This window comes from Tachyglossus aculeatus, chromosome 26 (genome assembly GCF_015852505.1).
Source record: "Tachyglossus aculeatus isolate mTacAcu1 chromosome 26, mTacAcu1.pri, whole genome shotgun sequence".
Lineage (NCBI taxonomy): Eukaryota > Metazoa > Chordata > Mammalia > Monotremata > Tachyglossidae > Tachyglossus > Tachyglossus aculeatus.
Genome location: NC_052091.1, coordinates 19,193,734 through 19,337,912, shown reverse-complemented (window position 1 = coordinate 19,337,912; position 144,179 = coordinate 19,193,734). Strand labels below are relative to the sequence as shown.

General features: G+C 46.2%; 2 protein-coding genes across 5 annotated transcripts; one reads left to right on the top strand and one right to left on the bottom strand.

Annotated features, from left to right (window-relative positions):
• Positions 1-26,993: 26,993 nt before the first annotated feature.
• HDGFL3 (HDGF like 3) lies at positions 26,994-76,173 on the top strand. 2 transcript variants are annotated; one of them, XM_038767355.1, is made up of 7 exons: positions 26,994-27,116; positions 57,825-57,901; positions 60,991-61,129; positions 62,941-63,099; positions 66,661-66,807; positions 74,911-74,959; positions 75,552-76,173. In XM_038767355.1, exons 1-6 carry the CDS (start codon positions 27,033-27,035, stop codon positions 74,914-74,916), a joined length of 612 nt encoding a protein of 203 aa, XP_038623283.1. In that variant the 5' UTR covers positions 26,994-27,032; the 3' UTR covers positions 74,917-74,959; positions 75,552-76,173. The 2 variants fall into 2 exon arrangements, with proteins under 2 accessions (XP_038623283.1, XP_038623282.1); XM_038767354.1 differs by having other exon boundaries at positions 74,911-76,173.
• Positions 76,174-77,522: 1,349 nt separating this feature from the next.
• On the bottom strand, positions 77,523-123,848 carry TM6SF1 (transmembrane 6 superfamily member 1). Of its 3 annotated transcripts, XM_038767298.1 has the most exons (10): positions 123,754-123,848; positions 105,432-105,535; positions 98,056-98,153; positions 96,999-97,102; positions 95,697-95,779; positions 94,070-94,191; positions 89,471-89,575; positions 84,075-84,167; positions 80,816-80,935; positions 77,523-77,975 (listed from the first exon to the last, which is right to left on the bottom strand). In XM_038767298.1, exons 1-10 carry the CDS (start codon positions 123,846-123,848, stop codon positions 77,784-77,786), a joined length of 1,116 nt encoding a protein of 371 aa, XP_038623226.1. In that variant the 3' UTR covers positions 77,523-77,783. The 3 variants fall into 3 exon arrangements, with proteins under 3 accessions (XP_038623226.1, XP_038623227.1, XP_038623228.1); XM_038767299.1 differs by lacking the exon at positions 89,471-89,575; XM_038767300.1 differs by lacking the exon at positions 105,432-105,535 and having other exon boundaries at positions 123,754-123,814.
• Between the last annotated feature and the right edge of the window lie 20,331 nt (positions 123,849-144,179).

The window sequence follows — 144,179 nt, the reverse complement described above, 5'->3', positions numbered from 1 at the left end:
TAATAATAATAATAATAATAAAGGTAGTGTTAAATGCTTACTACGTGCCAGGCACTGTTCTAAACACTGGGGTAGATGCAAGGTAATTAGGTTGGACACGGTCCCTGTCCCACATGGGGCTTAATAAATGCCATCATTATTATTATTATTATCATTAATCCCCATTTTACCGATGAGGCAACTGAGGCCCAGAGAAGTGAAATGACTTGGCCAAAGTCACACAACATTCAGTCATTCAATCGTATTGAGCACTTACTGTGTGCAGAGCACTGTACTAAGCGATTGGAAAGGACAATTCAGCAATAGAGACAATCCCTGTCCACAGGGAGCTTACAGTCTAGAAGGGGGGAGACAGACATCAAAATAATTAAACAGGCATCGATATAAATAAATAGAATTATAGATAGATACACATCAAAACAAACAGGCATCATTATAAATAAATAGAATTATAGATATACACAAGTGCTGTGAGGCAGGGAGGGGCGCAAGAACAAAGGGAGCAAGTCGAAACAACGCGGAGGGTAGAAGGAGCTGAGGAAAAGGGGGGCTTAGGGAAGGCCTCTTGGAGGAGGTGAGCCTTCAGTAGGGCCTTGATGGGGGGGAAGAATGATTGTTTGTCAGATTTTAGGAGGGAGGGTGTTCCAGGGTTTGGCGGCTGGACAGGCGAGAAGGAGGCACAGCAGAAAAGTGGCAAATCCAGGATTAGAACCCCTGATCATCGTCATCATCATCAATCGTATTTATTGAGTGCTTACTGTGTGCAGAGCACTGTACTAAGAGCTTGGGAAGTACAAGTTGGCAACATATAGAGACAGTCCCTACCCAACAGTGGGCTCACAGTCTAAAAGGGGGAGACAGACAACAAAACAAAACATGTAGACAGGTGTCAAAATCGTCAGAACAAATAGAATTAAAGCTCCATGCACATCATTAACAAAATAAATAGAATAGTAAATATGTACAAATAAAATAGAGTAATAAATCTGTACACATATATGTGGGGAGGGGAAGGAGGTAGGGTGGGGGGAATAGGAGGAGAGGAGAAAGGGGGCTCAGTGTGGGAAGGCCTCCTGGAGGAGGTGAGCTCTCCGTAGGGCTTTGAAGGGAGGAAGACAGCTAGCTTGGCGGATGTGTGGAGGGAGGGCATTCTGGGCCAGGGGGAGGACAGGGGCCGGGGGTCGACGGCAGGACGGGCAAGAACGGGGCCCAGTGAGGTGAGTGGCGACAGAGGAGCGGAGGGTGCGGGCTGGGCTGTAGAAGGAGAGAAGGGAGGTGAGGCAGGAGGGGGCGAGGGGATGGACAGCCTTGAAGCCCAGAGTGAGGAGTTTTTGCTTGATGCGGAGGTTGACAGGCAGCCACTGGAGATTTTTGAGGAGGGGAGTAACGTGCCCAGGGCGTTTCTGCACAAAGATGATCCGGGCAGCAGAGTGAAGTATAAACTGAAGTGGAGAGAGACAGGAGGATGGGAGATCAGAGAGGACCTGGCTGATGCTCTTTTGATGCTCTCCCAGGCCCGGGACCTATCCACTAGGTCATGCTGCTTCTCTGCTTGAGTACATATAGCAAACAATAAATACCACTGATTGACTGATTGATTGATTGATTGATTCCATGTTGGAGAAGATTGGGGCCTAACTTGAGCCTTTAACTCTTGGGATAGAGCGCCCTCTGCTGGCGGCCTGGGGGACTGCAGGCCCCTCATTTTGTTTTTTGTTGTTTGGGGTTCTTTGTATTGTTTCATTGTTTTTCACGGTAGTTGTTAAGCGCTTACTATGCTCCAGGCCCTCTACTAAGCGCTGGGGGTAGAATCAGCGTGGCTTAATGGAAAGAGCCTGGGCTTGGGAGTCAGAGGTCATGGGTTCAAATCCCCACTCTGCCAATTGTCAGCTGTGTGACTTTAGGCAAGTCACAACTTCTCCGCGCCTCAGTTCCCTCATCTGTAAAATGGGAATGAAGGCTGTGAGCCCCACGTGGGACAAGCTGATCACCGTCTATCCTCCCCAGCGCTTAGAACAGGGCTTTGCACATAGTAAGCGCTTAACAAACGCCATCATTATTATTTAAGGTAATCAGATTGGACACAGTCCCTGTCCCACGTGGGGTTCACAGTCTTAAGTCTTTATGGATGTGAAAAGCAGCATGGAGTAGTGAGTAGAGCCCGGGCCTGGGAATCGGAAGTTCTTGGGTTCTAATCCTTATTTCGCCACTTGTCTGCTGTGTGACTGGGGGCAAGTTGCTTCACTTCTCTGGGCCTCATCCGGAAAATGGGGATTGAAACCATGAGCCCCACAGGGGACAGGGACCGTGTCCAACTCTATTTGCTTGTATCCACCCCCGCACTTAGTTCAGTGCCTAGCACATAGTAAGAGCTTAACAAATACCATCAATATCATTATTCTCTGTGCCTGTTACCTCATTTGTAAAATGGGGATTGAGACTGTGAGCCCCACTTGGGACAGGGACCATGTCCAGCACGATTTGCTTATATCCACCCTAGCTCTTAGTACAGTACATGTCTGCTGTGTGACCTTGGGCAAGTCATTTACCTTCTCTGGGCCTCTATTCCCTCATCTGTAAAATGGGGATTAAGCGTGTACACCCCATGTGGGACAGGGACTGTGTCCAACCTGATTAACTTGTATCTACTGCAGCGCTTAGAACAGTGTTTGGCACATAGTAAGCACTTAACAAGTACTGTAATCATCATCATCATTACCGTGGCTGCTGCAAAGTGAGAGCTTAACAAATACCATCATTATTATGGACAGTAATCATAATAATTGTGAGATTTGTTAAGTGCTTTCTATGTGCCAAGCACCGTCCTGTCTGCTGGATTTAAAGACTAGGAACAGCAGGGTGCTGGGGACTGTAGGAAATCAATAGATTCAGAGCTGAACCCCTGTTCCACAGAGAAGCAGCGTGGCTTAGTGGAAAGAGCACGGGCTTTGGAGTCAGAGGTCATGGGTTCGAATCCCCGCTTTAATACTTGTCAGCTGTGTGACTTTGGGCAAGTCACTAAACTTCTCTCCCAGACTGAGCCCCTTCCTTCCTCTCCCCCTCATCCCGCTCTCCATCCCCCCATCTTACCTCCTTCCCTTCCCCACAGCACATGTATATGTTTGTACATATTTATTACTCTATTTATTTATTTATTTTACTTGTACATATCTATTCTATTTATTTTACTTTGTTAGTATGTTTGGTTTTGTTCTCTGTCTCCCCCTTTTAGACTGTGAGCCCACTGTTGGGTAGGGACTGTCTCTATATGTTGCCAATTTGTACTTCCCAAGCGCTTAGTACAGTGCTCTGCACATAGTAAGCGCTCAATAAATACGATTGATTGATTGATTCTCTGTGCCTCAGTTCCCTCATCTGTAAAATGGGGATGAAGACTGTGAGCCCCACATGGGACAACCTGATAACCTTGTACCTACCCCAGTGCTTAGAACAGTGCTTTCCACATAGGAAGTGCTTAACAAATACCATTATTATTATTATTCTAAAAGGACTGTGTCCAAATTAATTAACTTGTATCTTCCTCAGTGCTTAGAACAGTGCCTGGTACTTAGTAAGTGTTTAACCAGTACCATAATAAGGCAGAGTCTCCTGACTTCCAGTCCTGTGCTCCTTCTATTGGACCACGTGGCTTCTGAAAGCAGGTGCTTCTCGTTTTCCTTTGTTCAATCTGGGGCTACTATTAGAATCCCTGGCAGGCCACGGTCTCTTGTCAATTAGTCAATAATAATAATAATAATAATGGCATTTGTTAAGCGCTTACTATGTGCAGAGCACAGTTCTAAGCGCCGGGGAGGATACAAAGTGATCAGATTGTCCCACGTGGGGCTCACAGTCTTAATCCCTAGTAGGTACTAAGAATTTATCACAGGGTGACAATAGTAAGTCAGTCAGTCAGTCAATCGTATTTATTGAGCGCTTACTGTGTGCAGAGCACTGTACTAAGCGCTTGGGAAGTACAAGTTGGCAACATATAAAGACAGTCCTTACCCAACAGTGGGCTGTCGTTGCCCTCAAGAAGTTTACAATCTGTCTCCATTTCCCTGAAACAACCCCGCTGCCAGAATGGGACTGGAAGCTAGGCCTGAGACCTGTGATACTGTTACGTAATAATAATAACGGCATTTATTAAGCGCTTACTATGTGCAAAGCACTGTTCTAAGTGCTGAAGCACTGTTCTAATAGTAATGGCATTTGTTAAGCGCTTACTATGTGCCAAGCACTGTTCTAAGTACTGGGGAGGATACAAGGTGATCAGGTTGTCCCACGTGGGGCTCACAGACTTAATCCCCACTTTACAGATGAGGTAACTGAGGCCCAGAGAAGTGAAGTGACTTGCCCAAAGTCACACAGCTGACAAGTCGCGGAGCTGGGATTTGAACCCATGACCTGTGACTCCCAAGCCCGTGCTTTTTCCACTCAGCCATGCTGCTTCTCATGTATTATATGATTATGTATAATATATAATTATATATTATTGTTCTATTGTACTCTCCCAAGCAGTTGGGCCATTCACTTAGCTTCTCTGTGCCTCAGTTACCTCCTCTATAAAATGGGGATTAAGCCTGTTAGCCCCATGTGGGAAAGGGACTGTCCCACTGCTTAGAACAGTGCTAAAATACCGTTATTATTATTATAATTATTACAGTGCTCTTGCACATATTAAGTGCTCAATAAATGCTACTGATGTATTGACTGATTCCATCTTGTAGGAGTTTGAGAAGTGAATTTAAACCCAGCTGTAGCCTTTAACTCTTGAAACAGAGTGCAGAACACTGTACTAACTCTTAAGACCGAGTGCCCTCTGCTAGCAGTTAGGAGGGTCTGCCGGCCCCCAAATTCCCTTTTTTGCGGGGTTCTTTGTTTTGTTTTCTTGTTTTTACAGCTTTTGTTAAGTGCTTACCATGTACAAGGCAATGCTCTAAGCTCTGGGATAGTCCATGTTCCTCTAGACTGTAAACTCATTATGGTCAGGGAACGTGTCTGCTAATTCTGTTGTATTGCATGCTCCTAAACTCTTAGAACAGTGTTCTGCACATAGTAAGCGCTCAATAAATATTACTGATTGATTCCATCCTGTAGAAGGTTGAGCAGTTGGTCTGACCCTTTAACTCTTAGGACAGAATACCCTCTCCTGGCAGTTAGGGACTGCAGGCACCCCAATTTCTTTTGTTGTTGTTGTCTTTTGGGGTTCTTTGTTTTGTTTTGTTGTATTGTTCTTTTTATGGCATTTGTTAAGTGCTTGCTATGTGCCAGGCACTGTTCTAAGTGCTGGGGTAGGGGCAAGATGATCAGCTTGGACACAGTCCCTGTTCTACACGGGGCTCACTGTCTTAATCCCCATTTTCCAGATAATAATAATAATAATAGCAATTGTTAAGTGCTTACTATATGCAAAGCACTGTTCTAAGCACTGGGTAACAGGCTCAGCCAAGTGAAGTGACTTTCCCAAGGTCATACAGCAGACAAATGGCAGAGCTGGAATTGGAACCCAGGTTCTTCTAACTCCCAGGCCCATTCTCTACCCATTAGGCCAAGCTGCTTCTCAGTTGTGATGTTGCTCATTCATTCATTCAATCATATTTACTGAGCGCTTACTGTGTTCAGAGCACCCTACTAAGCACTAGGGAAAGTACAATACAACAATAAACAGACACATTCCCTGCCTACAATGAGCTTACAGTCAGAGTTGTAATACTGTGATGAAAAGTGTTTTGCACATCAATGCCATCATGCTTATTATCATTATTAAAAGTCCTATTGAAATCCCATTGTCTTCTCACATTAGTCTTTCTATTTGCAAAAGGCCAAGGATATCTACAGCATTGTCATTCATTCAGTCAGTCATATTTAATAATTACAGTATTTATTAAGTGCTCACCCTGTGCCAGGCACTGTACTAAGAGTTATTGAGCACTTATTGTGTGCAGAGCACTGTACTAATCACTTGGGAAAGTACAGTACAACAGTAAGCTGTCACATTCCCTGCTCACAATGAGCTTACAGTCTAAAGGAGGGGAAACAGACATCAATACAAACAAATAAAAAGACAGATATGTACACAAGTGCTGTGGGGCTGGGAGGGAGGAAGGGCAAAGGAAGCAAATCAGGGTGAAGCAGAAGGGAAGAGGAGATGAGAAAAAGTGGGGTTTAGTTTGGGAGGGTCTCTTGGAGGAGGTGTGCCTTCAGTAAGGCTTTGAACTGGGGGAGAATAATTATCTTTCGGATTTGAGGGGGGAGTGCATTCCAGGCCAGGCTAGGGGTTGGCGGCAAGACAGGTAGGCGAGATGGAGGCATAATAAGAAGGTTAGCACTAGAGAAGCCAGGTGTGAGGGCTGGGTTGTAGAAGGAGAGAAGCTATTCTTACATGGGCAAGGCACCGACTTTTTACCCAGATTATTCATGTAGCAAGTTATGGAATAGAGATTTCAGAGTTTGGGAGAAGAAGGCTTTTGGAAAGAGGTGGATTACCAAGAGAGATTTGCTACAATTGGTGAGACGGAACTCGAAGGTTGGAGACGAGAGGGGAAGGAAGGAATGTGAATAAGAAATAGGGTTGGGAAGAGGAAGATGCAGAGAGAGGAAATTAATTGACTACAGGAGTAGAGAAAGAAGAAACAGCAGACCAGCATTCCGAACAGGAAATCAAAACTGGGAGAGAATGGAATTCTCTTCCAACATGCTATTCCCAGCCCAGAGCACTTAATAATAATGATGGCATTTGTTAAGTGCTTACTAGAGAAGCAGCGTAGCTCAGTGGAAAGAGCCCGGGCTTTGGAGTCAGAGGTCATGGGTTCAAATCCCGGCTCCACTACTTGTCAGCTGTGTGACTTTGGGCAAGTCACTTAACTTCTCTGTGCCTCAGTTCCCTCATCTGTAAAATGGGGATTAAGACTGTGAGCCCCTGTGGGACAACCCAATTGCCTTGTAATCTCCCCAGCGCTTAGAACAGTGCTTTGCACATAGTAAGCGCTTAATAAATGCTATTATTATTATTATTATTATTACTATGTGCCAAGCACTGTTCCAAGCACTAAAGTAGATACAAAGTAATCAGGTTGCCCATTTGGGGTGCTCAGTCTTAATTCCCATTTTATAGCTCAGTCTTAATTCCCATTTTATAGATGAGGTAACTGAGTCCCAGAGAAGTTAAACCCAAAGTCACAGAGCAGACAAGTGGCGGAGCTGGGTTTAGAACCCAAGACCTTCTGTCTCCCATGCCCATGCTCTCTCCACTACTCCATGCTGCTTCTCATGCTGCTTATGTACTTGTATATGCTACTCTGCCTCTTCCCCTACCTGAAATTTATTTTATCCCACTAGAATGTAAGCTCCTTGAGGTCAAGATCATGTCTATCAACTATATTGTCCTCTCCCCATAGCATAGTGCTCTGCACACAGTAAGCACTCAATAAATACTATTGATTGATAGATTGATTGGGAAAGACTGGGAGCCCTACACTGGACAGGGACTTTGTCAATCCATCAATTGAACCTATTATTTGAGCACTTAATAATAATAATAATGATGGTATTTGTTAAGCGCTTACTATGTGCAAAGCACTGTTCTAAGCGCTGGGGAGGTTACAAGGTGATCAGGTTGTCCCACGGGGGGTTCACAGGTTTAATCCCCATTTTACAGACGAGGTAACTGAAGCACAGAGAAGTTGTGACTTGCCCAAAGTCACGCAGCTAACAGTTGGTGGAGCCGGGATTTGAACCCATGACCTCTGACTCCAAAGCTCGTGCTCTTTCCACTGAGCCACGCTGCTTCACTTACTGTGCACAGAGCACCATACTAAGCACTTGGGAGAGTACAATATACACAGTGGTATACACATTTCCCATCCACAGTGAGCTTAGGTCTAGATAGGGAGGCAGGCTTTTTTTATGGTATTTATTAAGTGCTTACTATGTGCCGGTGACTGTACTAAGCTCTGCGGTCAATACAAGCTAATCAGGTGGGACACAGTCAATCAATCAATCAATCATATTTATTGAGCGCTTACTATGTGCAGAGCACTGTACTAAGCACTTGGGAAGTACAAGTTGGCAACATATAGAGACGGTCCCTACCCAACAATGGGCTCACAGTCTAGAAGGGAGAGACAGAGAACAAAACATATTAACAAAAGCATGTCTTCGGGGCTCTTTAAATTAAAACCCTAAAGTCATTTCAATGTACATGTCCCAGATTTAAATGACAAAACTGCATTTCTTAGCGGGTCGTGTGCTCTCAGTGGCGATACAAATTACAGTTTCTAGCCTACTACTGAAATTCTTAATATACATACCTGATCTCCACTATTGGATCATTTCTTGCTGAATTAGGTGAGCGTCTATGAACAAACTTAGTAGCACTTCAAACTAGTGGGGATGAACATTGTGTCCAATTTTAAAATTCAGGATCAGCCATAGAAAAGCGAAGTCAAAAAGATACACTGATTTTCTACATTTTCCACGTCAATTTTATTAACTTTAATGACAAGGAATTTCATGCTTTAATTCTGAGTGCCCGTGTTTTCATTTGATCCCTCACAGTACAATCCTGAAACTTTTCAACAGAGAAATCTCTCAAAGTTTAGGACAGATTCACTTTTTTATTGGATTTTCTTATAAAAGAACAATTGGATTAAACACGTAAATATATTGGATTTGCTTTTCTAAAAACAATAAAGTATGTTAAAACTAATATTCTTTGCTATAAGTGCCACTTCATGGAGCTAAGATTGCAACACCCGTCAGCGCTTGTAGCAAAACCTGGCCGACTCTTTCTCGCCCTCTCCACCCCAAACTGCCAAAAAAATCCCCATCCTACATGGGGCTTGCAGTCTTCATCCCCATATTACCGATGAGGTAACTGAGAAGTGAATTGACTTGCCCAAGGTCATATAGCAGACATGTGGCAATGCCAGGATTAGAACCCAGGTTCCTTCTGATGTCCAGATCCGTGCTCTGTCCACTAGATCACACTGTTTCTAATGTAAATATTAAATTAATAGACCTAACAATCTACCCCAGTGCTTAGAACCGTTCTTGACATGTAGTAAGTACTGTAGTAAGCACTTAAGGAGCAGCACGGTATAATGGATAGAAGAAGGGCCTGAGAGTCAGAAGGTCATGAGTTCTAATCCCGGCCCCACCACTTGTCTGCTGTGTGACCTTTGGCAAGTCGGGTCATTTCTCTGTGACCCAGTCACCTCATCTGTAAAAATGGGGATTTTAAACTGTAAGCCCCACATGGAACAGGGACTGAATCCAACACAATTTGTTTGTATCTACTCCAGCTGTTAGTACAGTGCCTGGCACATAGCGCTTAAAAATGCCATTGCTACTATTGTTATTATTAATAAAATAATTACTATAGTGATAAATAAAAACAGCTCTCAAAGAAAAAAAAAGCTCACTGTCCTGTTGCCTGGCTCCTCTTCTCTCCCTTCCTCCGGATGATGTGCAAAGCTTCTGTCTTAGTTCTGCTCCTCAAAAGTTACCGACTGTTAAATATTTGAAGAGGGAATTGTTATGGGGCAGCCATGGTATCAATCGCTAGTACAAGACAGGAGAGGCCCGTCTGAAAGCCTTATCGGCAATAAAAGCCACAGAGCAGTGCTTTATTGCAGCCGATAACAGAGCACAAAGAGAAATATCTGTCCTGTTCCAGACAGATGAGCTCTTAGCCATGCACATTAGGAGATCCCTGATGGTCAGATAGAAGAAGTCCTCGAAGATATCCCAAATGGTCTTCTTAATGTCTGACTTTTATTTTTACGGTATTTGTTAAGCGCTTACTATGTGCCAGGCACTGTACTAAGAGCTGGGGTGGATACAGTCAATTTGGGTTGGACGCAGTCCCTGTCCCGCGTGGGGCTCACAGACTTTAATCCCCATTTTACAGATGAGGGAATTGAGAAATGAATTGACTTTGCCCAAGGTCACAGAGCAGATTTGTGGCAGAGACGGGATTAGAACCCAGGTCCTTCTGATGCCCAGGCTCATGTGTTATCCACTAAGCAACACTGCTTCTCATAGTGGAGGGAAGGAAGTCAAACAATTGGTGTGTTTGGAAAATCCACTTCAGACTTCACTGTGAACAATGAGAAGCAGCTTGGCCTAGTGGATAGAGCACGGGTCTGGGACTCAGGATGATCTGGGTTCTAATTCCGGCTCTGCCACTTCTCTGCTGTGGGCAAATCACTTTACTTCTCTGTGCCTCAGTTACCTCATCTGTAAAATGGGGATTAAGACTGTTAGCCCCCCCGTGGGACAACCTGATCACCGTGTAACCTCTCCAGCGCTTGAAACAGTGCTTTGCACATAGTAAGCACTATAGCGCTTAATAAATGCCATCATTATGATTATTCTCCGTGCCTCAGTTCCCTCATCTGTAAAACGGGGATTAGAACTGTGAGCCCTTTGTGGGATAGGGACCGTATCCAGCCTGATTACCCAATGAGCCTGAAATTCTGCTCCTCCACAAGTCTCAGCACCCTATTGATTTTGGATTTATTTGGTGGGATTGTCCACGTTTCATCATTCCTGATACACTTGTCTCCACTCCCTTCTCTTCATTTGTACTCTTGGATGGGGATTCCCCTCCAAGGGGCGTCCATGTCTAATTCCCATCTGTGTGTTTTCTCCCAGCGTTTAGTACAGTGCTCTGCACACAGTCTTGTCTTATGCCGTCGAGTCTTCTCCAACCCATAGCAACGCCACGGACGTATCTCTCCCAGAACGCCCCACCTCCATCTGCAATCGTTCTGGTAGTGGATCCATAGAGTTTTCTTGGTAAAAATCTGCAAGTGTTTTACCATCACCTCCTTCCGTGCAGTAAACTCGAGTCTCCTCCCTCGACTCTCTCCCATGCCGCTGCTGCCCGGCACAGGGGAATTTTGACTTGTAGCAGATTGCCTTCCACTCGCTAGCCACTGCCCAAGCTAGGAATGGAATGGGTAGGCCTCTGCTTGGCTCTTACTCCCAAAGTCAAGACTGGTTGTGTCGGTGAGGGTGGAGATGGTGCAGCCGTAAGAGACGATGAGATCGAGGGTGTGACCAAGTTGGTGAGTAGGGGAGATGGGGTGGAGTAGGAGGTTGGCAGAGTCAAGGAGTGATAGAAGGCGGGCGGCAGAGGAGTCATCGGGTACATCCATATGGATGTTGAAGTCTCCGAGGATAAGAGTGGGCATGGAAAAAGAGAGAAGGAAGGTGAGAAAGGGGTCAAAATGGTTAAAGAAGTTGGAGGTGGGACCGGAGGGGCGGTAGATGACGACTGCAAGAATCTGGAGGGGGTGGTAGAGGCAGATATGGGCCTCAAAGGAGGGAAAGGTGGAGTTGAGGGGTGAGACAAAAAATTGAGGGGGAGACAAAAGGACATCAGAAACATCCACATGGATATTGAAGTCCCCAAGGATCAGTGTCAGGATCAAGGAAGAGGGAGAGGATGTAGGAAATGGATTTGTTTGTTTTTTTTTTCTTCAATGGTATTTGTTAAGTGCTTACTATGTGCCAGGCACTGTACTAAGCACCAGGGCAGATACAAATGAATCAGGGTGGAGACACTCCATGTCTCACATGGGGCTCACAGTCTCAATCCCCATTTTACAGATGAGGGAACTGAGGTCCAGAGAAGTCACGTGGTTTACCCGAGATCACCCAGGAGACAAGTGGCAGAGCTGGGATTAGAACCCAGGACCTTCTGACTCCCAGCCCCGTGCTCTATGCACTAGGCCACACTGCTTCTCTAGGCTGTGCTGCTTTCCTGGGTCTGCTGGTTCAGAAAGTTGTATTTATTAAGTGCTTAAGTTGTATTTATTAAGAGCAATAGAATAGTTTGGCTTAGTGGAAAGAGCAAGGGCTTGGAGGTCAGAGGTCATGGGTTCTAATCCTGGCTCTGCCACTTGTCTGCTGTGTGACTTTGGGCAAGTCACTTAACTTCTCTGTGCCTCAGTTACCTCACCTGTAAAGTGGGGTTTAAGACTATGAGCCCCACGTGGGACAACCTGATTACCTTGTATCTACCCCAGTGCTAAGGACAGTGCTTGGCACAATAGTAAGCACTTAACAAATACCATCATTATCAATATTGTTATTATTAATAATAGAATAGGCAGACACAATCTCTGCCTTCAAGGAGCTTATGATATCTGATCTTATCTGACAGACAGTTACTTTCCACCTCTTCAAATCCTTATTGAAGGCACGTCTCCTCCAGGAAGTCTTCCCTGACTAAGCCCCCCTTTCCTCTTCTCCCATTCCCTTCTGCATCACCCTGACTTGCTCCCTCTGTTCTTCCCCCACCCCCCAGCTCTGCAGCACTTACATGCACATCTGTAATTTTTTACAGATTAAAAAATTCAGACATTAATTAATATTAAGGTCTGAAGTGACTTGCCCAAGGTCACCCAGCAGACAAGCAGCTGAGGTGGGATTAGAATCCAGGTCCACATAGTAGGCGCTCAGTAAAGACCACTGGTTAGACGGTTAAAATCATTATGGGCAGGGAACGTGACTTAACTTCTCTGGGCCTTAGTTACCTCATCTATAAAATGGGTATTAAGAGTGTGAGCCCCATACTGCACAGGGACTGTGTCCATCCTGGTTAACTTGGATCTATCCCAGTGCTTAGAACAGTTCTTGGCACATAGTAAGCGCTTCACAAGTACCATTATTATTATTCTAATTTTGTTGGATTGGACTCTCCCAAGTGCTTAGTACAGTGCTCTGCACATAGTAAGCGCTCATATAATACCACTCATTGGACCTTTTGTTGGGGATGGGGGAGGGGGCTTGGACGGGGAACAAAAGAGGGGCAGGAGGAGGGGTGGGACTGTGTCAGTGTGGTCTAGTGGCCGGAGCCTGGGAGCCAGAAGGACCTGGGTTCATTCATTCATTCAATCATATTTATTGAGTGCTTACTGTGTGCAGAGCACTGTACTAAACGCTTGGAAAGGACAATATAGCAATAGAGACAATCAATCAATCAATCGTATTTATTGAGCACTGTACTAAGTGCTTGGGAAGTACAAGTTGGCAACATATAGAGATAGTCCCTACCCAACAGTGGGCTCACAGTCTAAAAGCGGGAGACAGAGTACAAAACCAAACATACTAACAAAATAAAATAAATAGAACAGATATGTACAAGTAAAATAAATAAATAAATAGAGTAATAAATATCTACAAACATATATACATATATACAGGTGCTGTGGGGAAGGGAAGGAGGTAAGATGGGGGGGATGGAGAAGGGGACGAGGGGGAGAGGAAGGAGGGGGCTCAGTCTGGGACAACAGGCCTACAGGCTGGGGTGGGTGTTGGGGGGAAGACAGACATCAAAACAAGTAAACAGGCATCAATATAAATAAATAGAATTCTAGATATATACATAAGTGCTTTGGGGCAGGAAGAGGGGGAAGAGCAAAGGGAATGAGTCGAGGTGATGCGGAATAATAATTATAGTGATGGCATTTATTAAGTGCTTGCTACATGGAAAGCACTGTTCTAAGCGCTGGGGAGGTTACAGGGTGATCGGGTTGTCCCACGGCGGGCTCACAGTCTTAATCCACATTTTACAGATGAGGTAACTGAGGCACAGAGAAGTTAAGTGACTTGCCCAAAGTCACACAGCTGACAATTGGCGGAGCTGGGATTTGAACCCCTGACCTCTGACTACCAAGTCCGGGCTCTTTCCAACTGAGCCAGCTGCTTTCACGCTGCGGAAGGGAGGGGGAGCTGAGAAAAGGGGGCTTAGTCACTGTTGGGTAGGGACCGTCTCTATATGTTGCCAACTTGTACTTCCCAAGCGCTTTGTACAGTGCTCTGCACACAGTAAACGCTCAATAAATACGATTGATTGATTGATTGATTGGGAGGGCCTCTTTCATTCATTCAATCATATAGATTGAGCACGTACTGTGTGCAGAGCACTATACTAAGCGCTTGGAAAGTACAATTCAGCAACAGATAGAGACAGCCCCTACCCAACAACGAGCTCACAGCCTAGAAGCGGGAGACAGACAACAAAACAAAACAAGTAGACAGGTGTCAATACCATCAAAATAGATAAATAGAATTATAGATATAATAATAATGGTATTTGTTAAGCGCTTACTATGTGCAAAGCACTGTTCTAAGCACTGGGGAGGTTGCAGGGTGATCAGGTTGTCCCGGGGGGGGGGCTCACAGTTTTAATCCCCATTTTATAGATGAGGTAACTGAGGCACAGAGAAGTTAAGTGACTTGCCCAAAGTCACACAGCTGACAGTTGGCAGAGCCGGGATTTGAACCCATGACCTCTAACTCCAAAGCCCATGCTCTTTCCACTGAGCCAAGCTGCTTCTTCTATATACATAAACATATAGATAGACTCTACATCATTAATAAAATAAAGTAATAAATATGTACAAATATAAACAAGTGCTGTGGGGAGAGGTAGAGGGAGGGGGTGGGAGCGATGGGGAGAGGAGGAGGAGCAGAGGAAAAGGGGGGGGCTGTCTGGGAAGGCCTCCTGGAGGAGGTGAGCTTTCAGTTGGGCCTTGAGGGGAAGTGAGCTAGTTTGGTGATGCGAGGAGGGAGGGCGTTCCAGGCCAGAGGTAGGACGTGGGCCAGGGGTCAACAGTGGGAGAGGCGAGAACAAGGCCCAGTGAGGAGGTGAGTGGCGGCAGAGGAGCGGAGGGTGCGGACTGGGCTGGAGAAGGACAGAAGGGAGGTGAGGTAGGAGGGGGCGAGGGGATGGACAGCCTTGAAGCCCAGGGTGAGGAGTTTTTGCTTCATGCGAAGGTTGATAGACGATCACTGGAGATTTCTGAGGAGGGGCGGGTGACACGCCCTGAATGTTTCTGTAGAAAGATTATCCGGGCCAGCAGAGTGAAGTATGGACTGAAGTGGGGAGGTTGGGAAGTCAGAAAAGAGGCTGAGGTAGTAATCCAATCTGGATAGGATGAATGATTGTACTAACGTGGTAGTGGTTTGGATGGAGAGGAAAGAGCTAATCTTGGCGATGTTGTGAAGTTGAGGCCGGCAGGATTTGGTGACGGATTGGATGTGTGGGGTGAATGAGAGAGCGGAGTCGAGGATGACACCAAGGTTGCGGGCTTGTGAGACGGGAAGGGTGGTAGTGCCGTCCACAGTGACGGGTAAGTCAGGGAGTGGACAGGGATTGGAAGGGAAGATAAGGAGCTCAAATCTTGGACATGTTGAGTTTTAGATAGTGGGCAGACAGCCACGTGGAGATGTCCTGAAGGTAGGAGGAGATGCGAGCCTGGAGGGAGGGAGAGAGAACAGGGGAGGAGATGTAGATTTGGGTGTCATCAGCGTAGAGATGATCGTTGAAGCCGTGGGAGCGAATGAGTTCACCAAGGGAGTGAGTGTTGATGGAGAACTACAGATGGAGATGGGTTCTAATTTCGGCTCTGTTAATAATAATAATAATAATGTTGGTATTTGTTAAGCGCTTACTGTGTATCAAGCACTGTTCTAAGCACTGGGGAAGAGACAAGGTAATCAGGTTGTCCTACGTGGGGCTCACAGTCTTCATCCCCATTTTAAAGATGAGGTAATTAAGGAACAGAGAAGTTAAGTGACTTGCCCAAAGTCACACAGCTGACAGTTGGCAGAGCTGGAATTTGAACCCATGACCTCTGACTCCCAAGCCCATGCTCTTGCCTCTAGGCCATGCTGCTTCAGCTGTGTGACCTGGGGCAGGTCAGTTGACTTCTCTGGGCCTCAGTTCCCTCATCTGGAAAATGGGGGTGAAGACTGTGAGCCCCATGTGGGACAGGGACTGTGTCCAACCTGGTTACCTTGTAGTTCTATAATAATAATAACAGTTGCGGTATTCGTTAAGCGCTTACTGTGTGCCAAGCACTGTACTAAGCGCTGGGGTGGCTACAAGCCAATCTGGTTGGACACAGTGCCCATCCCACGTGGGGTCACAGCCTCAGTCCTTATTTTACAGATGAGGAAACTAAGGCCCAGAGAAGTGAAGTGACTTGCCCAAGGTCACACGGTAGATAAGTGGTGGAGGTGGGATCGGAGTCTATGGGAATCCCAGGCCTGTACCCTCTCCATTAGAGAATCAATCAATCAATCAATCAATCAATCGTATTTATTGAGCGCTTACTGTGTGCAGAGCACTGTACTAAGCGCTTGGGAAGTACAAGTTGGCAACATATCAATCAATCAATCGTATTTATTGAGCGCTTACTGTGTGCAGAGCACTGTACTAAGCACTTGGGAAGTACAAGTTGGCAACATATCAATCAATCATATTTATTGAGCGCTTACTGTGTGCAGAGCACTGTACTAAGCGCTTGGGAAGTACAAGTCGGCAACACATAGAGATGGTCCCTACCCAACAGTGGGCTCACGGTCTAGAAGGGCGAGACAGAGAACAAAACCAAACATATTAACCAAATAAAATAAATAGAATAGATATGTACAAGTAAAATAAATAAATAAATAAATAAATATAAATAAATAAATAGAGAAGCAGCATGGCTCAATGGAAAGAGCCTGGGCTTGGGAGTCAGAGGTCATGGGTTCGAATCCCAGCTCTGCCACTTGTCAGCTGTGTGACCTTGGACAAGTCATTTCACTTCTCTGTGTCACCTCATCTATCAAATGGGGATGGAAAGTGTGAGCCCCACGTGGGAGCACCTGATTATCCTGTATCCCCCCCCCCCCCCCCAGTGCTTAGAACAGTGCTTGGCACATAGTAAGCGCTTCACAAATACCATCATCATCATGATCCCTTTTCCTCTGCTCCTCCTCCCCTCCCCATCGCCCCTGCTCTCTCCTTCTGCTCTACCCCCGTCCCTGCCCCACAGCACTTGTGTATTTGTTCTTGATTGTGAGCCCGTTGTTGGGTAGGGACCGTCTCTAGATGTTGCCGACTTGTACTTCCCAAGCGCTTAGTACAGTGCTCTGCATACAGTAAGCGCTCAATAAATACGATTGAATGAATGAATATTTGTCATTCTATTTCTTTTATTAATGATGGGTACATATCTATAATTCTGTTGATCTATTTTGATGCTATTGATGCCTGTCTACTTGTTTTGTTGTGTTCTAGACTGTGAGCCCGTTGTTGGGTAGGGATTGTCTCTATCTGTTGCCGAACTGGACTTTCCAAGCGCTTAGTACAGTGCTCTGCACACAGTAAGCACTCAACAAAGAGAAGTAGCGTGGCTCAGTGGAAAGAGCCCGGGCTTGGGAGTCGGAGGTCATGGGTTTTAATCCCGGCTCCGCCGCATGTCTGCTGTGTAACCTTGGCCAAGTCACTTCACTTCTCTGTGCCTCAGTTCCCTCATCTGTAAAATGGGGATTAAGACTGTGAGCCCCACGTGGGACAACCTGATCACCTTGCATCCCCCCCCACAGTGCTTAGAACAGTGCATGGCACATAGTAAGCACTTAATAATAATAATGATGGTATTTGTTAAGCACTTACTATGTGCCAAGCACTCGGGTAGATACAGGATAATCAGGTTGTCCCACATGGGGCTCACACTTTTAATCCCCATTTTACAGATGAGGTAACTGAGGCCCAGAGAAGTGAAGTGACTTGCCCAAGGTCACACAGCATGCCATTATTATCATTATTATTACACATCATGCCATCATTAATAATGATAATAATAATAATGGCATTTATTAAGCACTTACTATATGCAAAGCACTGTTCTAAGTGCTGGAGGGGATACAAGATAATCAGGTTGTCCCCCGGGGGGCTCGCAGTCTTAATCCCCATTTTACAGATGAGGTAACTGAGGCCCAGAGAAGTTAAGTGACTTGCCCAAAGTCACCCAGCTGACATTGCCAACTTGTACTTCCCAAGCGCTTAGTACAGTGCTCTGCACATAGTAATCGTTCAATAAATGTGATTGAATGAATGAATGAATGTGGCGGGGCGGGGATTAGAACCCAAATCCTCTGACTCCAAAGCCGGTGCTCTTTCCTCATTATTATTGCTGTATTATTATTATTGTCGTTATTATTATGCTGCATTATTATCATTATTAAATACGATTGAATAAATAAATCATCACTCCACCTTGCTGCTCAGTTCATTCAGGAGTATTTATTGAGTGCTTCCTGCTGTTGGAATTCGGTCAGTTTATTCAGTGGTATTTATTGAGCGCTTCCAGTGTGCGGAGCACTGTACTAAGTGCTTAGGAGAGTCCAATAGAGCAGCCAACAGGCGCAGTCCCTTGGGAGAGTCCAATAATGAAGATGGCATTTGTTAAGCGCTTACTATGTGCCAAGCACTGCTCTCAGTGCTGTGGGGGGGATATAAGGTAATCAGTTTGTCCCTCGTGGGGCTCACAGTCTTCATCCCCATTTTACAGATGCGGTCACTGAGGCCCAGAGAAGTGAAGTGACTGGCCCAAAGTCACACAGCTGACAAGTGGCGGAACCGGGATTTGAACGCATGACCTCTGACTCCAAAGCCCGGGCTCTTTCCACTGAGCCACGCTGCTTCGTGGCTTATTATTATTGCTTCATTATTATTATCCTGCATTATTATTATTAATAATATTATTAATAAATATGAATACGTGAATGAATCATCACTATACCTTGCTGTTTGTATTCATTCAGTTTATTCAGTGGTATTTATTGAGCGCTTCCTACTGTTGGGATTCATTCAGTTCATTCAGTGGTATTTACTGAGCGCTTCCTGCTGTTGGGATTCAGTCAGTTTATTCAGTGGTATTTACTGAGCGCTTCCTGCTGTTGGGATTCATTCAGTTCATTCAGTGGCATTTATTGAGTGCCTCCTGCTGCTGGGATTCATTCAGTTCCTTCAGTGGTGTATTTATTGAGTGCTTCCTGCTGTTGGGATTCAATTTATTCAGTGGTATTTACTGAGCGCTTCCTGCTTTAGGGATTCATTCAATTTATTCAGTGGTATTTACTGAGCGCTTCCTGCCGTTGAGATTCAGTTTATTCAGTGGTATTTACTAAGTGCTTCCTGCTGTTGGGATTCATTCAATTTATTCGGTGGTATTTACTGAGTGCTTCCTGCTGTTCGGATTCAATTTATTCAGTGGTATTTACTGAGCGTGCTTCCTGATGTTAGGATTCATTCAATTTATTCAGTGGTATTTACTGAGCACTTCCTGCTGTTGGGATTCAGACAGGTTATTCAGTGATATTTACTGAGTGCTTCCTGCTGTTGGGATTCTATCAGTTTATTCAGTGGTATTTACTGAGCGCTTCCAGCTGTTGGAATTTGTTCAGTTCATTCAGTGGTATGTATTGAGCGCTTCCTGCTGTTGGGATTCATTCAGTTTATTCAATGGTATTTATTGAGCGCTTCCTGCTGTTGGGATTCAATTTATTTAGTGGTATTTACTGAGCACTTCCTGCTGTTGGGACTCATTCAGTTTATTCAATGGTATTTATTGAGCGCTTCCTGCTGTTGGGATTCATTCAGTTTATTCAGTGGTGTTTACTGAACGATTCCTGCTGTTGGGATTCAGTCAATTTATTCAGTGGTATTTATTGAGCGCTTCCTGCTTTTGGGATTCAATTTATTCAGTGATATTTACTGAGCGCCTCCTGAGTTGGAATACAAATTATTCAGTGGCATTTATTGAGTGCTTCCTGCTGTTCGGATTCAGTCAATTTATTCAGTGATATTTACTGAGTGCTTCCTGCTGTTGGGATTCAATTTATTCAGTGGCATTTACTGAGCGCTTCCTGCTGTTGGGATTCAATTCATTGATATTCACTGAGCGCTTCCTGCTGTTAGGATACAATTTATTCAGTGGCATTTATTGAGTGCTTCCTGCTGTTGGGATTCAATTTATTCAGTGATATTTACTGACCGCTTCCTGCTGTTGGGATACAATTTACTCAGTGGTATTTACTGAGCGCTTTCTGCTGTTGGGATTCAATTTATTCAGTGGTATTTACTAAGTGCTTCCTGCTGTTGGGATATAATTTATTCAGTCATTCACTGAGGCTTTCTGCTGTTGGGATTCGATCAGTTTATTAAGTGGTATTTACTGAGCGCTTCCTGCTATTGGGATACAATTAACTCAGTGACATTCACTGAGCGTTTTCTGCTGTTGGGATTCAATCAGTTTATTCGGTGTTATCTATTGAGCGCTTTCTGCTGTTGGGATTCATTCAGTGGCATTTTTTGAGCGCTTCTTGCTGTTGGGATACAAGTTATTCAGCAGCATTAATTGAGCGCTTCCTGCTGTTGGGATACAATTTATTCAGTGATATTTACTGAGCACTTCCTGTTAGGATTCAATTTATTCAGTGATATTTACTGAGCGCTTCCTGCTGTTGGGATACAATTCATTCAGTAGTATTTACTGATCGCTTCCTGCTGTTGGGATTCAATTTATTCAGTGGCAAAGCACTGTTCCAGCGTTTAGAACAGTGCTTCACACATAGTAATAGCTTAACAAATGCCATCATTATTATTTACTGAGCGCTTCCTGCTGTTGGGATTCAATTCATTCAGTGGTATTTACTGAGCGCTTCCTGCTGTTGGGATTCAATTCATTCAGTGGTATTTACTGAGCGCTTCCTGCTGTTGGGATACAATTTATTTGGTGATATTTACTGAGTGCTTCCTGCTGTTGGGATTCAATTTATTCAGTGATATTTACTGAGCACTTCCTGCTGTTGGGATTCAGTTTATTCAGTAGTATTTACTGAGCACTTCCGCTGCTGGGATACAGTTTATTCAGTAGTATTTACTGAGCGCTCCCTGCTGCTAGGATTCAATTTATTATGTGGTATTTACAGAGCGCTTCCTGCTGTTGGGATTCAATTTATTCAGTGGTATTTATTGAGCGAATCCTGCTGTTGGGATACAATTTATTCAGTGACATTTATTGAGTGCTCTCTGCTGTTGGGATTCAATGAGTTTATTCAGTGGTATTTACTGAGCGCTTCCTGCTGTTGGGATCCAATTTATTCAGTGATATTTACTGAGCGCTTCCTGCAGTTGGGATACAGTTTATTCAGTGGTATTTATGGAGCAGTTGCAGTGTGCGGAGCCACGAGAAGCAGCGTGGCTCAGTGGAAAGAGCACGAGCTTTGGAGTCCGAGGTCATGGGTTCAAATCCCGACTCCGCCACCTGTCAGCCGTGTGACTTTAGGCAGGTCACTTCACTTCTCTAGGCCTCAGTTCCCTCATCTGTAAAATGGGGATGAAGACTGTGAGCACCCCCGTGGGACAACCTGATCACCTTGTAGCCTCCTCAGCACTTAGAACAGTGCTTTGCAAGTAGTAAGCGCTTAATAAATTCAGTCATTCATTCAATCGTATTTATTGAGCGTTTACTGTGTGTAGAGCACTGTACTAAGCGCTTGGGAAGTCCAAGTTGGCAACATATAGAGACGGTCCCTACCCAACAGTGGGCTCACAGTCTAGAAGGGGGAGACAGACAACAAAACAAAACATATAAACCTAATAAAATAAATAGAATAAATATGTACAAGTAAAATAAATAAATAGAGTAATGAATATGTACAAACATATATACATATATACAGGTGCTGTGGAGACAGACAACAAAACATATAAACCAAATAAAATAAATATGTACAAGTAAAATGAATAGAGTAATGAATATGTACAAACATATATACATATATACAGGTGCTGTGGAGACAAACGAAACAAAACATATAAACCAAATAAAATAAATAGAATAAGTATGTACAAGTAAAATGAATAGAGTAATAAATACGCACAAACATATATAAATGTATACAGGTGCTGTGGAGACAGACAACAAAACGTATAAACCAAATAGAATAAATATGTACAAACATATATACATATTATTACTCTAATTATTTATTTTATTTATACATATTTATTCTATTGATTTTATTTTGTTAATATGTTTTGTTTTGTTCTCTGTCTCCCCCTTCTAGACTGTGAGCCCACTGTTGGGTAGGGACTGTCTCTATGTGTTGCCGACTTGTACTTCCCAAGCACTTAGTACAGTGCTTTGCACACAGTAAGTGCTCAATAAATACGATTGATTGATTGATTAGGGACCGTCTCTATATGTTGCCAACTTGTACTTCCCAAGCGCTTAGTACAGTGCTCTGCACACAGTAAGCGCTCAATAAAAACGATTGAATGAATGAACGAATATACAGGTGCTGTGGAGACAGACAACAAAACATATAAACCAAATAAAATAAATAGAATAAATATGTACAAACATATATACATATATACAGGCGCTGTGGAGACAGACAACAAAACAAAACATATAAACCAAATAAAATAAATAGAATAAATACGTACAAACATATATACATATATACAGGCGCTGTGGAGACAGACAACAAAACATATAAACCAAATGAAATAAATAGAATACGTACAAACATATATACATGTATACAGGCACTGTGGAGACAGACAACAAAACAAAACATATAAACCAAATGAAATAAATAGAATAAATACGTACAAACATATATACATATATACAGGCGCTGTGGAGACAGACAACAAAACAAAACATATAAACCAAATAAAATAAATAGAATAAATATGTACAAGTAAAATGAATAGAGTAATAAATGTGTACAAACATTTCTAGACTGTGAGCCCACTGTTGGGTAGGGACCGTCTCTATATGTTGCCAACTTGTACTTCCCAAGCGCTTAGTACAGTGCTCTGCACACAGTAAGCGCTCAATAAATACGATTGATTGATTGATATATACATGTATGCATTCAATTGTATTTATTGAGCACTTACTAGTCTAGAAGGGGGAGACAGACAACAAAACAAAACAAATAAACCAACTAAAATAAATAGAATAAATATGTACAAGTAAAACGAATAGAGTAATAAATGTGTACAAACATATATACATGTATTCATTCAATCGTATTTACTGAGCACTTACTAGTCTAGAAGGGGGAGACAGACAACAAAACAAAACATATAAACCAAATAAAATAAGTAGAATAAATATGTACAAGTAGAACAAATAGAGTAATAAATGTGTACAAACATATATACATGTATTCATTCAATCATTTCTTGAGCACGTACTAGTCTAGAAGGGGGAGACAGCAAAACAACACATATAAACCACATAAAATAAATAGAATAAATATGTACAAGTGAAACGAATAGAGTAATAAATGTGTACCAACATATATACATGTATTCATTCAATCGTACTTATTGAGCACTTACTAGTCAAGAAGGGGGAGACAGACAACAAAACATATAAACCAAATAGAGTAAATATGTACAATAAATAAATGGAGTAATAAATGTGTACCAACATATATACATGTATTCATTCAATCATTTATTGAGCACTTACTAGTCTAGAAGGGGGAGACAGACAGCAAAACAAAACATATAAACCAAATAAAATAAATAGAATAAATATGTACAAGTAAAACGAATGGAGTAATAAATGTGTACAATCATATATACATGTATTCATTCAATCATTTATTGAGCACTTAGTAGTCTAGAAGGGGGAGACAGACAACAAAACATATAAACCAAATAGAGTAAGTATATACAATAAATAGAGTAATAAATGTGTACCAACATATATACATGTATTCATTCAATCATTTATTGAGCACTTAGTAGTATAGAAGGGGGAGACAGACAACAAAACATATAAACCAAATAGAGCCAATCTGTACAAGTGAAATAGAGTAATAAATGTGTACAAACATATAGACATGTATTCATTCAATCATTCATTGAGCACTTAGAAGGGGGAGACAGACAACAAAATATATAAACCAGAGTAAATATGTACAATAAATAAATAGAGTAATAAATGTGTACCAACATATATACATGCATTCATTCAATCATTTATTGAAGGGGGAGACAGACAACAAAACATATAAACCAAATACAGCCAATCTGTACAAGTGAAATAAATAGAGTAATAAATGTGTACAAACATATAGACATGTATTCATTCAATCATTCACTGAGCACTAGAAGGGGGAGACAGACAACAAAACATATAAACCAAACAGAGTAAATATGTACAATAAATAAATAGAGTAATAAATGTGTACCAACGTATATACATGCATTCATTCAATCATTTATTGAGCACTTACTAGTCCAGAAGGGGGAAACAGACAACAAAACATATAAACCAAATAGAGTAAATACGTACAATAAATAGAGTAATAAATGTGTACAAACATATATACATGTATTCATTCAATCATTTATTGAGCACTTACTAGTCTAGAAGGGGGAACAGACAACAAAACATATACACCAGAGTAAATGTGTACAATAGAGTAATAAATGTGTACAAACATATATACATGTATTCATTCAATCATTTATTGAGCACTTACTAGTCTAGAAGGGGGAGACAGACAGCAAAACATATAAACCAAATAGAGTAAATATGTACAATAAATAGAGTAATAAATGTGTACCAACATATATACATGCATTCATTCAATCATTTATTGAGCACTTACTAGTCTAGAAGGGGGAGACAGACAACAAAACATATAAATCAAATAGAGTAAATATGTACAATAAATAAATAGAGTAATAAATGTGTACCAACATATAGACATGTATTCATTCAATCATTCATTGAGCACTTACTAGTCTAGAAGGGGGAGACAGACAACAAAACATATAAACCAAATAGAGTAAATATGTACAATAAATAGAGTAATAAATGTGTACAAACATATATACATGTGTTCAATCAGTTATTGAGCACTTACTAGTCTAGAAAGGGGAGACAGAAAAAAAAACATATAAACCAAATAGAGTAAATATGTACAATAGAGTAATAAATGTGTACCAACATATATACATGTATTCATTCAATCATTTATTGAGCACTTACTAGTCTAGAAAGGGGAGACAGACAACAAAACATATAAACCAAATAGAGTAAATATGTACAATAGAGTAATAAATGTGTACCAACATATATACATGCATTCATTCAATCATTTATTGAGCACTTACTAGTCTAGAAGGGGGAAACAGACAACAAAACGTATTAAAAAAATGGAGTAAATATGTACAATAAATAGAGTAATAAATGTGTACCAACATATATACACGTATTCATTCAATCATTTATTGAGCACTTACTAGTCTAGAAGGGGGAGACAGACAACAAAACATATAAAACAAATGGAGTAAATATGTACAATAAATAGAGTAATAAATGTGTACCAACATATCTACATGTATTCAATTATTTATTGAGCACTTACTAGTCTAGAAGGGGGAGACAGACAACAAAACATATAAACCAAATAATAGAGTAAATCTGTACAATAAATAGAGTAATAAATGTGTACCAACATATCTACATGTATTCAATTATTTATTGAGCACTTACTAGTCTAGAAGGGGGAGACAGACAACAAAACATATAAAGCAAATGGAGTAAATATGTACAATAAATAGAGTAATAAATGTGTACCAACATATATACATGTATTCATTCATTTATTGAGCACTTACTAGTCTAGAAGGGGGAGACAGACAACAAAACGTATAAAACAAATGGAGTAAATATGTACAATAAATAGAGTAATAAATGTGTACAAACATATATACAGGTATTCATTCAATCATTTATTGATCACTTACTAGTCTAGAAGGGGGAGACAGACAACAAAACGTATAAAACAAATGGAGTAAATATGTACAATAAACAGAGTAATAAATGTGTACCAACATATATACATGTATATCATTTATTGAGCACTTACTAGTCTAGAAGGGGGAGACAGACAACAAAACGTATAAAAAACAAATGGAGTAAATATGTACAATAAATAGAGTAATAAGTGTGTACCAACATATCTACATGTATTCAATTATTTATTGAGCACTTACTAGTCTAGAAGGGGGAGACAGACAACAAAACGTAGAAAACAAATGGAGTAAATCTGTACAATAAATGTGTACCAACATATATACATGTATTCATTCAATCATTTATTGAGCACTTACTACTGTAGAAGGGGGAGACAGACAACAAAAAATATAAATCAGAGTAAATCTGTACAATAAATAGAGTAATAAATGTGTACCAACATATCTACATGTATTCAATTATTTATTGAGCACTTACTAGTCTAGAAGGGGGAGACAGACAACAAAACATATAAACCAAATGGAGTAAATCTGTACAATAGAGTAATAAATGTGTACCAACATATATACATGTATATCATTTATTGAGCACTTACTAGTCTAGAAGGGGGAGACAGACAACAAAACATATAAAACAAATGCAGTAAATATGTACAATAAATAGAGCAATAAATGTGTACCAACATATATACATGTATTCAATTATTTATTGAGCACTTACTAGTCTAGAAGGGGAGACAGACAACAAAACGTATAAAACAAATGGAGTAAATCTGTACAATAAATGTGTACCAACATATCTACATGTATTCATTCAATCATTTATTGAGCACTTACTAGTCTAGAAGGGGGAGACAGACAACAAAACATATAAAACAAATGGAGTAAATATGTACAATAAATAGAGCAATAAATGTGTACACACATATCTACATGTATTCAATTATTTATTGAGCACTTACTAGTGTAGAAGGGGGAGACAGACAACAAAACATATAAAACAAATGGAGTAAATCTGTACAATAAATGTGTACCAACATATATACATGTACACATTCAATCATTTATTGAGCACTTACTAGTCTAGAACGTATAAACCAGATAGAGTAAATCTGTCCAAGTGAAATAAACAGAGGAATAAATGTTTACAAATATAATCTCGAGGTGCTGTGGGGAGGGGAAGCGTGAGGAGGGTCCAGCGCCGCAGCTTGTCCTCGGGCGGGCGGGCGCGTTTTCGGGGGTCCGCGTCCCAGAGAACCAACGGGCGGCGGCGCGCGCTGAAGAGCGTGTGTGCGGTCGCCGCCGGCGCCGAATCGGCTGGGGCTCGGCGGCCGGTCCCGCCCTCCGTCCGGCCCGGCCGCAGGGCCTCAGGCGGGCTCCCATGGCGCGCCCGCGGCCCCGCGACTACAAGGCGGGGGAGCTGGTCTTCGCCAAGATGAAGGGCTACCCGCACTGGCCGGCCCGGGTGAGTGAGGCCCGCGCCTCCCCTTCCTCCCCTCAGGGCGCCTCCAGCCCCATCACCCTCCCCCCAGGACCGGCCATTGCCATCCCCATCACCACCACGACGCCCGAGGGGTGGGCATCGCGGGGTCGGAGCGGCCCCTGCCCGCGCCCCCCACCCCGCCGAGGCCCCCCCACCTATTCCCCCCTCCCGTAGCCCCCTCCCCGCCGGTCCCGGCCGGTCGGCGGCGGGCGCGGCCTAGTCCGGCCCCCGAAGCCTGCCTAAATTTGAGCCAAGGCCCGGTTGGCCAACTTCCGGTCCCCATCCATCCCTCCCGTATCCCCCGTCGCCCCAGCGACCGAGGCCGCGCAGCTGATGATCGTTTGGGTATTTGTTAAGCGCTCCCAGGAGGCGCAGGGGAGGATGGGTATCTGTTAAGCGCTTCCTATCCATCAATTTATTGAGCGCCTACTATGTGCAGAGCGCTGTACTAAGCGCTTAGGAAGTACAAATTGGCAACATCTAGAGACAGTCCCTACCCAACATGGGGCTCACAGTCTAAAAGGCACTGGGTGCCAAGGGGATCAGGTTGTCCCATGTGGGGCTCACAGTCTTCACCCCCGTTTACAGGTGAGGGAAGTGACTTGCCCAAAGTCACACAGCCGACAATCGGTGGAGCCGGGATTTGAACCCGTGATCTGCGACTCCCCAAGCCCGGGCTCTTTCCACTGAGCCGCGCTGCTTCACGTCATAACGTTGTACGGTTAATAATAATAATAATTTGGGTATTTGTTAAGCGCTTACTACGTGCCAGTAGGCGCAGAGGAGGATACAAGGTGATCAGGTTGTCCCATGTGGGGCTCACAATCTTCATCCCCATTTACAGATGAGGGAACCGAAGCCCAGTGAAGTGACTTGCCCAAAGTCACACAGCTGACAATCGGTGGAGCCGGGATTTGAACCCGTGATCTGCGACTCCCCAAGCCCGGGCTCTTTCCACTGAGCCGCGCTGCTTCACGTCATAATGTTGTACGGTTAATAATAATAATAATTTGGGTATTTGTTAAGCGCTTACTACGTGCCAGTAGGCGCAGGGGAGGATACAAGGTGATCAGGTTGTCCCATGTGGGGCTCACAGTCTTCATCCCCATTTACAGATGAGGGAACCGAAGCCCAGTGAGCCCACTGTTGGGTAGGGACTGTCTCTGTGTGTTGCCAACTTGTACTTCCCAAGCGCTTAGTCCAGTGCTCTGCACACAGTAAGTGCCCAATAAATATGATTGATTGATTGATTGATTGACTTGCCCAAAGTCACACAGCCGACAATCGGTGGAGCCGGGATTTGAACCCTTGATCTGCGACTCCCAAGCCCGGGCTCTTTCCACTGAGCCATGGTGCTTCGCGTAATAATGGTGTACAGTTAATAATAATAATAATTTGCATATTTGTTAAGCGCTTACTATGTGCCAGTAGGCGCAGGGGAGGATACAAGGTGATCAAGTTGTCCCATGTGGGGCTCACAGTCTTCATCCCCATTTACAGATGAGGGAACCAAAGCCCAATGAAGTGACTTGCCCAAAGTCACACAGCCGACAATCGGTGGAGCCGGGATTTGAACCCATGATCTCCAACTCCCAAGCCCGGGCTCTTTCCACTGAGCCACGCTGCTTCACGTAATAATGTTGGTATTTGTCAGGCGCTTACTATGTGCCAAGCACCGTTCTAAGCACTGGGGTAGGCACGAGGTAATCCCGTGCCTAATCTAATCCCTCAGATGAGGGAACTGAGGCCCAGAGAAGTGAAGTGACTTGCCCAAGGTCACACAGCTGATAAGCTGGGATAAGATCATTGTGTTTTTTAATGATAATAAGGATGGTATTTGTTAAGCGCTTACTATGTGCCAAGCACCGTTCTAATTGCCGGGGTAGGCACGAGGTAATCAGGTTGTCCCATGTGGGGCCCGCAGTCTTCATCCCCATTTTACAGATGAAGGAACTGAGGCCCAGAGAAGTGAAGTGACTTGCCCAAGGTCACACAGCTGACAAGCGGCGGAGCCGGGATAAGATCATTGTGTTTTTTAATGATAATAATGACGGTATTTGTTAAGTGCTTACTATGTGCCAAGCACCGTTCTAAGCGCTGGTGGGGGGAATAATAATAATAATGGCATTTATTAAGCACTTACTATGTGGAAAGCTCTGTTCTAGGCACTGGGGAGGTTATACGGTGATCAGGTTGCCCCACAGGGGGCTCACAGTTTTAATCCCCATTTTACAGAAGAGGTCACTGAGGTTCAGAGAAGTTACTTGCCCAGAGTCACACAGCTGACAATTGGCAGAGCCGGGATTTGAACCCATGACCTCTGACTCCAAAGCCTGGGCTCTTTCCACTGGGCCACGCTGCTTCTCAGGGATACAAGGTGATCAGGTTGTCCCGCATGGGGCTTCCAGTCTTCATCCCCGTTTTACAGATGAGGGAACTGAGGCTCAGAGAAGTTAATGATGTGTAGATATCTAGAATTCAGAGCAGTTAATGATGTGTAGATATCTAGAATTCTATCTTGATGGTTTGGTTGTGTTGTCTGGCTCCCCCCCGTCTAGACTGCGAGCCCGTTGTTGGGACCGTCTCGATCTGTTACCCAATTGGACTTCCGAAGCGCTTAGTCCAGTGCTGTGCCCACAGCGCTCAATAAGTACGATTGTGTGAATAATAATGATGGCATTTGTTAAGCGCTTACTATGTGAAAAGCACCGTTCTAAGCGCTGAGGGGGGGAGATACAAGGTGATCAGGTTGTCCCCTGTGGGGCTCCCAGTCTTCATCCCCGTTTTACAGATGAGGGAACTGAGGCTCAGAGAAGTTAAGTTAATGATATGTAGATATATAGAATTAAGAGAATTAATGATATGTAGATATCTAGAATTCTATTTTGATGGTTTGGTTGTGTTGTCTGGCTCCCCCCCGTCTAGACTGCGAGCCTGTTGTTGGGTAGGGACCGTCTCTGTTGCCCAGTTGGACTTCCCAAGCGCTTAGTCCAGTGCTGTGCACACAGCGCTCAGTAAGCAGGGCTTTGCACATAGTAAGCGCTTAACAAATACCATGAAACATCAAACAATAAATACAATTGAATGAAGAATAATTTTGGTATTTATTAAGCGCTTACTGTGTGCAAAGCACCGAATGAATCAAAGGACAGCAATACCACCTGCCTTGGCGGGCACGTTCACCGCCCACAGCGGGACTGGGGGCAACCTCATCATAATAATCTCAATTAATATGAATGAATGAATTAATCCACCTGATGGCAGCCATTCATTCAGTCAGTCGTATTTATTGAGCGCCGACTGTGTGTAGAGCACTGGACTAAACTCTGGGGAAGTACAAGTCGGCCACAGATAGAGACGGTCCCGACACAACAGCGGGCTCACATTCAGTGCGGTGGCCACTGGACTAAGCGCCGGGGAGGGGAATCAGTCGGTTGGTGGTATTTATTGAACGCCTCCTTGGTGCCGACCTCCAGGCTGAATGCTTGGGAGAGGACGGTACAGCGGAGTTGGCAGGAGTCGGGGGAGCGGCCAGGAGCATAATAATGATACAATTTATGGGATTTATTAAGTGCTGACGATGGGACCGGCGCTGTACTAAACGCTGGGGTGGGGAATAAGTCAGGCAGTGGTATTTATTGAACGCCTCCTGGGTGCCAAGCACTGGACTGAACGCCCAGGAGAGGACAATACAACAGAGTTGGCAGGTACGGTCTCTGCCTGGAGCAGGGAGGGGGTAATCAATCCTCAGTGGTATTTATTGAACGCTTCTTGGGTGCTGAGCACTGGACTGAGCACCCTGGAGAGGACAGTACAACAGAGTTGGTAAGCACGTCAGTCAGTGGTATTTATTGAGCACTTCTTGGGTGCTGAGCACTTGACTGAGCGCCCCGGAGAGGACAGTACAACAGAGTTGGTAAGCACGTCAGTCAGTCAGTGGTATTTATTGAGCGCTTCTTGGGTGCAGAACACGGGACTAAGCACCCGGGAGAGAACCGTACCACAGAGTTGATAGGTGTGTTCGCTGCCCTCAGCCCGGGAAAACAGGAGAGAGAATAATCAATCCGTCAGTGGTATTTATTGAGTGCCCAGAGCACTGGACTAAGCACTCGGGGGAAGACAATACAACAGAGATGGCAAGTAAGCTCCCCACCCAGAGCGGGTCGAGCATGTGTGAGCAGAATCGGACAGTCAGTAATATTGAGCGCTTACTGTGTGCAGAGCACTGTACTAAGCCCTTGGGAGAGTACAAGAGAACAGAGTTGGTAGCCGTGTTCTCCACCAACAACGAGTTTACAGGCAGTGGTAGTTAGTGAGCGCTTAATGTGTGCAGAGCACTGTACTAAATGCTTGGGAGAATACAATGTAATAGAGTTGATAGACATGTCTCCTCTAAGATAACTCAATGACTGTTTATATGTTTGTATTGTTGTCTATCTCCTCCCCTCTAGACTATAAGCCCCATGTGGGCAGGGAATATCACTGTTTATTGTTGTGTTGTACTTTTCCAAGCGCCTAGTACAGTGTTCTGCATACAGTAAGTGCTCAGTAAATGTTTGAATGGAAGGGTATGTATGCTTGCCTGCCTTCTTGAAAACAGCTGGAGGAATTACCCAGGTGGGTCCTTTATGGAGTGGAACCATGGCCAAACACTACTTGTTATGGGCAGGGAACGTTTCTGCTAATTCTGTTGTATTATCCGCTCCCAAGCGCTTAGTACAGTGCTCTGCACACAGTAAGCGCTCAGTAAGTACCACTGACTGTGAGCTCGTTGTGGGCAGAGAATGTGTCTACCAACTCTGTTGTAAGACACTCTCCCAAGACCTTACCTCTGGGCTCTATCCAAAGTAAGCATTTGATAAATATGACTGATTGCTCTGCACATAGGAAGCACTCAGTAAATACCACTGGTTGACTGGACTTGGAGATTTTGATTGATTGGACTTGAAGGGGATTTGATTGATTGATTGGACTTGGGAATTTGGACTTGGTGGGAATTTGATTGGACTTGCAGATGTGTTTGACTGGATTGGGGATTTGATTGATTGGACTTGGAGACTTGTTAGACTGGACTTGGGGATTTGGGGGTGGGAGCAGGGGACGCCGATTCTTGCAGACTTGGAAGGAATCAGGATTTTATAATACCAGTAATAACAATTGTGCTAATTGTGCTGTCCCATCCTCGTGTCTCTCTCCACTTCAATCCATACTTCATGCTGCTGCCCGGATTATCTTTGTCCAGAAACGCTCTGGACATATCACTCCCCTCCTCAAAAACCTCCAATGGCTACCGATCAATCTGCGCATCAGGCAGAAACTCCTCACCCTGGGCTTCAAGGCTCTCCATCACCTCGCCCCCTCCTACCTCACCTCCCTTCTCTCCTTCTACTGCCCAGCCCGCACCCTCCGCTCCTCCACCACTAATCTCCTCACTGTACCTCGCTCTCGCCTGTCCCGCCATCGACCCCCGGCCCACGTCATCCCCCGGGCCTGGAATGCCCTCCCTCTGCCCATCCGCCAAGCTAGCTCTCTTCCTCCCTTCAAGGCCCTGCTGAGAGCTCACCTCCTCCAGGAGGCCTTCCCAGACTGAGCCCCTTCTTTCCTCTCCCCCTCGTCCCCCTCTCCATCCCCGTCTTACCTCCTTCCCTTCCCCACAGCACCTGTATATATGTATATATGGTTGTACATATTTATTACTCTGTTTATTTATTTATTTATTTTACTTGTACATTTCTATCCTACTTATTTTATTTTGTTGGTATGTTTGGTTCTGTTCTCTGTCTCCCCCTTTTAGACTGTGAGCCCACTGTTGGGTAGGGACTGTCTCTATGTGATGCCAATTTGTACTTCCCAAGCGCTTAGTACAGTGCTCTGCACATAGTAAGCGCTCAATAAATACGATTGATTGATTGATTGATTGATTGCTATTTGTTAAGCACTTAATATATGCCAGGCAGTGTCCTAAGCCCTGGGGTGGACAAGCAAATTGGGTTTGGACACATTTTCAGCTCGTTGTGGGCAGCGACCACATCTTCCAACTCTGTTCCGTTGTATTTTTCCAAGCGCTTCGTACAGTGCTCGGCACAAAGTAAGCGCTCAATAAATACCATTGATTGATTCAGCTCTAATAGTTTGCAACCGATTGGGTGAGCAGGCTTTGGAAATGTACAAGGGTCCAGGGACTAGGAAGAGTAATATCAGTCAATCAATCAGTGGTATTCTTTGAGCGCTTACTATGTACCGAGCACTGTACTTAGCTCTTGGGTGAGTACAGTACAGTAGAATTGGCAGACACGTTCCCTGCCCATAACCAGCTTACGGTCTGCAGGGGAGCTTGCTGGTGAATTCTTGAAGAAAAGGAGAAATGGGTGTAAAGAAGAGGAGGTATTAATTGTAGAGGTGCTCAATAAAGCATTCTCTTCCATTCAAGTGCAAAATAGGGACATCATCATCATCATCAATCGTATTTATTGAGCGCTTACTATGTGCAGAGCACTGTACTAAGCGCTTGGGAAGTACAAATTGGCAACATATAGAGACAGTCCCTACCCAACAGTGGGCTCACGGTCTTAAAGGGGGAGACAGAGAACAAAACCAAACATACTAACAAAATAAAATAAATAGAATAGATATGTGTTTCACAGAATAGCGGAATAGATGTGCCCCAGGGAGTTATTGTGGTATTTGTTAGGCACTTACTCTGTGCCAGGCACTGCACTAAGCACCGGGGCGGGTGCAAGCCAGTTGGGTTGGACACAGTCCCTGTCCCACGTGGGGCTCGCCATCTCAATCCCCATTTTACAGATGAGGGAACTGAGGCACAGAGGAGCGGAGGCCTAGGCCACACAGCAGACAAGTGGCAGAGCCGGGAATCCGTGACTTTCCAACTCCCAGGCCTGTGCTCTATCCACTGTGTCATGCTGCCTGCAAATTTAAATTAAAAGCACCAGGGGACACCTTTTCATGGAGGTCTGGTTTGATTAAATTACTGAATTGATGTTGGATGAAATAAATTCCAACCACCCCCAAACCCTGTTTTGCTCAACAGAGTGTTATCAGTTCTCTCCTTGTTGGTATTGTAGCCGCGTAGCCTAGTGGCTAGAGCCCGGGACTGGGAGTTAGAAGGTTTTAATCCCCGGCCCTGCCACGTGTCTGCTGGGTGACTTTGGACAAGTCACTTCACTTCTTTATGCCTCCCTTCCCTCATCTGTAAAATGTGGATTAAAACTGTGTGAGCCCCATGAGGGACAAGGACTGGGTCCAACCTATGTATGTGTATGTATGTATATACATATGTATATATGTGTACATGTATATATACATGTATATATGTATATACAACATGTATATATGTTTGTACATATTTATTACTCTATTTATTTATTTATTTTACTTGTACATATCTATTCTATTTATTTTATTTTGGTAGTATGTTTGGTTTTGTTCTCCGTCTCCCCCTTTTAGACTGTGAGCCCACTGTTGGGTAGGGACTGTCTCTATATCTTGCCAATTTGTACTTCCCAAGCGCTTAGTACAGTGCTCTGCACATAGTAAGCGCTCAATAAATACGATTGATGATGATGATGATGATGATGGTTAACTTGTATCTACCCCAGGGCTTAGCACAGTGCCTGGCACCTAGGAAGTGCTTAGCCAAATACCACTTGAAAGGATGTTTTCTCCACAAGGCAGTGTATCTCATCCAAGTGGGTCTCAATGTTGATAAAAATAGAAAATTGAGGCCAGTTGAACTAGCTACTTTTTGTCTTCAGTGATGCTTTAATAATCAAAGAACAGTGTAGAATTTCAATTCCACTGTTTTGTGGCATGTAATATTGAAACAGGGTAGAAAGCGCTTTGGCATTGTGTTTCTCCGTGAAGAGGTGAGTGGAGTGTCCCCCCCGCCCCCCCCCCCCCCCTCCAGCATTTGGGATCGGTGTTTGAGGGCTGAAAAAAGTGCCCAACTACCTGAAGAAGGGGTTAGGGAGAGGAGGCTGTATTCCAAGGAGATGGATTTTAGACACAGGAGTTTGGGTGGGAGGACTTGGGAGGGGTAGCCGAATCGATCAGTTAATGAGTCCCTGGTGTGAGTGCATAATAATAAAAGTACGGTACTTGCTAAGTGCCTGCTATGTGCCAAGCACTGCTTTAAGCGCTGGGGTATATCCAGATTAATCAGTTTGGGCACGGTCCCTGTCCCACATGGAGCTCACGCTCTTAATCCCCATTTTTTCCAGATGAAGTAACTGAGGCCCAGAGAAGGGAAGTGACTTGCTCGAGATCACACAGCAGACTTGGCGGAGCCGGGATTAGGACCCCAGGCCTGGGCCGTAGCCCCTAAGCCATGCTGCTTCTGCGGGATATTGGCAAGGGGAAAAAAAAACATGGTTTAGGGCAAGAGAGAAGAGAAACCTGAATGTCAACATGTGAAAAGACTGCCACTGAAATAAATCAGATGCCCAGAGGCTCAGCGGGGGAACTAGAGGAGGCTCAATACTAAATAATTACCGTTTCTTCATGGGATGATGAAATAATTCAATACGAGGAAACGCTGGTATTATTTAAAGGGCATTGTTATTATTTTTGCAAAATAAAAAGAGAGAAAAACATCAAAGTAGATGTCTGCCATTTCTCGTGCCTTTACCCCAACATTCATTCAGTTCTACTATATGTGAGGAGCACTATACTAAGCTCTGGGGAGAGTCCAATACAACAATAAACAGAAACATTCCCTACCCACAACAAGCTTACAGCCTAGATGAAACTCCTTCCTCAATTCTGCCCAGCCACATCACACTCTTTCCAAAACTCCTAAAAAGTCACCCCTCCTCCAGGGACATACTCCTACTAGCCACCCACCCTTACCCCGGCTTCCTTGTATGTTCCGTGTTACTTGCGGCATATTTAATTGCTTGACAAGCTGCCTTCATTTATTGGAAAGCCATCGGCCACATGGGAAGAGGGTGGGGTCTGGGCGTCAGAAGACCCAGGTTCGAGTTTCGGTTCTGCCCCTTGACTGCTGCCTGACTTGGGGTCTCGGTTTCCTGATCCCTCTAGGCTGTAAGCGCGTTCTAGGAAGGGACCGTGACTGCTAATTCTGTGGTATCATCCTCCCCCCCGAGCACTTAGTACAGTGCTCTGCACACGGTAAGCACTCAATAACACCAATGAGAGATTGACCTGTAAAGTCCCTTCATCCTAGACTGCAAGCCCCATGTTGGGCAGGAACTCTTTCTGATCTATTTATCCTAGAATCTGTTCTAATCCATGGCATACAGTAAGCATGCAATATGGGCAGGGAGCATGTCTGCTAATTCTATTGTACTCTCCCGAGCACTTAGTAATAATAATAATAATAATTTTGGTATTTGTTAAGCTCTTACTATGTGCGAAGCACTGTTCTAAGCACCGGGGGGATACAAGGTAATCAGGTTTGTCCCACATGGGGCTCACAGTCAGTGCTTTGCCCATAGTAAGCGTTCAATAAATACGATTGATTGATTTACTAAATCCCATCATTATTGCTGTTATTTATATCTGTGTTCTTGCTCTTGTACTATGTTGTGTATTTGGCAATGTAAGATAGTTTGTCTCCCCCATTAGATGGTAAACTCCTTGAAGGCAAGGACAGCATCTTATTTCTATTGAATGTACCCAAATTTGTAATTCGGGTCTCTACATAATAATAATAATTGTGCTGTATATGTCTGTACATATTTATTACTCTATTTTACTTGTACATATCTATTCTATTTATTTTATTTTGTTAGTATGTTTGGTTTTGTTCTCTGTCTCCCCCTTTTAGACTGTGAGCCCACTGTTGGGTAGGGGCTGTCTCTATATGTTGCCATCTTGTATTTCCGAAGCGCTTAGTACAGTGCTCTGCACACAGTAAGCGCTCAGTAAATACGACTGGTTGATTGATTGATTGCTAACAGCCCTGGCACTGTACTAAGCGCTGTGGCAGATACAAGATAATCGAGTAGGGCACAATCCCTGTCCCACACAGGGCTCACGATCTCAATTTCCATTTTACAGATGAGGTAACTGAGGCCCAGAGAAGTGAAGTGACTTGCCCAAGGTCACCCAACAGACAAGGGGCGGATCTGGGATTAGAACCCAGGTCCTCTGACTCCCAAGCCCTTGCTTTTCCCACTGCAACACCCATTAGGCACTCCACAACGCTGCTGGGGAAGGTGATGTGCTGAACAGCAGACAGTGAGGGATCCACAGGCATGGATTCCTCAGAGTGCTTTTCTCTGTGCACCTTGGAAGTAGCCTAGCCTAGTGGAAAGTGTGTGGGCCTGGGAGTTGGAGGACCTGGGTTCTAATCATGCGTCTGCCACTTGTCTGCTGGCTGACCTTGGGCAAATCACTTCACTACTCTGTGCTTTAGCAGTTATCTGTAAAATGGGGATTAAATATCCGCTCTCCCTCCCACTTAGTGAGCCCCATAAAGGACAGTTGCCTAACAAATACCATTATTATTACTTTATGCACTTGAAGTGTTATCTGATATAACCTATTCCCACTTTGATATCTGCAAGAAGTTGGCTATGTGTAGTAGGCCACTCTCCTTGAGGAAGAGTCGATCAATTATATTTTTTGAGCGCTTACTATGTAAGCGCTTGGGAGAGGTCAAGCCACCAGAATTAGCAGACGTGTTCCATGCCCTCAACGAGCTGACAGTCTCGAGGGGGAGACAGGCAAGGGCAAGTGCATAACGGGAAAGGTAAAAGCCTTTTCAGTATTTCACTGTAGATATTTAATCATCCCCCTTGGAGTTATTGAAATGGATCATTCAAATCAAACCCACCAGACACATTCTCCTGAGAACTAGAAGGAGAATCAGAAAAAGAAAACAAAGAAAGTACAGTAGGGATCAGTTAAAAAAATGAAAAGTAGCACGTAAAAGGTGAACAATCTGGAACTCTCCTGGACCGCATATGAGATCTTTAAGGACGGGATTGTGTTTTTTATGTAAATTGTCTTCCACTTTACAGGAGCCGTGCTTTGAGTGCTTAATAAATAATTGATGACGATAATTGGATTTTCCTAAAAGAGGGGAATTAAGAAAGTGAATGTTCTAAATTAAAAGGCCGGGGTTAGAAGGGATTTGCCCTTGTATTCCGTAATTTACCTGTCATTAGTGTGTGTACCATCGCCGTCATTTGAAGAGATGTTTTTATTAATTCTCCACGTGGGAGGCAGTGTGGCCTAGTGGAAGGAGCATGGAAGTGGGAATCAAGATCTGGGTTCTAGTCCCAGCCCTGCCACTTGCCTTTACGTGATCCTGGGCAAATCTCCTAAAAACCTGATTCCTTAAATTTTCTCATCTGCAAAATGGGGCTAAAGTGCCTGCTGACCCTCTCTCTTGATCTAGCTCGTCACGGGCAGGGAATGTGTCTGTTACATTGTACTCTCCCAAGCACTTAGTACAGTGCTCTGCACACAGTAAAGCGCTCAATAAATGCCTTTGGTTTATTAAACAGTGAGCCCCATATGGCACAGAGATTGTGTCCAGTCAAAGTGACTTGTGTCGTATCCCAGAGTGTGGAGCGTAAGTGCTAATTGAATACCGTCCTTATTATCATCATTATTATTATTATCTGAGTTAGCTTAAAAATAGGAAGGCATAACTTCTTTGTCTCAATGCTATTAAAGCCTTTTTGGATGGAAGGTTGAAGGTTGGAGATCATTGAGGATCTAGGAGGGACTGTGAATAATGTGAAAAAGTGGCAAAATATAATGTTATTCTTATTGTATCTGTTAGGCACTTACTGTGTGTCAGCACTGGAGTGGATACAAGTTAATCAGGGCAGGCATAATGTGTGTCCCTCAAGGGGTGCAACAGTCCCAAGTCATTAGAATTTAGAATAATTTAGGAAGAAAAATCCCAAACTGAAAAGGAAGCTGAGAAACCATCAGGAATTATATGCTGGTGAACACGAAGTCAGCAGTAGAGAAGATATTTGTAATGCTAATTGTGGATGGAACAGGGAACTACCTAAGCAGTTATGGTTCAATTAAGGATCTCGGCATGGATTCACAAATGGTATATTGTGCTTAAGAAATTCTACGGATCAGTTTGAGGAATTGATGAGATGCCTCCAAGTTTTTTGTTTTGTTTGGTTTTTCTGACTTTAGAAATGCTTGTGCTTCTGTCTGTTCCTAAATGACTAATTTCCCAAATCAGTAAGTATGGAACCAGGGGCCAGCAGCTTGGTTAAAGAAGCGTCATGATTGTCCAAATAAAAATTGGCGATTTTGGATATGCCCTACCTTCCGACCTCTGACGTGTTTTGGAAAACGCTGTATGCAACGTCAGTGGCTCGGAAGCCGATTGGGCCACAGAAAGGATGCAATCTCTTAAAAATATCAACCTCTTCTCAAACTAAGTAACCCAGAGATATTAGAAATATCGATGTGCTCCCCGGTGGCTGGGTCGTCAGCGTTGTTGTCTTTCCGGCTCCCCTCGGTCGCCCCAGTTTTCCTTTCGGGGCATCTCTGTGTGGCTGTGCCCAGCCCATCATCATCAATCGTATTTATTGAGCGCTTACTATGTGCAGAGCACTGTACTAACTGCTTAAAGTACTAAGCGCCCATGGAAGTCCTCTGCTTGGGATGGAGCCATAGGGCTTGAAAAAAAACAGTGAAAGCCACTTTTTCTCATTGATACCCTCCTGGAAGTCGGTTGTCATGGCATAGTGGACAGAGCCTGGGACTCAGGAGGTCATGGGTTCTGATCCCAGCTCCACCACATGTCTGCTGCTGTGTGACCTTGGGCAAGTCACTATGCTTCTCTGGGCCTCAGTTACCTCTTCTGTAAAATGGGGATTGAGATTGAGCCCCACATGGAACAGGGACTGTGTCTAACCCGATATGCTCATATTCACCCCAGTGCTTGGCCCATAGGAAGCGCTTAACAGAAACCACGTTTATTATTATTGTTGGGAGAACTAGCTGGCCTTTCCCATTCAATCAATCAATCAATCGTATTTATTGAGCGCTTACTATGTGCAGAGCACTGTACTAAGCGCTTGGGAAGTACAAATTGGCATCACATAGAGACAGTCCCTACCCGATAGTGGGCTCACAGTCTAAAAGGGGGGAGACAGAGAACAGAACCAAACATACCAACAAAATAAAATAAGTAGGATAGAAATGTACAAGTTAAATAAATAAATAAATAAATAAACAGAGTAATAAATATGTACAACCATATATACATATATACAGGTGCTGTGGGGAGGGGAAGGCGGTAAGGCGGGGGGATGGAGAGGGGGACGAGGGGGAGAGGAAAGAAGGGGCTCAATCTGGGAAGGCCTCCTGGAGGAGGTGAGCTCTCAGGAGGGCCTTGAAGGGAGGAAGAGAGCTAGCTTGGCGGATGGGCAGAGGGAGGGCATTCCAGGCCCGGGGGATGACGTGGGCCGGGGGTCGATGGCGGGACAGGCGAGAGCGAGGTACAGTGAGGAGATTAGTGGTGGAGGAGCGGAGGGTGCGGGCTGGGCAGTAGAAGGACAGAAGGGAGGTGAGGTAGGAGGGGGCGAGGTGATGGAGAGCCTTGAAGCCCAGGGTGAGGAGTTTCTGCCTGATGCGCAGATTGATCGGTAGCCATTGGAGGTTTTTGAGGAGGGGAGTGATATGTCCAGAGCGTTTCTGGACAAAGATAATCCGGGCAGCAGCATGAAGTATGGATTGAAGTGGAGAGAGACACGAGGATGGGAGATCAGAGAGAAGGCTAGTGCAGTAGTCCAGACGGGATAGGATGAGAGCTTGAATTAGCAGGGTAGCGGTTTGGATGGAGAGGAAAGGGCGGATCTTGGCAATGTTGCGGAGCTGAGACCGGCAGGTTTTGGTGACGGCTTGGATGTGAGGGGTGAATGAGAGAGCGGAGTCGAGGATGACACCAAGGTTGCGGGCTTGTGAGACGGGAAGGATGGTAGTGCCGTCAACAGCGATGGGAAAGTCAGGGAGAGGACAAGGTTTGGGAGGGAAGACAAGGAGCTCAGTCTTCGACATGTTGAGCTTTAGGTGGCGGGCGGACATCCAGATGGAGATGTCCTGAAGGCAGGAGGAGATGCGAGCCTGGAGGGAGGGGGAGAGAGCAGGGGCAGAGATGTAGATCTGGGTGTCATCAGCGTAGAGGTGATAGTTGAAGCCGTGGGAGCGAATGAGGTCACCAAGGGAGTGAGTGTAGATTGAGAACAGAAGGGGACCAAGCACTGAACCTTGGGGAACTCCCACAGTAAGAGGATGGGAGGGGGAGGAGGAGCCTGCAAAAGAGACTGAGAAAGAACGACCGGAGAGATAAGAGGAGAACCAGGAGAGGACGGAGTCTGTGAAGCCAAGGTCAGATAGCATGTTGAGGAGAAGGGGGTGGTCCACAGTGTCAAAGGCAGCTGAGAGGTCGAGGAGGATTAGGACAGAGTATGAGCCGTTGGATTTGGCAAGCAGGAGGTCATTGGTGACCTTTGAGAGGTGACCTTTGAGAGGTGACCTTTGATCTTTATCAACATTTATCGAATGCTCCTGGTGAGCACTGTACACAGCGCTTGTGGGCAGGGAATGTGTCTGTCATATTGTAGTCCTCTCCCAAGTGCTCAGTACAGTGCTGTGCATACAGTAAGTGCTCAATAAAGATGACTGACTGACCGACCGACCACAGCAGTGTGAGAAGACCCCCATCCCTGCCCTTGAGGAAGGGGCTTGTAATCTAAACGCGGACACAGACTGTAAAAATATGGACAGTACTGGTCTAGAAGCTCATTATGATAATAATAATAACAACAATGGTATTTGTTAAGCTCTTACTGTGTGTCTGGCACTCTACTAAGCACAGTCCCTGTCCCATATGGAGCTCATAGTCTCAATCCTCATTTTACAGATGAGGTAACTGAGGCCCAGGGAAGTGAAGTGACTTACCCAAGGTCACACAGCAGACAAGTGGCAGAGCCAGGATTATGCGTACAATTCTGTTGCATTGGGCTCTCCCAAGCACTTAGTCCAGTGCTTTGCACATAGTAAGCACTCAGTAAATACCATCAGTTGTTGGATTGAAAAGCATATTTAAAAAGAAGCCAAAATACAAATATTATTATTATCATTATTATGGTACTTGTTAAGGGCTGACTGTGTGCCAGGCACTGTACTAAGCGCTGGGGTGGATACAAGCAAATCGGGTTGGACACAGTCCCTGTCCCACGTGGCGCTCACAGTCTCCATCCCCATTTTACAGATGAGGGAACTGAAGCCCAGGGAAGTGAAGTGAGTTGACCAAGGTCACACAGCAGAAAAGTGGCGGAGCAGGGATTAGAACTCATGACCTCCTGACTCCCAGGCCATTCTACCACACTATTTCTCAATGGATAAATGAATGAAATAACTTTTAAAATCATTCAGTGTTTATTTCTTGTTTACTTCAGTCAGTCAGTGGTGTTTACTGAGCCCTTGCTGTGTGCAGAGCACTATCCTCAGTGCTGGGGAGAGTCCAATACAGCAGAATTGGGAGACGTGATCGCTGCCAACAGACTAAGTGCTGGAGACAGTGACAGACATTAAAATAAATTACAGATGGGAAAAATGGCAAAGTGTCAGGCTATGTATAGAAGCGAAAATATAGAGAAAGCAGCGTAGCCTAGTCTGTAGAGCCCAGGCCTGAGAGTCAAAAGGACCTGGATTCTAATTCCACCTCCACCGCTTGTCCGCCACATGACCACGGGCACGTCACTTCACTTCTCCGGGCCTCAGTTACCTCATCTGTAAAATGGGGATTGAGACAGGGAGCCCCACATGGGACAGGAATGGTGTCTAACTCGATTTGCTTGTACCCACCCCAGGACTTAGTACAGTGCCTGGCACGTAGAAAGCACATAACAAATATCACAATATTATTCTTATTATCGATGATCCCTGTCACTCAAAGCCACATGATTCCTGTCACTTCTCAATCCTGTTGACTTCCCACCCCACCCCGCCTCCACCACCAAGCAGCATGGCCTTAGGACAGTACTTAATAATAATAATAATGGTATTAAGCGCTTACTATGTGCAAAGCACTGTTCTAAGCGCTGGGGAGGTTACAAGCTGATTAGGTTGTCCTGGGGTGGGGGAGGGGCTCACAGTTTTAATCCCCATTTTACAGATGAGGTAACTGAGGCCCAGAGAAGTTAAGTGACTTGCCCAAAGTCACACAGTTGGCGGAGCTGGGATTTGAACCCATGATCTTTGACTCCAAAGCCGGGCTCTTTCCACTGAGCCACGCTGCTTCTCTACTTGGCACATAGTAAGTGCTTAACAAGTACCGTAGTAATAATAATAATAATTGTTGTTATAATTATTATTATTACCCCAGCACATAGGAAGTGCCTGACACGCAGTAAGCACTTAACAAATACCATAAAAATACTTATATACATATCTTTAAATTATATATTATAAATTCATTGTATTAATAGCTGTCCCCCCCTCTACACCGTGAACTCATGGGCAGGGAATGCGTCTGCCAACTCTGTTGTACTCTCCCAAGGGCTTAGTACAGTGCTCTTTCCTTATGTATTGAAACCGCCAACTATGGGTGCCCCAGTTCTTTAGCCTAATCTCGTTCCAATCGACATTCCCCTAAGCGGGTTTTTTTGCATTTCTGCCTCTTTACAACTTCTCCACAGAGCAGAGTTGTTGGTGTTCTGCACTGTACTTGCACTGCACTTGGGGGAGGACAGTATAACGATATAACACGCATTCCCTGCCTACGAAGAGTCAAAACGTAATATGCCTCTTCTAAATAAATGAGGAATTGGAATGATTAAGTCTTTGCAGAAAGTTTCTTCTCCTGACCGTGATAGTGAAGAATTTGTCCAGCGTAGGTTGAATAGCCTTTTTCGTCAGGAAGCACACCTGAGTCTTGCCAAGGGTCTTCTGTGGTAATATTTATAAATTCACCTCCCTTCTCAGAAAGCGGTGCCAGATCTTAGCTGGCGATGAAGAAACCATAATCACTTCTTCATCCATATTGGCATCTCATGATCATACAGTGGATTGTTGATCCAGTGGATTGTTGTTGGGGAAGCTGGGTGGGATAGGGGATAGAGCATAGGCTTAGGAGTCAGAAGGTTCTAATCCCAGCTCTGCCACTTAATAATAATAATAATGATGGCCTTTTTTAGGTGCTTACTATATGTAGAGCTGTTTTAAGCGCTGGAACACTTGTCCGCTGTGTGACCGTGGGCAAGGGAGCCCCACATGGGACAGGAATGGTGTCTAACTCGATTTGCTTGTATCCACCCCAGGACTTAGTACAGTGCCTGGCACATAGAAAGCACGTAACAAATATCACAATATTATTCTTATTTATACTTATACTTCTCTGTGCCTCAGTTCTCTCAGCTGTAAAATGGGGATTGAGACTGTGAGCCCCACATGGGACAGGGACTATGTCCATTGCGATATCCACCCCAGCACTTAGTACAGTGCCTGGCATATAGTTAGTGCTTAACAAATACCGCTATTATTATTATTATTATTATTCGAGTTGGATATGGTCCTCTGTAAAAGATAGGTGGCTCATCAGTCAATCAGTGGTATTTATCGAGAATTCACTAAGCGCTGGGGAGAGTACGTTAAAGCAGATTTGGTAGGCATGTTCCCTGTCCACCGTGACCTTCCAGTCTAGAGAGGTTTATGGTCTAGTATTGCGCTTATCCTCTTAATTTCCCATTGTTTTCCCTTTTGCCTTTCTGAAACGGGAAGGCGAGAGATGGCTCATTAAAAACTTGGCTAGCGGCTTGCCCAGCTGCGCGTTCGTTAGCAAATGATGTCATCAGCCCCACCTGAGCCCAGAGAGCTTCCTTTTCTCAGGGCTTCTTCCACTCTAGCCCACCGCCCCCCCACACCTTTATATGGCATTTGTTGAGTGCTTACGAGGTGCCAGGCACTGTACTAAGCACTGCGGTAGATACAAGCTAATCAGGTTGGACCTAGGCCCTGTCCCACATGGAGCTCACAGTCTTAAACCCCATTTTACAGTTGAGGGGACAGAGGCCCAGAAAAGGAAGCGACTTGCCCAATGTCACACAGCAGACAAGGGGCGGAGCCGGGATTAGAACCCAGATCTTCTCAGGGCCTTCTCCACTCTAGCCGCCTCCCCTTTTGAAATCTCTCCTTGCGATCCTTCCGTACATTCACCTTCAGTGGCGTCAATTGTGTTGCATTGAAATATGAAGGAATCAATCAATTTGCAGACATTTTTTGAGCTCTTGCTATGTGCAGAATGCTGTATTAAGCATTTGGAAGACTGCAGCATAATAATGCTTTGAGCCCCTTATGGGACTGGGACCTTGTTGGCTTGTGTTTAACCCAGGGTTTAGTAGAGTGCAGGGCACATAATAAGCCCTTAACAAACACCATTTTAAAAAGCAACAACAAAATATAACAGGGTTGGGAGATATGTTCTATGCCCACAATGAGCTTACAGTTTAGAGGACAATTGTATATTCATTCAGTCGTATGTACTGAGCACTTACTGTGTGCAGAGTGCTGTACTAAGCTCTTGGGAGGGTACAATACAGCAAAAAATAGTCACATTCCCTGCCCACAGTGGGCTTACGGTCTAGAGTCAGGGAGGACAATTGTATATGTGTTTGTATGTTCATCCATCAGTTTTATTAGGGCCAAATGCTTTGGGTCCCCCTCCACAAAAGACAGTGATCGGGCCCCTGGCTTCCTTTCTTGTCCTTCTTCATCTGATTTTTGTTTTGTTTTAAAGGTATTTGTTAAGCGCTTACTATGCATCAGACACTGGACTTAGCACTGGGTAGATACAAGATAATCAGGTTGGACACAGTCCCTGTCCTACATGGGGCTCATAACCTGAATCCCCCTTTTCCAGGTGAGGTCATTGATGCCCAGGGAAGTGAAGTGACTGGCCCAAGGTCACCCCGCACATACGGGTCAGGGCCAGGACTGGAACCCAGATCTTTGTCATTAAGTATGACTATCCCCTGGTTCTTCTTTCCTCTCCCAGCCCCGGGGCACATTCTAAAACTGCAGGCCCTTACTCATTACCTGTCCTCCAATTTCCTCTCTGACGTTCCTTACTTCCTCCTTGTATCTGACATGGGTGTCCTTTATCATTTGTTAGTCTTGCTCCTTATTAATGGCCTGATTTGTTGCACCTTAAAAAGTATATTTAACGACACTGTGTTCACATCTTTAAATCATATATTAGAAATTATTTATATTAATGTCTGTGTTTCCCTTTAGATTCTAAGCTCATTGTGGTCAGGGAATGTGTTTGTCATAATGTTCTGTTGTCCTCCCCCAAGTGCTTAGTACAGTGCTCTGTGAACAGTAAAAGCTCAATAATAATATTGATTATATTAATGTCTGTCTTTCCCTCTAGACTAGTCGTTGTGGGCAGGGAGTGTGTCTGTTAGAGTATTCTATTATCCTCTCCCAAGTGCTTAGTACACTGCTTTGCACACTGGAAGCTCTCAGTAAATATGATTGACTGATTTCTATATTGTCCTCTCCTGAGTGCTTAGTACAGAGCTCTGAACATAGTAAGCACTCAATAAATCCCATTAATTGATTGATTGGTTCCTTAAAAACAAAAAAAACTTCCGTTTTCCTTCCCTCAAATGATCTTCCAGTTGTGTCTCAAGAAAATTTCCCCCCCTCCTGCTACCTTTTGATTTTAATAAAACCTCTCACCCTTTGATCAGTTCTTATATAAAATCTCTTTGATCCTAAGGCTTTCAGATAATTTGTTCCTTTATTCAAACTTGACAAGATCCCTAAAGTTTACGGTTGGTCGGAGAAGTAAACCTTCCTCTTCCTTTTTGGTGACAGCCTCACCTCATTCTCCTGAATATATCAATCATTGGCATTTATTAAGTGCTTCCTAGGTGCAGAGCACTGTACTAAGCTCTTAATGTATGTTTTAACTTGTTCCGGTGCATTTGCTCTTTTTAAAAATAAATTTTTATGGTATGTGTTAAGCACTTTGTGCCAGGCACTGTACTGAGCACTGGGGTAGATACAAGCTAATCAAGTTGAACACTTTCCATGTCCCACATGGGGCTCCCAGTCTTCATCCCTGTTTTGCAGATGAGGGAGCTGAGGCCCAGAGAAGTGAAATGACTTACCCAAGGTCACACAGCAGACGAGCGGTGGAGGCGGAATTAGAACCCAGCTCTTTCCGACTCCCAGGCTATCTGTTCTATCCATCTATCTAATGTTCTATCCATTGTCACACTGCTTCTCCCATCATTGTTTCTTGAATCATCAACACGTCCCATCCCCCGTCTTTTATTACTCTCTCTGCCACAGCTCTTGTGTGTCAGGATCAAATGCCATTCACATTGTTCAGACCAACTGACCCACTTGGCCGAATCAGTTTCAGATTTTCGTGTGTGTGGCTTTCTATTTTGTGTGTGGCACTGCACTAAGCGCTGGGATAGATGCAAGCTAATCAGGTTGGACACAGTCCCTGTCCCACATGGGGCTCACAGTCTTAATCCCCATTTTATAGATAAGGGAACCGAGGCTCAGCGAAGTGAAGTGATTTACCCAAGGTCACAAAGCAGACAAGCAGGGGAGCTGGGATTAGAACCCAGGTCTTTCCAACTCCCAGGCCTGGGCTGTATCCATAAGGTGACACTGCTTCTCAATATTCTCTTCCCCCCGTCCTCCCTAGTCTGTTTTGACCTTTGCTCCATCCTTTTCCTCTCCTGTCTCTTTTCTTTACTCCCTCCTTTCCCACTGGTCTCCGACTTTCCCTTTTTGCACCTCTGCCTTTTCTCCTTGTGGGGCAGTGGGTTGGAGGGATCGACCCATCAACTTGATTGTATTTGCTGAGCGCTTCCTGTGTGCAGAGCACTGTACTTAGTGCTTGGGAGAGTCCATTAGAACAATAAACAGGCCCATTATCTGCCCACAAAGAGCATACAGTCTGGGGAGACGGCTCAGAACTTGCTCTCTTTAATAATAATTGTGGTATTTGTTCATCGCTTACTATGTGCCAGGTACTGTACTAAGCACTGGGATGGATACAAGTAAATCGGGTTAGGCACAGTCCCTGTCCCACTTGGAGACTCACTTTCTCCCCCACTAGCCCCATTGCTTTTTCCCGATCTGTCATTCGTTGCTTGTTTTCTTCTTTCTCTTCTCACCTTCCATTTCAGATTCTTCCCTTCTCTTTTTTCCAAGGTTCTTTTAGATCCTTCCTCCCCTTCCTCTTCAGCCTTGCCCTTTTTGGGGCAGGGGAGGGATTCCACCAACTTTCCCCGCTTCTGCTGCCCCCCTTCCTCTCCCAACTTAATTTCCTTAATTGGGGTTTCTCCTACCTGTGCCTTCTCCCTTATTTGCTCTTGTCCTCCTCCTCCCCGCAACTTGGTATTCCCTCTTCTCCTGATGCAATCTAAGTAGTCACATGGGGCAAGTGGATGTACAGTTGTCTCCCTCCCTGCCTGCCTGCCTGCTAGGCACAATTAGCTCCTGCTGCTGAGGGGCCGTGGGGAAGAGGCAATAACTTCTCCTCCTCCTTTTTCTCCTCTTCTTCTCTTTTTCCTTCTCCCCCTTCTCTTTCTCCTTCTCTCTACTCGTCCCCCTTCATCCTCTTTTTCCTCTTTCTCCTTTTTTCCTCCTTTCTCCTTCTCCTTCCCTTTCTCCTTCTTTCTCCTCTCCCTTGTCTTTCTCCTCTTCATCCTTCTCTTATTCCTGCCTTTCCTCCTCTTCCTCCTCCTGCTGATCCTCCTCTTTCCACTCTCCATCCTTTCTGCATTTGGCCAGGCCCCTCTCCTCAGCCGGGAGCTCGTGGTGCCTAGCAGGTAGCCAGGTACCTGTAGGTCCCCCTTCCCCAGAGATTGCCCCAGGAGTGGTCAGTCATTATGACCAGTGTGCTCCCAAGGACCACCCCTGCACACCTGTGTACCAGGTATGGGGGGATGTTACCATCCCAGCTCCATCCCACTCCCCACAGAATTTAGAGACGGCTCTTTCCCCTGCACAGACAAAACATCTCCCCGCTTCCAAATTCACACCTTCATTCAATATCAATCAATTAATCGTATTTATTGAGCGCTTACTGTGTGCAGAGCACTGCACGAACTGCTTGGGAGAGCACGTTACAACAACATAACAGACGTGGTTTAGTGGATAGAGCCCAGGCTTGGGAAGTCAGAAGGGTTCTCCTGGTCTGCTGTGTGACTTTGGGCAAGTCACCTTACTTCTCTGGGCCTCAGTTCCCGCATCTGGAAAATGGGGATTGAGACCGTGAGCCCCGTGGGACGGTGCCTAACCCGATTAACTTGTATCTACTCCAATGCTTCAAATGCCAAGCACGTAGTAAGTGCTTAACAAGTACTGTTGCTAATAATCATACTGCTGTTCATAATAATTATTATATTATTAACAATATAACAGACATGTTTCCTGCCCACAGTGAGCTTCCATTCAAAAGGGACCAGGTCCGTATCCCAGTGAGTGGACATCACTCTAGCAACTACCACGTGGCCTGGTGTAAGAAAGAGCCCGGGCTCAGGAGGCAGAGGACCTGAGTCCTAATCCCGGGTTCAGCACGCGTCTGCTGCTGTGTGACCTTGGGCCAGTCACTGCACTTTTCTCCAAAGCTTCTGGAAACCCAGCCGTCTGCTCCCGAAGTCAGAGAGGGGAAAGCCAACTGCCCCCTCCCACTGCCCCTGTCCACTTGCAGGCCATTCCATCCAACACTAGACAATCATCACCGCAAAGGGACATTCCAACCCTGAAAAATCTGGCTGGGGATTGTCAGCTGCCCCACCCAAGCCTGCTCCATACTATTTTATGGTATTCATTAAGTGCTTACTATGTGCCAGGCACTGTACTAAGCCCTGGGGGGAGCGGTAGATACAAACTAATCAAGTTGGTCACAGTCCGTGTCCCACGTGGGGCTCACAGTCTTAATTCCCATTTGACAGATGAGGGAACTGAGGTCCGGAGAAGTGAAGTGACTTGCCCAAAGGTCATGCAGCAGACAAGCATCGGCCGGATTAGAATCCAGGAACTTCTGAGTCCCAGACCTGGGCTGTAGCCACTAAGGCCACACCGCAAGTCCTTGGCAACCTCACCTCGTTTGGGAAGACTGTTCAATTCCTTCCAGGAATTCCAGACTTCAAGTAGCACAGACAGCGGGCTTGAATCCTCAGTTACCACACCGTAGCTGACCCAAATAATCATGCCGTGGCAGAAAAAGAATGCATGCTCCTCGTAGAATAAGGGAATAATTCATAATAAATGAATATTTATTAATGGCGCATTGTAGGCTAATTCAGACAACCAGATGTTCCACTTTGAGTCCATGGTTCCAAAGTTTCCCATTCTACAAATTGTCAAGAGGTCTCCAGCAGACATGAATACAGTTAAAAGCTCATTAATTAGAATTCAGGGAACCAAAAAATAACAACTTCAAATTAAAGGGGTGGAATGATTGGATCTCGTTTTAGCTGCAGGAGAGCAGAGTTTTAATGAGCTAGCTTCTTCCAGCAAAGAATCCTGATTAACTTATATCTACCCCAGTGCTTAGAACAGTGCTTGACACATAGTAAGTGTGACACATGGTACACAAGTACTATCCTAATACTATAACTATTACTACTACTAACAATTATTAATTTGGCAATATGGAGAGGAGGGTGGATAGAGCACGGGCCTCGGAGTCAGAAGGACCTGGATTCTAATTCTGCCTCTGCCACGTGTCTGCTGTGTGATCTTGGCAAATCACTTCCCTTCTCCGGGCCTCAGTAACCTCATCTGGAAAATAAGGATTCAGACTGAGCCCTGTGGGGAACAGGGACTGTGTCCAACCCAATTACCTTATATGTACCCCCGTGCTTAGTACAGTGCCTGGCATGTGCCACAATTTTATTTTTATTGTTATTATTATTTATAATCTCCCTTGGATTTTTGTTGCAGCTCAAGTGACTCGTTTATTCGTATTAATGTCTATCTCCCCCTCTAGACTGTAAGCTTGTTATGGGCAGGGAACGTGTCTGCTAATTCTGTTATACTGTCCTCTCCCAAGCGATTAGTACAGTGCTGTAATAACAGCATAATAAACACCATTGATTGAATAAGTTCAAGGCTGATTTGAGGCAGTTGGTTATCCAACGAATTTCATAACAATAATAATAGTGGTATTTGGTAAGCACTTATGATGTGCCAGGCACTGTACTGAGCGCTGGATTGGATACAAGCAAATCGGGTTGAGCACACTCCCTGTCCCACCTGGGGCTCACAGTCTCAATCCCCATTTTACAGATGAGGTAATGAGGCCCAGAGAAATGAAGTGACTTGCCCGAGGTCAGACAAGTTTCTACAAGTGGCCACACAGAAGCAGCATGGCCTAGTGATGAAAGTATGGGCCTGGGAATCAGAAGGATGTAGGTTCTAATCCCTGCTTTGCCATTTGTCTGCTGTGGGACCTTGGTCAAGTCACTTCATTTCTCTGGGCCTCAGTTCCCTCACCTGGAAAATGGGGGTGGAGACTGTGAGTCCCACGTAGGGCAGGGACTGTGTTTGTCTCTACCCCAGCGCTTAGAACAGTGCCTGGCACATTGTAAGCACTTAACAAATACCATATAAAAAACTTGGACTTCCATCTGTTGATTGATCTACATGGCATTTTGTGTGGTCTGTTTTGGTGATAAGGTTTCTGAGGAACCAAGAGGTTTTAGATTTCAGCAATGAGTTAGCATCAAAATCAAGACTAATCCTGAAAAACAGAGACGAGTGAATCCTTCTCTTTCCCTATTCTTGTCCCCGCTTCCTACCGTGAACCTCTCTGTCACTGTCTTTCTCTTCCCTCCCAGCTTCTCAATGCTTCATTGGTCTGATGGTTTCTTCGCCTCTCTCCATTTGCCGTATTTATTTCTACTTATTTGTCACTTGGGTTTCTTCGTCTTGTGTATCTCTCTATAGCCTTCCGGTCTCCTCGTGCTGCCCCTTCGTCTCCTCTTTTCATTTTCTTTTCTTCTTTCTCCACTCCCTGTTTCCCTCTCCATCTCTCCCTGTTTGCTCTGGTCCTTTGTCCCTCTCTGGTTTTTCACAGCTGTTCGCATGTCCCTTTCCCCTTCTAATTGGTTTAGCTGAGGTTTTTCTGTCTGTTCCCTTTTCTGCTGTTAGACCTTTTTTATTTCTTTCCCCTTTTCAGTTCCTGTCCTTTCCTCCTCCTCCTTTCTTCCTCTTTCTCTCTCCTCTTACCTTCCTTCTCCTTTGTCTTCCCGTCTCTTTCTCCCCTCCCTGCCTCTTCTTTCCTCTTCTTTTATCCCCTTTCTCTTTCTCCTTCTCCCTCTCTCTCCCCCTCCTCTCTCTCTCTTTCTCTCACCTTCTCTCCCCTCCTTCCCTCTCTCCCCTTCTCTCTTTCCTCTCTCCTTATCTCGCTCCTCTTGCTCCTCTCTTCCCTTCTCTCTCTCTCCTCTCTCTCTTCTTTCTCTCTCTTTCCTCTCACTCCTCTTCCCTCTCCCTTCTCTCTCCTTCTCTCTCTCTCTTCCCTTACCACCTTTCTCCTCTTCTCCTTTGTAGTCTCTGTTCTCCAACATACCCTAGAGCCTCCCTTCACCTCGTTATGTCTCCGCTTCCTCTCTGCCTGGCCGCTGTCAGACTGTTTCCTTTTCCTGTGCCTTGGCAGGAGAAAGTGAGGAAGGTGCAGACCTTGATCTCAGTGGACATTTACTTGCTAGAGGGAGTGAAGCTTCTCTGGCAGGAGGAAGACTCTCGCACATCCTACAGGACACAAAGCATTTTTTTTAAATGGAATTTGTAAAGCGCTTACTACGTTCCAGGCACTGTATTAAGCACTGGGGTAGCTACAAGCTAAATGGGTCAAACAAAGTCCCTGTAACACATGGGGCTCCCAGTCGTCATCCCTATTTTCCACAACTGAGCACCCCTTTTTCCTCTCCTCCTCCCCATCCCCTCCACCCTTCCTCTTTCCCCCAGCCCAGCACTTGTATATATATTTGTACAGATTTATTACTCTATTTATTTTACTTGTACATATTTACTGTTCCATTTATTTTGTTAATGATGTGCATCTAGCTTTATTTCTATTTATTCTGATGACTTGACACCCGTCCACATGTTTTGGTTTGTTGTCTGTCTCCCCCTTCTAGACTATGAGCCCGTTGTTGGGTAGGGTCCGTCTCTATATGTTGCCAACTTGTACTTCCCAAGTGCTTAGTACAGTGCTCTGCACACAGTAAGTGCTCAATAAATGCGATTGAATGAATGAACGAATGAACTGAGGCCCACAGAAGTGAAGCAACTTGTCCAAGGTCCCACAGCAGACAAGCTGTGATGCCGGGATTAGAACCCGGGTCCTTCGTACTGTCAGGCCCGGGCTCTGTCCATTAGATCATGCTTATTCTCTATTTTATAGGTACCTAGGAGTTCTGCTGTTGTTTGGGGTGAATAGCAGTTATTCTGCTTAATCAGCAACGTTTTGGGTTTTCAGAGAGATTATTAATTATGTTAGAACGGTCGATCATTAATAGTTGTTGAACATCTGTATGGAGGCAAGTACAATAGAGAGAAAAATCACAGTCCCTATCCCCAAGGAACTTACCCTCTAATGGGCAGAGAGATACAAAGTCAGTCAATCAATGATATTTACTGAGTGCTTCCTATGTGCAGAGCACTGCACTAAGCACTTTGGAGAGGTCAGTGTGTCATTCCCTGCCCACAGCGAGCTGACAGTGTAGAGTTGCGGGGGTTAACTGTTAACTGTGGCTGATCCCTGACCCAAGACTCATTCATTCATTCAATCGTAGTTATTGAGCGCGTACCGCGTGCAGAGCACTGTACTAAGCACTTGGAGAGTTCAATACAGCAATAAACGGACACGTTCCCTGCCCACAATGAGCTTACAGTCTAGAGGACTCCATCCCAGGGCTAGAAATCACGCCCTGAGCTTCCTCTGCTAAACTCTGCGCTTTAACACTTAGGTCCATAGCCATAATTTATTGATTTCTATTTACGTCCGTCTCCCCCTCTAGACTGGAAGCTCGTCGTGGGCAGGGGAATGTGTCTGTTGGATTGTTCTAGTGTACTCTCATTCATCCATATTTACTGAGCGCTTACTTTGTGCCGAGCACTGTACTAAGCGCTTGGGAGAGGACACCAACAATAAACCAACACATTCTCTGCCTATAACGAGCTTACAGTCTAGAAGACTGACTGACTCTAAGATGCCTCTGATGGGGGTGTCGTAGAAGGAAATTCCCGACTTGGCCCTCATTTCCCTTTCCCGCACTCCTTTCTGTGTCGCTCTTGCACTTGGATTTGTTCCCTTTCTTCCCCCTTCCCTCAGCCCCACAGCACTTGCATCCGTATCCATCATCTATTTATTTCTGTCAATGTCTTTCTCCCCTTTGAGACCATGAGATTGTGGTGAGCAGGGAACAGATCTAAAAACTCTGGTGAATTGTCCTCTCCCAAGCGCTTCGCCCAGTGCCCCGCACGTAGGAAGCACTCAATAATCACCATTGATTGTGTTCAGTTCATTCATTCAATCGTATTTATTGAGCACTTACTGTGTGCAGAGCACTGTACTAATCACTTGGGAAGTACAAGTTGGCAACAGATAGAGAGGGTCCCTGCCCAACAACAGACTCACAGTCTAGAAGGGGAGGACAGACAACAAAACAAAACATGTAGACAAGTGTTAAAACTGTCACAATAAATAGAATTATAGCTATATGTACATCACTAATAAGTAGTAAATATGTGCTAGTAAAATAAATAGAGTAATAAATATGTACAAATATGTACAAGTGCTGTGGGGAGGGGCAGGAGGTAGTGCAGGGGGGGCAGTGGGGAGGAGGGGACGAAAAAGGGGTCTTAGTCTGGGAAGACATCCTGGAGGAGGTGAGCTCTCAGTAGGGCTTTGAAGGGAGGAAGAGAGCCAGCTTGGCGGATGTGCGGAAGGAGGGCGTTCCAGGCCAGGTGGAGGACGTGGGCCAGGGGTCGACGGCAGGATATGCGAGAACAAGGTACAGTGAGATTAGCGGCAGAGGAGCGGAGGGTGCAGGCTGGGCTGGAGAAGGAGAGAAGGGAGGTGAGGTAGGAGGGGGCAAGGGGATGGACAGCCTTGAAGCCGAGAGTGAGGAGTTTTTGCTTGATTCGAAGGTTGACAGGCAACCACTGGAGATTTTTGAGGAGGGGAGTGACGTGCCCAGAGCGTTTCTGTAGAAAGATAATCCAGGCAGCAGAGTGAAGAATAGACTGAAGTGGGGAGAGACCGAAAGATGGGAGATCAGAGAGGAGGCTGATGCAGTCATCCAGTCGGGATAGGATGAGAGATTGAACCAGCAAGGTAGCGGTTTGGATGGAGAGGAAAGGGCGGATCTTGGCGATGTTGTGGAGGTGAGACCGGCAGGTTTTGGTGACGGATTGGATGTGTGGAGTGAACGAGAGAGCGGAGTCGAGGACGACACCAAGGTTGCGGGCTTGTGAGACGGGAAGGATGGTCGTGCCGTCTACAGTGACGGGAAAGTCAGGGAGAGGGCAGGGTTTGGGAGGGAAGATAAGGAGTTCAGTCTTGGACATATTGAGTTTTAGATGGCAGGCAGACATCCAATTGGAGATGTCCTGAGGGCAGGAGGAGATGCGAGCCTGGAGGGAGGGAGAGAGAGCAGGGGCGGAGATGTAGATTTGGGTGTCATTCATTCATTCATTCATTCAATGGAATTTATTGAGCGCTTACTGTGTGCAGAGCACTGTACTAAGCGGTTGGGACGTACAAGTCAGCAACATATAGAGACGGCTCCTACCCAACATGGGCTCACAGTCTAGAAGGGGGAGACAGACAACAAAACAAAACATGTAGACAGGTGTCAGAATCGTCAGAACAAATAGAATTAAAGCTATATGCACATCATTAACAAAATAAAAGGAATAGTAAATATGTACTAAACGTTTTCCAATGGGTGTCATCAGCGTAGAGATGATCATTGAAGCCGTGGGAGCCAATGAGTTCACCAAGGGAGTGAGTGTAGATAGAGAACAGAAGGGGACCGAGAACTGACCCTTGAGGAACCCCTACAGTAAGGGGATGGGAGGGGGAGGAGGAGCCCGTGAAGGAGACTGAGAATGAATGGCCAGAGAGATAAGAGGAGAAGTTCGATTGATCGATTGTTGTTATTAATTCATTCATTCATTCAATCGTATTTATTGAGCGCTTAGTGTGTGCAGAGCACTGTACTAAGCACTTGGGAAGTACAAGTTGGCAACATATAGAGACGGTCCCTACCCAACAGTGGGCTCACAGTCTAGAAATTAATTAGAAATTAATTCCTTAATTAATTAGAGTTTAATTAATTTTATTTATTTATTTATTTAATTGAATTGAATTGATTTAATTAGAAATTAATGAAATTAAGCAGTTAATTTTATGACAGAGAGAGGCCAAGGCCTGGTCATCTGAAAGAGGTGAAAACAAGGAGTGGGAGCAGCATGGAGGGTGAGACTGTTCAATCAATTAGTGGTATTTATTGAGTGCTTACTTTGTGCAGAGTACCATACTAAGCTCAGTGGAGGGGACAACACAAGAACCATTTGCAAAACACCAGTAAAACTGGCGTGTACGTGTGCGCACGCTCTTGCACCACCCATCCCAGTGCTCTAGTGGTGTGGGAGGAACATGGAGAACGAGTCTGCTGGAGAACCATTGGCGAAAGCAAAACAGAGACATTTGCCGTAGTCCCACCCTTGGGTGCTTTGGCGCCTCAGCTCGGAATGCGTGTCTCTCCCCACTTCAATCCATACTTCATGCTGCTGCCCGGATTATCTTTGTCCAGAAACGCTCTGGGCATATTACTCCCCTCCTCAAAAATCTCCAGTGGATACCAATCAATCTGCGCATCAGGCAGAAACTCCTCACCCTGGGCTTCAAGGCTGTCCATCACCTCGCCATCACCTCCTACCTCACCTCCCTTCTCTCCTTCTCCAGCCCAGCCCGCACCCTCCGCTCCTCCGCCGCTAATCTCCTCACCGGGCCTCGTTCTCGCCTGTCCCGCCATCGACCCCCGGCCCACGTCATCCCCCGGGCCTGGAATGCCCTCCCTCTGCCCCTCCGCCAAGCTAGCTCTCTTCCTCCCTTCAAGGCCCTGCTGAGAGCTCACCTCCTCCAGGAGGCCTTCCCAGACTGAGCCCCTTCCTTCCTCTCCCCCTCGTCCCCCTCTCCATCCCCACATCTTACCTCCTTCCCTTCCCCACAGCACCTGTATATATGTATATATGTTTGTACATATTGATTACTCTATTTATTTATTTATTTTACTTGTACATAGCTATTCTGTTTATTTTATTTTGTTAGTATGTTTGGTTTTGTTCTCTGTCTCCCCCTTTTAGACTGTGAGCCCACTGTTGGGTAGGGACTGTCTCTATATGTTGCCAGTTTGTACTTCCCAAGCGCTTAGTACAGTGCTCTGCACATAGTAAGCGCTCAATAAATACGATTGATGATGATGATGATCTGGCCGGGAGAGCAGAGGAGTCTGGAAGACACAGGGCGGTCTCCCGGCTGGGGAACCACAGGCAGACACAGCATTCTTCATCAACCCTGCCCCTGGGAAAAGCCCCCCAACCCCCAGGGGTTGATGTGATTGACGTGACGAAGATTTTGCTAACGTGCCCGGACGCCTCGCTTTCCAACAGATCGATGAACTTCCGGAGGGAGCGGTGAAGCCTCCAGCCAATAAATACCCAATCTTCTTCTTCGGCACTCATGAAACGTAAGTCAATAATTAATTAATGGTGGCATCTCTTAAGCGCTTGCTATGTGCAAAGCACTGTATTAAGTGCTGGGGGGATACAAGGTGATCAGGTTGTCCCGCGTGGAGCTCACAGTCTTAATCCCCATTTTACAGATGAGGTAACCGAGGCGCAGAGAAGTTGACTCGCCCAAAGTCACACAGCTGATGAGTGGCGGAGTCGGGATTAGAACCCATGACCTCTGACTCCCTGGCCTGATCTTTCCCTCCTTAGTTCTTCCCTGACATCACTCTGGGATAAACTTGTTCCAGGCAGGGAACGTGCCAGCCTATTCTGTTGGATTGTCCTCTCCCAAGCGCTTAGTACAGTGCTTGGCACATAGTAAGCACTCAGTAGATCCCATTGATTGATGGATTGATTATTTCGATTAATATCTCCCCCTCTAGACTGTAAGCTCATTGTAGGCAGGGGATGTGTCTCCTCTAGTGTTCTATTATACTCTTCCAAGCACTTAGTACAGTGCTTGGCACACAGTAAGTGCTCAGTAGATCCCATTGATTGATGGATTGATTATTTATATTAATGTCTCTCTCCCCCCTAGACTGTAAACTCATTGTAGGCAGGGGATGTGTCTGCTGTAGTGTTCTATTATACTCTTCCAAGCGCCAAGTACAGTGCTCTGCACACAGTGAGCACTCAATAAAAGACATTAATTGCTTATATTAATGTCTGCCCCTCTAGACTGTAAGCTCATTGTGGGCAGGGAACACGCCTGCTAATTCTGTTCTGTATTGTCCTCTCCCGAGCGCTTAGTACAGTGCTCTGGCACACAGTAAGCCCTCAATAACTACCTTTGATTGATTGATTGATTGCTAGTATATATTGGTCAGGGATATTTTAATGAAATGCATTTGTGAAAGGTAGAAGAACAAATTGTGTCTTAATGAAAATGAGAACATCTTCTGCCTTCAGTGTCATTCTTTCCTTCTGTCTAATGCCAAGGCTGAGCCCCCTCATCTTCTTCCCAGCCTTGCCCCCGACATTTTTATTTTAAATGATATTTGTTAAGCGCTTACTAGGTGTTACACACTGTTTTAAGAGCTGGGGTAAATACAAGTGAATTAGTTTGGACACAGTCCCTGTCCCATATGGGGCTCCCAGTCTAAGTAAGAGGGAGAATCAATCAATCAATCAATCAGTCGTATTTATTGAGCACTTACTGTGTGCAGAGCACTGTACTAAGCGCTTGGGAAGTCCAAGTTGGCAACATATAGAGACAGTCCCTACCCAACAGTGGGCTCACAGTCTAAAAACGGGAGACAGAGAACAAAACCAGACATACTAACAAAATAAAATAAATAGATATGTACAAGTAAAATAAATAAATAAATAAATAGAGTAATAAATATGTACAAAGGGAGAACAGGAGAACTGAGGCCCAGAGAAGTGAAGCGATCTGCCCAGTGTCATACAGCAAGCATAAGTGCTTAGTACAGTGCTGTGCACACAGTAAGTGCTCGGTAAATACGATTGCATGAATGAATTTGGCAGAGGCGGGATTAGAATCCAGGTCCTCTGACTCTCAGGCCCGGGCTCTGTCCATTAGGCCACGCAGCTTCTCCTTTGCGGTCCCTTTCCTTCTTACCTCTACTCTCCCGTCCCTCCCTCCACCCCTTCCCCTGGCTAGCTTTCACATTTCTCAGCCTTTCCTGCAGCACGACTCTCAGTCCTCAACTCATTCCTTCATTTTTTAGACTGTGAGCCCCGTTGTTGGGTAGGAATTGTCTCAATCTGTTGCCGAATTATACTTTCCAAGCGCTTGGTAAAGTGCTCTGCAAATTATTCAAATCAACTGAATAATTGAATTCATTCAATTCAGTCGTATTTATTGAGTGCTTATTGTGTGCAGAGCACTAAGCATTTGGGAGAGATGAATAAAAAAGACAATTTCCCTGCCAGCGACGAGCTTCCATTCTAGAGCCACCCAACCAAGCATCATCCGTCACAAAGAGTCACCCTCCTCTCCCTTTCCTTTCCTGGCCTGCCTCCTCCAACCCTCCCTTCCCTTCAGAACCCATCACCTCTGCCTCATCTATTCAATCAATCAATCAGTGGCATTTATTGAGCATTCACTGTGTGCAGAGCACTGTCCTAAGCACGTGGGAGAGTACAATAGAACAGTCAGTGGAAGCGTTCCCTGCCCACAATGAGCTTACGGTCTGTACATCTTCAGACATGTACATGTCCTTAGATCCTACTATTTTCCCTATCTGAAATGCATTTTTTAAATTTTTTTATGAGGCTCGTTAAGCACTTACTATGTGCCAGGCACTGTACTAAGCGCTGGGGTGGACACAAGCCAGTCAAGTTGGACACAATCCGGGCTCCCAGTCTCCAACCCAGTTATACAGATGAGGTTACGGAGGTGCAGAGAAGTGAAATGACTTGCTCCTGGTCACAAAGCAGACAAATGAGATTAGAACCCATAATTTTCTAACTCTCAGGCCCGTGCTCCATCCACTGCATCACGTTAACTTCTCCAAGCGGTTTGTACTAAACGGTTTAGTGGTTTAGTGGATAGAGCACAGGCCTGAGAGTCAGAAGGACCTGCGTTCTAATCCCGGCCCTACCGCTTGTCTGCTGTGTGACCCTGGGCAAGTCACTTCACTTCTCTGGGCGTCAGTTCTCTCATCTGGAAAATTGGGGTTAAGACTGTGAGCCCTATGTGGGACAGGGACTGTGTCCAACCCAACTACCTTGTATGTACCCCAGTGCTTAGTACTGGCACATAGTAAGCCCTAAAATACCACAATTATTAGTAGTTAAACCACTCCAGTCCACCATAACAGCCATAAAAAAGGTCAGCCATACACAAAGCACATTTAAGGTTTGAACAACACTCCTTTCCATTACTTTTTCTTTAATTGCATTCAGTGTGTTTAACTTAGGCGAGTAATAGAAATGTAATTTGTTTGCGGACCAAAGAAAGATCTGTTTACTATTGTATTGCACTCCCCTAAGCACCTGGTATAACGCTCTGCGCTCAGTAAATAGGATTGAGTGGATGAATGAATGAATGAATGAATCCATTAACATTGTCTGTGTGCAGGGCATTTCTGGGTCCGAAAGACCTTTTCCCCTACAAGGAATACAAAGATAAGTTTGGGAAGTCAAACAAGCGAAAAGGATTCAACGAAGGTTTGTGGGAAATAGAAAATAATCCCGGAGTGAAATTTACTGGATACCAGGTAAGTGGACGACCGTTTTCTCCTTGATGCCTTGCTCTGGGGAACCAGTCGGGGCTTTTCGTGGCTTCAGATCGCTCTCCGGTTTCTTTCCCGTCTTTCCTCTTCCTGCCCCACCTCCCCTTCCTCTAGACTGTGAGCTCGTCGTGGGCAATCAGTCAGTCGATCTTCCTGTGTGCAGGGCAAGGAATGGGTATCTTATACTCTCCCAAACACTTACTCACAGTTAGCACTCAGTAAATACTGTGGATTGATTCCTCTTTCCAGCCCTCCAGCCTCTTCATCATCCCTTTTTATCCTCCCATCCCCAAAGTCCCGACCCCCTCGATGGCAGTATCATAGGCTTCTTGAAGGCAAGGATGTCTGCATATTCTGTTGTCCTTTCCCAAGGACTTAGAACAGGGCTGTGTGTATGGGAATTTTATTTATTTGTCGTAATGTCTGTATCTCCCCCTCAACTGTGAGCTCATTGTCGTCTGGGACTGTCACTGTTTATTCTTGGATCGCACTTTCCCAAGCTCTTAAGTGCTTTGCACACAGCAAGTGCTCAATAAATATGATTGAATGAATGAATGGTAAGCACTCCCAGTTTTCAAGTAATAATACTGGTATTTGTTAAGTGCTTACTATGTGCCAGACACTTTACTAAGTGCTGGGGTAGATATAAGGTGATTGGGTTGGACATCATCCCTGTGCCACATGGGACTCACACTCTTATTCCCCATTTTCCAGAGGAGGGAACTGAGGCCCGGAGAAGTGAAATGACTTGCCCAGGGTCACACAGCAGACAGATGGCAGAGCCAGGTTTGGAACCCAGATCCTTCTGACTCACGGGCCCTGGCTTTATTCTCTAGGCCATGCTGCTTCTCTCACACCTCCTATAGGAGCCAAAGCATTTTTTGTGTGGTATTTATTAAGCACTACTATGTGCCAGACACCATCCTAAGCATTGAGGGTAGATACAAACTAATCAGGTCAGGTGTCCACCGTGGGGCTCACTGTCTTAATCCCCATTTTCCAGATAAGGGAATCGAGGCCCAGAGAGGGGAAGTGACTTGCCCAAGGTCACACAGAAGCAGCAGATGAGTGACAGAGCCGGGATTAGAACCCAGATCCTCCTGACTCTCGGGCCTCATGATCTAGCCACTAAGCCATGCTGCTTCGCTCACATCCTCTAGACTGTAAGCTCGTTGTGGGCAGGGAATATGTGTGTTTATTGTTATATCGTCCTCTCCCAAGCGCTTACTACAGTGCTCTGCACACAGGAAGCGCTCAATAAATAACGATTGAAATACGATTGAATCTTTGTGGTTGCCCAAGCAGGGTCAGAGTGTAGAATCTTAGGAATAAGAGGTTGCCACAGAATTCCATCCTACTGTTAAAAAATCAAGGATTTTTTCCATCTGTCTAAGATCTCAAGCTTTCTTTGCCTGACGCATAGTAAGCTAAGAAGTAACACAATTTATTATTTTTGCCACTATTGTTGTAATTATTATTATTTAGCTCCCGAAGCCCTTTGAAGAGATTCCTACTTTCAAGGCATCATTTGCCCCCACCAGAGGAAATAATTCTGAATAAAAGTTAGATCGTCAAAAAGGTTGTTTTGGGTTCTTTTTTTCCAGGTGGCCAGTGGGAAAGTTACTTCCGTCAGTACTTCATCTTGAGGTGCTGAAGGATAAGCGGTGATTTTTCCGAGTAGAACGATCCAAGGAGAGCTGTTTCTTATCCCTATCTTGGCATGATGGGTGGGACTTTAGAACTAATTAGCTGCTATTTTTCCTTTTCTTTTCTTTTTTTCCTTTTTTATTTCGCAGGCAATCCAGCAGCAGAGCTCTTCCGAAACCGAGGGAGAGGGAGGGAACACCGCCGATGCCAGCAGCGAGGAGGAAGGCGGGCGAGTAGAGGAAGATGGAAAGGGCAAAAGGAAGAATGAGAAAGCCGGCTCGAAACGGAAAAAATCATATACTTCAAAGGTAAAACGGGAGGGCTTCCGTCGTCATGGACGGTCGTGTCTAGGTCAAGACATCTGGTTCAGGCTACGGAGGGCTGTAAACTTGAGAAGCAGTGTGGCCTAGTGGATGGAGCCCGGGCTTGGGAGTCAGAAGGGCCTGGGTTCCGATTCCGGCTCTGCCCCTTGCCTGCTGTGTGACCTCGGGTAAGTCATTTCCCTTCTCTGGGCCTCAGTTCCCTCATCTGGAAAATGGGGATTAAGAGTGGGAGCCCCATGTGGGACAGCGATTGTGTCCAACCCAGTTACTTTGTATCTACCCCAGCGCTTAGTACAGTGCCTGACATATAGTAAGTGTTTAACAAATACCAAAAAAAAAAAAAAAAGTACCATCCCAGAGGGCCTGTCCTTTGGGAGCATCCTGAAGCAGCGTGGCATCTGGTTAGAGCACAGGCCTGGGAATCAGAAGGTCACGGGTTCTAATTCTGGCTCCGCCACTTGTCTGCTGGGTGACCTTGGGCGAGTCACTTCACTTCGCTGGGCCTCAGTTCCCTCATTTGGAAAATGGGGATTGAGACAGTGAACCTCATCCAGGGGATCTCTAAGTTTTATGTACACTTCTCAGTGCTTCCTTTTCTGATGAGCCTTGGCTAGTAGAGGAATAGAAATCAGCAGAGCCTTCTGTAAAGCAACTCACCGTTAATACCAAGTGTCTCGGAAAACATTTCCGATTCAATCCTCGATCCTGACCATTTGCCCAAATGACCCGGGAAAACTGAGGCCCCTTACTTTCAGCGTCTGCATCCCGAGTAAACATCTCGCATTCGGTCCCGTCAAACCTGGCTTCTATTACAGAAATTTGCCGCAATTTGCCTCTGCTTGAAGGTGTCCCATTGTAGAACCTCTCGGTGTGGGGGAAAAAAAGCGGTCCCAAAAGAAAGCACTTTATAATTGTTCAGTGAAAAGAATCCAGTTCAATGGAAAGAGCCCAATTCACTAAAGTAGAAAAAGGTGGGGTCTGTTCTGCTAGAGTACTTGTTTTCATTGGAAGATTTGGATTTTGAGAAGCAGCGTGGCTCAGTGGAAGGAGCGTGGGCTTGGGAGTCAGAGGTCATGGGTTCAAATCCCAGCTCCGCCGCTTGTCAGCTGTGTGACTTTGGGCAAGTCACTTCACTTCTCTGGGCCTCAGTTACCTCATCTGTAAAATGGGGATTAAGATTGTGAGCCCCACATGGGACAACCTGATCACTTTGTATCCCCCCCCCCAGCGCTTAGAACAGTGCTTTGCACCTAGTATGCACTTAACAAATACCAAAATTATTATTATTATTATTTCATTACAAGAATTAATAATAATAACAGTTATTATTACTATATTTGTTAAGCATTTGGTTTGTGCCAGGCACTCTACTAAGCTCTGGGGTGGATACAAGCAAATCGGGTTGGACACAGTCCCTGTCCCCCGTGGGGCTCACAGTCTCAATCCCCATTTTCCAGACGAGGGAACTGAGGCCCAGAGAAGTGAAGTGACTTGCCCAAGGTCACCCAGCAGACACGTGGAGGAGCCGGGATTAGAACCCGTGACCTTTCTGACTCCCAGTCCCGGGCTCTAGCCGCTTCCCTGAGAATTAGGGAGAGTTCTTTCCACAGGCCACTCCTGCCCAGGATAGAGCACCGACTGGTGTCGGAAGAAAATGGAGTGCTCGTGAATGGGGTGAAGGATAAACTGAAACAACTGTAACACAATTCCTCCTTAATGTTGACATTCTTTCAGGACACGTCCCCATGATAGGGGAGAATCGACTGTACTCATAATTTCTCTAATTTACTGAGTGCTTTTTGCGGTTCTTTCTTGGCAAAATGGTGTTGCCTAGTGGAAAGGGCAAAGGCTTGGGTGTCTATCCTGGTGGATAGAGCGCGGGCCTGGGCGTCAGAAGGACCTTGGTTCTAATCCCAGCCCCGCCACTCGTCTGCTGTGTGTGACCTTGGACGGGTCATTCGCTCTCTCTGGGTCTCAGCTCCCTCATCTGTAAAATGGGGGTGAAGACTGAGCCCCAAGTGGGACAGGGACCATATCCAGTCTGATTAGCTTGCATCTACCCCAGCACATGCTACAGTGCCTGGCCCATAGTAAGCGCTTAAAAGATACCATTAAAAAAAAAAAGTCAGAGGAGCTGGGTTCTATTCCCAGTGCCACTACCTTGGGCAAGTCACTTCACTTCTCTGTGCCTCAGTTTCCTCCAGGGTAAAATAGGGATTCGGTATCTGTTCACCGTCCTACTCCGTCTTTGATCCCCACACACGACACCTCCTTCTGATGTCAGTGAAGGGTCCACGCAAAGCCACACTGCAGTGTGGTGACTAGGCTTTGTCCTTTGGGGTGAGAACTGAAATATATACCTGTATATATGTATATATGTTTGTACATATTTATTACTCTATTTATTTTACTTATACATATCTATTCTATTTATTTTATTTTGTTAATATGTTTGGTTTTGTTCTCTGTCTCCCCCTTCTAGACTGTGAGCCCACTGATGGGTAGGGACTGTCTCTATATGTTGCCAACTTGTACTTCCCAAGCGCTTAGTACAGTGCTCTGCACACAGTAAGCGCTCAATAAATACGATTGATTGATTGATGGATTGATTGAAATTCCTACCCTGGCTTAGTATTGAAGAAAAGGACCCTTTTCCATGTATTACCCTACGCTTCCGAAGCAGCGTGGCCTAGTGGATAGAGCCCAGACCTGGGCTTTAATCCTGGCTCCACCACCTGACTGCTTTGTGATCTTGGGCAAGTCACTTCTCTGGGCTTCAGTTACCTCATCTGTTAAATGGGGATTAAGAATGAGCCCCATATGGAACACGGACTATGTCCAACCTGATTAACTTTTATCTCCAGCGCTTAGAACTGTGCTTGGCACATAGCAAGCGCTTAACAAATACCATCATTATTATTATTACCCTAGCACTTACAACAGTGCCTGGCACATAGCAAGTACCAAAACAAGTAATTATTATTATTAATAACAAATACCACAATCGTTGTTGTTATTATTATTCCAGTACTCTTCCAAGTGCTCCGCTTACTGTAAGCATTGAATAAATGTGATGGATTGATTGAGTGACAAATTCTCATCCCACCCACAGTGACTCCGCTCTAGACTGTGAGCTCATTATGGGCAGGGAATGTGTCTGCTAATTCTTTTGGCTTATACTCTCCCAATCGCCTAGTACAGTCCTCTGCACATAGTAAGCGCTCAAAAAATACCATTGATTGATGGATGGATTTCAGAGCACTGCACAGAGCGCTTGGGAAAGTCCAGTATAGCCGAGTTGGCAGATAAGGTTTGCTGCCCACAGTGAGCTTACAGTCTAGAGGACTGTCTTCTGTTTTGAAAAGCAAGGAGCCTACAACCCTGGCTGCCGAGGCTGTTATCATTATTAGTAGTGAAAATAATAATAACAACTCCAGCTGCTGACACCACTGCCTGCACATGCTCCCAAGCACTCTCCCACTGCTCCAGTTGTGCCGTTGGTACTTTGACTTCCGACCCTTTTGTCACTTTGTCTTCCCCTCTCAGAAGTCCTCCAAGCAGTCCCGGAAATCTCCGGGGGACGAAGACGACAAAGACTGCAAAGAAGAAGAAAACAAGAGCAGCTCTGAAGCCGGAGACGCGGGCAACGACACAAGAAACACGTCTTCAGACTTGCAGAAAACCAGCGAAGGGGTAACTTGGTGCCTCATTTGATTCCCGGTCCTTCAGTCACCCCCCCCCAAAAGCTCTACTACACCCAGCCCAACTCCATTTCAAAGAAGGAAAAATGGGAATCGAAGGGGACAGCTCACAAAGTTTGGGTAGACAACAGCCAACACAGGCCTGCTTTCAGACCCCTCCATTTTTTTTTCTTTTATGGTGCTTGTAAAGTGCTTACTGTGTCCCGGGCACTGAACTAAGCACTGGGGGAGATACAAGGTCATCAGGGCGGACACAATCCACGTCCCACGTGCGACTCAAAGACTTAATCCCCATTCTCCAGAGGAGGGAACTGAGGCCCAGAGAAGGGAAGTGACTCGCCTGAGGTCACACAGCAGATGAGAATTAGATTAGAACCCAGGTTCTAAGATGCCCGGGCTCTAGCCACTAGGCCCTGCTGCTTCTCATTGCCTGGCACCTAAAAGGCACTCAGTCTCTAGAATGTAAGCTCTTTGTGAGCAGGGGTTGTGTCTGTTATATTGGTCCGTTGTCCTCTCCCAAGCGCTTAGTACAGTGCTCTGCACACAGCACTCAGCAGATACTGTTGACTGAGTGACACACTACTGATTACCCAAAGGGCATATGGGTAGCTCAAGAGACGCTGCAGAAATTGGCCCTGGGCTATGCAAATTAGTCGTAGGAGTAGGATTTATTAAGTGCTTACTATGTGCAAAGCTCTGTACTAAACGCTGGGAAAGAATACACAAGTGGGAATCAGACCCAGTTCCCGTCCCAGTCCGAAATCAGTAGGAGATGCAATAAAGGGACCATAACAGCTCATAAAAATGCTACAGCAATAATAATAATTTTCCCCACTCAGGTGCTCCTTTAATAATAATAATAATAATAATGGTATTTGTTAAGTGCTTACTATCATCATCATCATCATCAATCGTATTTATTGAGCACTTACTATGTGCAGAGCACTGTACTAAGCGCTTGGGAAGTACAAATTGGCAACATATAGAGACAGTCCCTACCCAACAGTGGGCTCACAGTCTAAAAGGGGGAGACAGAGAACAAAACCAAACATACTAACAAAATAAAATAAATAGGATAGATATGTACAAGTAAAATAAATAAATAGAGTAATAAATATGTACAACCATATATACATATATACAGGTGCTGTGGGGAAGGGAAGGAGGTAAGATGCGGGGGATGGAGAGGGGGACTATGTGTCAAGCACTGTTCTAAGCGCCAGCGGTAGATGCAGGCTAATCAGGTTGAACACAATCTCACATGGGGCTCCTACTCTCAATCCTCATTTTACAGATGAGGTCACTGAGGCCCAGTGAAGTGACTTGCCCAAGGTCACACAGACAAGTGGTGGAGCTGGGATCAGCACCAGGGACCTTCTGACTCCCAGTCCTGGGCGCTCTCCACCCTGCCATGTTGCAGGACTGTTTGGTAATAATAATAATAATAATAATAATAAAAATAATGAAAGTAATAATAATGGTATTTGTTAAGCACTTACCATGTGCAAAGCACTGTTCTAAGCACTGAGGAGGTTATAAGGTGATCATGTTGTCCCACGGGGGGCTCACAGTTTTAATCCCCATTTTACCAATGAGGTAATTGAGGCACAGAGAAGTTAAGTGACTTGCCCAAAGTCACACAGCTAACAAGTGGAGGAGCCGGGATTTGAACCCATGACCTCTGACTCCAAAGCCCGGGCTCTTTCCACTGAGCCACGCTGCCTCTCCAGCTTATCGAAGAAAGCAGGAGTCAGGGAAGTAACATCTTTGTTGAGAACTCATACTACTAAGGCATGATCCCGTGTCTCCCCGGCACTCATTCGGTCGTATTTACTGAGCGCTTCCTGTGCAGCAGCGTGGCTCAGTGGGAAGAGCCTGGGCTTTGGAGTCAGAGGTCATGGGTTCGAATCCCGGCTCCGCCATGTGTCTGCTGTGTGACCTTGGGCAAGTCACTTGACTTCTCTGGGCCTCAGTTACCTCAGCTGTAAAATGGGGATAAAGACTGTGAGCCCCATGTGGGACAGCTGGATCACCTTGTATCCCCCCCCAGCGCTTAGAACAGTGCTCTGCACATAGTAAGCGCTTAATAAATGCCATAATTATTATTATTATTATTATTTACTGAGCGCTTCCTGTGTAAGTACAGAACCCTACTAAGCGCTTGGGAGAGTACAGTACAACAATAGACACATTCCCTGCCCAAAACAAGCAAAGAACTCATCATTTGTAAGCCATCAGTTTATCAGTGAGAGCTTTCCCCATTCTGTAGCCAGCAGTTCACCTCAGGAGTCTCAGGACTCAATCAGTCATATTTATTGAGCACTCACTGTGTGCAGAGCACTGTACTAAGGGCCTACCGCTTCAGCAGCATCGTGGTCTAGTGGATAGAGCACGGGCCTGGGATTCAGAAGAACCTGGGTTTTCATCCCGGTTCCGCCCCTTGGGTAAGTCGCTTCACATCTCTGGGCCTCAGCTATTTCATCTGGACACAGTAAGCGCCCAATAAATACGACTGAAAGAATGAATCTGTAAAATGGGGTTAAAGACTACGAGCTCCACATGGGACAGAGACGGTGTCCAACCTGATTAGCTTGTATCTACTCTAGCACTTAGTACAACTTAGAGAAGCAGCGTGGCTCAGCGGAAAGAGCCCGGGCTTTGGAGTCAGAGGTCATGGGTTCAAATCCCGGCCCCGCCAGGTGTGTGACTCTGGGCAAGTCACTTCTCTCTGCCTCAGTTCCCTCATCTGTAAAATGGGGGTTAAGATTGTGAGCCCCACTTGGGAAAACCTGATCGCCTTGTATCCCCCCAGCGCTAGAACAGTGCTTTGCACATAGTAAGCGCTTAACAAGTACCATCATTATTATCATTATTACAACGCCTGGCACATGGTAAGCACTTAATCAATACCACCATTATCATTATTATTATTATTATTATATCATCATCATCATCATCATTTAGACTGTGAGCCCACTGTTGGGTAGGGACTGTCTCTATATGTTGCCAGTTTGTACTTCCCAAGCGCTTAGTACAGTGCTCTGCACATAGTAAGCGCTCAATAAATACGATTGATGATGATGATCACTATTACTATTATTAAAGGAGCGCCTAGTGAGGCACATCTTCCCCTGGGAAACCCTCAGGCTTTTCCATTTCCCCTGGGAAACCTCAGAGCTTGGCACATAATAAGCGCTTAACAAATACCACAATTATTTTTATTATCGTTTTAACGGTGAAACGGTTTCCGGCAATGAGGTTGCTCAGCCACCGGGTGGCACCGTGTTCACGCTGTTCGATCATCATCAATCGTATTTATTGAGCGCTTACTATGTGCAGAGCACTGTACTAAGCGCTTAGCACTGTACTAAGCGCTATGTACTAGGTGCTATGTACTAAGTGACATGTTCGATGCCATGACAGCAGTGTTTAGTCAAGTGATACTATTTATTAAGCGCTTTCTGTGTACAGAGCACTGTACTGAGCGCTTTGGAGAATACAGTGTAATTGCCACAGTAGTGTTTAATCGGGCGATACAGTTTACTGAGCGCTTACTTTGTGCCGAGCACTGTACTAAGTGCTTAGGAGAATACAGAATAACAGAGTCAGTAGACATGTTCCCTGCCCACAACGAACTTACAGTCCATAGGGGGAGAGACCAATCAATCAGTCCCCCGGCTATCGATCGATCAATCAATCAATTATAGCTATAATTCGGTTTGTTCTGATGATTTTGGACCCGTCTACATGTTTTGTTTTGTTGTCTGTCTCCGCCTTCTAGACTGTGAGCCCGTTGTTGGGTAGGGACCGTCTCTATATGTTGCCGACTTGTACTTTCCAAGCGCTTAGTACAGTGCCCTGTACACAGTAAGCGCTCGATAAATATGATTGAATGAATGAATCGATCAATCAGTGGTATTTGTTGAGCATTTACTATGTGCAGAGCACTGTACTAAGCGATTGGGAGAGTGCAATACCGCGGACCCATTCCGTGCCTGCACTGAGCTTGCGGTCTAAAGGGGGAGAGATAATAATAATAATAATGGTATTTGTTAAGCGCTTACTATGTGCCAAGCACTGTTCTAAGCGCTGGGGTAGATACAAGGTAATCAGGTTGTCCCACATGGGGCTTACAGACTTAATCCCCATTTTACAGATGAGGGAACTGAGGCCCAGAGAAGTGAAGTGACTGCCCAAAGTCACGCAGCTGACAAGTGGCGGAGCCGGGATTAGAACCCACGACCTCTGAGTCCCAAGCCCGGGCTCTTCCCACTAAGCCACGCTGGGGAGAGATCAGTCAGTCAGTCAGGTCCTATTTATGGAGCACTTATCTGTACTAAGCGCCTGGGAGAGGACAATGCAACAGAGTTAGTAGACACATTGCCTGCTCCCAGTGAGCTTACAGTCTAGAGGGAGAGCTAAAGTAAAGCGTGGAACTTGGGAAGCTAAAATAAAGCTTGGAATTTGGGGAGGATGACGTTCCCTTGAATCTAAATGTGCAGGAGAGTATGAGAAAATTGATCAAGAGAGACAAGTTTAAGCCACAATCAGTCTAAATTAAGCGTTTACAATGTGTGGAGCATTGTATTAAGTGCCGGGGACTATATAGCCAGGGGGACCATAAAAAGTAGAGGTGGGAGACGTGATCTGTGCCTTAGGTAGGGGAGACAGACATGAAAGTAAAAGAAGATAGGGCAAACAGAAGAGTACAATCACAATAATAATAATTGTGGTATTTGTTAAGCACTTCCTATGTGCCAGGCACTGTACTAAGCGCCGGGGTGGATACCAGCAAATCAGGTTGGACAGAGTCTCTGTCCCACATGGGGCTCACAGTCTCAATCCCCATTTTCCAGGTGAGGGAACTGAGGCCCAGAGAAGTGAAGTGATGTCTAGACTGTGAGCCCGCTGTTGGGTAGGGACTGTCTCTATTTGTTGCCGACTTGTACTTCCCAAGCGCTTAGTACAGTGCTCTGCACACAGCACTCAATACGATTGATTGATTGCCCAAGGTCACATGGCAGGACAGGATTAGAACCCAGGACCTTCTAACTCCCAGCCCATGCTGTAGCCACTACAGCACTTCTTGTGGACATAAAGATATGTCCATGAGAGCTGTGGGGCTGGGGGTGGCGAGAATTTAAATCTGCTTAAGTACATAGGCAACACCTAAGGGGAAGCAAGTAGGGAATTGAGGGATTAATCTGGGAAGGCCTCTTGGAGGAGATGTGATTGTAGATGCTCTTAGAAGATGGGTGAGTGTCGGTCTGTCAGCTATGAAGGAAGAGGGAGACTAGCTCATTTTGGGCGAGGAATGTGGCGGTTTATTGTCGTAGCTTAGTACAATGCTCTGCACACAGTAAGCGCTCAGTAAACATGACTGAAGGAACGAATGAGTTCCAGGCCACAGGGAAGATCATCATCATCAATCGTATTTATTGAGCGCTTACTATGTGCAGAGCACTGTACTAAGCGCTGGATGTGGGCGAGGGGTCGGTAGTACAGTGAGTAGGTCGGCTTGGGAGGAGCAAAGTAAGCGGGTTGGATTGGTAGGAGATTGGTGAGGTAAGGCTGAGTGGGAGAGGTGGGCGAGCTCCTTAAAGCCGACGGCAAGGAGTTTTTGTCGGACGCGGAGGAGGATGGGCAGTCGTTGCTGGTTTCTGAGCGCTGGGGAGATGTGGATTTTTTTTCTGAGCCAATTGATCTGCCCGGCAGAGTGAAGAACAGACTGGAGAGGGGAGAGGCTGGAGGCAGGGAGGTCAGCGAGGAGGCCGACGCAGAAGGTCAAGATGGGAAAGGATCGGTGCTGGGATCAGCGTGGTTGCAGTTGGGATGGAGAGGAAGCGATTGGGTGGAAGAGATGCTTTGAACTGGGTGACGGATGGAATCCGCGGGTTGAATGAGTGGGATGAGGTGAGGGTAATGCCAGGGTTATGAGCCTGTGGAACTGGGAGGATGGGAATGTTGTCATTGGTGATGGGAAAGTCGGGGAGGGGATCCGGTTTGGGTGGGAAGATGAGGAGCGCTGTTTCGGGCCTTACAGTCCTCTAAACTCTAAATTCCACATGGGCAAGGAATGTATCTGCTGATTCATCATCATCAATCATATTTATTGAGCGCTTACTGTGTGCGGAGCACTGTACTAAGCGCTTGGGAAGTCCAAGTTGGCAACATATAGAGACAGTCCCTACCCAACAGTGGGCTCACAGTTTAAATGGGGGAGACAGAGAACAAAACCAAACATACTAACAAAATAAAATAAATAGAATAGATAAATGTGTACAAACATATATACATATATACATGCTGATTGTGTTGTATTGTCCTCTCCCAAGTGCTTACTCCAATGCTCCGCACATAGTAAGTGCTCAATGAACACCACTGATTGATGCGTTTGGCTTGAGGTGACGGGAGGACATCCAAGCAGAGATTTCCTGAAGGCAGGAGGAGATGCGAGACTGCAGAGACGGAGGGAGGTCAGGACTGGGAATGGAGATTTGAGAATCATCCGCACAGAGGTGGTAGTTGAAGCCACGGAGGCGAATGAGTTCTCCAAGGGAGTGAGTGAGGATGGAGAATAGAAGGGGACCCAGAACTGAGCGTTGAGGGGACACGCACACCCCAAAATTAGGGGGTGGGAGACAGAGGAGGAGCCCACGAAACAGACTGAGAATGAGCGGCCAGAAAGATGAGCGGAGAACCAGGAGAGGACAGTGTCAGCAAAGCGGAGTTTGGATAATGTTTCAATCAATCAATCGTATTTATTGAGCGCTTACTGTGTGCAGAGCACTGTACTAAGCGCTTGAGAAGGACAAGTTGGCAAGTTTCCAGGCGAAGGGGGTGGCCGACAGCATCGGAGGCAGCCGATAGCTCCAGGAGGACTAGGGTGGAGTAGAGGCCATTGGATTTGGCAAGATCTGAGGGATTTCCCCCAGCAGCACTCCGCAGTTTGGGCACAGGAGGAAGTGGACTGTGGAGGTGATCCAGGAAGCGTTTTGGTGATAGGATGGTTTTTGTGGAATGCAGGGGGGCACTGGCCAGATTTCAGGGGGTCCTGAAGAGAGTCGGAGGAGAGGAAGTGGAGGCATCTTAAAGAGAACAGTTGGCTTGATGTCCTAAAGAGAGTCGGAGGAGAGGAAGTGGAGGCATCTTAAGGAGAACAGTTGGCTTGATGTGTTTGGAAAGGAAAGGTAGGAAGGAGATGGGGTGAGAAGAGGACCATGCTGTGGGGTCATGGGAGGGATTTTCATTATTAATAGTAATAATAACAATAATTGTATTTGTTAAGCACCTACTGTGTTCCAGGCACTGTTCTAAGCACAAGGGTGGATAGAAGCAAATCGGGTTAGACACCGTCCCATGTGGGGCTCACACTCTATATCCCCATTTCCCCGATGAGGTCACCGAGGCCCAGAGAAATGACGTGACTGGCCCAGGGTCACACATCAGACACGTGGCAGAGCTGGGATTGGAACCCGGATCTCATTCACTCATTCTATCATATTTATTGAGCGCCTACTGTGTGCAGAGCACTGCACTAGGCACTTGGGAGAGTGCAATACAACAATAAACAGACACATTCCCTGCCCATAACGAGCTTACCCTTCTGACTCTAAGGCCCGGGTTGTATCCATTAGGCCACACAGCTTCTCAGTAGGACATACGTAAGCATGCTCGATAGGGAAGTGGCATGGCCTAGTAAGAAGAGCTCAGACCACAACCTCCTCTCCGGCTCTCTTTCCCACAGACACTCCCCCCCGCCCCCCGCAGAACCATCCCGTTCCCCCCCAGAGACGTCCATTCTTTTGACAGCCCCCTCCCCGGTATTCTACGTATCCAACTCTGTTGCCAGTTTGTACTTCCCAAGCGCTTAGTACAGTGCTCTGCACACAGTAAGCGCTCAATAAATACGATTGATGATTGATGATGAACTGCCGGAGGTAGTTTTAAAGGCACTGCCCCCCCTCACTCGGCTGGCTCCGGTTTGGAGAGGAGCCTGGCCCGACCCAAACCAGAATTTTGGGCCGTCCCGTGGCAGATCCCGCCCGCCTTCCTCCCACCCCTCTCAAGGTCCGTTCCCTGTCTCTTCCCACAGACTTAACCGTCGGAACGAACGCCCGCCCGCCAAGGAAGATCGCACGGAGGTTCCATGTCCGATTGTCTAACAGTCTTGGGTTTGATAGAAGTCGCCCCATTATAAGTCACTGTCCCTGTCGCCCGAGTCCCAGTTTGTATATGCACATAGTCCCGCCCCCTCCCTCTCTGTTGTATTTGCCGAACTCAGACATTTTAGCTTTTTCCGAGGGTCACCTTTCATCCCCTATCGTTTGCTTGCATGAAGTCGTCCCGTCCCACCAGCGGGTTGGGGGGGCCCGAACCTTTTGCCCACGTTTGAGGGTCTCCCTTCCCACCCCCGCAGGAGGCCCCGTTCAGTTGGAATCGACGTTTTTAGACGGGTGGGCGTTGGGGGGGGGGGGGGGGGCGAAGAACGTCTCCCTCCTCTCCCGAGCGCAACTAAGGATCGATTCCAAATCGCCAGAGACACCCGATTGACCGAAAACTCGAAAAACAAAAGTCGTCCGTTAGCGCCCAAGACCGAGGCTGTAAGATACATAGTCCCCGTTAGAGCTAGCTAGTTGAAACCGAAACGCGTCTCCAAAATCACGTCGTCCTGTCCCCACGCTCACTTAGTTTCTCTATGTGAAGTCAGTGAAAGTCTCTTTTGTGTTCCTTTAGATGAAGACCAGGATTTTTGTTTTCCAACGGCGATACAGTTCGGGCTCTTGGCTTAAGTGGATCCTTTTCAACGGTGAGCCTAGGGGATTCAGCAGTTACCGTGGGAAAAAAAAACCAAAACCCCCGTTCAATTTTCAATACTTAAAGCCTGAAAAAAAAAATTTAAAAAAAAAAAAAAGGAACTTCTTCTTCGGTTTTCTTTTGGAAATAGAGCTAGATTAGTAAGTAATCATTCCAAAAATCCATGATTCTGTGTACATTATCGTTGCTATTGTGATAGAGAACTTTATTTATTTTTTATGCCAGCTTTTATCGTGAGAACATATTTAGTCGGTTTGGGTTTCCTCAGTCCTCGTTCTGCTTGTCTTTGGAACATCTTTCGCGTATTCAAGGTTTGTAGTTGAAGAGTTTACTGTAAAAAAAAAACAAAAACAAAAACAAAAAAAAAAAATGTATTGTTTTTACCGAATAAACTTATTGGAATGTGTATTGGGAGTAAGATTTGAGGTTGTAAGCAACTAAGTTAGTGTCATTTGACTTCATTCATGTAACAATGTGAGGTATTAATGTAACTCAAGTATTAAAGAAAAACATCGTCAACCCTGAGTTGCCGATAGTAGAATTAAGTGCAGGTGAGGTTTTTTTGGGGGGGTGGCGGGATATCCCTTTTCTGGGAGGCTCCGCCCTCTCCGGAATCCGCGCGGGACAAAGAGGCATGGCATTTTGGGGGTTAGGGCAGGTCTTCGCCCACCACGCACGAGCCCCCCGGCCCCCCTAGTCCCGCCTGGGCCGCCGCTCCTCTCCGCGAAGCGGAGACCCCGGGGGAGGCCACGGCGAGTGACACGGGACTACCTCAAGTGGAAGCGGGATCCTCCGTGGTCCAGGCCCTTCTCTTACTGGGGTTTGGATTTTTTTCCACTGCCCAGCAGATGGGATAGACAGGACAGACTCCGGCCAAGAAGATCCCCTCACGGTCCTGCAGATCTCCCTGCACTTCCTCCGCCGGCTGTAGAAACCCTGGCACCCGTCGTCCGGAAGAGACAGACCACCGCGTGGGCACCAGCTGGGGAGGGGTCTGCCCAGAATCAGAACCCGAGGCAAAAACCAGGGCCACATTTCCAGAAATCCACCCTGGAAGCACTTCGGTGGGGGGTCGACTGGTCTTAAAAAATCCGGTCGGCATGTTATTATCAATAGAGAAGCCCCCAATATTTTTATTATCGGTGTACGAGAGTAAAAATGTGTCCATCTGCAAGTGGAGGCAGAGGTTATGGTGCTTGCTAAGCGCTTACTATGTCCCAGCTGCTGTTCTAAGTAACAGTAGAGACAAAGTAATCATGGGGCTCACACTCTTATCCCCATTTTACAGATGAGATCAAGGAAGCCCAGAGAAGCGAAGTGACGCGCCCTAGGTCACAAAGCAGACGGGTGGCAGAGCCGGGATTGGAAGCCAGGTCCATCTGACTCAGGCCTGGACTGTATCCACTAAACAACACTGCTTCTCGATAGCCCCTGGAGCTAATAAAGAAAGAAAAAATGAGGTTCTTCTGTAGCCGAAAGGGTAAAGGGGCTTTGGGCCCAGCACGGTAGAGATTCACCTTGTGGGGAGGAAATTCTGGAGTTGAAAGGCCCCAAGCAGGTGGTTAGCCCTTTGTCTCCAGATTCGTAATCTTAGAGCCAATGGAGCAGCGGATCCATCCTTTTCAGGAAGCCAATCGTTGAAATCAATCATTCAGTCAGATTTATTGAGCCCTTACTGCGTAATTGTACCCCCTTTAAACGGGTAATTGAATGAAGCTGTTTTGTTCTTTCAAGTAACAAGATGGACCCGGCTCACTTTTGGGGGAGGGATTAGTTTCCATACTCTGGAAGAGTTATCAGAGAGACGACCAGGGGGTAAAAAAAGAAGCACGAGCGTTTAAAACAATCCGATCCTCGCCAACGGGAGGAACGAAATGGCCCAGACGAGCGTGTCGTAGCATATCAAAAGTTTATTGAAAATAATTTCCGAGAGCGAATTTGCTAACCAGTACAACAGAATCCAACTCTGTTTCTACGCAACTCAGTATTCCCTTTAGACAGACTTTCGATAGCCCGGTTTCCCCCGTTCGCGGTTCGAATAGGCTCGAGCCGCCACCTTATCACCTTCGGGCCCTTTCTCCCGGCAGCGGAGTCAGATCTGAGCAAGAGCCAGCGACCTCGCCAACCCAGAGCCCGAACCTCGTCGTCTCGTCATTCGTTCTTCTCCTGTGCCCTGGCTCTGGTGAAGAATTCCGGGTTGTAGATGCACCGGTAGGCCAGCAGCTGAGGGAGGATCCCGTACACTAGGTTTAGTCCCAGGAAGCAGATTTTCGCCTCCTCGGGCACGCGATAGATGTACGGCGTCCGGGCGTGAAGAGAAGCCCCGATGTGGGAGAACTGCGCCTGTCACGCACAAGAGAGACACGGGCCGCGCGATGAAGAAGACGTCAGCAGGTGATGGTGTTTCTGAGCTCTAGCCTTTCCCCAGCCTTGAAAATCCCCCGCCTCTCGCCAGAAACACCCTTGGCTAAATTCAGCCACCCGCCGGACGCCGTCCCACCACTGGACCTATACTTTCCAAACAATCTTAAAAGCCTGATTTCCCCCCAGACTGTCAGGAAACCAAAAATGACCGCGTATTTTGCCGCGTCTTATAGAAGCAGCGGGGCTCAGTGGAACGAGCCCAGGCTTTGGAGTCAGAGGTCATGGGTTCAAATCCCGGCTCCACCAGTTGTCAGCTGTGTGACTCTGGGCAAGGCGCTTCACTTCTCTAGGCCTCAGTCCCCTCATCTGTAAAATAGGGATTAAGACTGTGAGCCCCCCATGGGACAACCTGATCACCTTGGAACCTCCCCAGCGCTTAGAACAGTGTTCTGCACATAGTAAGCGCTTAATAAATGCCATTATTATTATTATCAGGGAGCCCTGAGTGGATTTGGTGACTTCCATTTTATCAATGATAATAATAATAGTGCTTGTTAAGTGCTTTCTATGTACCAAGCACTGTGATAGATACAAGTTAAGTTGGATAAAGACCCTGTTCCCCAATGGGGCCCACGCTTTTCATCCATCTTGAGGATGAAAATTGCTTTTCATCTTGCAATTGAGGGAACTGAAGCCCAGAGAAGCGAAATGACTTGCCCAGGGTCACACAGCAGACAAGTGGCAGAGCCGGGATTAGAACCCAGGTTCTTTTGACCCTGGGCCCGAGTTCTATCCACTGCTTCACGACTTGGAACAGAGGTTTGTGGGTGGAGTGTGAGCCCACTGTTGGGTAGGGACCGTCTCTATACGTTGCCAATTTGTACTTCCCAAGTGCTTAGTACAGTGCTCTGCACATAGTAAGCGCTCAATAAATACGATTGATGATGATGATGAGTGGCGTTGTGGGATAGGGAGGGTTGCTAAACTGGAGTATATTTTCCACATTAGGCTGTGACGGTAGAAGTGATTGAAAAACTCGTGTGGTCTAGTGGATAGAGCACGATAGGAGTCAGAGGACTGGGTTCTAATCCTGGTTCTGCCACTTGTCTGCTGTGTGACCTTGGGCAAGTCACTTTGCTTCTCTGGGCCTCAGTTCCCTCATCTGTAAAATGGGGCTGATGACGGGGAGCCCCATGTGGGACCAGGGACTGTGTCCAGCCTGATTTGCTTGTATCTCTCCCAGTGTTAGAACAGTGCCTGGAACATAGTGAGCGTAAAAATGAAATCCTGGGACGCTCCTGTTCCCACTGGGATATCTCGTTGTGGAGAGGGAATGTGTCTATTGTACTCTCCCGACTGCTTAGTACGGTGCTCTGCACAGAGTAAGCCCTCAATAAATAATAATAATAATACTTATGGTATTTGTTAAGCGCTTACTATGTGCCCAAGCACTGTCCTAAGCGCTGGGGTAGATACAGGGCTATCAGGTTGCCCCACGTGGGGCTCACAGTTTTAATCCCCATTTTCCAGATGAGGTAACTGAGGCCCAGAGAAGTGAAGCAACTTGCCCAGAGTCCCACAGCTGACAAGCGGCGGAGCCGGGATTAGAACCCACGACCTCCAGCTCCCAAGTCTGGGCTCTTTAATAAAAATAATAATAATAATTATGGCATTTATTAAGCGCTTACTATGTGCAGAGCACTGTTCTAAGCGCTGGGGGGATACAAGGTGATCAAGTTGTCCCACATGGGGCTCACAGTCTTTATCCCCATTTTACAGATGAGGTAACTGAGGCCCAGAGATGTCAAGTGACTTGCCCAAGGTCACACAGCAGACACATGGTGGAGCCGGGATTTGAACCCATGACCTCAGACTCCAAAGCCCGGGCTCTTTCCACCGAGCCACGCTGCTTCTCTAAGGCCCAGAGAAGTCAAGTGAATTGCCCAAGGTCACACAGCAGACACACGGCGGAGCCGGGATTCAAACCCACGACCTCCGGCTCCAAAGCCCGGGCTCTTTCCACCGAGCCACGCTGCTTCTCTAAGGCCCAGAGAAGTCAAGTGACTTGCCCAAGGTCACACAGCAGACACATGGCGGAGCTGGAATTCGAACCCATGACCTCTGACTCCAAAGCCCGGGCTCTTTCCACTGAGCCACGCTGCTTCTCTAAGGCCCAGAGAAGTCAAGTGACTTGCCCAAGATCACACAGCAGACACAGGGCGGAGCCGGGATTCGAACCCACGACCTCCGGCTCCCAAGCCCGGGCTCTCTCCGCTAAGCCACGCCGAACGAACGAATAACAGGCCCTGACTCCCGGGTCGTTTTGTTCACCCGATCAGATTTACCGAGCGCCGACCGCGGGCAGAGCACTGCACCAAGCGCCGGGGAGAGGACAACCGAACATCATCATCAATCGTACTTATTGAGCGCTTCCTATGTGCAGAGCACTGGACTAAGCGCTTGGGAAGTCCAAATTGGCAACCTATCGAGACGGTCCCTACCCAACGGTGGGCTCCCAGTCTAAAAGGGGGAGACAGAGAACCAAACCAAACATACTAACAAAATCAAATAAATAGAATAGATAGGTACAAATAAAATAGAGTAATAAATCTGTATATACAGGTGCTGTGGGGAAGGGAAGGAGGGAAGATGGGGGGGGATGGAGAGGGGGAGAGGAAGGAAGGGGCTCAGTCTGGGAAGGCCTCCTGGAGAACAGTATAGCGGATGCGTTCCCTGCCCACAGCGAGCTTCCGATATGGAGGAGCCCCCTGAGTGGGGAAGGGCAGAAGGGGGGCAATGCCAGGGTGAGAAGTACCAACCTGAGCGAGCCCTCCGGCGTGGACGACCGTCAGATCCCGCATCCACCAGCAGCCGGGGACCATCAGCCCGTACGTGGCCGCCACGCCCCACGGCACCGAATAGAACAGGTAGGCCAGCATCTGTCGGGGAGACACACCCCGCGTCGTCCCCAATCAATCAATCAATCAATCAATCAATCGTATTTATTGAGCGCTTACTCTGTGCAGAGCACTGGACCAAGCGCTTGGGAAGTACAAATTGGCATCACATAGAGACAGTCCCTACCCAACAGTGGGCTCACAGTCTCCTCCTCATTCAGTCCTATCTACTGAGCGCTCGCTGTGTGCAGAGCACTGGGCTAAGCGTGTGGGAGAGGGCAATACAACCATAATAATAACGGTATATGTTGCCAATTTGTACTTCCCAAGCGCTTAGTCCAGTGCTCTGCACACAGTAAGCGCTCAATAAATACGATTGATGACGATGATTCGTTAAGCTATGCCTCAAGCACTGTTCTGAGCGCTAGGGTAGCTACAGGGTAATCAGGTCGTCATCATCATCAATCGTATTTATTGAGCGCTTACTGTGTGCAGAGCACTGTACTAAGCGCTTGGGAAGTACAACTTGGCAACACACAGAGACGGTCCCTACCCAACGGTGGGCTCACAGTCTAAAAGGGGGAGACAGAACAGAACCAAACATACTAACAAAGTAAAATAAATAGGATAGATATGTACAAGTAAAATAAATTAATAAATAAATAGAGTAATAAATATTACTACTATATTACTATAGTATAGTAATAAATATATATATATATTTATATAATAAATATAAATATAAGTATAAATATTACTATAGTACAACCATATATACATATATACAGGTGCTGTGGGGAAGGGAAGGAGGTAAGATGTCCCACGTGGGGCTCACAGTCTTAATCCCCAGGAGGCCCAGAGAAGTTAAGTCACAGTCTTTTAGACTGTGAGCCCACTGTTGGGTAGGGACTGTCTCTATATGTTGCCAACTTGGACTTCCCAAGCGCTTAGTACAGTGCTCTGCACACAGTAAGCGCTCAATAAATACGACTGATTGATTGATTACCTCCTTCCCTTCCCCACAGCACCTGTATATATGTACATATGTTTGTACATATTTATTACTCTATTTATTTATTTTACTTGTACCTATCTATCTACTATCTACTGAACCACGAGCCTATCTACTGAACCACGCTGCTTACTAAGCGCTGGAGTAGATAAAAAGGAGGAGAAGGCGAAGATGAGTATTTGTTAAATGCTTACTAGTTCATTCAGTCATATTTATTGAGTGCTTACTGCAGACGAGAAGCTGCGTGGCGCAGTGGAAAGAGCCCGGGCTTGGGAGTCAAAGGTCGTGGGTTCAACTCCCTGCTCTGCCACTTAGCTGTGTGACTTTGGGCAAGTCACTTGACTTCTCTGGGCCTCAGTTCCCTCATCTGGAAAATGGGGATTAAGACTGTGAGCCCCACGGGGAGCAACCTGATCACCTTGTATCCTCCCCAGTGCTTAGAACAGTGCTTTGCACGTAGTAAGCGCTTAACAAATGCCATCATTCTTCTTCTACAGAGCACTGTACTAAGCGCTTGGGAGAGTACAACAGAATGGACACACTCCCTGCCCACAACAAGCTCATAGTACTTCAATCAATCAAGCAAGCCATCACATTTATTGAGTAATAATAATAATAATAATAATAATAATAATGGCATTTATTAAGTGCTTACTATGTGCAAAGCACTGTTCTAAGCGCTAGGGAGGTTACAAGGTGATGAGGTTGTCCCACGGGGGGCTCACAGTCTTAATCCCCATTTTACAGATGAGGGAACTGAGGCCCAGAGAAGTGAAGTGACTTGCCCAAAGTCACACAGCTGACAAGTGGTGGAGCCGGGATTCGAACCCATGACCTCGGACTCCAAAGCCCGGGCTCTTTCCACTGAGCCACGCCGCTTCTCTAATAATGTATGTACAGCACTGTACTAAGCAGCTGGGACAATTAACAGACACATTCCCTGCCCAAAGCGAGCTTCCAGTCTAGAGGGGGAGACAGCGGCGAGTAGGGATAAATACATTATGGATCTAATAAAGTGCGGAGATAATAAAGGGAGCGAGTCGGAGTGAGGCAGAAGGAAGAGGGAGAAGAGGAAATCAATCAATCAATCGTATTTATTGAGCGCTTACTGTGTGCACAGCACTGTACTAAGCGCTTGGGAAGTACAAGTTGGCAACATATAGAGACAGTCCCTACCCAACAGTGGGCTCACAGTCTAGAAGGGGGAGACAGAGATCAAAACCAAACATACTAACAAAATAAAACAAATAGAATAGATATGTACAAGTAAAATAAATACCTAAATAAATAGAGTAATAAATATGTACAAACATATATACAGGTGCTGTGGGGAAGGAAATGGGGGCTGAGTCGGGCGGGTGGTCTGTATGGTCCGTATCTTTTAACAACAATCAACAACAACAACAACAATTGTATTTATTGAGGGCTTGCTGTGTGCAGAGCACTGTACTAAGCACTTGGGAAGTCCAAGTTGGCAACATCTAGAGACAGTCCCTACCCAACAGTGGGCTCACAGTCTAAAAGGGGGAGACGGAGAACAAAACCAAGCATACTAACAAAATAAAATAAATAGAATAGATATGTACAAGCAAAATAAATAAATAAATAAATAGAGTAATAAATATGTACAAACATATATACATATATACAGGTGCTGTGGGGAAGGGAAGGGGGGCTGAGTCAGGGGCGGGTGGTCCGTATGGTCCGTATCTTTTAACAACAATCAACAACAACAACAATCGTATTTACTGAGCGCTTACTGTGCGCAGAGCACTGTACTAAGCGCTTGGGAAGTCCAAGTTGGCAACATATAGAGACAGCCGCTACCCAGCAGTGGGCTCACAGTCTAAAAGGGGGAGATAGAGAACAAAACCAAACATGCTAACAAAATAAAATAGATATGTACAAGTAAAATAGAGTAATAAATATGCACAAACATGTATACATATATACAGGTGCTGTGGGGAAGGGAAGGAGGTAAGATGGGGGGGATGGAGAGGGGGACGAGGGGGAGAGGAAGGAAGGGGCTCAGTCTGTGAGCCCACTGTTGGGTAGGGACTCTCTCTATATGTTGCCAACTTGGACTTCCCAAGCGCTTAGTACAGTGCTCTGCACACAGTAAGCGCTCAGTAAATACGATGATGGTGGGCCGGGGGTGGCCGGGATTACCTGCAGCTTGGGGTAGGCGGCGGGGTCCTTCAGGTAGGGCTCCTGGGTCTGGAGGTACAGCTGGCACAGCTCCGTGGGACAATCCAGGGCGATCTAAGCGGGGGCAAAGCAGTTGGGAAAAGATGGGCCTTGTTACCCTGACGCTGGACGCGGGGTTCCTGCCTGCCCGGGATACCCCAATCAATCAATCAATCAATCAATCGTATTTATTGAGCGCTCACGGTGTGTACAGCACTGGACTAGGCCCTTGGGAAGTCCAAGTTGGCAACATAGAGAGACGGTCCCTCCCCAACAGTGGACCCCAACCCCTTCAGGAGCCCCCAGACTGAGAAAGAAGGAGAGAAGGAGAGTATAGCATGGAATGTGGGGGGATTGGGGGGAAGGGGGTTGTTTTATGGTATTAGTAATAATAACGATAATAATTTGGGTTTGTTGTTAAGCTCTTACTACGTGCCAAGCACATAGGAGGGGCAGCGTGGCTAGGAGGAGCAGCGTGGCTCAGTGGAAAGAGCCCGGGCTTTGGAGTCAGAGGCCCTGGCTTCGAATCCCGACTCCACCGCATGTCTGCTGTGTGGCCTTGGCAAGTCACTTCACTTCCCGGAGCCTCAGTTACCTCATCTGTAAAATGGGGATGAAGACTGTGAGCCCCCCGTGGGACAACCTGATCACCTTGTAACCCCTCCCCCAGCACTTAGAACGGTGCTCTGCACATAGTAAGCGCTTAAAAATGCCATTATTATTATTATTATTTTCTAAGCGCTGGGGTATGACTTTGGGCAAGTCACTTCACTTCTCTGGGCCTCAGTTCCCTCATCTGTAAAATGGGGATGAAGACTGTGAGCCCCACGTGGGACAACCTCGATGACCCTGTATCGAGAAGCAGCGTGGCTCAGGGGAAAGAGCCCGGGCTTTGGAGTTAGAGGTCATGGGTTCAAATCCCGGCTCTGCCACTTGTCAGCTGTGTGACTTTGGGCAAGTCAAGTGAGCCCGCTGTTGGGTAGGGACTATCTCTATGTGTTGCCGACTTGTACTTCCCAAGCGCTTAGTACAGTGCTCTGCACACAGTAAGCGCTCAATAAATACGATTGATTGACTGATTGATTGATTTAACTTCTCTGGGCCTCAGTTATCTCATCTGTAAAATGGGGATTAAGACTGTGAGCCCCACGTGGGACACCTTGTAACCTTGTAACCTCCCCAGCACTTAGAACAGTGCTTTGCACATAGTAAGCGCTTAATAAATGCCAATATTGTATCCCCCCCAGTGCTTAGAACAGTGCTTGGCACATAGTAAGCGCTTAACAAATACCAACATTATTATTATTATCATTACTAGGTGATCAGGTTGTCCCCCGTGGGGCTCACAGTCTTAATCCCCATTTTCCAGATGAGGCAACTGAGGCACAGAGAAGCAAAGTGACTTGCCCAAAGTCACACAGCTGACAAGTCAAATACAAGTAAACAGGCATGAATATAAATAAATAAAATTATAGATACGTACACATCAAAACAAGTATTCAGGCATCAATATAAATAGTATTATACATATATACATAAATACATATGTGTTGTGTGAAGCGCTTAATATGTGCCAGACACTCTATAGGTGCTAACAATAATAATAATAATGATGGTATTTGTGAAGCACTTACTATGTGCCAGGCACTGTACTAATCGCTAATACTAATAATGATGATATTTGTTCAGCGCTTACTATGTGCCAGGCACTGTACTAATAGCTAATAGTAATAATGATGATATTTGTTCAGCGCTTACTATGTGCCAGGCACTGTACTAATTACTAATAGTAATAATGATGATATTTGTTCAGTGCTTACTATGTGCCAGGCACTGTACTAATCGCTAGTAGTAATAATGAAGATAGTTGTTCAGCGCTTACTATGTGCCAGGCACTGTACTAATTGCTAATGGTAATAATGATGATATTTGTTCAGCGCTTACTATGTGCCAGGCACTGTACTAATCGCTAATAGTAATAATGATGATATTTGTTAAGCACTTACTATGTTCCAGGCACTGTACTAATCGCTAATAGTAATAATGATGATATTTGTTCAGCGCTTACTATGTGCCAGGCACTGTACTAATCACTAATAGTAATAATGATGATATTTGTTTAGCACTTACTATGTGCCAAGCACTGTACTAATCGCTAATAGTAATAATGATGATATTTGTTCAGTGCCTACTATGTGCCAGGCACTGTACTAATCGCTAATGGTAATAATTATGATATTTGTTCAGCGCTTACTATGTGCCAAGCACTGTACTAATCACTAATAGTAATAATGATGATATTTGTTTAGTGCTTACTATGTGCCAGGCACTGTACTAATCGCTAATAGTAATAATGATGATATTTGTTCAGCATTTACTATGTGCCAAGCAGTGTACTAATCGCTAATAGTAATAATGATGATATTTGTTTAGCACTTACTATGTGCCAAGCACTGTACCAATCACTAATAGTAATAATGATGATATTTGTTTAGCACTTACTATGTGCCAAGCACTGTACTAATCGCTAATAGTAATAATGATGATATTTGTTCAGTGCCTACTATGTGCCAGGCACTGTACTAATCGCTAATGGTAATAATTATGATATTTGTTCAGCGCTTACTATGTGCCAAGCACTGTACTAATCACTAATAGTAATAATGATGATATTTGTTTAGTGCTTACTATGTGCCAGGCACTGTACTAATCGCTAATAGTAATAATGATGATATTTGTTCAGCGTTTACTATGTGCCAAGCACTGTACTAATCGCTAATAGTAATAATGATGATATTTGTTTAGCACTTACTATGTGCCAAGCACTGTACCAATCACTAATAGTAATAATGATGATATTTGTTTAGTGCTTACTATGTGCCAGGCACTGTACTAATGGCTAATAGTAATAATGATGATATTTGTTCAGTGCTTACTATGTTCCAGGCATTGTACTTTGTGCTAATAATAATAATGATATTTGTCCAGCACTTACTATGTGCCAAACACTGAACTAAGCACTAATAATAATGATGATGGTATTTGTTCAGTTCTTACTATGTGCCAGGCACTGTACTAATCACTAATAGTAATAATGATGGTGTTTGTTCAGCGCTTACTATGTGCCAGACATTGTACTAAGAGCTAATAATACTAATAATGATGATATTTGTTCAGTGCTATGTGCCAGCACTGAACTAAGCACTAATAATAATACTGATGGTATTTGTTCAGCGCTATGTGCCAGGCATTGTACTAAGCGCTAATAATAATTATGATGATATTTGTTCAGTGCTATGTGCCTGGCACTGAACTAAGCACTAATAATAATGCTGATGGTATTTGTTCAGCGCTTACTATGTGCCAGGCACCGTACTAAGCGCTGGGGTGGATACAAGTTGGACGCGGTCCCTGTCCCCTATGGGGTTCACAGTCTTAATCCCCATTTTATCCATGAGGTGACTGAGGCCCAGAGAGGTGAAGCGACTTGCCCAAGGTCACTCAGCAGACAAGTGTCGGAGGCAAGATTAGAACCCAGGTCTTCCGACTCCCAGGCCTGTCCTCTAACCACTAGGCTATGCTTTTTCTCAGCAGGCCAAGCTGCTTCTCGGGTTTTTTTTTAATCTACCCAATCCCTTCGCACAGTGCTTGGCACAGAGAACCCCGATCTTTTGGACCCCTGGGCCCTTGCTCTACCCACTAGGCTGCACCGCTTCTCAGTAGGCCACGTTGCTTCTCGCATTTTTTTTTAATCAATCAATCAATAAATCAATCATATTTATTGAATGCTTACTGTGTGCAGAGCACTGTACTAAGCGCTTGGGAAGTACAAGTTGGCAACATATGGAGACGGTCCCTACCCAACAGTGGGCTCACAGTCTAGAAATAATAATAATAATAATGATGGCATTTGTTAAGCGCTTACTATGTGCAAAGCACTGTTGGGATGTAACATGATCAGGTTGTCCCACGTGGGGCTCACAGTCAATCCCCATTTACAGATGAGGGAACTGAGGCTCAGAGAAGTTCAGTGACTTGCCCAAGGTCACACAGCAGACATGTGGCGGAGCCGGGATTCGAACCCATGACCTCTGACTCCAAAGCCCGGGCTCTTTCCACTGAGCCGCACTGCTTCTCTATCCAATCCCTTAGCACAATGCTTGGCAGGTAAGCACTTAATAAGCAGCGTGGCTCAGGGGAAAGAGCCCGGGCTTTGGAGTCAGAGGTCATGGGTTCAAATCCCGGCTCCGATAATTATCAGCTGTGTGACTTTGGGGGATGTCACTTCACTTCTCTGTGCCTCAGTTACCCCATCTGTAAAATGGGGATTAAGACTGTGAGCCCCATGTGGGACAACCTGATCACCTCGTAACCTCCCCAGCGCTTACGCTCCGCTGCCACTAACCTCCTCACTGTCCCTCGTTCTTGCCTGTCATCATCGTCATCAATCGTATTTATTGAGCGCTTACTGTGTGCAGATCACTGTACTAAGCGCTGTCCCGCCGTCAACCCCCGGCCCACGTCCTTCCCCTGGCCCGGAATGCCCTCCCTCTGCCCATCCGCCAAGCTAGCTCTCTTCCTCCCTTCAAAGCCCTACTGAGAGCTCACCTCCTCCAGGAGGCCTTCCCGGACTGAGCCCCTTCCTTCCTCTCCCCCTTGTCCCCCTCTCCATCCCCTGCACCTTACCTCCTTCCCTTCCCCACAGCACCTGTATATATGTTTGTACATATTTATTACTCTTACTTGTACATATTTACTATTCTATTTATTTTATTCTGTTAATATGTTTTGCTTTGTTGTCTGTCTTCCCCTTCTAGACTGTGAGCCCGCCCGTCTCTATATGTTGCCAACTTGTACTTCCCAAGCGCTTAGTACAGTGCTCTGCACAGTAAGCACTCAATAAATACAATTGAATGAATGAATGAACAGTGCTTTGAACATAGTAAGCGCTTAATAAATGTCACCATTATTATTATTATACACCATAATGATTATTATCATGCTGCTTCCGGCACCCCAGCCCCCGTTTTGTCCAAAAACCTAATGGAGAAGCAGCACGGTGAAGTGGCTAGAGCACAGGCTTGGGAGGCAGAAGGTTATGGGTTCTAATCCCAGCTCCACCACTCGTCTACTGCGTGACTTTGGGCAAGCCATTCACTTCCCCGGCCTCCGCTTACCTCATCTGGAAAATGGGGATCAAGACCGTGAGCCCCACGTGGGAGGGGGAATGCGTCCAACTCCGTTTGCGTGTATCCACCCCAGCACTTAGTACAGTGCCTGGCACACAGCAAGTGCTTAGAAATATCATTATTATTACTATTATTATTATTAGTTCCTAGACGATACAGCGTCACCACGACCTTTTCCGCAGGGCTTACCAAACCCCGGAAAATACAAAATCCAGTAGCAAAGATCAGGTACACAACCAGGAGTAGATCACATGGTCTCCGCAGCAATCCTTTCTTCTGGACATCCTCAATCACCTGGAACACACAGTATATACATCGAGCAGCAACTCAGTTCAAGCAGAAAAATCGATTACGGGGCCGGGGGGGGGGTAAAAAGACTGATCAATCAATCAATCAATCAATCAATCGTATTTATTGAGCGCTTACTGTGTGCAGAGCACTGTACTAAGCACTTGGGAAGAACAAGTTGGCAACATATAGAGACGGTCCCTACCCAACAGTGGGCTCACAGTCTAGAAGGGGGAGACAGAGAACAAACCAAAACATATTAACAAAATAAAATCAATCAATCAATCAATCAATCATATTTATTGGGCGCCTACTATGTGCAGAGCACTGTACTAAGCGCTTGGGAAGTACAAATTGGCAACATATAGAGACAGTCCCTACCCAACAGTGGGCTCACAGTCAATCATAAGTAGCATGGCTCAGTGGAAAAAGCCCGGGCTTTGGAGTCAGAGGTCATGGGTTCAAATCCTGACCCTGTCAGCTGTGCGACTTTGGACAAGTCACTTCACTTCTCTGGGCCTCAGTTACCTCATCTGTAAAATCGGGGTGAAGACTGAGAGCCCCCCCGGTGGGACAGCCTGACCTCCTTGTAACCTCCCCAGCGCTTACAACAGTGCTTTGCACATAGTTAGCGCTTCATAAACTCCATTATTATTATTTATTGAGTGTTTACTGTGGGCAGAACACAGTACTAGGCGCTTGGGAGAGGACAGCAGAACAGAGTTGGTAAACACATTACCTGCCCACAAGGAGCTTAATCAATCTATATGTTGCCAATTTGTACTTCCCAAGCGCTTAGCACAGTGCTCTGCACATAGGAAGCGCTCAATAAATACGATTGATGATTTAGCACTTAAAATGTGCCGAGCACTGTACTAAGTGCTTGACTATAGAACAGAGTTGGTCTGCGCTTACTATGTGCCAGGCACTGTACTAAGCGCTGGGGTGGATACAAGTTGGACGCAGTCCCTGTCCCCTATGGGGTTCACAGTCTTAATCCCCATTTTATCCATGAGGTAACTGAGGCCCAGAGAGGTGAAGCAACTTGCCCAAGGTCACTCATTTCCATCCCACAAGGAGCTTAATCAATCCATCGTATTAACTGAGAACTTACTATGTGCAGAGCACTGTGCTAAGCACTTGAGAGAGGACACTATAACAGTAGAAAAGACCCATTCCCTGCCTACAGGCAGCTTGCAGTCTAGAGGGGGAGGCAGCCATTAATGAGAAGCAGCGTGGCTCAATGGAAACAGCCCGGGCTTTGGAGTCAGAGGTCATGGGTTCAAATCCCGGCTCCACCACTTGTCAGCTGTGTGACTTTGGGCAAGTCACTTCGCTTCTCTGTGTTACCTCATCTGTAAAATGGGGATTAAGACTGTGAACCCCACGTGGGACAACCTGATCACCTTGTAACCTCCCCAGCGCTTAGAACAGTGCTTTGCACCTAGTAAACGCTTAACAAATGCCATCATTGTTATTATTATTATTATTATTAACGAGGAGAGGGAAGAGTTATAGCAGGCTGATGGCGCCTGAGAAAAGTCTCAAGATCCACGCTGGAGGAAACTGAGAGAGAGCAAAGATGCTGAAGAAAAGACACCATCACTTAAAGTAACAGCGTGGCCTTGTGGCAAGAGGACAGGCCTGGGAGTTAGAAGGACCTGGGTTCTAATTCCGCCTCCGCCACTTGTCTGCTGTGGGATTTTGGGCAAGTCGCTTCCCTTCTCTGGGCCTCGGTGACCTCATCCAGTAAAATGAGGATGAAAACTGGGAGCCCCTTGGGGGACAGGGACTGTGTCCAACCCGATTAGCTTGTGTCTACCCCAGCGCTTAGAACAGTGCCTGACAGTAGTGAGCGCTTAACAAATACCATAAAATATTAAAAAACCAAGAGCAGAGTGCGTGGGTTAGGTTATAGGAGGAGATCAGCGAAGTTAGGTAGGAGGGAGAGACAGCTGAAGGAAAAGGTAAGGAGTTTTTGTTTGCTACAGGTATGTGGTTTGATATATTATGTTTGATAAATATATTATGTATATTTATATATCAAACCACATATTTGATATGTGGTTCCCCCTTTTAGACTGTGAGCCCACTGTTGGGTAGGGACTGTCTCAATATGTTGCCAATTTGTACTTCCCAAGCGCTTAGTACAGTGCTCTGCACATAGTAAGCGCTCAATAAATACGATTGATGATGATGATGATGATATATTTATATATATATTTGATAGATTGACAGATTTGACAGAGTTTTTTTTCCCCACTCCCTTCTGCGTGGCCTTGACTTGCTCTCTTTGTTCTTGCCCCCTCCCAGCCCCACAGCACTTATGTCCAGAAACGTCATTTATTTATTTATACTATTGTCTGTCTTCCCCTCTAGACTGTCAGCGCGTTATGGGAAGGGAATGTGTCCGTTTGTTGTTCTGTTGTCCTCTCCCAAGCGCTTAGTACAGTGCTCTTCACACGGTAAGTGCTCCATAAATACGATGGACTAGAGAGATGGCCCCTTTGGGCCTGGAATCGAATCACCGACTCCAAGGTTTCGGAACTTTCCCAAGTGCTTAGTTCAGGCCTCTGAGAACAGAAAGTCTCCAGGAGACACCATTGATTGATTAGTACGTGGGGAAGCTAGGAAGTGTCTGCTGTTTGACCTTGGGAAAGTCACTTCACTTCTCCATACCTCAGTGACCTCATCTGTAAAATGGGGATGAAGACTGTGAGCCTGGGGAGGGACAGGGTCTGGGTCCAATCTGATTAGCTTGGATCTACTCCAGTGCTCTGAACAGTACCTGGTATATATTAAGCGCTTAACAAACACCAAAGAAAAAAATCTAGCCTCTCCCCAAGAGATGGTCTCCGGGAACCCGGGAAGAAAGAAAATATAACTACTGGTCCAGGGCGGAGCTCGGTCTCCTGACCAGAGGCAGGGGGCTGGATTGAATAATCAATCAATCGTATTTATTGAGCACTTACTGTGTGCAGAGCACTGTACTAAGCGCTTGGGAAGTACAAGTTGGCAACATATAGAGACGGTCCCTACCGAACAGTGGGCTCACAGTCTAAAAGGGGGAGACAGAGAACAAAACCAAACATACTAACAAAATAAAATAAATAGAATAGATATGTACAGGTAAAATAAATAAATAAATAAACAGCAATGATTTCCAGACACGCCGTACTAATTACCCATCCGCTGCCAAAATATATCTGGTGTTTTAGTATGTATGTAAAATAGGTAGATAGGTAGATAAATAGGATAGGATAGGATAGATAGATAGATAGATAGATAGATAGATAGATAGATAGATAGATAGAGATAGATAGATAGATAGATAGACAGGATAGATAGAATAGATAGATAGGATAGACAAATAGATTTAGATGATAGATAGATAATAGATGATAGATTCATTCATTCAGTCATTTTTATTGAGCGCTTACTGTGTGCAGAGCACTGTACTAAGCGCTTGGGAAGTACAAGTTGGCAACATATAGAGATGGTCTCTACCCAACAGCGGGAGATAGGACAGATAGGATAGGAGGGTCCGCCCAACTCATAATAATAATAATAATAACGATAACTGTGGTATTTGTTAAGAGCTTACTGTGTGCCAGGCACTGTACTGAGCGCTGGGGTGGATCAAGCCAATCAGATTGGACACAGTCCCTGTCATTCATTCATTCAGTCGTATTTACTGAGCACTTACTGTGTGCAGAGCACTGTACTAAGTGCTTGGGAAGTACAAGTTGGCAACATATAGAGACGGTCCCTACCCTACAGCGGGCTCACAGTCTAGAAGGGGGAGACAGACAACAAAACAAAACATGTAGACAGGTGTCAAAGTCGTCAGAACAAATAGAATTAAAGCTAAATGCACATAATTAACAAAATTAATGCAATAGTAAATATGTCCAAGTAAAATAGAGTAATAAATCCGTACAAATATATAATAATAATGGCATTTATTAAGCGCTGACTATTTGCAAAGCACTCTTCTAAGCGCTGGGGGGGATACAAGGTGATCAGGTTGTCCCATGGGGGGCTCACAATCTTAATCCCCATTTTACAGATGAGGTAACTGAGGCACAGAGAAGTTAAGCGACTTGCCCAAAGTCACACAGCCGATAAGTGGCGGAGCCAGGATTCAAACCCATGACCTCTGACTCCCAAGCCCGTGCTCTTTCCACTGAGCCACGCTGCTTCTCCTGAATATATACAAGTGCTTCATATACCTGAAGACAGCCAAGTCTTGTAGAAGCACATAGCCTAGTGGATCGGGGCTCCCATCCTTAATCCCCATTTGACAGATGAGGTCACTGAGGCCCAGAGAAGTGAAGTGACTTGCATAAGGTCACACAGCAGACAGGCGACGGAGCCGGAATCAGAACCCGCGGCCTTCTGAATCCCAGGCCCACGATGCCACAACGTGGCCCCGGGAACGCGTCTCTGACCCCACGTTTCCGTGAGGAATTACGGGCCGCTCTCTACGGAGGGAATCACCTTTGCCGGAGCGCTGCAATTCTCCGAGGGCTGATGGTAGATTCGGAAACCAGCCCACACCGGGAGACACACGTATGGGAGACTTAAGAAAAAAGCCGGACAGATTCTCGTTCCGTACTTTCCTGTGCGGATGAGAAAGAGAAGGGGAGAGAGGAGAGTCACCTGAGATGGTTGGATGAAATAACATCATCATCATCATCATCAATCGTATTTATTGAGCGCTTACTATGTGCAGAGCACTGTACTAAGTGCTTGGGAAGTACAAACTGGCAACATATAGAGACAGTCATTATCATCATCAATCGTATTTATTGAGCGCTTACTATGTGCAGAGCACTGGACTAAGCGCTTGGGAAGTACAAATTGGCAACATATAGAGACAGTCCCTACCCAACAGTGGGCTCACAGTCTAAAAGGGGGAGACAGAGAACAAAACCAAACATACTAACAAAATAAAATAAAATAAATTTATATTAAAAAAATAATTAAAATAAAATAAAATAAAATAACAATGATGATGGTACTTGCAAAGCGCTTACTATGTGCCGAGCACTGTTCTAAGCACTAGGGTAGACACAAGTTAAGCAGGTTTGACACAGTCCCTGTCTCCCATGGGGCTCACAGTCTTCATCCCCATTTTACAGATGAGGGGACTGAGGCCCAGAGAAGTGAAGTGACTCGTCCAAGGTCACACAGTTAACAGGTGGCAGAGCAGGGATTGTAACCCAGGGCCTTCTGACTTCCAAGCCACCGGGATTTCTATCCATTCAGCCAAGCTACCGGGATGGGGAGAGAGAAATCTTGGAGATCTTTCGCCCACCCTGGGATGCGTTGGACTGTGCCGGGTAACACCGTTTGCTTTTGGGAGTCTAAGGAAATCGCAACAGACTGGAAGCTTGTTGCGGGCAGGGGATGGGTCTGTTCTGTTTTTCTATTAGACTCTCCCAAGCACTCAGTACATTGCTCTGCACACTCCGGCCTCCTAAAGCCACACTAAAGCCTTGAAAGGCCAAGCCTCATTTCCGCCTCAATAATCGGGGGGCGGCAATTATGTGGTAGAGACAATTATGCAAGTAAATGTGATTTTTATTATGGTTGGGATTCCACCTCTGATCCGCAGGGGCAAAACCAACGTCCGTTTGGGGAAAGAGACAGAATTTCCATATATATTCCTATAAGATCGTTAAGGGCAGAGGACGTGACAGCTAATTCTGTTGGATTTTACTCTCCCAAATGCTCAACAGTGCTCTGCACATGGTAAGCGCTCAATAAATACCACTGATTGACTGACTCAGTGGCTTCCTTTTCAACCTAATCCAGGAGAAGCAGTGTGGCCCAGTGGCTAGAGCATGGGCCTGAGAATCAGAAGGCCCTGGGTTCTAATCCCGGCAGCACCACTGTCCGCTGTGTGACCTTGGGCACCTCGCTTCTCTGGGCCTCAACTGTCTCATCTGTAAATGGGGGTGAAGACTGCGAGCCCCACGGGGGACAGGGGCTGTGTCCAACCTGATTAGCTTGCATCTGCTCGAGCGCTTAGTACAGTGCCTGGTACATAGTAAGTGTTCAACAAATACCACAATTATTATTATTATTATTAATATTATGATTTTAAGGAGAAGCACCTTACCTACAATGTTCCCTGGGAGGAAAACAATGATGCTCATGAGAACTGATCCCACCCAATACAGGCCAACGGTTCGGTAATTTTCCCTGCAAAAGAAATTCATGGCTTAAATCCTCCGACATCACAAGAGAAGAGCCTCCCCAGGAATCCAGGGGCTTCCACTTCCCCTCAGATTAGTGATTCTACCACCAGGCCTGTACCGGGCAGACTGCGCTGGACGTCAAAGGTCCGCCGGCTTCCTTCCATGACTTAAGCGCTCAGTACAGTGTTTTGCACACAGTAAGCGCTCAATAAATGATAGAATGAATGAATGACTTGGTCATTTTTAGTTATCACGGACTGAGCGCTTCTGGAACAACTGAGAAGCAGCATGGCTTAGTGGCTAATCCCGGCTCTGCCACTCGCCTGCTGTGTGACCTTGGGCAAGTCACTGTGCTTCTCTGAACCTCAGTTTCCTCATCTGGATAGAGCCTGGGCCTGGGAATCAGAAGGACATGGATTTTCATCCCGGCTCCGGCACTCATCTGCCATGTGGCTTTGTGAATGAATGAATGACTGTTCCAGGCACTGTACTAAGCACTGGGGTGGATACTGCCCACTGTTGGGTAGGGACTGTCTCTATATGTTGCCAACTTGTACTTCCCAAGCGCTTAGTACAGTGCTCTGCACACAGGAAGCGCTCAATAAATACGATTGATGATGATGATGATACTAGCAAATCAGGTCCCACTCGGGGTCCACAGTCTTCATCCCCATTTTCCAGTTGAGGGAACTGAGGCCCAGAGAAGTGAAGTGACTTGCCCAAGGTCACCCAACAGACAAGTGTCGGAGCCAGGATTAGAACCCAGGTCTTTCTGACGCCCGGCCCCTGCTCTACCCATTAGGCCACGCTGCTTCTTTGGGCTATTGGCTGGTGGTCTGAGGGGAGGTGGCACAGACTGGTTAAACAAAAATCTAATCCTTCTCGGCGGGGCAGACTGATTTCTCTTAGCGCCGTCCCAAAGGGTGTGAGAACAAATCAAGGTCTCCTGGGTGACCTTGGACAAGTCACTTCACTACTCTGGGCCTCAGTCCCCTTATCTGCAAAATGGGGATGGAGACTGTGCACCCCATGTAGGGCAGGGATTGTGTCCAACCCGATTAGCATGCATCTACCCCTGCGCTTAGAACAGTGCTCGGCACACAGTGAGCGCTTAACCGATCCCATCATTATTATAATTATAAAGGTGGGGTGATCCCATCATTATTATAATCGTTATTATTAAAGGTGGGGTGGGGGGCTGAGGGAGGGAAGGGTGGTCTTACTCCCAGGCTATGGCTGCCACCATCACGAGGTACATCAGGTAGTGAGCCGAACCATCCCAGTAGCAGATCACATGCCCATACGCGGTGTTCAAATACGGCTCCCCCTTAGTGAAAACAGAAGAGAAAATTAGTCCACTTCATTCATTCACTCAATTGTATTCACTGTGAGCTTACTGTGTGCTTAATACACTGTACTAAGCGCTTGGGAAAGGACCCTATAACAACAGACTAATTCCTGCCCACAACCAGCTCAACACTCACTTTGGGAACTTCCCAGAGTGTCTCAGTGAATCAATAAATGGCTAGTGGAAAAAGCCCGGGCTTGGGAGTCCGAGGTCATGGGTTCGAATGCCGGCACCACCACTTGTCAGCTGTGTGACTTTGGGCAAGTCACTTCTCCGGGCCCCAGTTCCCTCATCTGTAAAATGGGGATTAAGACGGTGAGCCCCACGTGGGACAGGGACTGTGTCCCACCCGACTTGCTTGTATCCACCCCAGCGCTTAGTACAGTGCCTGGCACATAGTAAGCACTTAACAAATACTACAATTCTTATTACTAAGCTCCTGAGAGAGGATAATAAAAAAATATGCACGTGGCTGCTCAAAACAAGCTTACAGTCTAGACGGGGAGACAGACATGAACATAAAAACATAAATTACAGATATCATCATCATCAATCGTATTTATTGAGCGCTTACTATATGCAGAGCACTGTACTAAGCGCTTGGGAAGTACAAATTGGCAACATATACAAATTGGCAACAAAGATATGATCTTTCCGGTCCTGTCTGGAATTCATTTTTTTGGTTTTTTGTTTGTTTGCTTTTAAATGGCATTTGTTAAGCGCTCGCTATGTGCCAGGCACTGTAATAAGCGCTGGTTCGAGCTCTTGGATGTGTTCGCCCAAATCAACTTCAACCTGAGAAACGTTCACAGAAATATACTGTTTGCACGCTCTGTGGTGTTTTGCCACGTTTTGGCTTCTGCCTCCCCTATTTTAATTGTATCTGAAAAAAGGATTTTTAGATTACTTGAGATTTCGATCGGAGCCCTTACCTCTCTCAGATAATATGCCATGAATCCGTCAATAATCCCATCCTGTTCAAGTCCTATGATGAGGTTCACGACACTGGTGAATGCAAACACTGCATAAACTAGGGAAATAAAAGAAAAACAAGAGAAAACCTTTTCTGCATTACAAAGGAAGAGCTGAGAATGCAATACTGAAGAGATAAGAATTATCCACAAAACAAATGCATTCAGTAAAAGGGTTACCCTTAGTCAATCAATCAGTCCTATTCATTGAGAGCTTTTTGTGTGCAGAACACTGTACTAAGCGCTTGGGAGAGTACACTATAACGGACACATTCCCTGCCCACGATAAGCTTACAGTCTAGACGGGGAGAGATTGTTTGTATTTATTGAGCACTTACTGTGTGCAGAACACTGTACTAAGTACTTGGGAGAGGACAATATAACCGTATAAGACTCCTTCCCTGCCCACAACAAGTTTACGGGATTTATCAGCCAAGGCCAACCTCTTTTTTTATGGTATTTGTTAAGCCCTTACCATGTGTGAAGCGCTTAGTACAAGCGCTTAGTACAGTGCTCTGCACACCGTAAGCGCTCAATAAATACAATTGAATGAATGAATGAATGTGAAGCACTGTTCAAAGCGCTATAAGTGAATTAGGTTGGACACAATCCCTGTCCCACATGGGGTTCACAGGCTAAGTAGGAGGGAGAACAGGAGAACTGAGGCACAGAGAAGCAAGGCGGCCATTGGCAGAGTCACGATTAGAACCCAGAACCTCTGACTCCAAGCCCATGTTCTTTCCACTGGGCCTCGCTTTTTCTATTACCCATCAGCAGGTTAAAAACATTTTAAGGAAACTGCATTTTAATGGCCCAGATAATAATAATAATAATTGTGGTCTTCTAGACTGTGAACCTGCTGTTGGGTAGGGACCGTCTCTATGTGTTGCCGACTTGTACTTCCCAAGCGCTTAGTACAGTGCTCTGCACACAGTAAGCACTCAATAAATACGATTGAATGAATGAATCAATGGTATTTGTAATTTGTTAAGCATTTACTATGTGCCAGGCACTGTACTAAGTGCTGGGGTAGATGATAATACTAACGGGACTCCTTAAGCGCTTGCTATGTGCCAAGCACTGTTCTAAGCACTAGGGTAGATACAAGTTAATCAGGTTGGACACAGTCCCATGTCCCACACGGAGCTCACAGTCTTAATCCCCATTTTGCAGATGAGGTAACTGAGGCCCAGGGAACTGAAGTGACTTGCCCAAGGTCACGCAGCAGAAGTGGCGGAGCCGGGATTAGACTTCCGGATCCGTGCTCTATCCAATAAGCCACGCTGCTTCCAGCGTTTAGAACAGTGCTTGGCATTTAGTAAGCGCTTAACAAATACCATTATTATTAATGATGGCATTTATTAAGTGCTTACTATGTGCCAAGCACTGTTCTAAGCACTGGGAAGGTTACCAGGTGATCAGGTTGTCCCACGGGGGGCTCACAGTCTTCATCCCCATTTTACAGATGAGGGAACTGAGGTCCAGAGAAGTGAAGTGACTTACCCAAAGTCACACAGCTGACAATTGGCAGAGCCGGGATTTGAACCCATGACCTCTGCCTCCAAAGCCCGAGCTCTTTCCATTGAGCCATGCTGCTTCTCCAATTGTTATTCTCAAGTTACAAGGTAACTGAGTTGGACACAGTCCGGATCCCAGATGAGGTTACCAGTCCTAAATCCCCATTTTACAGATGAGGCAACTGAGGCCCAGAGAAGTGAAGTGACTTGTCCAAGGTCACACAATAGACAAGCGGCAGAGCTGGTGGTCAGACTCCCAGACCTCACAAGGCCAAACTGCTTCTCTGTTTTCAAGCATCTTATCTGTTGAGCAAAATAAAACCGAGGTTTTGTGGTGGGAGGGACCCATCCCATTTCCCCTGGGATCGTGGCCAGAGCAAGGTTTGGGTTTTTTTTAAGGTGTTTATTAAGCGCCGGGGCAGATAAAAGCTAGTCAGGTTGGATGCAGTCCCTGTCCCACATGGGCCTCACAGTCTTCATTCCCCTTTTATGGATGAAGTCACTGAGGCCCACAGGGAAGTGAAATGACCAGGCCCAGACCTGTAGCCATTAGGCCACGATGATAACTCACAGGTTACTAAAGATGAGAAGGGTTTGCCACGTGCGATTTTTTGACACAGTTCAACAATGAAGCGGGAGAGCTTCAAGTTAAGCTTGTGGGAAAACCAGATTTATGCCCCACGACTGTGTCTTTCATTCATTCATTCAATGGTATTTATCGAGCGCTTACTGTGTGCAGAGCACTGTACTAAGCGCTGGGGAAGTACAAGTTGGCAACGTATAGAGACGGTCCCTACCCAACACAGTCTAGAAGGGGGAGACAGACAACAAAACAAAACATATTAACAAAATAAAATAAATAGAATATGTACAAGTAAAATAAATAGAGTACTAAATCTGTACATACATATATACAGGTGCTGTGGGGAGGGGAAGGAGGTAAGGCGGGGGGGATGGGGAGGGGGAGAGGAAGGAGGGGGCTCAGTCTGGGAAGGCCTCCTGGAGGAGGTGAGCTCTCAGTAGGGCTTTGAAGGGAAAAATATAATAATAATAATAAATAATAATAATAATGGCATTTATTAAGCGCTTACTATGTGCAGAGCACTGTTCCAAGCGCTGGGGAGGTTACAGGGCGATCAGGTCGTCCAACGGGGTGGGGGTGGGGGCTCACAGTCTTCATCCCCATTTTATGGATATCCTGCCTGATCCTGAGGGGTTTATTGACAGCCACTGCCCGGGGCGGGGGCTGATTTCTTTTCACGCCCCTTTGCCAACCTGTCAGGGTGGGGAAGAGAGACGAATTGGGGGTGCAAAAAAGCCGGCTACATGTGCTGCATTAAACCCCCAGTATGGCTCAGGGGGGCCGGAATGGGCATTGGTGTGGAAGAAAACTTCACCGACTCTGCGTCCTTCATTCATTCAATCATATTTCTTAATAATTAACAATAATGATGGTATTTGTTAAGTGCTTATTATGTGCCAGACACCGTTCTAAGCACTGGGGTAGATACAAGTGAATCAGGTCAACTCAGTCCCTGTCCCACGTGGGGCTCACGTCTTCATCCCCCTTTTACAGATGAGGGAACTGAGGCACAGAGAAGTGAAGTGACTTCCCCAAGGCCACACAGCAGACACGTGGCAGAGCCAAGATTAGAGCCTTCTGACGCCCGGACCTGTGCTCTATCCACTAAGCCACACCGCTGCTTAGTGAACGCTTACTGTGTGCAAAGCACTATACTAAGCGCTTGGGAGAGGACAACAGAACAATGAACGGACACATTCCCTGCCCAAAAGAGTATGTCAGAGACAAGTTTATTACTACTAGCACTTGTTGCTTGTATCCACTCCAGCACTTAGTACTGTATATATGTATATATGTGTGTACATATTTATTACTCTATTTATTTATTTATTTATTTTATTTGTACATATCTATTCTATTTAATTTTGTTAGTATGTTTGGTTTTGTTCTCTCTCTCCCCCTTTTAGACTGTGAGCCCACTGTTGGGTAGGGACTGTCTCTATATGTTGCCAATTTGTACTTTCCAAGCGCTTAGTACAGTGCTCTGCACATAGTAAGCGCTCAATAAATACGATTGATGATGATGATGATGATAGTACAGTGCCGGGCGCGTAGTAAGCACTTAACAAATACCATCATTATCATGAGCGCTTCGTCTACCACCAGTAAGAAATGGTGGTTGACAGGCAGAGTTTTCATTATTAGTCAAGGCCAGCTCAACTTCAAGCCACACAGAATTTCTTTATATACAGTTCATACAGCTTCCTAGCTTCATAAGTGATCGAAGAGCACCATACAGTGCTCTGCACACAGTAAGCGCTCAATAAATACGACTGATGATTTATTTTATTAATGATGTGCATCTAGCTATAATTCTATTTCTTCTGATGGTTTTGACACCTGTCTCCATGTTTTGTTTCGTTGTCTGTCTCCCCCTTCTAGACTATGAGCCTGTTGTTGGGTAGGGACCGCCTCTATATGCTGCCGACTTGGACTTTCCAAGCGCTTAGTACAGTGCTCTGCACCCAGTAAGCGCTCAATAAATACGATGGAATGAATTTAAGATAAACAAGTGGTAAATTTCTGCTCAGCCCCGCCTGGTTGTCCTCATTATAGAAATCAGGTGGGCAGATATTGCTGATAAGCTGGCCAGGGGGTCTCGACCTTGCTGACTGTCTCTATATGTTGCCAATTTGTACTTCCCAAGCGCTTAGTACAGTGCTCTGCACATAGTAAGCGCTCAATAAATACGATTGATGATGATGATGATGATGATGAAGGAGGAACAGACTTCCATTTCAAGCTCCCCAATTAGGCAGAGGTCTGGACCGGGGAAACAAGAGGAGGAGAGGACGCGTGAGGTGTCCGCTTTGAGGAAATGGAGTCCAGGCCTAAAGACCAGTCAGGTCCATCCCTCGGTCTCTCACCACTCCTAGTGACTCTACTTACCCGAGTTATTCCCGTTCGCTTAAACAGGATGGTTGGGAGACGACCGAGCAGGCCTAGAGACGGAACAGCTCAGAGGGGACAGTCGGAAGAGAAGCTCTTAGTCGTCCTGAGGCGGGCAAGAGTGTGCATGCGCATTCTCGCTGACTGTATATATGTTTGTACATATTTATTGTTTGTACATATTTATTACTCTATTTATTTTACTTGTACATATCTATTCTATTTATTTTATTTTGTTAGTATGTTTGGTTTTGTTCTCTGTCTCCCCCTTTTAGACTGTGAGCCCACTGTCGGATAGGGACTGTCTCTATACGTTGCCAATTTGTACTTCCCAAGCGCTTAGTACAGTGCTCTGCACATAGTAAGCGCTCAATAAATACGATTGATGATGATGACGATGGGGCCCGGGCGCCTGGATGGGTTTGTTTATTTTTTTCCCTTTTTGTGGGTCGTTGTCCCGTTGCTCCCTCTGCACCCGAGGTTGGGGGCGAGCGGAGCCGGCCTTGGGGGAAGGGCGCATGGCGGGGGGAAAATGGTCCGTGGTGGAAACCTTGCACTTTCCAAGTGCTTAGTACAGTGCTCTGCGCACAGTAAGCGCTCAATAAATATGACTGAATGAATGAATACAGTGCCCGGCACATAGTAAGCACTTGTTGCTAACTTGTACTTCCCAAGCGCTTAGTACAGTGCTCTGCACACAGTAAGCGCTCAATAAATACGATTGACTGATTAACAAGTACCATCATTATTATTAAGAGGATGATGCAAGAACCACATCGCTGTGCGACCGCATTGGTTTGGCTCCAGAAATCCCAGGCCTGGGGCCCGAAGGAGAGCAGGAATATCAGCCATGCGGAGACCCAAAAGGTACACTTTCGCAGAAAAACAGTGGGAAAAAAAGCATTTCGGAAGGTTCGGGGGTTTGGCGGGGTGTTTATCTAGGAGAAATAATTCTATCTGTTGAGAAGTCTATAAGACTCTATGTTGGGGTGGGGAAGTCCCCAGCTTAGGAAAGGAAGGACATTTGTTTCAGTCATTCAATCGTATTTATTGAGCACTCACTGTGTGCAGAGCACTGGACTAAGTGCTTGGGAGAGGGCAAAACGACAATAAAAGACACACTCCCTGCCCACAATGAGCTTATGAAGTGGATAAGACTTCTAGACTGTGAGACCGCTGTTGGGTAGGGATCGTCTCTATACGTTGCCAACTTGTACTTCCCAAGCGCTTAGTACAGTGCTCTGCACACAGTAAGCGCTCAATAAATACGATTGATTGATTAACAAGTACCATCATTATTATTAAGAGGATGATGCAAGAACCACACCGCTGTGCTGGTTTGGCTCCAGAAATCCCAGGCCTGGGGCCCAAAGGAGAGCAGGAATATCAGCCATGCGGAGACCCAAAAGGTACACTTTTGCAGAAAAATGGTGGGAAAAAAAGCGTTTAGGAAGGTTCGGGGGTTTGGGGGGGTGTTTATCTAGGAGAAATAATACTATCTGTTGAGAAGTCTACAAGACTCTACGTTGGGGTGGGGAAGTCCCCAGCTTAGGAAAGGAAGGACATTTGTTTCAGTCATTTAATCGTATTTATTGAGCACTTACTGTGTGCAGAGCACTGGACTAAGTGCTTGAGAGAGGGCAATACGACAATAAAAGACACACTCCCTGCCCACAACGAGCTTATGAAGTGGATAAGACTCTTAGACTGTGAGCCCGCTGTTGGGTAGGGACCGTCTCTATATGTTGCCAATTTGTACTTCCCAAGAGCTTAGTACGGTGCTCTGCACACAGTAAGCGCTAAATAAATACGATTGAATGAATGAATGTCTTCAAAGAGAGACTGGGAAATTGTCCCTGAATGGTGGGCAAGCCCAGGAGCTGAGAAGCAGGACAGCCTAGTGGCTAGAGCCCGGGACTGGGAGTCAGAACGTTATGGGTTCTAATCCCGGCTCTGCCACTTGTCTGCTGTGTGACCTTGGGCAAGTCACTTCACTTCTCTGGGCCTCAGTTCCCTCAGCTGTAAAATGGGGATTGAGACTGTGAGCCCCACAAGCACAAGCCCTCTGTTGGGTAGGAACCGTTTCTTTATGTTGCCAACTTGTACTTCCCAAGCGCTTAGTACAGTGCTCTGCATACAGTAAGCGCTCAATAAATACGATTGATTGAATGAATGAATGAACAGGGACTGTGTCCAACCCGATTTGCTTGTATTCACCCCAGGACTTAGTACGGTACTTGGCACATAGTAAGTACTTAAACAAATATCGCTATTATTATTACACCATCTTTCAGCCCATCAGCACAGAAGGGCTTCGGAGGAGAAGCAGCGTGGTCTACTGGGTAGAGCACGGCCCTGGGTGTCAGAAGGTCATGGGTTCTAATCCCGGCTCTGCCACTTGTCAGCTGTGTGGCTTTGGGCAAATCACTTAACTTCTCTGTTCCCTCAACTGCAAAATAGGGGTGAGCCCCACGTGGGACAACCTGATCACCTTGCATCCCCCCCCCAAGCGTTTAGAACAGTGCTTGGCCCATAGTAAGCGCTTAACAAATGCCATCACTAAAAGACCCTGCTTTTAATCCCAGCTCCGCCCCTTGTCTGCCATGTGACCTTGGGCAAGTCAATTCACTTATCTGTGCCTCAGTTCCCTCATCTGTAAAATAGGGATTGGGACCAGGAACCCCACATGGGACAGGGACTGTGTCCCACCCGATTATCTTGTATCTACCCCAGCATTTAGTACAGCGCCCGGCACTGTAGGTGCTTACAAATCCCACAAGAAACAAAACAAAACTTTGGCAAACCCAAGAAGGAAACACTGCCCAAGTTCCAGCCACTCCGATACCCACCATAAAACAGGGGGTCTCTGGGGGGCTTCCTTTTGACGAGGAGGCGAGCCAACAGGGCCACCAAAAGCAGAACCAGAATTCCGACAGCTACAATCGTCCAGGGGCTGCAGAGAGAGAGACCAGACAGGGGTGGGTCTGTGAGCCTCCTTCTGCTAAGGGGGATGAGCCCCCTACCATAATAATGTGGTCTAGAGCTGGGGAGGAGACGGGAGTCGGCTGTTACCCTGTTATGGACGGGGAACGTGTCTGCTAATTCTGTTGGACTGTCCTCTCCCAAGCGCTCAGTACAGGGCTCTGCACAATAGTAAACTCTCAGTAAATACCATTGATTGTGATTGGGGAGGAGAAAGAATCAATCATTGGTATTTATTGAGCGCTTCCAATGTGCAGAGCACCGTATTAAGCGGTTGGGAGAGTCCAATACAACAGAATGAGCAGACACGTTCCCTGTCAAAAACGAGCTTACAGTCGGGGGGGTGGGCGGCAGACATTAATATAAATAAATAATGCAAAATATATAATTCAAAGAGACGTACTTAAGCGCTGTGGGGTTGGTAGTGGGGGCGAATATCAACTGTCCAAAGATCACAGACCCAAATGCATAGGCAACGCAGAAGGGACAGCGAGCTGGGGAAAAGAGGGCTTTAATCGGGGAAGGCCTCTTGGAGAAAGTGTGACCTTTATAAGGCTTTGAAGGTGGTCCAGTATCTATGGAGCGGGGAGGGAGAACCAGGATGCGAGTAGGATATGGGAAAGGGGCCGGCGCCGAGATAGACGAGATGGGGGCTAGAGAAGCGGAGTGTGTGGGCTATCACGTTAATCCGATCACTTATCCTATCCCGCTTTGATTACTGTATAAGCCTCCTTGCCCGGACTTTTGTCTCTCCCCACTCCAGTCCGTACTTCACTCTGCTGCCTGCATCGTTTTTCTACAAAAATGTTCAGGCTGTGTTTCCCCACTCCTCAAGACCCTCCAGCGGTTGCCCATCCATCTCCACATCGAACAGAAAACTCCTCACCTTCAGCTTTGAAGCCCTCAATCCCGTCACACCCTCCTTCTCTCCCTACTCTCCCACTCCAACCCAGCCCACATACTTCACTCCTCTAGTGCCAACCTTCCCACTGTGCCTCCATCTCATCTATTTCACCGTCGACCCCCCTCCCACATCCAGCCTCTGGCCTGGAACGCCCTCCCTCCTCACATCCCACAGACTCCCGCCCTTCAAAGACTCACTGAAGGCCCATCTCCTCCAGGAGGCCTTCCCTGACTAAGCCCTCCTTTCCTTTTCTCCCTCTATCTTCTGCGTCTCCCTCCCAGCCCCACAGCACTTATGTCCATATGCGTCATTTACTGATTTCTATTAATGTCTGTTCTCCCCCTCTAGACCGTAAGCTCGTTGTGGTCAGGGAATGTGTCTGTTTGTTGGTGCATTGTTCTCTCCCAAGCACTTGGTCCAGTGCTCTGCACACAGTAAGCACCAAATAAATACAACCGAATGAATGAATTTTGTACAGGAGCGTAGCTGGCAATGAGAGAAGGGAAGAGGATCTCCATATCAGACCCAGATTCACGGGTGTCAGGACCAGATTAGAGGATGTAGGAAGGGTAGGGGGAGAGGATTTAAGGAGAGAAAGTTTCTGTACTTCCTCATGAGCAAAGCTGTGTTTTTAGAAGGTGAGAGGGGGGTTCGTTCCTTCATTCCATCGTATTTGAGTGCTTACTGTGTGCAAAGCACTAAGAGCTTGGGAGAGCACAATAGGACAGCAAACAGGCATTCTCCCTACCCACAACGAGCTTCCAGTCTAGAGGGGGAGCTTCCAGTCTACAGTTCCAAAGTAATAATAATAATTAATAATAATTGTGGTATCTGTTAAGCACTTACTATGTGCCAAGCACTGTTCTAAGCACTAAGGGGGATGTAAGATTAGCAGGTTGTCCCACGTGGGGCTCACAATCTAATATCCATTTTACAGATGAGGGAACTGAGGCACAGAGAAGTTAAGTGACTTGCCCAAAGTCACACAGCTGACAAGTGGGTAGGGACTGTCTCTATATGTTGCCAACTTGTATTTCCCAAGCGCTTAGTACACTGCTCTGCACACAGTAAGCGCTCAATAAATACGATTGATGATGAAGTGGCGGAGCGGGATTAGAACCCATGACCCAAGTAGAGTCCTTGTCTTCAATTCCTCCCTTTCACTTCTCTTTAGATGCTAGAAAACGGAGAAGCAGTGTGGCCTCGCGGCTAGAGCCCGGGCCTGGGACTCAGACCACCTGGGTTCTAATCCCAGCCCTGCCACTTTCTGCTGTGTGACCTTGGGTAAGTCACTTCACTTCGTTGTACCTCAGGGATCTCATCTGTAAAATGGGGATTAAGACTGTGAGCCTTATGTGGGCCATGGACTGTGTCCAACATGATTAACCTGTAGCTATGCCAGCGCTTAGTACAGTGCCTGGCACATAGCGCTTAACAAATATCACTAAAAAACCCCACCATGAATTACTACTTTATTAACCAAACCCCAAAAAACATGAATTACTGAGGGGCTTTGTCATCCGAACCCCAAACTGAGTGGGCAGTCTGCTTAGAAAAGTTTAGAATGAAGTCGCCATGTTTTATCCTAACCAGAGTGCTACCTAAAATAGGATCTAGGTCAATGTTATAGTGTTTCATTAAACGAGATTAAACCTGCTCCCTCATCTTCAAAATTCTCCGAGTTCGAAAGAGGGAAAAATAAGGACGGTTCCCATTAGACATCTTTTTCACTGCATGGTATCCCCAGGGTAGGCGAAGCCAAAAATAGAAAATGAGCCACAACAAAGGTCAGGAAGAGACTGCATCTGAAGAGCAAGAGACGGTGGGAATTCTTCCGATGAAGCTGTTCAAACGTGCGACGTACGATGAGGTTAGAGGCAGCAGGGCCTAGTGGAAAGAGCTTGGGCTTGGGAGGCAGAGGACCTGGGTTCTAATCCCGGCTCCGTCACTTATCTGCTGTGTGACCTGGGGCAAGTTGCCTCACTTCTCTGTGCCTTAGTTACCTCATCTGTGAAATGGGGTAGAGAAGCAGCGTGGCTCAGGGGAAAGAGCATGGGCTTGGGCATCAGAGGTTATGGTTTCTAATCCCGGCTCCGCCACTTATCGGCTGTGTGGCTTTGGACAAGTCACTTAACTTCTCTGTGCCTTAGTTACCTCATCTGTATAATGGGGATTAAGATTGTGAGCCCACATGGGACAACCTGATCACCTTGTATCCCCCCAGTGCTTAGAACAGTGCTTGCACATAGTAAGTGCTTAAATACCATCATTATTATTATTATTATTCTCTGGGTCTCGGTACAGTGCCTCACACAAAGTAAGCGCTTACCAAATACCACAATTGTTATCATTATTACTATTAGCTTGTATCTATCACAGTGCTTAGTATAGTGCCTGACATTCATTCATTCATTCAATCAATTGTATTTACTGAGCGCTTATTGTGTGCAGAACACTGTAGTAAGCTCTTGGGAGAGTACATAACATCAACAAACAGACACATTCCCTGTCCACAACGAGCTTAGAGTCTAGAGGCAGGAGACAGACATTAACAGAAATAAATAAATTACCAATATGGACATAAGTGCTGTGGGGCTGGTACGGGAAGATGAGAAAAGACAGCAAGTCAGGGTGATACAGAAAGGAGCGGGAGAAGAGGAAAGGCCTCTTGGCACATAGTAAGCGCCTAACAAATGCCATCATTATTAGTAGCAGTACAGCGCTTGACACATAGTAAGTGCTCGTCTTGTCTTACACTGTAGTCGTCTCCGACCCATAGCGACTCAATGGACATATCTCTCCCAGAACGCCCCCCTCTCCAACCGCAATCATTCTGGTAACGTATCCATAGGTTTTCTTGGTCAAAATCCGGAAACGGTTAACTATTGCCTTCTTCCGCGCAGTCATCATCATCATCATCATCAATCGTATTTATTGAGTGCTTACTGTGTGCAGAGCCCTGTACTAAGCGCTTGGGAAGTACAAGTTGGCAACATATAGAGACAGTCCCTACCCAACAGTGGGCTCACAATCTAAAAGGTCACAGTCATTTTGAGTCCCCCCCGCCCTTGACTCTCTCCCAGGCCGCTGCTGCCCAGCACAGGGGAGTTTTGACTTGTAGCAGATCGCCTTCTACTCGCTAGCCACTACCCGAGCTAGGAATAGAATGGGTAGGCCTCTGTTTGACTCTCCCTCCTGCAGCAGACTGATAAAGTCCTGGACAGTTTTGACACCTATCTACGTCAATCAATCAATCAATCGTATTTATTGAGCGCTTACTGTGTGCAGAGCACTGTACAAAGCACTTGGGAAGTACAAGTTGGCAACATATAGAGACAGTCCCTACCCAACAGTGGGCTCACAGTCTAGACGGGGGAGACAGAGAACAAAACCAAACATATTAACAAAATAAAATAAATAGAATAGATATGTACAAGTAAGATAAATAAATAGAGTAATAAATATATACAAACATATATACATATATACAGGTGCTGTGGGGAAGGGAAGGAGGTAAGATGGGGGGATGGAGAGGGGGACGAGGGGGAGAGAAAGGAAGGGGTTCAGTCTGGGAAGGCCTTCTGGAGGAGGTGAGCTCTCAGTAGGGCCTTGAAGGGAGGAAGAGAGCTAGCTTGGTGGATGGGCAAAGGGAGGGCATTCCAGGCCCGGGGGAGGACGTGGGCCGGGGGTCGATGGCGGGACAGGCGAGAACGAGGCCCGGTGAGGAGGTGAGCGGCAGAGGAGCAGAGGGTGCGGGCTGGGCTGGAGAAGGAGAGAAGGGAGGTGAGGTAGGAGGGAGCGAGGTGATGGGCAGCCTTGAAGCCCAGGGTGAGGAGTTTCTGCCTGATATGCAGATTGATTGGTAGCCACTGGAGATTTTTGAGGAGGGGAGTAACATGCCCAGAGCGTTTCTGGACAAAGACAATCCAGGCAGCAGCATGAAGTATGGATTGAAGTGGGGAAAGACACGAGGATGGGAGATCAGAGAGAAGGCTGATGCAGTAGTCCAGTCTACTTGTTTTGTATGTTGTCTGTCTCCCCCTTCTAGACTGTGATCCCATTGTTGGGTAGGGACTGTCTCTATATGTTGCCGACTTGGACTTCCCAAGCGCTTAGTCCAGTGCTCTGCACATGGTAAGAGCTCAATAAATACGACTGAATGAATGAAACGCTCCAGGTGCCATCCTGAGAAGGGAGTAAGTGCTTAACGAATATTATTATTATCCTGGGTGGCAAAAACAGTCTTCTTCCATTTGGCCACTAGTTTCCCGGGAAAGGATAGCAGGGGCGGTACTCCCAAATAATTCTGCAGGGCCGGGTTAGTCGGTTTGGAAATTCTCCGGTCCACCCTGCTTTATCCTCCACTCACTTGGGAAAGTGTGGGCTAGTGGATAGAGCCCAGGCCTGGGAGACAGAGGGACCAAGGTTCATAATCCCGGCTCCGTCACTCGTCTGCTGGGTGACGTGGGGTGAGTCATTTCACTTCTCTGAGCCTCAGTGACCTCATCTGTAAAAGGGGGATGAAGACTGTGAGTCCCATATGGGACAGGGACTATGTCCAACCTGACTAGCCTGTATCTGCCCCAGCACTTAATAGTAAGCACTTAACAAGTATAATTTTTTTTTTAAAGCCCCCAAGAGAGTGGGATCTCCAGGGTTCCTGACGGCAGACCAGCCCCCATCCTGCCTCGCTGTCTCAGGCCAGGGAAGAGAACCTACCCTCCGGCGCTCAGTACAGTGCCTGGCACATAGTAAGCATTAACAAATACACTGAACAACAACCGTCCGAACACTCCAGAGGCCAACTACATTGGAAACCTAGACTCGTTGAGGAGCCAGGAGGAGTAATAATAATAATAATAATGGCATTTGTTTAAGTGCTTACTTTGTGTCAGGCACTGTCCTATGGGCTGAGGTAAATATCAATCAATAGTATTTACTGAAGGCTTACTGCGTTCAGAGCACTATACTAAGCACTTGGGGCCTAGAGGAGCAGTGTGGCTTAGCAGATAGAGTCTGGGCCCGGGAGTTGGAAGGATCTGGGTTCTAATCCCGGCTTCGCCACTCATCTGCTGTGTGACTTCATTCATTCAATCGTATTTATTGAGCACTTGTGTGCAGAGCACTGTACTAAGCATTTGGGAAGCACTTGGGAAGACTTTAGGCAGGTTACTTCACTTCTCTGGGCCTCAATTCCCTCATCTGTAAAATGGGGATTAAGACTGTCAGCCCTATGTGGAACAAGGACTGTGTCCAACCTGATTAGCTTGTATGTACCCCAGTCCTTAGAACAGTGCCTGGCACATAGTAAGCGCTTAACAAATACCTCATCATCAAGTTACCACATCTGGAAAATGGGGGTGAAGACTGTGAGCCCTACATGGGACGACCTGATCACCTTGTATCCTCCCCAGTGCTTAGAACAGTGCTTTGCACATAGTAAGTGCTTAACAAATGCCATCGTTATTATTATTATAATGTATTTCTATTAATGGCTGCCTCCTCCTCTAGACTGTAAACTCCTTCTGCATTGCCCTGACTTGCTCCTTTTATTCATCCCCCCTCCCAGCCCCACACCACTTCTGTCCATAACTGTCATTTCTTTATTTCTATTCACGTCTGTCTCTCCCTCTAGACTGTACTCTTCCAAGTGCTCAGTACAGTGCTCTGTACACAATAAGTGCTCAATAAATACGACTGACTACAGTATAACAAGAGTTGGTAGACCCGTTCCCTGCCCACAGCAAGCTTATAGCCTGGCTGGGGGGAGGGATGGACAATCAGGTCAGACCCAACCCCTGTCCCCCATAGAGCTCACAGTCTTCATTTTCCAGACGAGGGAACCGAGGCCCAGAGAAGTGAAGCGACTTGCCCAAGGTTACAGAGCAGGCACGTGGAAGAGCCAGGATTAGAACCCAAGTCCTTCTGACTCCTAGGCCCGGGCTCTAGCCACTAGACCACTCTGCTTTTCTCTATTTAAAACCTCACCATATGAAAGAGGCTTTCTCTATGTTTCATCAGCCCTATTTCCCCATTTCTTTATCTACCAGGCTACTCTTCAGTCGTTGCTGTCAGCCTTTCCTCCCCATTTCATGTCTCCTTTTTTTCTCCCCCCAAATCTTCTCACCATTTGTCCAAAACTTGAGATGCCCCCTTTAAATCCCCATCCCCTCCGCCTCTCTCCCCACCTTCCCTGACTAAATCCTGCTTTCTTTTCTCCCACTCCCTTCTGCGTCACCCTGACTCTCTCCCTTTATTCATCCCCCCTCCCAGCCCCATATCTGTCATTTATTTATTTCTATTCATGTCTGACTCTCCCCCCAAGACTGTAAGCTCACTGTGGGCAGGGAATATGTCGGTTTATTGTTCTTTTGAACTCTCCCAAGCGCTGCACACAGTGCTCTGCACACAGTAAGCACTCAAAAAATGCAATTGAATGAATGAATCCCTCGACTCCTTCCAGCTGACAGGAGAGGCTACAGTCTGTGAGACGGTATTGTTGAGATGCCTCTCTCTTTCTTGGGCGGCAGAAGATGGTGTTGATGATTCCTAGCATATCCACTCCACCCCACTTACTCTTGCAGTGGCATTTCTTTTATGGTATTTGTTGAGCACTTCCTTGCAGGCACTGTACTAAATGCCGGGGTGGATACAAGCTCATCAGGTTGGACACAGTCTCTGTCCCTCATGGGGCTCTCAGCGAATCAATCAATCAATTGTATTTATTGCGCGTTTACTGTGTGCAGAGTACTATACTACTTCTGAGAACGTGTCTGAGAAGGAACGTGGCTTAGTGGAAAGATCCTGGGCTTGGGCGTCAGAGGACGTGGGTTCTAATCCCGCCTCCGCCACTCGTCTGCTGTGTGACCTTGGGCAAGTCACTTAACTTCTCTGTGCCTCAGTTCCCTCACGTGTAAAATGGGGATTAAAAGTGTGAGCCCCACGTGGGACAACCTGATTACCCGGTAATAATAATGATGGCATTTATTAAGCTCTTACTATGTGCCAAGCACTGTTCTAAGTGCTGGGGAGGTTACAAGGTGATCAGGTTGTCCCACAGGGGGCTCACAGTCTTAATCCCCATTTTACAGGTGAGGGAACTGAGGCCCAGAGAAGTTAAGTGACTTGCCCAAAGTCACACAGCTGACAATTGGCAGAGCCGGGGTTTGAACCCATGGACTCCAAAGCTCGTGCTCTTTCCATGGTGCTTGGTACATAGTAAGCGCTTAACCAATACCATATTATTATTATTACTAAGCACTTGGGAGAGGACAATAGAACAGAGTTGGTAGACACGTTCCCTGCCCACAAGGAGCTTACAGTTTAGCCTCTATACTGAAATACTGAGGACTTTTAATTCATCTCTAGGGAAGGTCTGGGGTCTTGTATACACACACCGCTACAAACCCGCCAAAAAGAGCAGATGGAATCATCAACTCAGAGTGGGAATTCGACACAGACGATTAAAATCACTAATCCCTTCTAGACATTGAAATGTAAAGAAATGTGGAGAAATCACCTTAGCCACAACATTTCGGTAAGTCAAAGCCATGAGGCAACATGGCCTAGTAGAAAGAGCCCAGGCCTGGAAGACAGGAAACCTGGGTTCTAATTCTACCTCTGCCGCATTTTTTTTTTGTAATGGTATTTGTTACAGCGCTTACTAGAAGGAGAAGCAGCATGGCTCAGTGGAAAGAGCCCGGGCTTTGGAGTCAGACGTCGTGGGTTCGAATCCCGGCTCCGCCACTAGTCTGCTGTGTGACCTCGGGCAAGTCATTTAACTTCTCTGAGCCTCAGTTACCTCATCTGTAAAAATGGGGATTAAGACTGTGAGTCCCACGTGGGACAACTTGATCACCTTGTATGCCCCCCAGTGCTTAGAACAGTGCTTTGCACATAGTAAGCGCTTAACAAATGCCATCATCATTATTATTAATATTATTACTATGTACCAGACACTGTACTAGGCACTGGGAGTGACCCAAGATAATCAAGTTGGACACAGTCCATGTCCCACAAGGGGCTCACAGTCTTAAATCCCATTTTATAGATGAGGTAGCTGAGGCACAAAGAAGTCAAGGCCAGCACAACTTCGAGCAATCAGAGTTTCTTTATCTACAGTTAGTACAACATCCTAGCTTCACAAGTGATCAAAGAGCACAATAAACTGTTCATTCATTCAATCGTGTCTATTAAGTGCTTCCTGGGTGCAGAGCACTGTACTAAGCGCTTGGGAATATATATCTTAAGACAATCAACAGTAAATTCTAAGCCCTGTCTGGTTCTCTCCATTATAAGGATCTGTCTTCATCCCCTTTTAAGACTTTGACAAACCAAACTGAGGAAGAGACCACCCGTGAGGTGCCCGTCTTGAGGAAATGGCGGCTTGGCCAGACAAAATGGAGTCCAGGCCTAAAGGCCTGTCACGTTCCATCCCTTGGTATCGGACCACTCCTAGCGATTCTAGTCACTGGCGTTACTCTTGTTCAAATAAACAAAATGGGTAGGAGATGATCGAGCAGGCCTAGAGACAGAACAGCCCAGAAGGACGTCTATCCCAGTGCTTAGTACAGTGCCTTGGACATAGCAAGCGCTCAACCAATGCCGTTGCTAAGCGCAGAGCACTGTACTAAGCGCTTGGGAGAAATAGCATACACACTCCCTGCCCGTAAACAGCTTACAATCTAGCAGCTGAACTTTCCCTAAGACACTGAAGGGTCCATTTGCAGAATCTTTTATTATTATTAATAATTAATCGCTTGGGAGAGTAATATATAACATCAGACACATTCCCTGCCCACAACCAGCTCACAGTCTAGAATACCATTAAAATCCCATTTTAAAATTCCATGTGTGCCTAAAAAGAAGCAGCGAGGGAATCAGAAGGTCCTGGATTCTAATTCTGGCTCCGCCATTTGTCTGGTCTGTGACCTTCAGCAAGTCACTGTGCTTCTCTGGGCCTCAGTTCCCTCCTTTGTCAAATGGGGATTAAGACTGAGTCCCATGTGGGACAGGGACTGTGTCCAACCTGGTTACCCAGCGCTTAGAACAGTGCCTGGCACATAGTAAGTGCTTAACAAATACCACAATAAATATTATTATTGCTAAAAAATAATAAACTTCAATCCCCACATGGGACAGGAATTGTATCCAACCTGCTTCTACACCATGAGAAGCAGTATGGACTAGTGGATAGAGTTTGGGCCTGGGAATCAGAAGGTCCTGGATTCTAATCCCGGCTCTGCCGCTTGTCTGCTGCGTGACCTTGGGCAAGTCACTTCACTTCTCTGGGCCTCAGTTACCTCATCTATCAAATAGTGATGGAGACTGTGAGCCCCATGTGGGACAGGGACCGTGCAACCTGACTAGCTTGTATCTACCCCAGCGCTAAGAACAGTGCCTGACACGTAGTGAATTCATTCATTCATTCAATCGTATCTATTGAGCGCTTACTGCGCACACAGCACTGTACTAAGCGCTTGGGAAGTACAAGTTGGCAACATACAGAGACGGTCCCTACCCAACAACGGGCTCACAGTCTAGAATGGGGGAGACAGACAACAAAACACGTGGACAGGTGTCAAGTCGTCAGAACAAATAGAATTAAATTTAAATGAACATCATGCACATCATTAACAAAATAAATAGTAAATATGTAAATATGTAGTGAATGCTTAACAAATACCAGTGATTATTATTACGATTACTACATAATAATAGACTGTAAACCCCACGTGGGACAGGGATTATGTCCAATCTGATTAGCTTGTATGTACTCCAGTGCTTAGTAGCAGCATGGCTCAGTGGAAAGAGCCCGGGCTTGGGAGTCAGAGGTCATGGGTTCTAATCCCAGCTCCGCCACTTGTCAGCTGTGTGACTTTGGGCAAGCCACTTCACTTCTCTGTGCCTCAGTTCCTGGGGATTAAGACTGTGAGCCCCACGTGGGACAACCTTGATTACCTTGTATTCCCCCCGAGCTTAGAACAGTGCTTGGCACATAGTAAGCGCTTAACAAATACCAACAATATTAATAATATATATATATATATAGTACAGCACTTGGCACATAGTAAGCACGTAACAGATACCATCGAAAAAAAAAGAAAGCCAAAAAAAGTTTGCAAACTTATGCAATTTCCTCTGTAGCGGTACAGCCAATGGAGAAATGCCGCAGATCACTTCCTCCCTTCTAAAAGCAACTGCCTCCTGGCACGAACCAACTGCCAGCTAACTTTTCCATTAGCATTAGAGAAGCAGCGTGGCTCAGTGGAAAGAGCCCGGGCTTTGGAGTCAGAGGCCATGGGTTCAAATCCCGGCTCTGCCGCTCGTCAGCTGGGTGACTTTGGGCAAGTCACTTAACTTCTCTGGGCCTCAGTTCCCTCATCTGTCAAATGGGGATGAAGACCGTGAGCCCCCCCGTGGGACAACCTGATCACCTTGTAACCTTCCCAGCGCTTAGAACAGTGCTTTGCACATAGGAAGCGCTTAATAAATGCCATTATTATTATTATTATTATTATTATTATTTCCCCATCGACTGTCTGGCCCGGCCCCTGGCCCCAGACCCCCAACCCCCTGTCCAGAACAGAAGACCCAACCCCAGCCCCCAACCTGAGACCCCAGCAGCATGACCCCTCGTCCCCCTCTCCATCCCCCCATCTTACCTCCTTCCCTTCCCCACAGCACCTGTATATATGTATATATGGTTGTACATATTTATTACTCTATTTATTTATTTATTCATTTATTTCACTTGTACATTTCTATCCTATTTATTTTATTTTGTTGGTATGTTTGGTTCTGTTCTCTGTCTCCCCCTTTTAGACTGTAAGCCCACTGTTGGGTAGGGACTGTCTCTATGTGTTGCCAATTTGTACTTCCCAAGCGCTTAGTACAGTGCTCTGCACATAGTAAGCGCTCAATAAATACGATTGATTGATTGATTGATTGATGACCCAGCGGCTACAGCCCGGGTCTGGAAGTTGGAATTTCCTCATCCTGGCTCCGCCACTTATCTTCTGGTGTGACCCTGGGCAAGTCACTTCACTTCTCTGGGCCTCGGTTCCCTCATCTGCAAAATGGGGATGAAGACTGGGAGCTCCACGTGGAACAGGGACTATGTCCAATCTGATTAGTTTGTATCAGTCCTGCCCCACAGCACTTAGTACAAGGACTGGCATCATCATCATCATCATCAATCGTATTTATTGAGCGCTTACTATGTGCAGAGCGCTGTACTAAGCGCTTGGGAAGTACAAGTTGGCAACATATAGAGACAGTCCCTACCCAACAGTGGGCTCACAGTCTAAGGGCTCACAGTCTGGCACATAGTGAGCGCTTAACAAATACCACAATTAATATTATTATTAGCTTGTATCTACCCAAGCACTTAGGACAGTGCTCGACACATAGTAAGCACTTAAATACCACAATTATTATTATTACCTTGTATCTACCCAAGCACTTAGAACAGTGCTTGTCACATAGTAAGTACTTAACAAATACCACAATTATTATTATTAGCTTGTATCTATCCTAGCACTTAGAACAGTGTTTGACACATAGTAAGCACTTAAATAACACAATTAATATTATTATTAGCTTGTATCTACCCAAGCACTTAGAACAGTGCTTAACACAGAGTATGCGCTTAACAAACGTCACAATTAATGTTATTAGCTTGTATCTACCCTAGCACTTAGGACAGTGCTCGGCACATAAATAAGCGCTTAACAAATACCACAATTAATATTATTATTAGCTTGTATCTACCCAAGTACTTAGGACAGTGCTCGTCACATAGTAAGCACTTGAATATCACAATTATTATTATTACCTTGTATCTACCCTAGCACTTTGGACAGTGCTTGACACACTAGTATGCACTTAGCAAATACCACAATTAATATTATTATTAGCTTGTATCTATCCAAGCACTTAGGACAGTGCTTGACACATAGTAAGCACTTAAATACCACAATTATTATTATTAGCTTGTATCTACCCTAGCACTTAGGACAGTGCTTGACACATAAGCGCTTAATAAATACCACAATATTATTATTTGCTTGTATCTACCCAAACACTTAGAACAGTGCTCGACACATAGTAAGCATGTAACAAATACCACCATTAATATTATTATTAACTTGTATCTACCCAAGCACTTAGAACAGTGCTCGTCACATAGCAAGCACTTAACAAATACCACAATTATTATTATTAGCTTGTATCTACCCTAGCACTTAGGACAGTGCTTAACACGTAGTAAGTGCTTAACAAATACCACAAGTATTATTATTATTAGCTTGTATCTACCCTAGCACTTAGAACAGCGCCTGACACATAGTAAGTGCTTAACAAACACCATCCTTATTTATTATTATTATTATTATTACGTTTGCCCCTGGCCCAGAACTTGAATCCCAGCCTCCCGCCCCCAGCCCCAACTTCATCCCCAACCCAAACCCTGAAATCCAGCCCTCCACTCACCAACCCTGGCCCGCTCCCAGGCATGGGTCCTGCTACAGGGGCTCCTGCTATAAGGGTTCCCACTCTGAGGGCTCCTGCTATAGGGGCTCCTGCTATAAGGGATCCCACTCTGAGGGCTCCTGCTATAGGGGCTCCTGCTGCAAAGGTTCCGACTCTGAGGGCTCCTGCTATAGGAGTTCCCACTCTAAGGGCTCCTGCTATAGGGGTTCCTACTACAGCAGTTCCCACTCTAAGGGCTCCTGCTGTAAGATTTTGCACTCTAAGGGCTCCTGCTACAGGGACTCCACTCTGAGGGCTCCTGCTATAGGGGCTCCTGCTACAGGGGCTCCCACTCTAAAGGCTCCTGCTATAGGGGCTCCTGCTATAAGGGTTTGCGCTCTGAGGGCTCCTGCTACAGGGGTTCCCACTCTGAGGGCTCCTGCTGGAAGACTTTGCACTCTAAGGGCTCCTGCTACAGGGACTCCACTCTGAGGGCTCCTGCTATAGGGGCTCCTGCTACAGGGGCTCCCACTCTAAAGGCTCCTGCTATAGGGGCTCCTGCTATAAGGGTTTGCGCTCTGAGGGCTCCTGCTACAAGGGTTCCCACTCTGAGGGCTCCTGCTGGAAGACTTTGCACTCTAAGGGCTCCTGCTACAGGGACTCCACTCTGAGGGCTCCTGCTATAGGGGCTCCTGCTACAGGGGTTCCCACTGTAAAGGCTCTTGCTATAGGGGCTCCTGCTATAAGGGTTTGCACTCTGAGGGTTCCTGCTACAGGGGTTCCCACTCTGAGGGTTCTGGCTATAGGGGCTCCTACTACAGGGATTCCCACTCTAAGGGCTTCTGCTATGGGGGCTCCTGCTACAGGGGTTCCCACTCTAAAGGCTCCTGCTACAGGAGCTCCTGCTATAAGGGTTTGCACTCTGAGGGTTCCTGCTACAGGGGCTCCTACTACAGGGGTTCCCACTCTGAGGGCTCCTGCTATAGGGGCTCCTGCTACAGGGTTCCCACTCTAAGGGCTCCTACTATGGGGGCTCCTGCTACAGGGGTTCCCACTCTAAAGGCTCCTGCTACAGGGGCTCCTGCTATAAGGGTTTGCACTCTGAGGGCTCCTGCTACAGGGGCTCCTGCTACAGGGGTTCCCACTCTGAGGGTTCTGGCTATAGGGGCTCCTGCTACAGGGTTCCCACTCTAAAGGCTCCTGCTACAGGGGCTCCCACTCTAAAGGCTCCTACTATAGGGGCTCCTGCTATAAGGGTCTGCACTCTGAGGGCTCCTGCTACAGAGGCTCCCGCTACAGGGGGTCCTACTCCAAGGGCTCCTGCTCCAGGGGGTCCCACTCTAAAGGCTCCTGCTACAGGGGCTCCTGCTATAAGGGTTTGCGCTCTGAGGGTTCCTGCTACAGGGATTCCCACTCTAAGGGCTCCTGCTCCAGGGGGTCCCACTCTAAAGGCTCCTGCTACAGGGGCTCCTGCTTTAAGGGTTTGCACTCTGAGGGCTCCTGCTGCAGGGGCTCCTGCTACAGGGGGTCCCACTCTGAGGGCTCCTGCTATGGGGGCTCCTGCTACAGAGGGTCCCACTCTAACGGCTCCTGCTACAGGGGCTCCCACACTAAAGCCTCCTGCTATAGGGGCTCCTGCTATAAGGGTTTGCACTCTGAGGGCTCCTGCTACAGGGGCTCCTGCTCCAGGGGTGCCCACTCTGAGGGTTCTGGCTATAGGGGCTCCTGCTACAGGGTTCCCACTCTAAAGGCTCCTGCTACAGGGGCTCCCACTCTAAAGGCTCCTACTATAGGGGCTCCTGCTATAAGGGTTTGCACTCTGAGGGCTCCTGCTACAGGGGCTCCTGCTACAGGGGTTCCCACTCTGAGGGCTCCTGCTGTAAGACTTTGCACTCTAAGGACTCCTGCTACAGGGACTCCACTCTGAGGGCTCCTGCTATAGGGGCTCCTGCTACAGGGGCTCCTGCTACAGGGGCTCCCACTCTAAAGACTCCTGCTACAGGGGCTCCTGCTTTAAGGGTTTGCACTCTGAGGGCTCCTGCTACAGGGGCTCCTGCTACAGGGGTTCCCACTCTGAGGGCTCCTGCTATAGGGGCTCCTGCTATAAGGGTTTGCACTCTGAGGGCTCCTGCTACAGGGGCTCCTGCTACAGGGGTTCCCACTCTGAGGGCTCCTGCTGTAAGACTTTGCACTCTAAGGACTCCTGCTACAGGGACTCCACTCTGAGGGCTCCTGCTATAGGGGCTCCTGCTACAGGGGCTCCTGCTACAGGGGCTCCCACTCTAAAGACTCCTGCTACAGGGGCTCCTGCTTTAAGGGTTTGCACTCTGAGGGCTCCTGCTACAGGGGCTCCTGCTACAGGGGTTCCCACTCTGAGGGCTCCTGCTATAGGGGCTCCTGCTATAAGGGTTTGCACTCTGAGGGCTCCTGCTACAGGGGCTCCTGCTACAGGGGTTCCCACTCTGAGGGCTCCTGCTATAGGGGCTCCTGCTACAGGGTTCCCACTCTAAGGGCTCCTGCTATGGGGGCTCCTCCTATGGGGGCTCCCACTCTAAAGGCTCCTGCTACAGGGGCTCCTGCTATAAGGGTTTGCACTCTGAGGGCTCCTGCTACAGGGGCTCTTGCTCCAGGGGGTCCCACTCTGAGGGCTCCTGCTATAGGGGCTCCTGCTACAGGGGGTCCCACTCTAAAGGCTCCTGCTACAGGGGCTCCTGCTTTGAGGGTCTGCACTCTGAGGGCTCCTGCTCCAGGGGCTCCCGCTCCAGGGGGTCCCACTCCGAGGGCTCCTGCTCCAGGGGGTCCCACTCTAAGGGCTCCTGCTACAGGGGCTCCCACACTAAAGGCTCCTGCTACAGGGGCTCCTGCTACAGGGGTTCCCACTCTGAGGGCTCCTGCTATAGGGGCTCCTGCTACAGGGGGTCCCACTCTGAGGGTTCTGGCTATAGGGGCTCCTGCTACAGGGGGTCCCACTCTAAGGGCTCCTGCTATGGGGGCTCCTGCTACAGGGGTTCCCACTCTAAAGGCTCCTGCTATGGGGGCTCCTGCTACAGGGGTTCCCACTCTAAAGGCTCCTGCTACAGGGGCTCCTGCTCCAGGGGGTCCCACTCTGAGGGCTCCTGCTATAGGGGCTCCTGCTACAGGGGGTCCCACTCTAAAGGCTCCTGCTACAGGGGCTCCTGCTTTGAGGGTCTGCACTCTGAGGGCTCCTGCTCCAGGGGCTCCCGCTCCAGGGGGTCCCACTCCGAGGGCTCCTGCTCCAGGGGGTCCCACTCTAAGGGCTCCTGCTACAGGGGCTCCCACACTAAAGGCTCCTGCTACAGGGGCTCCTGCTACAGGGGTTCCCACTCTGAGGGCTCCTGCTATAGGGGCTCCTGCTACAGGGGGTCCCACTCTGAGGGTTCTGGCTATAGGGGCTCCTGCTACAGGGGGTCCCACTCTAAGGGCTCCTGCTATGGGGGCTCCTGCTACAGGGGTTCCCACTCTAAAGGCTCCTGCTATGGGGGCTCCTGCTACAGGGGTTCCCACTCTAAAGGCTCCTGCTACAGGGGCTCCTGCTCCAGGGGGTCCCACTCTGAGGGCTCCTGCTATAGGGGCTCCTGCTACAGGGGGTCCCACTCTAAAGGCTCCTGCTACAGGGGCTCCTGCTTTAAGGGTCTGCACTCTGAGGGCTCCTGCTCCAGGGGCTCCCGCTCCAGGGGGTCCCACTCCGAGGGCTCCTGCTCCAGGGGGTCCCACTCTAAGGGCTCCTGCTACAGGGGCTCCCACACTAAAGGCTCCTGCTACAGGGGCTCCTGCTACAGGGGTTCCCACTCTGAGGGCTCCTGCTATAGGGGCTCCTGCTACAGGGGGTCCCACTCTGAGGGTTCTGGCTATAGGGGCTCCTGCTACAGGGGGTCCCACTCTAAGGGCTCCTGCTATGGGGGCTCCTGCTACAGGGGTTCCCACTCTAAAGGCTCCTGCTACGGGGGCTCCTGCTACAGGGGTTCCCACTCTAAAGGCTCCTGCTACAGGGGCTCCTGCTCCAGGGGGTCCCACTCTGAGGGCTCCTGCTATAGGGGCTCCTGCTACAGGGGGTCCCACTCTAAGGGCTCCTGCTACAGGGGCTCCCACACTAAAGGCTCCTGCTATAGGGGCTCCTGCTATAAGGGTTTGCACTCTGAGGGCTCCTGCTACAGGGGCTCCTGCTCCAGGGGTGCCCACTCTGAGGGTTCTGGCTATAGGGGCTCCTGCTACAGGGATTCCCACTCTAAGGGCTCCTGCTACAGGGGGTCCCACTCTAAGGGCTCCTGCTACAGGGATTCCCACTCTAAGGGCTCCTGCTACAGGGGGTCCCACTCTAAAGGGTCCTGCTACAGGGATTCCCACTCTAAGGGCTCCTGCTACAGGGGGTCCCACTCTAAAGGCTCCTGCTACAGGGGCTCCAGCTACAGGGGGTCCCACTCTAAGGGCTCCTGCTACAGGGGGTCCCACTCTAAAGGGTCCTGCTACAGGGGGTCCCACTCTAAGGGCTCCTGCTACAGGGGGTCCCACTCTAAAGGCTCCTGCTACAGGGGCTCCAGCTCCAGGGGGTCCCACTCTGAGGGCTCCTGCTATAGGGGCTCCTGCTACAGGGGGTCCCACTCTAAGGGCTCCTGCTACAGGGGCTCCCACACTAAAGGCTCCTGCTATAGGGGCTCCTGCTATAAGGGTTTGCACTCTGAGGGCTCCCGCTCCAGGGGCTCCTTGCTCGAAGGCCTCCTGCTCTCAGGGAGCCTGCCTGGAAGCCCCCTGGGCCGGGGGGGGGGGGGGGGGGGCCGGGGGGTGCTGGGGCTCACCTGTTGTTGTGGGCGGCCAGCTGGTTGAGCAGGTAGGTGACCGGGATGGCGGCCAGGGACAGCACGAACACCCCGGTGGCCGCAGACGCGCTCATCGCCCCCCTCGCGGCCCCAAGCCGGGCCCCCCGCCACAGCGCGCCCCGCTCTCCCTACAGCACGACCGCCGGCCCGGAGCTCCGGCCCCGCCCCCGGCCCCGGCCACCGCCTCACTGCCCCTCCCTCCCATAGGACGCGGCCCTCGAGGACGGCAGGGCACTGTACTAAGCGCCTGGGACAGCACACCACAACACTAAACAGGCACATTCCCTGCCCACAGTGAGCTCCCAATCTAGAGAAGCGGCCTGGCTCAGTCCTTTTAGACTGTGAACCCACTGTTGGGTAGGGACTGTCTCTCTATGTTGCCACCTTGGACTTCCCAAGCGCTCAGTACAGTGCTCTGCACACAGTAAGCGCTCAATAAATACAATCGACTTATTGATTGATTGATTGTAAGAGCCCTGGCTTGGGAATCCGAGACCGTGGGTTCAAATCCCGGCCCTGCCGCTTGTCAGCTGGGTGAGTTTGGGCAAGTCACTTCACTTCTCTGGGCCTCAGTGGCCTCATCTGGAAAATGGGGATCATCATCATCATCATCATCAATCGTATTTATTGAGCGCTTACTATGTGCAGAGCACTGTACTAAGCGCTTGGGAAGTACAAATTGGCAACATATAGAGACAGTCCCTACCCAACAGTGGGCTCACAGTCTATGAAGACTGGGAGCCCCACGTGGGACAACCTGATCACCTTGTATACTCCCCAGCGCTTAGAACAGTGCTTGGCACATAGTAAACGCTTAACAAGTGCCATTATTATTATTATTATTAGAGGGAGAGGCAGACATCAGTATAATAATGATAGCATTAACAAATGCCATTATTATTACTAGAGGGAGAGGCAGACATCATATAATAACGATAGCGTTAACAAATGCCATTATTATTATTAGAGGGAGAGGCAGACATCAGTATAATAATGATAACATTAACAAATGCCATTCTTATTATTAGAGGGAGAGGCAGACATCTCTGTAATAACGATAGCATTAACAAATGCCATTATTATTATTAGAGGGAGAGGCAGACATCAGTATAATAATGATAGCATTAACAGATGCCATTATTATTATTAGAGGGAGAGGCAGGCATCAGTATAATAACGATAGCATTAACAAATGCCATTATTATTATTAGAGGGAGAGGCAGACATCAGTATAATAACGATAGAATTAACAAATACCATTATTATTATTAGAGGGAGAGGCAGACATCAGTATAATAACGATAGCATTAACAAATGCCATTATTATTATTAGAGGGACAGGCAGACATCAGTATGATAACGATAGCGTTAACAAATGCCGTTATTATTATTAGAGGGAGAGGCAGGCATCAGTATAATAACGATAGCATTAACAAATGCCATTATTATTATTAGAGGGAGAGGCAGACATCAGTATAATAACGATAGAATTAACAAATACCATTATTATTATTAGAGGGAGAGGCAGACATCAGCATATTAATGATAGCATTAACAAATGCCATTATTTTTATTAGAGGGAGAGGCAGACATCAGTATAATAATGATAGCATTAACAAATGCCGTTATTATTATTACAGGGACAGGCAGACTTCAGTATAATAATGATAGCATTAACAAATGCCGTTATTATTATTAGAGGGAGAGGCAGACATCAGTATAATAATGATAGCATTAACAAATGCCATTATTATTATTAGAGGGAGAGGCAGACAGTATAATAATGATAGCATTAACAAATGCCATTATTATTATTAGAGGGAGAGGCAGACATCAGTACGATAATGATAGCATTAACAAATGCCATTATTATTATTAGAGGGAGAGGCAGACAGTATAATAATGATAGCATTAACAAATGCCATTATTATTATTAGAGGGAGAGGCAGACATCAGTACGATAATGATAGCATTAACAAATGCCATTATTATTATTAGAGGGAGAGGCAGACATCAGTATGATAATGATAGCATTAAAAAATGCCATTATTATTATTAGAGGGACAGGCAGACATCAGTATGATAATGATAGCATTAACAAATGCCATTATTATTATTAGAGGGAGAGGCAGACATCAGTATCAATCAATCAATCAATCGTATTTATTGAGCGCTTACTATGTGCAGAGCACTGTACTAAGTGCTTGGGAAGTACAAATTGGCATCACATAGAGACAGTCCCTACCCTACAGTGGGCTCACAGTCTAAAAGGGGGAGACAGAGAACAGAACCAAACATACCAACAAAATAAAATAAGTAAGATAGAAATGTACAAGTAAAATAAATAAATAAATAAATAAATAGAGTAATAAATATGTATGCCATTATTATTATTAGAGGGAGAGGCAAATGTCAGTATAATAATGATAGCATTAACAAATGCCATTATTATTATTATCAGAGGGAGAGGCAGACATCAGTATAATAATGATAGCATTAACAAATGCCATTATTATTATTAGAGGGAGAGGCAGACATCAGTATAATAATTATAGCGTTTGTTAAGCGCTTATTATGTGCAAAGCACCATTCTAAGCGCTGGGGAGTATACAAGGTGATCAGGTTGTCCCACGTGGGGCTCATAGTCTTCATCCCCATTTTACAGCTGAGGTCACTGAGGTACAGAGAAGTGAAGTGACTTGCCCAAAGTCACACAGCTGACAATTAGCGGAGCTGGGACTTGAACCCATGACCTCTGACTCCAAAGCCTGTGCTCTTTCTATTGAGCCACACTGCTTCTCCACTATGTGCCAAGCACTGTCCTGAGCACTGGGGAGGATACAAGGTGATCAGATTGTCCCACGTGGGGCTCACAGTCTTCATCCTCATTTTACAGATGAGGTCACTGAGGCCCAGAGAAGTGAAGTGACTTGCCCATAGTCACACAGCTGACAAGTGGCGGAGCCGGAATTCGAACCCCTGACCTCTGACTCCTAAGCCCGTGTGCTTTCCACTGAGCCACACTGCTTCTCTTAAATAAATGACAGAGAGGGACTGTCTCTACATGTTGCCAATTTGTACTTTCCAAGCGCTTAGTACAGTGCTCTGCACATAATAAGCGCTCAGTAAATACGATTGATGATTGATGATGACCTAAGTGGTGTGGGGCAGGGAGGAGGGATGAATAAAAGGAGCAAATCACGGTGAGGCAGAAGGGAGTGGGAGGTGAGGGAAAGTGGGGCTCAGTCTGGGAAGGCCTCTTGGAGGAGACAGGCCTTTAGTGTGGCTTTGAAGGGGGAGAGAGTCATTGTCCGGCGGATTTGAGGACGTGGGTAAATGGACGGTGACGAGATAGACGAATTTGAGGTACAGCGAGAAGGTTGGCGTTAGAAGAGCCAAGAGTGCGGGCTGGGGGGTAGTACGAGAGCAGAGAGGTGAGGTAAGAGGGGGCAAGGCGATGGACGGCTTTAGAGCCGAAGGTGAGCCGTTTCTGTGTGATGGGGAAGTGGATGGGCCTCCACTGGACTTCTTCTTGAGGAGTGGGGAGACCCGGCCTGAACTGTTTTCTAGAAAACATAACCCAAATGGGCACAGGCTGGCAACTGCCACCAGCCCACTTTGCAACACGATCAATGTCTCACGCCCACCCGGATGACATAGTGATTCACTCAAGTCTGTCAGTGTCACACTTACGCACACCTCAAAGTGCCATCACGGGCCGGGAGTCAGGACCAATCAATCAATCAATCAATCAATCAATCGTATTTATTGAGCGCTTACTGTGTGCAGAGCACTGGACTAAGCGCTTGGGAATAATAATGTTGGCATTTGTTAAGCGCTTACTGTGTGCAAAGCACTGTTCTAAGCGCTTGGGGGGGATACAAAGTGATCAGGTTGCCCCACATGGGGCTCACAGTCTCAATCCCCATTTTACAGGTGAGGTAACTGAGGCTCAGAGAAGTTAAGTGACTTGCCCAAGGTCACACAGCAGACATGTGGCGGAGCCGGGATTCGAACCCAGGACCTCTGACTCCCAAGCCCGGGCTCTTTCCACTGAGCCACGCTGCTACAAGTTGGCAACATATAGAGACAGTCCCTACCAACAGTGGGCTCACAGTCTAAAAGGGGGAGACGGAGAACAAAACCAAACATACTAACAAAATAAAATGAATAGAATAGATATGTACAAGTAAAATAAATAGAGTAATAAATATGTACAAACATATATACATATATACAGGTGCTGTGGGGAAGGGAAGGAGGTAAGATGAGGGGGATGGAGAGGGGGTGGAGGGGAAGAGGAAAACAACTAACCTGACCAGGATCCTAATCCCGGCTCCGCCACTTGTCTGCTGTGTGACCTTGGGCGAGTTACTTCACTTCTCTGGCCCTCAGTGACCTCATCTGGAAAATGGGGGTTGAAACCAGGAGCCCCATGTGAGACAGGGACTGTGTCCAAACCGATTTGCTTGTATCCACCCCAGCGTTAAGTATAATGCCTGGCACATAGTAAATGCTTAACAAACGTCACAATTATTATTAAACTATGCACCCTTGTGATGTCACACACCCCAATAATGCAGTGAAATACACTCCTCACGGGGTCGCACCCCCAATAACACCCACACCCCATCACACAGTTTAATCGCCTGTGACTATTTTTCACATCTCATCTTTTAGTCTCTCTAGACTGTAAGCTCACTGTGGGCAGGGAATCCGTCCAATTATATTGTCGTGTTGTCCTCTCCCAAGCACTTAGCACAGGGCTCTGCACAGCGTGGCAGATCAAATCCCAGCTCGGCCAATTGTCAGCTGTGTGACTTTGGGCAAGTCACGTCACTTCTCTGTGCCTCAGTTACCTCATCTGGAAAATAGGGATGAAGACTGTGAGCCCCCTGTGGGACAACCTGATCACCTTGTAACCTCCCCCTTAGAACAATGCTTTTCACATAGTAAGTGCTTAATAAATGCCATTATAATTATTATTATTGTATCCCCAGTGCTTAGAACAGTGCTTTGCACATAGTAAGCGCTTAATAAATGCCATTATAATTATTATTATTGTATCCCCAGTGCTTAGAACAGTGCTTTGCACATAGTAAGCACTTAATAAATGCCATTATAATTATTATTATTGTTTCCCCAGTGCTTAGAACAGTGCTTTGCACATAGTAAGCACTTAATAAATGCCATTATAATTATTATTATTGTATCCCCAGTGCTTAGAACAGTGCTTTGCACATAGTAAGCACTTAATAAATGCCATTATAATTATCATTATTGTATCCCCAGTGCTTAGAACAGTGCTTTGCACATAGTAAGCACTTAATAAATGCCATTATAATTATCATTATTGTATCCCCAGTGCTTAGAACAGTGCTTTGCACATAGTAAGCGCTAAACAAATGCCATTATTATTATTATTATATTGAAAGCGCTCAATAGCATTGATTGACTGACTGAAATTTCGGGCTAGAGTCATCAATTTCAATCTCCCCATCTTCCCCAGCAGTGACCCCAGAACTCAGGCGCTGGATGTGTCTCCCCGTCTCTGGACTGTAAGCTCGTCGTGGGGAGGGACGGTGTCTGTTTATTGTTCTAATGGACTCTCCCAAGCGCTTAGTACAGTGCTCTGCACACAGTAAACGTTCAATAAATTCGAGTGAATGAATAAATGATTACCCCTAACCTCAGTCTGAGACCCAGATATCCTTACCCCCAAATTCTGCCTTAGAGAAATATGCCCGCCTCACCCCACCCACATCAACCTCACCCTCTCTGGAGTCATGCCACCAGATTTTTTTTGGTGGGTTTTTTTTTAGTGGTATTCGATAAGCGCTTACTACGTGCTAAGCGCTGGGGTACTTAATAATAATAATGACATTTATTCAGCACTTACTATGTGCAAAGCACTGTTCTAAGCGCTGGGGAGGTTACAAGGTGATCAGGTTGTCCCACGGGGGGCTCACAGCCTTAATCCCCATTTTACAGATGAGGCAACTGAGGCGCAGAGAAGTGAAGTGACTTGCCCAAAGGCACACAGCTGACAAGTGGCAGAGCTGGGATTAGCTGGGATTGTCTTGCCCCAGCATGGCTTGGGAGTCAGAGGTCAGAGGTGTGGGTTCGAATCACACCTCCCCCACATATCTGCTGTGTGACCTTGGGCAAATCACTTCACTTCTCTGTGCCTCAGTACCCTCATCTGTAAAATGGGGATTAAGACTGTGAGCCCCACATGGGACAACCTCATATCCTTGTGTTCCCCCCAGCACTTACGACAGTGCTTTGCACATAGTAAGCGCTTAACAAATACCAACATTATTATTATTATTATTATTAGAACCCATGACCACTGACTCCAAAGCCCGTGCTCTTTCCACTGATCCACGCTGCTCTACTTCTCCTGATTGACCTGTATCTACCCCAGCGCTTAAAACAGTGTTTGGCTCACAGCAAGTGCTAAACAAGTACCGTTATTACTATTATTATTATTATTAGGACTTTGTGGGTTTGGAAGAAGCTGTTCCTGATTGAAAGAGATTAGCGCACTCTTTGGTTTGCGGAATAGCCCTCCTAATCAGGTCTATTTTCAATCTCCTTGTTCCAGTCTCTCCCTTTGGTGACTCCAAGCTTTAATGTTTCCAGCTGATAACAGCTTAGGATGTTGCCAATGCTCCCGGCAGCCCCACAGCTCTGGAAAATCTGACTCATTTTTCATCTTGCAAAAGCGGGAAAATGCTATATATGGTTCTGTTTAAGTGGGAGAACGCTGTACGTTATTCTGCTTAAAGCGGGAGAATGCTCTGTATTATTCCGTTTAAGTGGGAGAATAAGAAGCAGCAGGGCTTAGTGGAGAGAGCACGGGCCTGGGGGGTCAGGTCATGGGTTCTAATCCCGACTCTGCCACCTGTCTGCTGCGTGACCCGGGGCAAGTCACTTCACTTCTCTGGGCCTCAGTTCCCTCATCTGTAAAATGGGGATTAAGAGTGTGAGCCCCAGGAGGGACAGGGACTGTATCCATCCTGACTACCTTGTGTCTACCCCAGCGCTTAGAACAGTGCTTGGCACATAGTAAGTGCTCAACAAGTACCATAAGTATTATTATATAATGTTCTATTTAAGGTGGAGAATGCTCTATATTATTCTGCTTAAGTGGGAGAATACTATATATCGCCTAAGTGGGAGAATGTTCTATATTATTCTGTTTAAGTGGGAGAATGTTCTATATTGTTCTGTTTAAGAGGGAGAATGCTGTATATTATTCCGCTCAAGTGGGAGAATACTATATATCGCCTAAGTGGGAGAATGTTCTATATTATTCTGTTTAAGTGGGAGAATGTTCTATATTGTTCTGTTTAAGAGGGAGAATGCTGTATATTATTCCGCTCAAGTGGGAGAATGCTCTCTCTTGTTCTGCTAAGGTGCGAAAACACTTTATATTGCTCTGCTCGGGCTTCTCATCCTGCCCTGGGGGACTGAATATGGAATCTCTCTTCGTGCCTTCTGTGAGTGACCTTACTTCTCTATTTATAGCTTCAATGCCTCATCCTTACACAAAAAGGATCTTCCCCTTGGCTCATGGCAACAAACATGCCAGGGAATCTTCTGGGATCCGTGACACCTCACCATAGCTCGGTTTCAGTCAGGCATTCAGTCATATTTATTGAGCGCTCACTGTGTGCAGAGAACTGTACTAGGCCCTGGGGAGAGGACAATGTGATAGACACATTCCCTGCCCACAACGAACTTACAGTCTAGAAGGGGCGGCAGGCATTAATAGAAATAAATAAAATGACAGATATGTATGTAAGTGCTGTGGGGCTGGGAAGGGGGGGATGAATAAAAGGAGCAAGTCTATCAATGCTTTTCCTCTTCCATTTTGGATCAATCAATCGATCAATTGTATTGAGTGCTTACTGTACTAAACTATTGGGAGAGGACCATTGGTAGACACATTCCCTCCCCACAAAGAGCTTACAGTCTAGAGGCGGGAAACAGACGTCAATATAAATCATAGAGAAGATAACGTTATAGAGAACGTTATAGAGAAGATAACGGTAGAGAAGCAGCGTGGCTCAGTGGAAAGAGCAAGGGGTTGGGAGTCAGAGGTCGTGGGTTCTAATCCCGGCTCTGCTAATTGTCAGCTGTGTCACTTTGGGCAAGTCACTTCGGTTCTCTGTGCCTCATTTACCTCATCTGTAAAATGGGGATGAAGACTGTGAGCCCCACGTGGAACAACCTGATCACCTTGTATCCCCCCAGCGCTTAGAACAGTGCTTCGCATATAGTAAGCGCTTAACAAATACCATTATTATTATTATTATAAATAAATGACTGATGTGGACATAAGTGCTGTAGGTCCGGGGGTGGGAGGAATAAAAAGAGCAGATCGGGGCGAAGCAGAAGGGAGTGGGAGAAGAGGAAAGGAGGAAAGGAAAGGCCCTTTGGAAGACATAGGCCTTCAATAAGGCTTTGAAGCAGGGGAGAGGAATAATCTGTCGAATATGAAGAGAGAGGGCATTCCAGGCCAGATTCTCCCCTAACTCTTCTCCCTGTGCTTTCCTTCCAAGTTATTTTTTCTTTAAGGCATTTGTTCATTCATTCATTCAATCATATTTATTGAGTGCTTACTGTGTGCACAGCAGTGTACTAAGCACTTGGGAAATACAAGTTGGTAACATATAGAGACGGTCCCTACCCAACAACGGGCTCACAGTCTAGAAGACTGTGTTAAGTGCTTACTATGTGCCAGGCGCTGTACTAAGTGCTGGGGTGGATACAAGCCAGTGGGGTTGGGCACAGTCCCTGTCCCACATGGGGCCCACAGGCTTAGTCCTCATTTTATAGATGAGGTAACTGAGGCCCAAAGAAGCACAGTGACTTGCCCAAGCTCCCACAGCAGACAGGTGATGGAGTCGGGATTAGAACCCAGGTCCTTCTGACGCCCGGGCCCGAGCCCTGTCCACTAGACCCTGCTGCTTCTCAATCTGCTCTTCAACCTGTAATAATAATTGCGGTATTTAATTAGGGTGTTTGTTAGTCCCTCACTATGCGCCGGGAACTGTACTGAGCGCTGGGGTGAATACGAGCTAATCGGATTGAACGCAGTCCCTGTCCCGCGTGGGACTCACGGTTTCAATCCCATTTTACAGACGAGGGAACTGAGGCCCAGAGAAGTGAAGTGACTTGCCCAGGGTCACACAGCAGACAGGCGGCAGAGCCGGGAATATTAGAGAAGCAGCGTGGCTTTGTGGAAGGAGCTCCAGCTTGGGAGTGCGAGGACAACTGTTCTTATCCCACCCCCTTCCAGACTGTGAGCCCATTGTCGGGTAGGGACCGTCTCTCTACGTTGCCGACTTGGACTTCCCAAGCGCTTAGTACAGTGCTCACAGTAAGCGCTCAATAAATACAACTGAATGAATGACCTTGGGCAAGACACTTAACTTCTCCGTGCCTCACTTCCCTCATCTGTAAAATGGGGATTGAGACTGTGAGCCCCACGTGGGACAACCTGATTACCCTGTAACCACCCTAGCGCTTAGAACAGTGCTTGGCGCATAGTAAGCGCTTAACAAATACCATAATAATAATAATAGTTGTATTTATTGAGCCCTTACTGTGCTGCCTCCCAGCTCCAGGCTCTTAAAACATCTTCCTTGATTCTATTTGCTGAAATGTATTGCTCCTTTTGGTCTGGCTTTTGTTCTAATTTTAAATCAGAACACAGGGTGGCATATATTATTTCTGTAATCATCCCAGCTGGCATGAGAAGTCGGGATTCAATAGCTACTGTGATAAAACACATGGCGCCGGGGGAGACTGCAGATTCATGTCTGTATTTTGCGGTATTGTACTCTCCCAAGCATTTAATGCAGCGCTCTGCACACAGTAAGCGCTCAATAAATACGATTGAATAATAATAGTGATGGCTAAGCGCTCAATATGACTGAATAATAATAATAATAATGGCATTTATTAAGCTCTTACTATGTACAAAGCACTGTTCTAACCGCGAGGGAGGTTACAAGGCGATCAGGTTGTCCCCCGGGGGGCTCACAGTCTTCCTCCCCATTTTACAGTTGAGGTAACTGAGGCCCAGAGAAGTGAAGTGACTTGCCCAAAGTCACACAGCTGACAAGTGGCAGAGCCAGGATTTGAACCCGTGACCTCTGACTCCAAAGCCCAGGCTCTTTCCACTGAGCCATGCTGAATGAATTCAGTAGAGGCTGAGCTTCCAGGGGAAAATCCAGCCCGTGGCATAAAGGGCAAACTTGTTTTTCAGCTGAGACCACAGTCAGATCGGTGGTATCTTCATCGTCAATGCAATGGTATTTATTGAGCGTTTACTAGGTGCTGAGCGCTGGACTAGGCGCCTTGGAGAGGACAATAAAAACAGCCTTAGCAGACCTGTTCCCTGCCCACAACGAGTTGTTTGCCTTTTTAATGGTATTTGTTAAACGCTTACTAATACTTACTACTTACTACTTTTTAGACTGTGAGCCCACTGTTGGGTAGGGACTGTATATGTTGCCAACTTGTACTTCCCAAGCGCTTAGTACAGTGCTCAATAAATACGATTGATTGATTGATTAATAATGATGGTATTTGTTAAGCACTTACTATGTGCAAAGCACTGTTCTAAGCACCGGGGAGGATACAAGGTGATCAGATTGTCCCACGGGGGGCTCACAGTCTTAATCCCCATTTTCCAGATGAGGGAAGTGAGGCCCAGAGAAGTGAAGTGACTTGCCTGATGTCACACAGCTACCAAGTGGTAGAGCAGGGATTCGAACCCATGACCTCTGACTCCCAAGCCCCTGCTCTTTCCACTGGGCCACACTGCTTACTATGTGTCAAACACCTTCCTGAGTGCTGGGGTAGGCACGGGTTAATTAGGTCGAACACAGTCCCTGTCCCACATGGGGCTCACAACCTAGTAGGAGGGACAACAGGGATTTATTTAATCCTTATTCTGTAGTTGAGGAAACTGAGGCACAGAGAAGTGAAGTGACTTGCCCAAGGTCACACAGCCAACGCGTGGCAGAGCCGGGTTTAGAACCCAGGACTTTCTGATCCCAGGCCCACGCTTTCTCCACCAGCCCACACTGCTCCCCTACAAATTTTATCGTCTATATGGGGAAACAAGAAATTAAAAGTAACTTCTTTCTCACGGGTGCCTCAGGGGCTGCTTACCTTCATCGGTGGTATTTATTGAGCGCTTACAGTGTGCAGAGCACTGCACTAAGCGCTTGGGCGAGTCCAGTAGAACAGAGTTAGTTGACAAATTCCCTGCCCACGATGAGGCACTTGCTTCTAGTGTACCGGTCCTAATTTTCCCTGGCAATATACAGGCTGGGAAGGGGTTTCCTTAGGAATTCCAAACTCACGCACCCCAAAATTGTCCCTGTGTATCCCCAAAATGCACGGGAAAAATATATGTTCGCCCTCTCCTCTAGATTGTGATTTCCACATGGGACGAGGGACTGTATCTGACCTGATGATATCTTGTAGGGATATCTTAGAGAAGCAGCGTGGCTCAGTGGGAAGAGCACGGGCTTGGGAGTTAGAGGTCATGGGTTCGAGTCCCAGCTCCACCACGCCTGCTGTGTGACCTTGGGCTAGTCACTTAACTTCTCTGGGCCTCAGTTCCCTCACCTGTAAAACAGGGATTAAGACTATGATTAAGTCTAAGTCTATAATAATAATAATAATAATGTTGGCATTTGTTAAGCGCTATGTGCAAAGCACTGTTCTAAGCGCTGGGGGGGGGTACAAAGCGATCAGGTTATCCCACATGGGGCTCACAGTCTTCATCCCCATTTTACAGATGAGGTAACTGAGGCTCAGAGAAGTTAAGTGACTCACCCAAGGTCACACAGCAGACTTGTGGCGGAGCGGGATTCGAGCCCATGACCTCTGACTCCAAAGCCCGGGCTCTTTCCACTGAGCCACGCTATATTAAGTCTATATTAAGTCTAAGTCTATATGACTATGATTAACGGGCATTAAGACTATGAGACCCATGTGGGACAACCTGATGGCCTTGTATCCCCCCCAACGCTTAGAACAGTGCTTTGCACATAGTAAGTGTTTAACAAATGCCATTATTATTATTATTATTATTGTACCTACCGCAGTCCTCAGCACAGTACTTGCCACATAGCACTTGGATCATTTCTCCTAATTCTGCTGTATTATGCTTCCCAAGTGCTTAGTACAGTGCTCTGCACATAGTAAGGGCTCAATAAATACCATTGATTGATTAACGTGGCTCAATGGAAAGGGCCCGGGCTTTGGAGTCAGAGATCATGGGTTCAAATCCAGACTCCGCCCATTGCCAGCTGTGTGACTTTAGGCAAGTCACTTAACTTCTCTGGGCCTCAGTTACCTCATCTGCAAAACGGGGATGAAGACTGTGAGTCCTTTTAGACTGTGAGCCCACCTTTCAGACTGTGAGCCCACTGTCGGGCAGGGACTGTCTCTATATGTTGCCAACTTGTACTTCCCAAGCGCTTAGTACAGTAAGCTCTCAATAAATACGATTGATTGATTGATTGATTGATTGACTGTGAGCCCTCCGTGGGACAACCTGATCACCTTGTAACCTCCCCTGCACTCAGAACAGTGCCTTGCATGTAGTAAGCGCTTAATAAATGCCATTATTATTATTATTATTAACAAATAAGTCTGTGAGCTCGTTGTGGGCAGGGAACGTGACTATTTATTGTTGTACTGTACTTTCCCAAGTGCTTACTGCAGTGCTCTGCACACAGTAAGTGCTTAATGAACACGATTGAATGAATAAAAATAATATTTCAGGGTTCAGTTACAAGTATGGAGGAACAGCTAATTCTTTCCCCTCGCCCTCCGGAAGATAGCCACCTCTCCAAATCCATACGTTCCACACACACAGATCACTCTTTGGTTATTAACTGATAGCCAATATTTACTTCATTAAAGGTTTTTTCTATGGTGTTGAGCGCTTGCTATGTGCCAAGCACTGGAGTAGATCCGAAATGATCAGGTTGGACGCAGTCCAGGTTCCACAAGGGGCTCATAGTCTTCATCCCCATTTTACAGATGAGGTAACGGAGGTGCAGAGAAGTGCAGTGACTTGCCCAAGGTCACACAAAGAGAAGTGGAGGAGGCGAGATTAGAACCCAGGTCCTTTTGACTCTCAGGCCCGGGCTCTAGCCACGAGGCCACATTGCTTTCGGGGTCAACAGCAACAATATAAAAAACTGCGGGACAGAGACTGTTTCCAACCCGATTTGCTTGTATCCACCCCAGAGCTTAGTACTAAGAGCTCAAAAAATACCACAATTATTAATAATAATAATTAATAATGGTATTTGTTAAGCATTTACTATGTGCAAAGCACTTTTCTAAGCGCTGGGGGGACACAAGGCGATCAGGTTGTCTAACGTGGGGCTCACAATCTTAATCCCCATCTTACAGATGAGGGAACTGAGGCACCGAGAAGTTAAGTGACTTGCCCAAAGTCACGCAGCAGACAAGTGGCGGAGCGGGATGAGAACCCATGACCTCTCACTCCCAAGCCCGCACTGCTTCTGGTGTTAAAGCATTCATTCATTCATATTTATTGAGCGCTTACTGTGTGCAGAGCACTGTACTAAGCGCTTGGGAAGTACAAGTTGGCAACATACAGAGACGGTCCCTACCCAACAGTGGGCTCACAGTCTAGAAGGGGGAGACAGAGAGCCAAACAAAACATATTAACAAAATAAAATAAATAGAATAAATATGTATAAATAAAATAAATAAATAGAGTAATAAATCCGTACAAACATATATACAAATATACAGGTGCTGTAGGGAGGGGAAGGAGGTAAGGTGGGGATGGAGTGGGGGAGGGGGAGAGGAAGGAGGGGGCAGAATACCCTTTTTCCTCTCCTCCTCCCCATCCCCCCCACCTCCTTCCCCTTCCCACAGCACCTGTATAGATGTTTGTACAGATTTATTACTCTGTTTATTTTACTTGTACATATTTACTATTCTATTAATTTTTTTAATGATGTGTATCTAGCTTTACTTCTATTTATTCTGATGACTTGACACCCGTCCACATGGTTTGTTGTCTGTCTCCCCCCTTCTATTCATTCATTCAATCGCATTTATTGAGCGCTTACTGTGTGCAGAGCACTGTACTAAGCGCTTGGGAAGTACAGGTTGGCAACATTCATTCATTCAATCGTATTTATTGAGCGCTTACTGTGTGCAGGGCACGTACCAAGCGCTTGGGAAGTCCAAGTTGGCAACATATAGAGACGGTCCCTACCCGACAGTGGGCTCACAGTCTAGAAAGGAGGGAACTGAGGCACAGAGACGTTGTACAGTATTGTACTCTCCCGAGCGCCTTAGACAGTGCTCTGCACAGAGTAAGCACTCGATCGATTCCTTTGATTGATTAACCAAGGGCAGGGAACGTGTCTGCTAATTCTGTCGGTCCAACCCGATTTGCCTGTATCCACCCCAGGGCTTAGTAGAGTGCCTGGCACAGAGCAAGCGCTTAACAAATACCACAATTAATATTATCATTACTTTTTAGCAATATAACAGACTTCTACTTCCCAAGCGCTTAGTACAGTGCTCTGCACACAGTAAGCGCTCAATAAATACGATTGAATGAATGAATGAACATCCCCTGCCCACAGTGAGCTTTCAGTGTAGATGGGGAGACAGGCATTAATATAAATGAACAAATTACAGAAATGTACCTAAGTACTGTGGGGTTTTGTTGAGCGCTTACTATGTGCCAAGAACTGTACAAAGTTCCCTGGGCAGATAATACAAGATGATAATAATAACGGTATTTGTTAAGCGCTTACTATGTGCCACGCGCTGATCGGTTAGACTTCTAGACTGTGAGCCCGTTGTTGGGTAGGGACCGTCTCTATCTGTTGCCGACCTGTACTTCCCAAGCGCTTAGTACAGTGCTCTGCACACAGTAAGCGCTCAATAAATATGATTGATTGATTGAGTGATTGATTGATTGATTGATTGTGAGCCCGTTGTTGGGTAGGGACCATCTCCGCCGACTTGTACTTCCCAAGTGCTTAGTACAGTGCTCTGCATGCAGTAAGCGCTCAATAAATACGATTGCATGAATGAATTTAAGCGCTCAAAAATGCCACAGTTATTAATAATGATTAATAATAATGGTATTTAAGTGCTGTCTACTCCAGCAGAAGCAGCATTGACTGCATTTTCCCTAAAGGCTTAGCATAACCAACTCCATTGGATGCAGGGCTTAACAACAGGAGTATATATGTTTGTACATATTTATTACTCTATTTATTTTACTTGTACATATCTATTCTATTTATTTTATTTTGTTAGTATGTTTGGTTTTGTTCTCTGTCTCCCCCTTTTAGACTGTGAGCCCACTGTTGGGTAGGGCCTGTCTCTAGATGTTGCCGATTTGTACTTCCCAAGCGCTCAGTCCAGTGCTCTGCACACAGTAAGCGCTCAATAAATACGATTGATGATGATGATGATGATGATGTAAGGAATCTCACGGAAGATCCTGTCATCGAGGAGGGCTGATCAAAGAGGCTACTGTCCTGTCTGAGACAGTATCCTGTGTGGGCGAGGTCTCAGTGCTCTGCACGTAGTAAGCGCTCAATAAATACGATTGATGATGATGATGGTAATAATAATGATGGCATTTATTAAGCGCTTACTATGTGCCAAGCACTGTTCCAAGGTGATCAGGTCAGCGTGGCTCAGTGGAAAGAGCACGGGCTTTGGGGTCAGAGGTAATGGGTTCAAATGTGAGCCCACTGTTGGGTTGGGACTGCCTCTATATGTTGCCAACTTGTACTTCCCAAGTGCTTAGTACAGTGCTCTGCACACAGTAAGTGCTCAATAATTGATTGAATGATCCCGGCTCCGACAATGAGCCCGCTGTTGGGTAGGGACCGTCTCTGTATGTTGCCAACTTGTACTTCCCAAGCGCTTAGTACAGTGCTCTGCACACAGTGAGCGCTCAATAAATACGATTGAATGAATGAATGACAATTAGCTGTGTGACTTGGGGCAAATCACTTAACTTCTCTGGGCCTCAGTTCCCTCACATCTGTAAAATGGGGATGAAGACCGTGAGCCCCCCCGTGGGACAACCTCATGACCTTGTAACCTTCCCAGCGCTTAGAACAGTGTTTTGCACATAGTAAGTGCTTAATAAATGCCATCATTATTATTATTATCCAGTTGTCCCACGGGGGGGCTCACTCTTCATCCCCATTTTACAGATGAGGGAACTGAGGCCCAGAGAAGTTAAGTGACTTGACCAAAGCCACACAGCTGACAATTGGCAGAGTCGGGATTTGAACCCATGACCTCTGACTCCAAAGCCCGGGCTCTTTCCACTGAGCCACTCATACCTCTCGGGAGGTGGACGGGCGAGCAGTCAGCTTTCCTACCTCTACTGCTCTAGAGAAGCAGCGTGGCTCAGTGGAAAGAGCCTGGGCTTTGGAGTCAGAGGTCATGGGTTTGAATCCCGGCTCCGCCACTTGTCAGCTGTGTGACTTTGGGCAAGTCACTTCACTTCTCTGTGCCTCAGTTACCTCATCTGTAAAATGGGGATTAAGGCTGTGAGCCCCCCCGAGGGACAACCTGATCACCTTGTAACCTCCCCAGTGCTTAGAACAGCCCGTTCACCTCCCGGGAGAGGTACGAGTGACAAAGCAGCCCCGATCCCATGCTCACTGTGTCTTTTATTGAGTTCCAGCACCATGGGAGTGGGGCATTTGGAAATTTCAGGAATTCGATTAGGACTGACAGGATGTTACAAATTCTTATTATTCTCTTTTCTCACTGCCTTGTTCAGGATGTTGTTATCTGCCCGATGGCCTTGCATGGATAGGTGTGTAAATTCTCCTTATCTTCTGTTATCCCTGTCTTGTGCAGGATGTCATCTGCCCTACGACCTTACATAGATAGGTGTTACTTGTTAATGGCCTTGAAGGCATCTGTTGCAGACAATACAAAAAGGAGTTGTTCTCTCAGCCTGCACAAAATGGAGGGTTCCTGTCAGCGTACACAAAATGGAGTCAGTCATGTCAAGTCCGCTAGTGGACAACAGTAAGCGCTTAACAAATGCCATAATTATTATTACTGCTCTGTCTGAACTCATGTCTCCAAGTAATTTTTCCCATCTGCATCCCCACCTCGGGTTCTCGAACCCTGCGGCCGATTTACACCGATTATTTTGCCAACGTGTACTTCCCAAGCGCTTAGTACAGTGCTCTGCACACAGTGAGCGCTCAATAAATACGATTGATGATGATGATGATGATAACATTAAGTACTTACTAGGTGCCATTCATTCATTCAATCGTATTTATTGAGTGCTTACTGTGCGCAGAGCACTGTACTAAGCGCTTGGGAAGTACAAGTTGGCAACATATAGCAAAGTTTCCTACCCAACAATGGGCTCAGTGCCAGGCACTGTACTAAACAAATCAGGTTGGACAGTCCCTGTCCCACGTGGGGCTCACAGTCTCAATCCCCATTTTGCAGATGAGGGAACTGAGGCCTATTCATTCATTCAATTGTATTTATTGAGGGCCTACTGTGTGCAGAGCACTGTACTAAGTGCTTGGGAAGTACAAGTTGGCAACATATAGAGATGGTCCCTACCCAACAGCGGGCTCGCAGTCTAGAAGGAGGAAACAGACAACAAAACATATTAACAAAATAAAATAAATAGAATAGGGTCAGAACAGTCTCTATCTGTTGCCAATTTGGACTTCATTTATTCATTCATTCAATCATATTTATTGAGCGCTTACTGTGTGCAGAGCACTTTACTAAGCACTTGGGAAGTACAAGTTGGCAACATCTAGAGACGGTCCCTACCCAACAGCGGGCTCGCAGTCTATAAGGGGGAGACAGACAACAAAACAAATTAAAACAAAATAAAATAAATAGAATAGGGTCGGGACCGTCTCTATCTGTTGCCGACGGACTTCCCAAGCGCTTAGCACAGTGCTCTGCACACAGTAAGCGCTCAATAAATACGATTGAATGAATGAACATATATACAAGTCGTTAGCAGATAGAGACGGTCCCAACAACGGGCTCACAGTCAAGAAGGGGGAGACAGACGACAAAAAAAAACATGGAGACGGGTGTCAAAACCGTCAGAATAAATAGAATTATAGGTCTAGGCACATCATTAATAAAATAGAGTAGTAAGCACAGTAAGCACTCAATAATGAATGAATCGTTATTGTTATTAATCCCCACTTAACAGTTGAGGGAAGTGAGGAAATAAAGTGACTAGCCCAAGGTCACCCAGCAGACAAGTGGCAGAGCAGGATTAGAACCCATGACCTTCTGACTCCCAACCCTGGGCTCTAGTAACTAGTCCATGAACCCAATAAATGCCACTTTTGCTGTTCCTCTCCTTCCCGATCCTTGCGCCCTGGGTGTGTGCAACGTTTCCCTCCTTCCCACCCACTTCTACTTTTTTTCTTTTTCTTCTTTTTTCATTCATTCAGTTGTATTTATTGAGCAATGACTGGGTGCAGAGCACTGTACTAAGCGCTCGGGAAGGACAAGTCAATCAATCAATCAATCAATCGTGTTTATTGAGCGCTTACTGTGTGCAGAGCACTGTACTAAGCGCTTGGGAAGTACAAGTTGGCAACATATGGAGACAGCCCCTACCCAACAGTGGGCTCACAGTCTAAAAGGGGGAGACAGAGAACAAAACCAAACATACTAACAAAATAAAATAAATAGAATAGATATGTACAAGTAAAATAGAGTAATAAATATGTACAAACATATATACATATATACAGTACAGATTGGCAACATATAGAGGCGGTTCCTACCCAACAACGGGCTCACAGTCTAGAAGAGGGAGACAGACAACAAAACAAAACATGTGGACAGGTGTCAAGTCAGCAGAATAAATAGAAATAAAGCTAGATGCACATCATTAACAAAATAATTAACAAAATAACAAAAATAACAAAATAACAAAATAAAATTAACAAAATAAATAGAATAGTATAGCACCCCCGGCCAGACTGTAAACTCCTTTTAGACAGAGAATGTGTCTACCAAGTCTGATGTAGCGTACTCTCCCAAGCGCTTAGTACAGTGTTTTGCACACAGTATGCTTTGGTAAATAGCATTGGTTAATTGATCGATTGATTGAGTCTTTGGTACAAAATGAAATTGAAAGCTGAGTGATTTCGTTACTCTAGAAATTTGCCAGGGGTCCAATCTTATAACTGAAGACAACCCCCCCACCCCCAACTCTTCTAGACTGTGAGCCCACTGTTGGGTAGGGACCGTCTCTATATGTTGCGAACTTGTACTTCCCAAGCGCTTAGTACAGTGCTCTGCACACAGTAAGCGCTCAATAAATACGATTGAATGAATGAACATATATACAAGTCGTTAGCAGATAAGAGACGGTCCCAACAACGGGCTCCCAGTCAAGAAGGGGGAGACAGACGACAAAACAAAACATGGAGACGGGTGTTAAAACCGTCAGAATAAATAGAATTATAGGTCTCGGCACATCATTAATAAAATAGAGTAGTAAATATGTACAAGTAAAATAAATAGAGTTGTAAATAGGTTATATTTTTATTTATACTTATGTGTCAAAACCGTCAGAATAAATAGAATTATAGGTCTAGGCACATCATTAATAAAATAGAGTAGTAAATATGTACAAGTAAAATAAATAGAGTAGTAAATAGGTTATATTTTTATTTATACTTATGTGTCAAAACCGTCAGAATAAATAGAATTATAGGTCTAGGCACATCATTAATAAAATAGAGTAGTAAACATGCACAAGTAAAATAAATAGAGTAGTAAATAGGTTATTTTTTAATTCATACTTATATATAAGTATTATAAAAAATAAATATTTACATATGCATAAAAATAAATAAGTAGAGTAATAAAGATGTACACATTTTTTTTGTACTGCCTCTTCAAGCAGCACAGGAGGGCGAGGGCGCAGGCGCGTTATTTATTTCTTTTACTTGTACCTATCTATTCTATTTATTTTATTTTGTTAGTATGTTTGATTTTGTTCTCTGTCTCCCCCTTTTAGACTGTGAGCCCACTGTTGGGTAGGGACCGTCTCTACATGTTGCCAACTTGTACTTCCCAAGCGCTTAGTACAGTGCTCTGCACATAGTAAGCGCTCAATAAATACGATTGATTGATTGACGACGGCGGGGAGGAGGGAGCAGGCGCTAAGGCGCAGGCGCGAGGACGGGGTGGGGAAGCAGGCGCTAAGGCGCAGGCGCGAGGACGGGGGGGAGCAGGCGCTAAGGCGCATGCGCAAGGGCCGACGCGCGAGGGCGGGAGCAGGCGCCAAGGCGCAGGCGCAAGGGCGGGGCGGA

Excerpts from the sequence above, each read along its gene's own strand:
- HDGFL3 (XM_038767355.1), top strand. The coding sequence starts at position 27,033 with ATGGCGCGCCCGCGGCCCCGCGACTACAAGGCGGGGGAGCTGGTCTTC. Across the intron at positions 27,117-57,824 it reads ACCCGCACTGGCCGGCCCGG|ATCGATGAACTTCCGGAGGG; the intron begins GTGAGTGAGGCC and ends GCTTTCCAACAG. Across the intron at positions 57,902-60,990 it reads TTCTTCGGCACTCATGAAAC|GGCATTTCTGGGTCCGAAAG; the intron begins GTAAGTCAATAA and ends GTCTGTGTGCAG.
- TM6SF1 (XM_038767298.1), bottom strand. The coding sequence starts at position 123,848 with ATGAGCGCGTCTGCGGCCACCGGGGTGTTCGTGCTGTCCCTGGCCGCC. Across the intron at positions 97,103-98,055 it reads TGGCATATTATCTGAGAGAG|GGGGAGCCGTATTTGAACAC; the intron begins GTAAGGGCTCCG and ends GTTTTCACTAAG. Across the intron at positions 84,168-89,470 it reads TTTGTATTTTCCGGGGTTTG|ATCGCCCTGGATTGTCCCAC; the intron begins GTAAGCCCTGCG and ends GCCCCCGCTTAG.